A 144,179-nucleotide genomic window follows, 5' to 3' on the forward strand; every position below is an offset into this window, starting at 1 on the left:
TAAGCAGTTTTACTTATGGCTTCAATAACAACACTGCTGTGGTTTAAAGTAATAACGATTGCTGCATATGAATACAATAGCATGACGACTGCTATTTTGTCTATGGATTTAACTGCAAGTGATATTTTACGGCAAACATGGTAGAATTATAGACTTCCGCTGTGTAAGTTTTAAGTATCTTACATGTTCACGTATAGAGTTGGAATTAAATGTATTCGGTTGTATATAAATTTCGATACACAATGTGTCGTTAGAGAAAGCATTGGACCATTATTTAAAAGCAATGTAAATCATTATCAGAGGCGGTATGAATCATTTTCCGAACAACATGAACCATTATTTAAGCCAATATAAATCATTATTTAAGGCAATGTCAATCATTATCTGAGCAACATGAATCATTATTTAAGATAATGTCAATCATTATTTAAGGCAATGTCAATCATTATCTGAGCAGCATGAACCATTATTTAAGACAATGTACATCATTGTCTGAGCAACATGAATCATTATTTAAGCCAACGTAAATCATTATTTAAGACAATGTCAATCATTATCTGAGCAGCATGAATCATTATCTAAGACAAAGTAAATCATTGTCTGAGCAACATGAATCATTATTTAAGCCAACGTAAATCATTATTTAAGACAATGTCAATCATTATCTGAGCAGTATGAATCATTATTTAAGACAATGTACATCATTGTCTGAGCAACATGAATCATTATCTAAGACAATGTAAATCATTGTCTGAGCAACATGAATCATTATTTAAGCCAACGTAAATCATTATTTAAGGCAATGTCAATCATTATCTGAGCAACATGAATCATTATTTAAGCCAACATAAATCATTATTTAAGGCAATGTCAATCATTACCATTGACCTGGGGTTCACTGCCCGAGGCATAATTAAACATTGAACTATTAGTTTGGGTTTATATCATTCTGGAATATGGATCATATGGACTTGGAATATTTTTTGCGGAAACATGAATTTCTAGTGAGATCATGAATCATGTGAGATTACATGGATAATATCAGTGAATTCCCATACTTTGAAATAGCATAAGTGTGAGATGAACCATTTAGTTTTGTTTGAATCATCTGGGATGACATGAATCATCTGGGTTGACATGGATCGTCTGTGGTGACATGAATCGCCTGTGGTGACATGAATTGTCTGTGATGACATGAATCATCTGGGATGACATGAATCATCTGGGATGACATGAATCATCTGGGGTGACATGAAACACCAGGAGTGATATGAATCATATGGGTAGACATGAATCATCTGGGATGACATGAATCATCTGGGGTGACATGAATCATCTTCGATGACACGAATCATCTAGGATGACATAAATCATCTGGAATGACATGAAACACCAGGAGTGATATGAATCATATGGGATGACATGAATCATCTGGGTTGACATGAATCATCTGGGTTGACATGAATCATCTGGGGTGACATGAATCATCTTCGATAACATGAAACATCTAGGATGACATGAATCATCTAGGATAACATAAATCATCTGGAATGACATAAATCATCTTAGATGACGTGAATCGTCTAGAATGACATAAATCATCTGGGATGACATGAATCGTCTGGGATGACATGAATCATCTGTGATTACATAGATCTTCTAGGATGACATGAATCATCTGGGATGGCATAAAACATCTGGAATGACATGAATCGTCTGGGATGGCATGAATAATCTGGAATGACATGAATCGTCTGAGATGACATAAATGGTCTGGGATGACATAAATCATCTGTGATTACATAAATCGTCTAGGATGACATGAATCATCTGATATGACATAAATCATTCGGGATGACATAAATCGTCTGGGATGACATGAATCATCTGTGATGACATGAATCAACTGGGATAACATAAATCATATGGGATGACATAAATCATATATGATGACATGAAACATCAGGGATGACATAAATCGTCTGGGATGACATAAATCATCTTGATGACATAAATCATCTTGGATGATATAAATCATCTGGGATTACATAAATCATCAGGAATGACATAAATCATCTTGGATGATATAAATCATCTTGGATAACATGAATCATCTGGGATGACATAAATCATCTTGGATGACATGAATCATCAGGGATGACATAAATCATAAGGGATGACATAATTCATCTGGGATGACATAATTCATCTGGGATGACATAAATCATCTTGGATGATATAAATCATCTGGGATGACATAAATCATCAGGGATGACATAAATCATCTTGGATGATATAAATCATCTTGGATAACACGAATCATCTGGGATGACATAAATCATCTTGGATGACATGAATCATCAGGGATGACATAAATCATCTGGGATAACATAATTCATCTGGGATGGCATAATTTATCTGGGATGACATAAATCATCTTGGATGATATAAATCATCTGGGATGATATAAATCATCAGGGATGACATAAATCATCAGGGATGACATAAGTCATCTTGGATAACATGAATCATCTGGGATGACATAATACATCTGGGATGACATAATTCATCTGGGATGACATAAATCATCTTGGATGACATGAATCATCTGGGATAACATGAATCATCTGGGATGACATAATTCATCTGGGATGACATGAATCATCTGGGATGACATAAATTATCTGGGATGACATGAATCATCGGGGATGACATAAATCATCTTGAATGACATGAATCATCTGGGATGACATGAATCATCTTGGATGACATAAATCATCTTGGATGATATAAATCATCTGGGATAACATGAATCATCAGGGATGACATAAATCATCTGGGATGACACGAATCATCTTGGATGACATAAATCATCTTGGATGGTATAAATCATCTGGGATAACATGAATCATCTGGGATGACATAAATCATCTTGGATGACATAATTCATCTGGGATGACATAATTCATCTGGGTGTCACAAATCATCTGGGATAACATGAATCATCTGGGATGACATAATTCATCTGGGATGACATAATTCATCTGGGTGTCACAAATCATCTGGGATAACATGAATCATCTGGGATGACATAATTCATCTGGGATGACATGAATCATTAGAAAGACACTTGGAGGAACTGAATCATAATTCAATTTAACATCCCTCATTATCCGATGAACATGACAGATTCTGGCGATTGATTTGTCGAACTGATGTACTCATGCGTAATACAATTTCCACGCAAAGTAATTTTAGATTGAACCCCTGGCATGGATAATCTAAGACCTATATACTTATAATAGTTATTTTTATATAAGCTTCACAGCTTACAGATAAGCATATCAAAACAAGAATTGTATAAAAATCGACAAATTTGGGCTCCGAATGTAGAAAACGAAACTTCTGCTTCTGCGCATGTGCAATCATACACCCTCCGACATAATGCCAACATTGCACATTTCCTTTGCACTATTTCATGGCGTTTAGAATCGACTGACTACTTCGTACATTTCTGTCATGTTTTCGTGTAAATTTCAAGTATCTCATATCTGTCTTGTAATAGTTCTCTACTGGACCGTGGCGTCAGTTTTTGTTGGTCACGTGTTTCATTTCATGGATGACTACCTCCCAATAGACGGCATGTCCCATTTCGAAATGCCATATTCAGCAAGAGGATTTCCTACACGAACACGGCCACCTGTGTTAAAGGACCGATTTTTATTTCCAACATCTGTACATTTCTGTGTTATTTCTTCTCGAAATTAAATTACGTTCATACTAGATATTAACAATATTTTTATAAAAACTGGTCTGAAACTGACGTGCCTCGTATACGGCGCCAATAACCGTTCCCGCAGGAGAAACTTAATTCAGACTATTAAGTGTAATTAAATGGCCCTAAAGTAGTGTTTGTTCATTTCATGTTTTTAAAACAATTGGTTGATTAAACAGTACTATGTATCAAAACATGGTGCGTGTCCATACAATGGGAAGCCACAAAGAAAATACACGTGGGTATATCAGCGGAAAACATGTGTCGTGTTCGGTGTGAATGTACCGGGTATAGAAAACTACAAAGCTTTTTTTTACAAAGTTTCCAACGTGTTTACTTTTTTACAGCCGTAAAAGCGAGCGACGATACTCACACGCGTGTACCGTTTCGGCTTGCAGGGAGGACATCGAGGACATCGCCTTGGCTGCCGAAGGCCATCTGGCTACAATAGCAGACAAAAACAACAACGCTCACTTATCTTCTAATATGTGATGGGAGTTTTAATAATATGTGGTTTATTAGTTTTGCCTTGTATTGTTACATCCGATTGTATGGCCGACGGCAATTTAAAAACGTCTACTACGAAAGCCAAGTTCAATTTAAATTGACTGATACACGTGGTGCTGTGTGTGTTGTTATTAAAAAAACAATATATATTTGTATCAGCCATCCCTAGGCATATACCAAACGCTTTAAATACCACCAAAGCCACATTAAGAAGAAAATAATATAATATGTAAACTTACATTCTTTTTAATTGGTATTTTAATATTCAGTATTGTTATTTCAAGCTGTTAATTGAAAAGTATGACATTGAACGCGTATAACAGATTCGAAAGAAGACCAGGTCGTCAGACATTTCACTCTATTGGGAACTTTTTAAATACAGTTCAATTTGAGCTGGTTATGTTGAAACAGTGGAGAAAATAATGTGTCGATCGAAATTTTCCCATTCTTGTGGTTTTCTGTAGCGCCCACACGATTGAATGTGCAGCGAGGTGCTGGGAATCGAACTGAGGTTTTGCCACGTGTGTGTGGCCATCGACTTAACTACAATATCCGCCAGCGCAGACAAGATGGTATGTTTTCTCGCTCGTTATGATCGATGTTTGTCCACATACCGCATACTTTTAATAATATCGCTACCTGATATTATGATAATTAATCGAGCGGTTACTACCTGCAATAAAACCCGCATATTTACGTAATTGTTTCGTCCCGACTCAAATATGTGGAGAATTACAAATCTTGGCATATTTTTCTAGCGAGACGGATTACTTTGAACGATTGAGTTTGGTGCAGTGCATGCTTTTCTCCGGTCCACCGATTCGGGTTGCTCTGCTGGCTTGAGAACAATTCAGTACGTTTTCGGCTTAAAAATATATAATCATCGTCTGATTAATCATATGTAGTATTTTAAAGAGGTGGGGAATGTGTCAGCATGCCGGACTAAGGAGTTTCCAGATTTAGTGAAATTACAAAAAACAGACAGTTAACGTTATAACTAGCGCGATGTCGGCGTTTTCGAACTTTCAGAATATGTTCATAACGCCACACTTCGCCGAGCAATGCAACTGCGAGGTGTTTGTTTTCAACGACACCCTACACTACAATAAATGTAGCTTTTAGTATGTCGAAAATAATAAATGCATGTAAATAAAGATTTTTACTTTGCAACTTTCGCGCTGATCGGAAATGGGCGGTTGAATTTCCCTTCGATCGTGGCCAGAATGTAGTTAACGTGTGATATATATCATGTTTTGGAACAAACACAGACGGTGTAAGTTTCGGAATTATGAATTGCGTATATGCATTGTGAGGTGGAGATCCCTATATGCGCGAGTTGCTGTCTCACCACCATAAGCCTGGTATGTCCCATTGCTCTTTTTCCTTTCCTTCTCTTCTCATTGGGCTCGTTTGTTACTCATAATATTTGCTGTTTTTTTTTAAATGACCAAATCACTATTTCGATAACATTGAAAGTTTCCCGTTCTTGTACCACGAACAATTTCACTACTTAATTTGCCAGAGTTGAGCCCGTGCTGATTTTAGAAACTTGGCGTCAGTCGGAGTTGGCAGACTCCCTAAATGGCACGGCCTTGAGGTTCAGGAAGACAAACATTTCTTTAATTTGCAAAGTGTTGTCAATTATCACAGCTGGGTTTTGTATATTTCATATACATCGCGTACTTTGCACAATTTCATTGACGATGTCTATCAACGTTGAATTCTACTTATGGGTTGTTGCTTAAAAAACAAGATATTAGCATTCCCTGAGAGTGGTTATCAATGTGGAAAGGCTAATATTTCCTTATAATTGCACATCATAGGTCGTTTCGCTTTATGTTCTAAACTACGAGGTATAGTAATGAACTAAAACAAACCATCGTTCAAGCGAGCAGACTTTATTCGTTTCCCAATTGTCATGAAATCACGAAATTTCGTCCTACAAATTCAGATTACAGTTCACTAAATATTGAGCGCTTGACACCAATTATGAGCACAAAAAGTCCTAATATACAATCTAATAAAAACCCGGAATATCACCCCCGGTTCGTGCACGCAACAAAATATACACACCTTAGAAAAAATATTACGTCAGTTAATCAAATTAGCCAAGGGCGCACTCTTTCACTGGGTAAACGGAGAGAGTAGTAAATTAACATGGCTGGGACGAGCCACTTTGTGGTTAAGTGCTCTTTTCCAAAATAAACTGCGAATCATAAAATGGTGATATTAATATGGTAATATGACGCGATTACACCTACTGTCTTTGTTAGAGCAAGTGTATCCACAAATGCAGACAAAAGACTCGATTCGATGGCAAACACACATCTACATCCGCTAGTTAACGATTTCTGCTGGGAAAGCGGAGATTTAGAAAATTAAGCGACTGGGAAATTTAATTGAGAAAATTGAAAGAAATTTGTTGTCTCCGTTAAAATATCAGCATAAGAGGCAATTTCCTCCAGCGAGGCGAGCTATAACTAGATAGACAGCGTTATTTTTCAACCCTGTACTCGCGTGCTCTCATGGGTTTACAAAACCCCTGTACTAAAACAAGCCCGTTTTCCCCGTATTAGCGGCAAATGTGAGTATCAGCGTACTAGTACTCGTAATCCGCTTAATGTACGTGATTGTGGACAATAATGCGCTGTTGGTGTACTATAAACGACATTGGAATAAATAAAAAAAAATAAACTGGTAAAAATTCATCCGTCTAACCAGGTATGAAACGACAGAAATCCCATATTTTATTGAGCGAAGAACTATTAAAATCGGTATTAAAACCATTGACTGTTGTCCGCCACCCCTCCCCTCCATCCACAAATGTGCCCTTTCCAGAGAAAATAAATGAACTGTTCACGCGTTGAGTTCCAAAAATCGAGTCTATTTTCTCTAAAATTGAGTGTTTTGTTTTATCATCGTTACTAGGATTACGTGGTCTTTTTCGAAATTGATGAATCGTGTAAAAGTCCGTCTAAATTAATGTTGAGATCTTCACAAAACTGCTGTGTAAACTGAGCAAAAACTAAAACGAAAATGTTGTCAAAAAGTATTTACGAAGTGACACACATATAGTAATTTATTAACGCAAGTTTGAACCTCAACGTGCTAGGTCGGTCGGAACGGCTGGGCGACAGTTTAATATATATATGTGACATATACACTCTCCATGTGATGGTGGGGGTGGGGTAGTTATTACGTGAAATTGACAAGTTTTATTTCAGTAAATTTTGAAATCAAACAACCTCGAACTATGAAATGTCTCGCTCTACTTCTTTACATTGCTAGTAACAGTACCACTACAACAAAAAATATGTTTGTTTCGAGTATTATTTCCGAAACATATCAGGGTGCTCTGGGTTGGAACAACAATCTCAGATGTGAATTTAAATTACGTTGTGCTGTTCAACTCAAACGGGAATAACGTTTTGTGATATTTAATTTCAAATATGGCCGCCCCTACCTTGGAAGAAAATTTTGGTCCTGAAGTAGGAGATCACCAACCGGAAGACGGTTTGGCTATCCACTTTTCGATGCAAATTCGACTTATCAATGGGCAGCAACGCTTCCAAAGATTTGATCTGCTCCCTCAGTTTGTCTCGGTACCTCTTGGATTTGAAACTGAAAAGAAATATAGAAAAAGAGGAAATGCATGTGAATATGAAGTCGAGTAGTAGGGGTCAGCTTTGAGCCGAACTTCGTCAATATAATTCTTATGAATACACCGAATTTTATGGACCAAGTATCTTGGCGAATTTCTAGTCAGCAACTATTTTTGTCAGTTATCATTCTCTACTGAGTGTCATTCAATCTACAAATACAATAATTAAATCGGTTAAATCGTTAGCATTAGCCAGGAAACACTGATATGAAAGACCGTGTCAGCATACCTTGGGTCAACTTTGGATGAGCCTTCGCCGGATTTCGTAGTTCCACCTCTTGTCAACCTACTCGTACTATACGGTGCAGTAGCGTTATGGGACGCGTGGTGGGTTTTCGATGGTCGATACATAGTCACACACGGTAAGCAGAATCCACTGGTTCCGAGAACTGAAGTTCGTTTATTAAGGCCCCCAGCGGATGTAGCGGCAACAGGTGTCGAGTACACACAGATCGTCCTCACAGAGGGTGCTTCCCCGGTCTCTGCAACTCAGATCTACCACAAAATCACGTATTCTTCCACCAGTCGGCTAAATCCACGGCTTCTCTTGAAAAAAACAAAAACGGCATGTAATACAAGTAAGTCGAACACGACGTCAATCACTGATATACAGTTAGTTCGCCATTCACAGCGTCGGCCATGTTCTCGCTTCTCTAGGTTGTCTGCCTATGTGTGCGTAAAACCACCATGCACCGTCAGTTAGGGTCCCGCCAATTATTGTTTTTTACGTGAGACGTTGTTTACATATATCAGACCTACGACAGCCTGGTTAGGTAACAACGCCGTCCCAATACCGTTTACACAATGATGCTAGCAATAACAATTATTCCTACTGAAGAGTAATATTTGATTAGCCAGTCATCCGCGGAGAAGACAGACTATCATTTATCTGACTGCCACACCCCCTGATGAAAGCTGGGCCACCCCCTTTGTTTGTCCGGGGATAACGTTGCCGATGAGACCCAGCCCTGATACTCGCTTCATCAAAGGAGGGAAATAAGCAGGTGTACTCAAAGTAGTTTTAAGTTCTCGCTGGAAATTCAATTGTATTTTAAATTTTGTCACTTCACGACTACTGTCCCCCCCCCACCGTGGTTCACTCATCACTTTCTTTAGCGCATCTGTCATGTTCATGGCATTGGCTTTCATTTATATTATATTGGAAACTTCTATCCAGTTTGATTTATAAGTATTCCTGTAAAAACATAAACTGAATCAATGGCATTCAACTGCCGTGCTGATACACACGTGAAATCGCACGTGCGCCCGCTAATGACCCAGGCGGGTTTGCGCACACGCCAGAACGCTGAAGCCTCTCTCATACTCGTCCAAGAGACAACACCTAGTTGAGAAAATAGAGGACGAGATGTGAATCGTGACCACAAGTGTTTTGAAATAATTTCGACAATATTGGTTGTGATAACACAAAATTATCATTTATCATTTTACGTGGGTGAAAACGCGAGCATCCTCTCCGTTTCTGTATTGTATTGTTTCGAGTATTCAAACATTCATCGCGATGACGTAACTAATGGTCAATTTGGAGGCTGGATAACTGGATACCGTATTGATTGGAGTCAGTGGCGCGCCGACATAAGTGTTAAAGTACAGTGTTGAAAAACACGATGAGCATTTCTCTACTCTCCCCCTGTATAAACAACTGTTCGATGCATCATCAGAATTTCCCATGAAATTCCCCGAACCTGTTCAGGAATATAATTGTTACGTAGTGTTTGTCATTTTGTCTTCTAACATACGGCTGTGTGAGCAAATATCTTACGACGCGTTCGGTGAAGTCTGAGGAAACTTGAACGAACTTGACAATGTTATAACACTCACGCGAACTGCAATCATATCGTTTATTTCATTTGTAAAGAGTTTGGCCTACTAGATGAAATGATGGTGGAGCACATAAATTGCCTAAGTGGACACCTGTGGACGAGTATCTGTGGAACTGGTCGGACTTCTCTTGTCAGGAACAGCGTAAATTTGCTATATATCGTGGTAATTACGGGCGGGGGGTAGTTCCCAGTAAAATGGATGCCAAGTATATATTAGCAAATCAAGATTTTTGCACTTTTTCGTGCACTGGTGTCACTTATCACGATAAAATTGAACAAAAGTAATAGAACAACAACGATGAATATTTTTTTTTTCAAATATCGCTAAACTTATTTTTCACTACATGGAACGTGACGTAAATAACGAGCCTATGGTGCATGGCGGGAAATCCAGTCCGTTGGTGGGAGACAATAGCCATACCTGTGTTGTAGTATTCAGTAGCGTCACACTCATGTATGTTTCACAAATACTTTCGCCTTTGTAGCCGGACCGACATCTTGGTCAAAGTACAGGGCACAAACACACAATATTTTGTTGACCGTCCCTTTTAGTAAACACTTTTCCTCTTTGGCCTTAATCTGATTAAACATTCATGAATTTACCCGATAAACCGATTTGTTGTGTGTATGTCTTTGATTTCTGTTCCAAGAGACCGACCGGGTGTAATGCACACACTAGAGATAAGAATTCAGTACGGGTGACACATAACCTGAAATGAAAATCATTATTTTTCGATCGGTATGCTACATTGCATAAGCTGAATTGCCTGAATCTTTTTTTAATAAAAATTCTAACTTCAATTTCAAATATAGTTGAAATTAACAACATATCTACGCATGCGTAGAATCGCAGTTTGATATTTAAAAAAAAAACATGTAGTATTTTTTTTTCTACACCAAGTCATAATCACCTTAGATACAACACACACTATGAGGGTCTCTGTAACATTGACCCGTTCATGAGCATTTGATTGACAGTTCACACAATATGACCGTTATCTGGTATCGCAGGAGACGAATGGAGGATTGCTTAATTAGTGTACAAATAAGTCAACATAGCTATCGAGTGGATGGGAGGGGTGTGGGTCGTCAGTGATAACAATGTAACAGCGGAAGGAGAGATCTGAAAACCGCAAAATGATGCAGTATAATGTACACGTGTATCCGTGGTCTACATTTAGCACGTGCGTGAGATAGAACTAGTATTGATCTGGCAGAATCGAAAAACTGAGCATGGATTGTAAACTTATTAAATTTTAGATAACATAATATGACATCCTTTTCAAAAATCTTCTATAATAATAATAATAATAGTTTTTATTTCGAGAACCAGCTCATAACATAAAGTTGAAAATTACTAAAAACACAACAGCAAAACAGACATTAGAAATAAGGCGCCTTATGAATATCAGAAAAGACCCTTTTCCAGTACGTAGTTGCTGTCCTATAGTGAAATCCATGTGCGATTGTATGTCATTTATTGGTGTCTTCACGTCGTGCTTATGACGACTTTATGATAACGCCAAGTTCACTGCAACATATATTCCAGCCGAAATCTTGTTTTAGAATATATAAAACTGAGCAACAACCATCTTTGCTGATTGTAAGATGATTGAGGAGCGCTAGTAATATTATTCAAACTGGTATACGCATGAAGGCCACATTTTCGAGTGAAAGTGTGACGAGAGTCTAGGAAAGTCATGAACGAATTGATAATTACATATAATTTTTTTGACCGTGTATATTGATCGGCGTTATAAGCTGGGAAAATCGTGCATGATTTTCCATTGGATTTTCCCATAATGCATTGCCATATGACTCAGTAACATGCTCGGTGGTGCGATTTTATTTTTCAAACTCATTATATGTGTTCCCATATTGTGCGTAGCGGAGACATTGTCACTATTTAGATTCTTACCAAGTGGTACTCATTGGTTTCGCGTAATGATTGATAATAATAGAATAAATCACGGTCACTCAGTGACCCTGAATAAATTTAGTTTTTACACAGTCGACAGTAATGGTGACGGGTTTAACATTGTCCCGTACACGCAGCAAACGAACCGCCCGAAATATGGCGTTTGTTTGTTTGTTATAAATAAGAAATTGTCATAATCCACGGTCTGTTTACACCTCTTGGTGATAACCTTAAGACACGGTAAAGAGTGGAAACAGTATTCTAGCCGGTAGGAACATTGCCATAAGTGCTACAACATTTCTAGCCCACGTGTTATTAAGAAATAGTTAGTAGATGACTGTATAGTAGATGACTGTATAAAAAGCTTTTTTTTTTCTCAGCCTTGAATACTTGCCATTTTCTTGTTTGTATTCAACTCGTACCTGTGCCATATCTAATATTGCAATGAATTCTCTTCCGTCTGCATTGACTCCACTTCCGGTTATACACTGTGTATGATCGTCGTGAGGTTGCACCAATACATAGCATTGTTAACTCTCGTTTGTCAAATCTGTCACCCTTAGAACACCTACGGCATTTAAAGCATTGAAGGTACGTTGACAGTGACAGCTTTTAGGTCGCAAGTAAACTAGTACTGATTCTTACACCAAATCAATCGCAGTACCAGTGTATTCTCCCCTATCAAAGGACAAATTATCGTCCCAATGCGTTACATACTGTGGCTGATGTCATATTTAAAGACATGCCAGTTTAATTTTCTCATAATTTTATAAAATAAAACTAAAAAAAATCTTGGGTCGATAATTACGGTTTATTGAAACAAATTTGACAAATCAGATCCGCTGACCTCACTATATAGCCGTCCGTCATTGCCGGCCAGTAGCACAAGCTTTCCGCGGAATGATGGAGCGGCACCGATGGTCAATTACTATTTATCGTTATGTTTCAAAGTTGAAATATGGACTAGTCATTTTTCAATATAGTTGTTTGATACTCAATTTTGATGAACATATATGATTTTGATTCACTGTGAACTAAAAACGTCGCTATTCTTGGAATACACAACAAAGTATTCGTTCGATGAAACAACACAATTATTTAATACGCATGTGCACACTCCCTCACGGACTGTGGCATGTGCTATGAGTGTTTAGTACGTACAATCACACCCACTGCGCATGCGTATTAGTGTTTTTACTTTTCATTGCACGGATACTGTATGTACTGTGTTGTAAAAAATAGTTTTAGTTCTCGATAATTCGAAATGCAATTTAGTTTTTAACATGCTGTATTTAACAATAATATTTACAAATGTATGTTTTCGCCCATGTTGCATCTTAACATGAAATGAAATTACATAAATGAAAATTGGCAAACTGGTGACCTCATTCGTTCTTGTATAATTCGGCCGGCAATGGAAGGAATATCAACGAAAATATGTTTTGTTTGCATACAATGCTAAATTCAATACTAATCCAATTCTTTAAAAATCGCAGACGGTGATGAGCAATATAATATGATATAAACCACCGAAGTGTAATCTCCATTTACGAATCCATCCGAACACTCCCGATCGTAATTTACTACCAAGTATTTCGATGTCAAACTTTCAATTTAGTTCCATATCGCAATGGGTTAGACATAACCGGGGTAATTTAATGTGACACACTACAATTATATGCTTGTTTTAGGACGTACAGCACTTATTTCAACTCTGATTAATCGAATAACTGTTCTAGGCAACGATTAAACCCGTGGTGAAGCACGTCGTTATTATTCGGTCTCACGCAGAAACCACATGTAAAGTATGCACTTAACATCATGAAGCAAAACACTTTTGTCTAGAATGAAATCTGTAACTTAATACGGATGCATTGGATTATTAAACAATCCCCAGCACGTGTCAACCCACGTGGGATGGTCATTGCTATGTATTATTTAGTGTATTTCAACAAATTATATAAAACCCAGAAATAACCAACTCCGTGTAATTCGTTGTCGTCATAAGTGCGTTTACCGTATAAGCCTGCCATGTTTTATAGAAGCCAAATTTTGTTCTAATATTGGTGAGCGCATGTCAGACTCAGAACTCATATACAGCGTGGAACTAAAAACAAACATTCAGTTCCACGCATACAAGTAATACTAGAACGTGCGTGCGCGGTATTTGTAATATTTAACAAAGACCTTACTCTACACCGAGTCCCAATCTTGAATCACGTGACACGGGTCCAATTGTATAGACAATAAACCCCATTTCCATTTCGTTTTATTTAATTTCAAGAGTCAGTTAGAGTTATACTTACACACTTACCCCACCCTCCGTAAGTTGACTACAATCTCAAGATTAATAGATTAGTAATTCTTTCAGTTGTCCGAGCTACAATCTAATCTTCAAGTCAAAGAATAGTCCTTTTTTTCACGGCATTAGATCGCGAATACATCCGGACCCGTTTTTAACATGTTTGTGCAATGCATTATGGAAAACTACAAATTGATACAGTGAAACATACCAGACCGGATTACTAGCGTCGTTTGTTACAATTTCTCTGCATCGTTTCCTGAGATGTGTACGCTGCATTCAGCGCTGAAGGATAACGCACTTTAAAAGTTAAATGGTACACACCTTCAGTGTGTACCGGTACGCTAAGCAAACTATTGACAGATTAAACTAAGCTAAAATTATATATAATCTAAAATAGGGTGACTAGAGTACTGTTGTGTTTGGCCCGGTGATAAGAGAATCAAACAGTTAAGATTAAAGGATAATCTCCGCAACAAAAGACAAATCTGTAATCATATTAGACATTCGCATACAGCGGTTCTTAAAATCCCGTTGTTGGCTGTTAACAACGCGCCAACCGATTACAGTTAGGGGACAGATGAAGCAGATAGCCAGTTAATTTAACATCGTCATGAAAACGAGAACTACACATCTGAATGTATGCGGCGCATTTCTGTTTGGGTGTTTCTAACCCCTGGTTCATTGTATCACCTTGGCAATACGGACATTATTTCGACATTTGTTTAAAATCTCCAAAATAAAGGCTGTATAATAATTCTAGATCACAAGTAGTACTTGTATCAACAATGGTGTAACTTTCACGAAGTGCGAAAGGGATGGATTTCAGCTCCTATCCTCCTCAAGCGCGTTCAGCCATAAGGCTTACAATAACGTTCACGATTCAAAATGAAAGCTAACCGCATTTTCTTGAGTGCATATCAATATTTTGATTTTGATCCTTGAGCGCTGGAGAACATTTTAAAATTGCCTTTGACAGTGGCTTGATTGTGTTATATGAGGATTGGGAACTTACAATTGCGGTAGGGGGCAATTGAAACAGGAGAACACGGAGAGTTTAATGTCTACCAACATTTCCAGGATATAGGAAATATTAAAAGGACTTCTAGGAAGGGAAACTTTAAAAATGTTAAGGTCATACGGAACGTTGGATATTGTCTGCACATGAGAAGAACGATCAAGTGAGAGATATGTGAACATTTTTAATTTCCCGTTTTGAACTTCAAATGGGTTAATTAATTTCACATTCCTTAGTAAACAACGTTTGCTTGCTGCTCCAGCCTGAGTATACTCATGAATTGTAATAGAAGTAAATCAGAAATCGCGAGACTAATCTTACACTGTCTCCACACTTTCCATCAAAGTGTGCAGATTGAAAACATTGTTAGCCGATTTAAATTCTAAAACAATCTCAGCCTGTCTCTGCCGGACTAAGCATCTATAAATTACATATTAAGTTGGCAGTTTCAATACTCATGAAAAGCATCATTCGTATTTGTAAATAACTTCATTGAAGCAACAATCTCGCGGTCGGGATACATTTGTCAAAATAATGTTCATGAAAGTTGAAATTAATTACTTAATTTCCCTTATCGTTGTTTATTCATAGGCTTCAAGGTCTATGAATACTTTTAATATTGTAATGAGATACTGTGAAAGTAGGGACATGAAAAATAAAGAAAAATATTTTTGTAACCCCTTGTTTCATGTTTAACTCAAGTGATGTTACTATATGGTATTGTTTACGTCAACCGAATTGAGGACTCGTATTAAACTTGACCTTGGCGAATTCTCGTGTTATTCAATCTGCGAATTGCTAGGGTTTAGTAGCAATGTTCTTAATGCCTGGGCTGTATCTCGTTTCTAAATGCGAATACGAGTTATGATGCCACACAATATAAATCTCGGCACCATTTAAACTGTAGCATTTTGTAAAAAGAAAGAAAAATATAACTTCGCTAATTAGAAGTTGTTTATTGGTTAAAATATGTGATCCGTGACATATTCGACATTTACGGTTAAAAAGAGTTGAATATTAATACATTGCAATATAATCCCCCCAATTTTTAGTTATCGCGAAAGTATTTCATTGTGCACCAGTAAAACAAGATCCATGTACAATGACTCGCCATCCATGGATTAATATTGTTCGTAGTGTTTGGCCACAAAAATTAAAGTGGATACTACTTGGGATAGCATATAGGCTGTAGTTAGATGAGATCGGGAATGAGTTTGAATCGCTAAACAAAATCTAAAACGCAAAACATCCTATCTGTACAACACCGTCGCGGTAAATGGGTGTATTATGTCTGTATTGTATTTATGAAGAGCCAGCTTGTCCAGTTACTGTACTTTTTACTCCCGGGAAAACCCATAGTACACATTTTGTAAACTATCAAAAAATTCAGTACATGTTATCATCTGTCATTTTATACGATAAATCGAGGGAAAATATCGCGGACTAACTTACGCATTTATCATTCGGGACAAACCGCCGAGCGAGAGCCGCCAGTTGGACAACGAATGCCAACGAGTTCTTCTTCTTCTCTGCTAAATTATGAGTTCAATAAACGGGGATAGTGAATTGGAGAAATCGACATTCAGTTTATATTTAATTTGTTTCATCATAAAACGTATATATTTGACAGAATTAACAGTATAAGGATTGTTGACTCAAGAACTATTAACAGCTTATTAAAAGGTGTGTTTAATTAAAATGGCGAAAGTGGGAAATTGTGGCACATTTTGCTCCTATTATGGGATGTTTGTCCCGGACGTGAATGCTGTTGGTTCGCCCACGGCAAAACACGTACCCCGAATAAGACATAATAGCTCTGTTTTATTGAGGGACTGGAGGTTTTGACAACTTTTTTACTAAAAAAAGATGAGCCCGACCAGTTCATTAACACGGATACAGCCTCGTGCGTTGCGCTATCGTCGGTGAGTGACAGCCAAAAAGTTGGCGTGTCAGGAACTGCCAGTCAATGATCAAAAAGATCGCTGACTGATCAGGAGTTCGCTAACTATGATCAAATGTTACACAATGTTTGGTATCACCTGTTCCAAAAGCTTGTCATCACAGCTGCGGCACTGTATTGTGTCATTGAGGCAGAAAACGGGGGAGGTCGAACGGTCTAGGTCGAATCTGTAAGTGGTCGAAAGAGTTAGCTTCAATTGGAAAGGGGTCGAAACCCCCTCGAAACGTTTTGTTTAAAAATTCTTTCGAAAAATAAGTTTGTATTGATGAAAATGTTAGCATGTTGTACTTTCTGTAACATTATTTGAAACCAGCTGTTTGTTTTTTCACCGAGTGTCACCAATTGTAACATAAATTGGCCCACGTAATGGTTTTTCGCGGAATGCGTCTTTGTCTATTTTGCGTGAAATGGATTTGTAACGGAGTTTCAGAACAGAATTAAAATTAATTCACTCGTTAATAATATGTACTATGAACGTAATTCATTAATTTGTTAATCTATTTTAGAATTTAGATTAAAAAGTTAATGTGGGATTTTTAGTTTAGTCACATAATCCTATTGTTTTCGCGTGTATTTGGCTAAGAAATCAGCTTCCAGCTTGTCTCGCGTGTGACGGGAAAGAAACCAGAAAAATGAAGGGGAAAAAGAAAAGCAACTCTGAAAAGCCATTGTTACGGGTAAATCCTTTTGAATAGATGTATCGAATAACGGAATTGTGAGGCAACAGACTGCCTGACACAGTAAAAAAACAACCTAAAATGAGAAATGCCTGAAAAGCGTCGATTATTTGTATGATTGTTATGTCTTTATTGCCGTCATTCGAATGTTTGGCATCTAGATAATAATATGCACGTTTTCAGTCTACTCTTCACGCAAACGAAATACACTTGAAATAAAATATTGTTCGATACGAATCTGCAATTTCGGAGTTTCTTTGTTTATTAAATATACATCGGCGTCACCGTGATTATCGTCTATATAAACTAACAATAACGTACATTCGTCACGTCCATGCGCGACAATGGCCAATCGAAGTTACTCCCGGACAACACACGCATCTAACATTTACGTACGCCGTGGAGTATATGTTGTAATTATTATTTTCATATTTAATTTCACCCCGACAAGTGTAATGTGATGGGATTTTTTTCTTGGTTATCCACAAACACCGTCCGAACCGCGATTAAAGTTCTGGAGAAGAAAAACACAACTCTTAAACGTAAAACCTAAAAGTTGCCAGCTTTGTTATCTCGCCGATGCATTGTGTTTCTTGAATGTATTTATGGAACATTCAGATTTATTAACTTTTTTGCTTCAGCGGTGGTATAGTTGTGTAACTAATCGATACCAGATTTTCCTGGCCAGCGTGGCACATGCAACAATTTTAGTTTCCGAGTTTAATAAATTAAGCTGAACCGCGTTGTTGCATGAAATAAGTTCCCGGGAGACATCACCTTTTCTGTACGCTCTTCTATTTTTTCCTCTTTAACTAACTCATAGTACATAATGATCTGAATATGACTATTAGGGACTTATCAATACTTACCACCGACTTCAATGATTCTCGCTTTACAGTGAGGGGACACAGCCCAACCAACGTCAAACAAAAGTGTGTACACTATCTGTGTTGTACGTGGGCGGGAGTTGATGTTCCCGGTGATTGTCGCCAATTTCAACTACGTCACTCAGGTGATCACCAGAAAGAGAAACGGTGTCAAAGTTATTTTCATATCGTTTAGGTCAGGGCTGTAAATGAACTGAACAAAACACATTTTCAATATTAAACATTCCAGACACTTTATGTATAAAGTACAGACAAATATAAACATGCACTTGTACGCGTTCAAACAACGTAGAAATCAACCGTTGGTACCCTCTCCCATTTTCAAGTAACATATCCCTATAAAACCCGATTATACTCACTAATGGTTCTGACTAATTAAGCACATATTTGACTTATTGAATGTATAAATTGGAAGATATTGTCTTCGTATGTATAACACAAATGAATTGCATGAGTGTGCGATGTTTTTTTTTATGCGTCAGACTGACTGGTCATAGCATCGATTTGTTGTTTGAATATTCGACGCTTAATGCTAGGAATAATTCTTAAAATGCAATTGGGTGCACGTGTGCCATATTGTGTAAGAGAAATCGCTGGCCATAGATTGGATCAGGTTAGAATGAACAAATACACTCTCACTTTACTGATGAACACTGAAATAGTTATGATTTAAATGGTTGGCTGAAAAGTGGGAGAAGGGGGAGGTTCGCAGAAGGTACTCACCGAGTTTTATAATTATCGAATTTTTCTCGAAAATCAGACACATTTGGTACTGATTCTCGAAATTATAATTCGAAATTCATTCATTTAAAAGCGAAGCATCCATAGATGCGTTTTCGTGCATTGAATAAAACACAAAAATAACGAATTTCTGTCAGACAAATCGAGAAAGGACGAAATTTGACCAGAAAATTTGTACAATAGACTCACGGAAAAATATGTCTTCAAGTCAACCCAAAACCCACTTCTTTCGATGTTGGTCCATTTTGAAATGTCTATTTATTGAATCTATTTTTCATCGAAGAAGACGAAACCGCCATGATGATTCCACCGAAGATGACGTCACCCTGTCACACATCACACGTGTTGACAGGATCAACACGAGAAAGGTCACCGGGTTAAGAGTGGCGATAACAACCGAGTTATGATCATATCGCCGACACCAAATAAATATGATGGACTTCGCTGACAGAAACAAACTAGTAAAGATGTGATTGTCGTCAAAGATAAAAAAAACGAACAAAAGATGTCAATATTGATGAATCCAGTCTGACAGTTTGACAGTTTGTGTGTGGACATGGTATCTGGACCGCGCAGATGTCGGGACAGCGCCCCCATGACGGCAAACATCGAGAGTCGATGGTCAAATTAATGGGCATTTTGATTAAGTTAGGGACTCCGTTCCACGCAAAATTTAAGGTTTGATTTGTTCGGCGTAATTTGGCATATTTTGGGTTACCGTATTCTACCGCCAGTGGCGGATCCAGCAAAATGTATTGGGGGGAGGGGGGGGGGGTCCAAGCTACGCTTAAGATATACGGAGCGTAAATCGCAGAGAAGCTATGCGTAATCCAGATAATACGAATCGTCATGCGTTTGGGGGGCATGCCCCCCCTCTGGATCCGCCACTGTCTACCGCCATGAGTCACAGTTGCGCGAATATTGACTGCGAGTTCTACTATTTTACACAAATAACGGACAAGTTGCGAAAGGGGTAACCCAATTTATGGACGGCCAATATTTCGCATTATTGTATTTTGAGACTTGCAGACACATCCCAAGACTAATTGAAAATAATGAAAGTTAGCAACTCAGTGAGTCGTGTTGTTCATTTCATGACAGATCTAGCGATTTTTGGCCTAAATGCCCGGGGAAAAAATTCCTCTAAGTTCGCCCTCCAGCAACAATTTGCTTTTGTGTCCTCATTCACAAAGTCGATACTGTAAGAATCGGTAGTTGTTCGTCACTGAATATGCATTTTTTTCGAGATTTGCCTTACTTTAAATGACGGACTACTGCATAACCTGATAGAGCTGTTGGAACGACGATTGCTCACACCCATCTCACATCACTGTGACCAGAAATTCTGCTTAATGTATTTGACAGGAACAGTGCAAATGTCTCACCAATTACTATCTGTGTAGAAGTTCTCACAAAAATGTAACATCCTTAAAAATTTGTTTTAGACCGAAAATTTCAAAGTTGAAAGAAAAAAGAGATTGTGTTCTTTTCGAACATGTAGTTTATTGAGCGTACATCATCGACGTTTTGTGAGAAATAACCGCAATTTATTTTTCTACATAATAGCACAATGACAAGACGTAAATCACCCTCTGTTGTCCGCCTGCCCGGCGCCTGTTCTAACCGAATGTGTTCTGAATGCCCAATTCGCGCGATATAAAGGACGCCCTCTAGAAAATGAGTGATCAATAGATCACTGACATAACATTGAGGGCGCTGCTTATTTGTGTGAGCACAGCAGTAATATTCATTGCATGCACAGCTTCATGTTGACACAAAAATAAAAATAAGCACATGAAGTTCTGTGTAAACATAATTATTTTTTTCAGCAAGGAAATGATTTCTGTTATCATATGTGATATGCATCATATCACAACGCAGATTGTTTTTTTTTTTGGGGGGGGGGGGGGGTTCAGTACTAGAATTGACTTTCACTGCAAGTACTTTGGCGTAATTGATTCGTTTGTTTGTGTGTGATTGAGGCTACGTAGCCACCCTTGTCAGCCCATCTTCACTATTCATAGTTTGCTTTTTACCCAATCGCCTCACCAATATACTAGTAGTACCCTGGTAGATCTTGCTCAGCGAGTGTGCATTAAAGTGCGCCCTCTATGGCAATTCAACATCCCAACATATGTCGATGCTCCCTAATGCTGATTGGCGCATATTTTAATGGCATAGTCAATCAGATTTATCTATTTAACTGAGATCAAATATGCGATCTATCAGTGAAATTATGCATGGGTTTGTTTGAGAGTAAGTTTACATCAAGCTCATTATTCAGATGATGCTGCCAGCCAACACAGGAACCCAGGTAGCTGTTGGAATGGGCATACTTGATATAGAATATTCTATATGTACTTAATTTGTAATTTGGTTGGGTAATATTTAGTAATGAAAGCTACATGAATAAATAAACATTCCAACAATTCAGAATTCTGGAATTTTGGTAGCATGAGAATATTAAAATTTTTTTTTCTATAAAATAATTTGAATTGAATGTTTTTCATAATGTGAATTTTGATGTGATCGTGCACTGCCCCAACACCCCCCCCCCCCCAAGTGTAAACTTTGACACTTCTTTGTAATAAACTTATTTTTACACATTTCCCTTATCCAATGGATTAGTGTAAGGATTTCAGGACAGGAGTGGGTGGGGAGAAAAAGTAGAACTTGTTTGTTATACCATATTTGTACCATACCTATTAGTAGTGTAAATGCTTACATAAACAAGAGGTGTTGCTGTCGTCAAAATAAATATTATTTTAATGATTTAGTATGCAATAAATGTGATTTTCAGTTTTAACGAATATGGTATGATTTGTTTAGTAACGTGTCTACCATCCTGGAAATATCCCATTACTAAGCAGGAAGCAGAAACCACCAAAATTAAAGGGCTGAGGTCATCATGCAGCGATGTTAAAATCTTAAGCAAACAATGTAGTTTACATGCAGTATATATGTCTATATAGGACCCAAATTGAACACAACACGGCATAAAAACCACTACCCTTTAATACACACTGTAACACACTGAGAAACAAACACACATAAACGCATTATAATATTATTTACTAATGCCTGAGTGGCAAACATTATGAATACAACCCTGAGGTTATTTGTACATATACATATCAAACATTTGAAAAACTGTACCGGTACTCTTTGTTTTTAACAACAACAAAAAAATAAAAAAAAATTGCATACATGTTTTAGACATCACAGTTGTTAGATGAATGTACAGTGTTACTCGATTCTTACTTCAAAACAAAGTCTTTTTAATTTCCAAAACATAAATCTTTACAGTATTTAATCTAAAAGGCAGAGTTGGTAAAGATTTTGATTTAAAAAACATTACCTGGTACACTGTACACCAGTTAATACAACACAGCCAGACAAACTAATCCTCCTTAGCCATCAATGTTTACTGCCCCGTCAGTTATCTAAGTACTGTAAATGCATTAATTATTCACTTGGTTTTAATTTCACAATTTTTGCTGATAAGTGAAATTCACTAATTTAAATCTACGTGAACATGTAAAATAACAATAAAACACATGTTTCCTTGAGAAATTCGTGAAATTAAAACACAGTGAATAAGCTCAAAACATTGAAACAGTGGAATTAAATGTCAGTGAAAATAAATGGTTTTACAGTATGTCGTTATGGATGTATGTAACTTTATAAACAAGTAAAAATGCAGAAATTTAAAAAGCACTACCAATTTTTGATATAGTGTGAAACATTCCTTCAAATAAATGAAAAATAGCAAAAGAAAATGGATACCTAACTAGTTTCCATGGAAACAATGACTTTGTGATTTTCCCACATCGCTAAGCACTCCTCTCAACCAATCAGATTTTTCAATTGGCCAAAATATTGTTTATATATTTTAAATAATTAAACTTTTTTTTCTTCAAATCTTGAAATTTCAGGAAATTTGTGTGTTAGCCACATTCATCCTTAAACAAGAAATCTCTGACCAGTGTCAGTGAGCCAATGACTTTATACAGCAGGAACTCTGACTAGCTTGATATCTCGTGATGATTTGCCTTTTACAGTTTGAACCCCCCCCCCCCCAAAAGTTATGTACAGCCTTTTGTGAACCTACACGCATACTGGATATTATCAATTTTGTTTGGTCTAACCATCACACCATTATGAAAATCTAAAACTGTAATTTCACAAACAATGCCTTAAAAATAAACAGCTCTCTCTTTCTCTAGATAAAGTTTACACTGTAATGACATAAAAGAAAACGATTTTTCATTTATATAAAACTTCCTTATTAAAAAACACTTAAAAAAATAGTACTGTGATAACAATTATATACTGTGTATACTTTTAAAAAAAAATTGATAAATATGTTAATTTTATTTCTATGTAAATGTACATTTCGAATATTTTATAGAAAGTACCACAAAAGCTAGGGAGTCCAATAAATTAAGAGAGCACCAAGACTCCCTAGCTATTCCTCTAGATTATATTCAACATATAATGAGCTCAAATAAATTTGAAAAAATAACATGAAATAAAGATTTGTAATATTCACCCCATTAGATCCATGGGAGTAGTGTTTTCACCGTACCTATATACAGGAATAAGTTTATTGCAAATGGTTTTAATTTTGCAAAGCAAAAATTTTCACCAGTGACGACAATTACTGTTCAACAGTTCACAATACCTTAAGATGCCAGTTGTCATGGAAACAATGTATTTTACACAAACTGTATGTGTTGCACAGATATAGAGGTCATATAAGCTCATATATGTTACCAGCAATCAGCGGGTTGGGTCACAGATGATCACTGTCCGAGGCCACAGGTCTCTATTACCAATGCTTATGTTGGTAGGTCAAAGGTCATCTTGAGTTACTTCATGAGGTCAATCACTGAGGTCACATAAGTCAACTTTCACTATCCATCACCACATTTACGGTTAGGGCTGACCACCAATTAAATATAGTTTTAAAATCCCTGAACCTAATAGCGATGAATTTCAATAGGATCTTCTGCAAGAATTAAAAAAAAAACGTAATTATATTCATAATCCTTCTTTTAATGCAAATATGGAGTTGTACTAAAAAATAAAGATTTTTGAAAAAAAATTAGGACAAGTTTCTTAAAATACATCACAAAAGAATGCCATTTCATGGTGGCATGGGACAACAGCTCCATGGCATTACACAATAAACCAATGAACATTGTCATGTAATTTATGACCAACTTTCCCAAAAGTTAAGACAATTATTATTTTCATATTTTTTTCTTGCGGGGTAAAGGCATCAGATAATACTAGTGTATCATTTCAACCCTGAAATTACCCATGACATGTCAGCAATGAAAAGCTGAATGACATTTGTGTTGATTTCGCACCAAAATGTTAGTACAAAGTTTTCAACTAATTGCATTGTTTTTCAAATGATGTCAAAATCATTATGAAATCCAAAGATTATTCATTAAGTTAATTGGACAATATTACTCAATCATTTGAAAGAAATTACATCATTGAACACCAGATGGCGCCATATGCCAATATGATTCATACATCCAACACTACTATCATGGCATTTTCACCGTACCTTTTTTATGTCGACACAACACACCCCTGAGCCCATCTCTACACCTGCAAACACCAGGGGCCACACACTTTTCACTATCCTTACATTTGGGATTGCATACAGCTGTGGATAAAAGAAATAAGCATGAGACTGTTTCACTGCACATTTCAAAGTGCTTAGTCGATGACAATCCTTGTTTATGGGGTATGTTTTATTGTTTGTGTATTCCAAACACATACATAATTTATCTGCATAATAAAATTAAATCATTGTTGTAACATTCATAGCCACTGCAAATAACAATATGGTCAGAGTTACATGAAAACAACAGTTCCATTTGCAAGGAACTGATCACTGTCTATTGTTAAGCCTCCCTTGTATATTCTACAAGGCCTTTAAACTTTTGTTAAATCATTTACTACTGTGTTTTACTTTTAAGCATGACAGTTTTACCATGCTTGACCACTTAAATGCTTAAATTGAAGGAAACGTTAGAGGTCATTGCTTTAATATTCATACAACCAATTGGTGCTATGCAGTATCATAACAGCAACACCAAAAATCAATTAGACCTGAACTTGGGAGCTATTTTATCCATTATTCAGGGGCCATTATAAACACTACACAGGCCTCTGAGGAAGAATGACCTTGTCAATGTCACAATAGACAACTTATGTTATCTTATGTTATATGATATTTTGCTTGGAATTAGATCTCTCATAGCCATTTTGTTTAATTGTGAAGGCAACTCTGTACACACAAAATACTAACTTAAGTACCAAATAGTGACCAGATAATTTTCAAGAAAAATTAAACTTCAACTTACCATTTTGGCAGGTAAGACCTTTATATTGAGGTGTACATTGACACCTATTGGATTCTGTGCAAGTACCACCATTTTGGCATACAGGATTACAGACTGGCTTAACTGGAATTAATAAAACACAAACAAACAAACAAACACAATTAAACAAAATATTTCATTTTGTTATCATTCAAAACACAGATAAATTTTGTGCTGTGGTTTGGAAAACTGGATTCTATTGTGTATACTTTGCATGACTAATTTGATGAAAAATAACAACAAAGCTCACCCTTTTTCCTCTTTGCTGGAAACATTTTACAACATAATACTCCAGTTGTCAAACCCGGATGATAGCGACAGTTGGGTTGACCGTTCTTTCTGTGTCCGTAGAATATATCTATTCTACCCTCTCCAAGACACGAGCCATGCTTTCGATGTCTCTGTGAACAGTTTCGTCCAATCCCACCCATTCTATCACCATCTACTGTTTCAGTACACCTACACAAGAAGTTATAAAGCAATCATTATGTGATGAACTTTTTTTGAAAGCATTAAGAGTCCAGAGTTTGCCATGACAAAAAAAGCCAATTGCCTGGCAAGACCAAGAAACATATATCATTGAAGCAATTGCTTCTATGCCCTCTGTGAATTTTGAGACCAGCAGTTCTAACAGTTAAATATCCATTATTATGAAATGCTGATAACATGTTATTGTGCAGCATGAACAATCATTATATTCACATTATCGTAGTATGTAACATCAATTTGCCGTAATAAGACAATTTGACTGATAACTGTACCACAAAATAAATTGTAGCAGTGCCATGGTTGCAGTGTGACACGAGAGACGATCATTTTTCAAAGAACATTGAATGTACCCATTGCGTTGTGATTTCACAGAATGTGCAGTACTGTTACCTAGTAACAATAAACATGCATTATCATCAAGACATACCTGGTACACTGTCCCATGTTGTTAGCGGCATTATATGCAAAGCAACCATCCACACTGACTGCGTCTTCCCACGTAACTGAGCTTAACAAATCAGTGTCTTGATCACTACAGACATGCCATCCTCTGGCACACAGTGTCTTACCACGCTGTACATGTCCGTGCCATCCACCCTCACACGCAGCCACATCGGGTATGTGACCCAATCCTTCCACCGACCCATCGTGGCACCCGCCAAGCATAGACTGCCAATCTACAATAGATACAAATATCATGGATATCAGATGTTGATGTACATCATTAAAAGCTTTTCAAGCAATTCAAAAACAAAGGATTAATGTACAATGGCCTTTGAGGGCGCACTGCATGTTCTTACCTGGGTATCTGACTGTCACATGTATTGTCTGCATATCATTACCAGCCACGTTTGTTGCAACACATTTGTATCTACCACTATCGGAAACATCAACTTTCAAAATTTCCAACATTCCTGTAAAAATAGAAAATATTTTACAATTATAAAGATTTACATATAAGTGATTTATCACATAGTGAAATGAAGAAACAATACTCAATGTGTACATACATTACCACTAGGTGGCGGCCTTTGATGAACACTGTAATTTGTATTGAGACTAGACAATAAAACTACTGTAAAAGGATTAACTATTCACTGGGTTTTAATTTTGCTTATTTCACTGACTGGAAAATGTGCTAAATTAAAACACAGTGAATATGTAAAATTTAGCATAGAACAAAACCATGAATTTAAAACCCACTATGCCTGAAATGGTAAATCAGCAAAATTTAAACCCAGTGAAAATTAGTCATTTTACAGTATATTTACTCTATCGCATAAATTTACATAAATGCCAGTGGTGCGTCTTGGTCAAAACAAGCAGCCTATCGGCTGAGATAGCTCCGCTGTTAGCAATGCACATTTCAATTAAAGAACTAAAGACATCATTAGAAAATGAACAATATGAATAGTATCAAAGCAATCGGACTTACAGTTTTTAACAAATAGTCGAAAATATCACTTTTTACCAAAAATTACAAAAATATTCACCAAAATAAATTAATTAGAGAATTGAAGATATCATCACAAAATGAACAAATCTGAGAGGTCCACATGTAGTACCTATATATGTAATATCAAAGCAATCGGACTTACAGTTTTCAACAAGAAGTCGAAAATATCACTTTTTACCAAAAATGACAAAAATATTCACCAAAATTAGAAAACTGAAGATATCATCACAAAATGAACAAATCTGAGAAAGGTCTACATGTAGTATCTATATATGTAATATCAAAGCAATTGAACTATTGGTTTTTAACAAGAAGTCGAAAATATCACTTTTTACCAAAAATTACAAAAATATTCACCAAAATTAGAGAATTGAAGATATCATCACGAAATGAACAAATCTGAGAGAGGTCCACATGTAGTACCTATATATGTAGTATCAAAGCAATTGGACTTGCGGTTTTTAACAAGAAGTCGAAAATATCACTTTTTACCAAAAATGACAAAAATATTCACCAAAATTAGAGAATTAAAGATATCATTACAAAATGAACAAATCTGAGAGAAGTCCACATGTAGTACCTATATATGTAATACCAAAGCAATTGCACTTGCGGTTTTTAACAAGAAGTCGAAAATATCACTTTTTACCAAAAATGACAAAAATATTCACCAAAATTAGAAAATTGAAGATATCAACATGAAATGAACAAACCTAAGAGAGGTCTACCCAAGGTACATATACACCAAGTATCAAAGCATTCAGGCTTGTAGTTTTCAAGAAGAAGTCGAAAAAGTAAAACATTGACACGGACGACGACGACGGACGATGGACAATCACTCATATGATAAGCTCCGCTGGACAAAGTCGACAGCGGAGCTAATAAAATACAAGTCATTGTCAATGACACGTCCCCGTTCCGTTCATATTTGAGTGACATATACATTCAAAGCAGATCATGACCGAAATGCACCTGCATATGTACAACACATTGTACTAAATCTGAACAAAATCCATGCATGCATGACTGAGATCCGGTTCTGGAATTGTGAAAATACGTGATTTTAATGCATTTTCGGCCTTAAAATGGCCATCATTCAGCTATTGCTAAGCGGATCATGAAACAAATGCACATACATATTTGTGACATGATGTACCTTGTGTGTGTGAAGTTTGAACTTGATCAATCCAGACATGTCTTGGATACGGATCCAGAACTGAATTCTTTAAGAAAATGGCCGCCAGTCGGCCATTTCGAACTTGATCCGAAAAAAAAAATGACGTGCATCAAGGTCCTATTATGTTTAATGTAAGTACCGAATTTGAACAAAATCCGTCCATGCATAACTGAGATCCGGGTTCGGAATGGTGAAAATGTGCGATTTCAATGCATTTTCGGCCTTAAAGCGGCCCCCATTTGGCTATCGTTAATGGGATCTTGAAACAAATGCACATACATATTTGTGACATGATGTACCTTGTGTGTGTGAAGTTTGAACTTGATCAATCCAGACATGTCTCGGATACGAATCCAGAACTGAATTCTTTAAAACAAAATGGCCGCCAGTCGGCCATTTCGAACTTGATCTGAAAAAAAAAAATGACGTGCATCAAGGTCCTATTATGTTTAATGTATGTACCAAATTTGAATGAAATCCGTTCATGCATAACTGAGATCTGGGTCCAGAATGGTGAAAATGTGCGATTTCAATGCATTTTCGGCCTTAAAGCGGCCGCCATTTGGCTATCGTTAATGGGATCATGAAACAAATGCACATACATATTTGTGACATGATGTACCTTGTGTGTGTGAAGTTTGAACTTGATCAATCCAGACATGTCTCGGATACGGATCCAGAACTGAATTCTTTAAAACAAAATGGCCGCCAGTCGGCCATTTCGAACTTGATCTGAAAAAAAAAATGACGTGCATCAAGGTCCTATTATGTTTAATGTATGTACCAAATTTGAATGAAATCCGTCCATGCATAACTGAGATCTGGGTCCGGAATGGTGAAAATGTGCGATTTCAATGCATTTTCGGCCTTAAAGCGGCCGCCATTTGGCTATCGTTAATGGGATCATGAAACAAATGCACATACATATTTGTGACATGATGTACCTTGTGTGTGTGAAGTTTGAACTTGATCAATCCAGACATGTCTCTGATACGGATCCAGAACTGAATTCTTTAAAACAAAATGGCCGCCAGTCGGCCATTTCGAACTTGATCCGAAAAAAAAAATGACGTGCATCAAGGTCCTATTATGTTTAATGTATGTACCAAATTTGAACGAAATCCGTCCATGCATAACTGAGATCCGGGTCCGGAATGGTGAAAATGTGCCATTTTGATGCATTTTCGGCCTTAAAATGGCCGCTTTTCGGCTATCGTTAATCGGATCATGAAAAAAATGCATGTGCATATGTCCCATATAATGTGTGATGTATGAGTGAAGTTTGAACATAATCGGTCCATGCATGTTCGAGATACAGGTGATCACGGACGCACGGACGCACGGACGGACGGACGCACACAGGGCAAAACATAAGTCCCCGTTTTCGGACTCCGTCCGAACGGGGACTAAATATGTGAATGATACAGCATATAATTAATGCAATGTGACAACCAGAGAAAATTTGATAATGAACTGATCTTTAATGACATCAAGTCTCTGTCTGTTACTCAACATCTGCCTGTGGTGATGTATATATTTTCTGAAAGCTTGGATATAAGACACTACAGAAGAATGTATTTTGGAACTTTGTTGGCTAATGCGACGTAGAATCTTGTAAACAATGTGAAAATTTCAGTTGTTTCACGGTTTGTATGTGTACTCACAAGGTCACTGAAATTCTCATTCTCGTATACCTCGTGCATAAAACCTTTTTATAGTGTGAAACCTAGATATACATCACTGGTTCTCTCCCGACATCAAGGAAGCAGACTTACCTAAATCTGGAGTTATTTTTATTAGTTCAGAATCATCTACAATAACTTTGCCATCTTTATACCATTTGATGGAAGGAGTTGGTTTGCCCGTGGCGTGGCATTCAAGCATCGTATGACGACCAAACACAGACACCACTTTACTCTGCGTTGACACAATTATTCGTGGTTTGATTTCTATAAATGAAATCAGAAATACATGTATAATTTAGCATTCTTGCAAGCTGCTGAAAACACTTTCCAGACAAGCAACATCATTGACATAACACTTCCCAATTACTCATTTGTTTTAAACAAAGTAGTGGACATGCGTCAGCGATCTCTCCTTTTTGGGTCTTTTGCACTGATTTTTGACGAATTGAATTTAAAATATAGGAAAAAAGGTATATTTGCTGGATTTTAGTCATTCCTTCAGCGAAAATTACCTCCAAGTGAAAATAAAATATTTTACAGTATTTAATAATGTTCATGTCTCAAATGTTCATGTCTCATACAGACTACGGTATATTCACAATTTACATTCCTACCCCACCCACCCTTTTCCTTAAAAGCTTTCATGGGTTGACTCATTAAATATCAGATATTTTCAATCAATATTATGGCAAGCACCATTATTATGACGGTACCAAAAAACGAACATGTATTGGCTATTTATTCCAACTGAATTACCAACACAGATTAAATAAAAATAATTCTTCAATGCAGTAAATGAATCGGAAATCATGTTATAGGATCCGCCAGATACAGGACGGAAATTACATGGAAGCAAATTACCGTTATTAATGACGATTATAACTCAAACACAGTCATGCAAAAAGGACTTCTCAGTGTGTCTCAAAACCCCTTGATTTTTGTCAAAAACAGAATAATCCCCTTTGAATGGACTGTATATCTCATGTACACAAAAGTTATATTTTATGCCATGATGATGTACAAACAGCATAAAACTGATTTCATGGTAGAAAACAACTAAATGGATACCTGGTAATGGTAATAATAGCCTGTATTTGATGGGAAATATTTTCCGCTATTAATTCATACATATCAACTGGAATTAAATCTTTAGGGGTAGCCTTACATGATGGCAATACTTTTCAATATTGTGCAAAGATTATCTGTTCTTGAACTTTAATGACGAACACGTCTTGTATTTTTTGTTGTTGCAATAATCAAGAAAATCTCATTAGCGATGATCGGTAAATTGTGCTATTTTATACCAGTTATCAGTAAGCACTGGATATAGGTAATTTGAATGAAAATACTTGTAATTGGGCCTAAATAAAAATAAGTGTTCGAAAATTTAGCTATGATAAACATGATAAAATTGTGATATGACTAAGGCCTCATTAAAGACCCATGTAAGGGTAATGGACCCTAACAATGGACTCTCAGTTTCTTTCATGTCAGCTGCTGTAAACATATAAGCTCCCATATATAAGTTTCGGTTGTGTCGATTTTCAGCAATGGGGGAGGAGGGGGGAGGGGTAGTCCCCTATTTTTCTTGGAGAGTGATAGAGGAATTTTCTTCTCTTTTTTGACATGAAACGTGACATAAGGGTATGCAGATGCCAAGATATATTTTCAGAGAGAAATTTAAATTTTTGGGGTAAAGGGCCTTATTAACTGTTAGGTCTCACATTCTTACCTTCTGGTTTGCAACACATCACGCCCGTCATGACCCCAGGAATGTATGAACACGCTCTCTTCAGATAACTGTCTATACAACAACTTGCATCGATTCGACCTCTCCCAAGACATGAACTCTGACCTTCATTCTGATGGGGACAACCTTTCCCAACACCTCCTAGGTCATCCTAAAACATAAGAGGAAGTAATTAATAAATAGGTATTGTAACAAGACACACTGCATTTTAAGTTTAAGTTTGTGAATACCGCCCTCTACAGGTGACTTAAAGTTTTGTTTTGTTTTTGCCAAAGCTACATCCCCAGTTCTCCCATGGTAAATGCCCAAAACCCAGGGCTAATTTGAATAATAGTTTCACATTATTTACATATTTAGATATTTACATACTTTGCTACAATAGGAATATTTGACAATTCAGTTACCATGAATGGGTTAAACCACCAGACTATTAAGTGCATTATACAACTGGAACCGTATTCTATGTTTAAGACAAGATGAGATGGCAGTGTGTCCATCTTTTTTTCTAAAACAACATACACTGTGTGCTTCTGGTCGATTTTAATACAGAAAACTTATTTCTTTTTTCACATTTATAAATTTAAAATGTTTTTTAATGTTTTTGAATCAGGGGAATCAAGGCTACAACATTTGTTTGTTTTGTTATTTCAACTGCATGTACATGCAAGACTATTGGGGCTTAACCTAGATTAGTTTTAGCAGAGTCAGTCTCCTGACTTGTTTCCCTCCCCCTTAAATCATCCAAGCATTCTAAATGGTCTGTCTGACCTTTTTCAATGTTAACGCATATAGTTTCAGTCTACCTTGTAACCATGGCAAAGTGTCTCTGCGCTAGATCTGAATTGTCCTTACATGACATCGTTGCCTAGCATTGTCAGTCTATAAAAACCAAGTTTAAACAAGCAGCCTGTCGGCTGAGATAGCTCCGCTGTTAGCAATGCACATGGCAATTAAAGAACAGAAGATATCATTAGAAAATGAACAAATCTGAGAGAGGTCCACATGTAGTACCTATTATACAGGGTTCTCCACGGTTTGAAAATTAAACAGGGCGCGCCAATGTGAAGTGGGCGTGGCACATTTGTAACGTGCATCATTGGCAAGGATGGAAACTAAAAAATCTATTAATCTACATATATTATTACATATGCATAACATATATTTATTATTACAAAATGAATAGGAATTTTGAAGAGCTATTATTAAGTAAACGTCAGCACGTACAATCAGCTGATTTTAGCTGCACGATTCCTCAAGCGGCGACATCAGTTGTTTACAAGTAATGATCGCGTCCAGAAAATAACGTAACAAGTTTGTTAATTTATTTTCCCAAATAGATACATACATGCTTTATTTAATTTTTAGCAAAAATTTATATTTATGATTTATATTTATTTGGACGAAGCAAAATAAAATGTATGTCGCACAAACGTTCGTAATTGGTTTATTAAAAAACTTGCATGAATGGCACCAAAAACCAAGGTGATCAAACGAAATAAAATGTACACAATAGAAGATTTTCGATCTGCAGTTAACAGTTACTATCAAAAATAATAGAATTAGGTATAAAATAAACAAAATACATACTTAAAAGAATAATTTTCATTCGAATCGAAAGTTTGTTGATGTCTGCTTCGTTGAAAACAGCTATGACCCGGAAACAGTTCATTTTACTGTGTGCACCCTGATACTATGTAACGATGCTTTTGATTGGCCAAAGCCACGCATTGACGCGAAAAACAACCAATCAGAATATTTGTTCCAAAAGAACACAAGTAAATTTATTTCCTCCACTTATGATGCGAGTTGAAAGCATGGACGTTTTAATGGGGTTTTTAAATCGTGATTTAAAGAAAATTCAACTTTAAATAGTGACATTTAAATATAAACATTTACATGTTCAAGCAAGCATTCGTGTGGACTTCTTGGTGATCAGCAATGTCTGTGATGGTACGTCGGCTGCGCTGGTCGTTTGTTCCACTCGGCGGTGACGATGTTGCTGCTACCTAGTCACGGCGTGAACTTGGTTTTAACCATAGACCTTATGGTTTAGCGAATGGTTTTACCGATAACGATTTTATATATTTGACGTCACCCTGGCAGTAAAAATATGGGTACGGTAATGCACTTTTCTAGGCCACATGTTCATTTTTAATCGTGTTGAAAAAACTTGTAACTTTTTGTTTGGTGGTGTTATCACCTCACGGTGACCTGCTACAATAACAAACCGTAATTTTCAGTTGCACCATGATGAACCAGTTACCCTGAGCACGATGAATCATCTTCGGAAGACAATGAGTGTTGGCCCGTTTTGTAAACAATTCTTTGTCTGGGACCATGCAGGGCGCACAGGAAATATAACAGGGCGCTGACAATTTAAACAGGGCGCCAATTTCAGATAACAGGGCGCGGCGCCCTGTAAAAACCCCTCGTGGAGAACCCTGGACTATATGTATAATATATCAAAGCAATTGGACTTGCGGTTTTCAACAAGAAGTCGAAAATATCACTTTTTACCAAAAATTACAAAAATATTCATCAAAATTAAAGAATTAAAGATATCATTATGAAATGAACAAATCTGAGAGAGGTCCACATGTAGTACCTATATATGTAATATCAAAGCAATTGGACTTGCGGTTTTCAACAAGAAGTCGAAAATATCACTTTTTACCAAAAATTACAAAAATATTCACCGAAATTAGAGAATTAAAGATATCATTACAAAATGAACAAATCTGAGAGAGGTCCACATGTAGTACCTATATATGTAATATCAAAGCAATTGGACTTGCGGTTTTCAACAAGAAGTTGAAAATATCACTTTTTACCAAAAATTACAAAAATATTCACCAAAATTAGAGAATTAAAGATATCATTACAAAATGAACAAATCTGAGAGAGGTCCACATGTAGTACCTATATATGTAATATCAAAGCAATTGGACTTGCGGTTTTCAACAAGAAGTCGAAAATATCACTTTTTACCAAAAATTACAAAAATATTCACCAAAATTAGAGAATTGAAGATATCATTACAAAATAAACAAATCTGAGAGAGGTCGACATGTAGTACCTTTATATGTAATATCAAAGCAATTGGACTTGCGGTTTTCAACAAGAAGTTGAAAATATCACTTTTTACCAAAAATTACAAAAATATTCACCAAAATTAGAGAATTAAAGATATCATTACAAAATGAACAAATCTGAGAGAGGTCCACATGTAGTACCTATATATGTAATATCAAAGCAATTGGACTTGCGGTTTTCAACAAGAAGTCGAAAATATCACTTTTTACCAAAAATTACAAAAATATTCACCAAAATTAGAGAATTGAAGATATCATTACAAAATAAACAAATCTGAGAGAGGTCGACATGTACCTTTATATGTAATATCAAAGCAATTGGACTTGCGGTTTTCAACAAGAAGTCGAAAATATCACTTTTTACCAAAAATGACAAAAATATTCACCAAAATTAGAGAATTAAAGATATCATTACAAAATGAACAAATCTGAGAGAGGTCCATATGTAGAACCTATATATGTAATATCAAAGCAATTGCACTTGCGGTTTTCAACAAGAAGTCGAAAATATCACTTTTTACTAAAAATGACAAAAATATTCACCAAAATTAGAGAATTGAAGATATCATCATGAAATGAACAAATCTGAGAGAGGTCTACCCAAGGTACATATACACCAAGTATCAAAGCATTCAGGCTTGTAGTTTTCAAGAAGAAGTCGAAAAAGTAAAACATTGACACGGACGACGACGACGGACAATCACTCATATGATAAGCTCCGCTCGACAAAGTCGACAGCGGAACTAAAAACCGAGAATGCTAACTTATTTTTTATTACTAAAATTTTGTTTTTGTGTCCCTTAACATCCACGTAACTTATGTTGGAGTAAGAGAAAAACAGATGTGAGAATATTGTGCTAATGTAAGTCGGTTTAAAAATGGAGGAGTTAACACCCCCAAGTATGTATATTACGTTATTGTGACCTGGGCCTAAACTATTACTGCTCAATTGAAAGTTTGATTGTAAGAATTATTGTTTTGTACATAAGATAATGAGACCCTTATCGTTTTAATCACTGGGTACAACTTTCGTCGACGTTACTTTTTAGTGAGAATACAGTAGTGTGTATACAATGACAGCATTTGTCTGTATTCCATTTAGAATGCACCATAGTGGAGTCCATGCATGCACTGATCTGCTCAGTAAATAAAAGTCTCTCATAACTGCCACTCACACAACTACAATTAACTATAGCGAACTGAATTTAAAAAAAAAAAAAGTACTTTTCGCTTAATTTTCTTTTTCTTAACTTTAACAATCAAAGAAACAACAATTGAAAAAGAAGGTTTGAAAGAAAATAAAACAGAGAGTAAATAGACATTGTACGGGTATCACAGGTGAACTATTGTAATCCAGACAAAGATGCTGAAAGCGTTACAGAATGGAAAAAATGTCCAACATTTACAGATAAAAAGAATGTATATTGTTGAGTCGGATACAGAAAGTGACAGAAACGTATTTGTTTTTGTTGTTTATCTTAGGACTTTCCCATGGAATGCACAAGAATATAAGCAAAGAATTCAACATGAAAGAGATTGGAATTTTAATCCCTATAGCTAAGAAAACAGCGTCAAGTGAAACATTTTAACCTTTGGTCAAGATTTCACACTTTTTCTCTTATCTCCGAAATGTTTAACTATTCTACAACTATGAAAAAAGAGGCGTCTCCTAGAATAGTGCAGTGTGGATCCTCCTCAGAGTTTATCTAATGGTTGAAATTCAAGTTGAAAGCCATATCCCTGGAGCATCTGCTAAGTCTACTTTACTAGAAAAAAGAATGGTTGGCCTTAGATCCTAGTGCTGAGACAACATTACGTCTCATCAAGTGTTAACAGGATTAACATGTGGCAGATTTCGCACCTTAAAAACAAGTCCAATAATGAATAAGTGCATTTTTAGCGTATTTCCTTTCAAAGAAATGTACCTCAAATGGAAATAAGCATGTAAGCCAAAAATGTTTGCAAATATTGACTAGTATTACGTCTCATCAAGTGTTAACAGGATTGCAACAAAAACAAAAAAAATTCCTCACCCTGCCAGGTTTTCAGTACTATTACTGTAATTGTTTTTCTAGAAGTGCTTCTCCAAGAGAAGCGCAAATAAAACAAAACTTGTTGTACACGGAACCATTAAAACAGTGTTCACAACTAACATGAGACATGAAACATTTTCCTGATGGTTTAATTTTTTGTCCCAGGTTTTTTACTCTTATGAGACAAATTGTCACAATTGTAAGAAAACACATGTGACAATTTATAAGTTTAGATAGAGTAAATAAAATTAAAACACTATTATTCGGGGAACAAAATACTTCATGTCTGATGTTCAAGTTCCTCATGGATGGGTTATTGACTTATAAATATTTTGACCATAGAAACTCCACATGTGCTACTAATAGAACAAATACAATAATTTTACACCTATCATAAATGTTAGCTCATTCACTACTTATTGACAATACAGCATTTGTAATTCCTAATTAACTCCCAACAATTTTAGCTACTGTAGAATACTTTATTTTCGCTTGGAATTTATTTTCGCTATTTTCGCTGAAGGGATGATTCCGTGAAAATAAAATCCAGCGAATATACATTTTTTCCTATATTTTACATTAATCTCATCAAAAATCAGTGAAAATAAATTCCAAGCAAAACGCCCAAAAAGCCTTTTCAGCGAAAATAAATTCCAGCGAAAATAAAGTATTCCACAGTATCTCAATTAAAACACAAACATGTACCCACTGGGCCTTAAAGGGCAGTGGCTGTCGCACTGCAACCTGTTCGATATGGAACGCATGGCGACGTAAACAATGCATGTCAAATTGTGCACATAAAATTTTAACATGTGCTGCGTGATGACCACTATTGATTTGAAATGTCCCCTCAATCTATATTGCCAATAATATATTCTGCGCATGGGGATGTCTATATTTAAACAATTAACTCAACAGAAGGTAATAAGTTTATTGTTTGGGTACTTGGTGACTCTGTGATTGCAGGTACTAACTAACTACTAATCAAGATCATAAGGTGAAATAAAATTAAAATATTGCTGTTTTATTTTATCATGTAGTCTTTATAATATTGAAATGAAGACAGAACCCTGTGTTCTATGCATGTCTGTTGAGCACTGCGCATTTTACCATGCTTGTCTACTGAGATAACAAGTTTCAACTTTAACATTAGATTATTGATAAAAACTAGAATAAGATATCTTTAAAACATGTTTTCTGACACAAATCAAGTAATTACACATACAATGCATTACCAATCCTTCTATTTTAAAATTTTGTTGGTTTTCTGTTCTGTTTTTATAAGTTTTTGCTTCAACAAGGTCTGAAACCATGAAGGAGACAAATTAGATCAGATTATTGAACAAACTGACAGGGATGGTCAGGTTATCAGGACAACATTTTATTTTTGGCCATAATATCACAAAAATAGATAATAGTTGGTCGGACTTTGGTCACTACTGTGCTATGTCCGCTGATTGCAACACAGCTCCGATGGGGGAAGGAATAACAGCATAACGACACACCCACAGAACAATGGCGACCAACATCAACACAATGTGATAACATTTCAACAAATGTCATTCATTGTCCTCCATCAAAAAACACATGTAGAGAAAGTCTGATGGACTCACACTGATGTTTTTAACAAGTTTATATAAAAGATCTACACATGTTGGATTTCCGGCCAGAGCAAAAGTCCTTGAGCTAACAAAAGGTGTTTATCAAATGGTAGAATCGTGCAAGTATCAATCCGTAGAGTTACTAGTGATGGTGTAACTTGATTGACATGTGGCAGATTACGCTCCTTAAAAACAAGTACAATAATAAAGTGCACTTTTAGCGTATTTCCTTTAAAAGAAATGTACATGTACCTCAAATGGAAATAAGCATGTAAGCCAAAAACGTTTGCAAGTATTGACTAGTATTGAAATAGAACTTCACAGCATTTTTATCACACAATTTATAGTTTTTCATTAATTTTTTCTAAATTTATGATATTAAATGTGAAGTTTAGCTCAAACAGGGACTAATACATCAGCAAAGTTTCAGGAAGTCCCTGACTCAAACATATGAATGGGAGATTAAAAAAATGAAAATAGAATGATAACAAACTGAGACACTGCATCATTAATTTTTAATTTTTTTTTTAAATATTATTTTGTTTGCAGGCTTTAATGAAAAATCAAAAATGGTGTGCAGTAAAAATCAACATGTTTATTTCAACACAACACCTGTCAAAAACTTTGATACTCTCATGCTGGTGCTTTTTACAAGTATATAAAGATCCACACAAAGATTTGAACATGTTAGGTTGGGTTTCCGGAAGAGCAAGAATTCATTGAGTATGCAAAATGTGTCCATCAATTGTAGAAACATGCAGGTATAAGTGACTGGTTTAAAATTTTATTTAAAAAAAAACAACTGAACAGCATGAATACTACTTTGACAGGTGTCAATTTGCCCTCACTGCTGTCACAGTGAGGTTTCAACAAGACAAATTTTGAATAATAGCCAAGGCATTTATCATTAGACAATAACAGGAGGCTGATGAGAAAACATGCCACGGTCCTATATGGACAGATAGTGTGACTGATAAACATGCCAACTTGACTTGTGTCAAGCAAATTATATTGTTTGTCAAAAAGGGTAAAATTTAGCTCATGACTATTTTTTCAGTGTAAACGTAGACAACATATTTTAATGACATTTTCATGAGTGGCTGCACTTTGGCAAATACAATAAAGTACTTGTTTATGTATAGTTCAAATAATTAAGATAAGTTAATGTCAAATTAAAATAACGTTTTTTTAAGAAAAGTTTCAATTTTCATGCTACAGAATATATCAACTGGAAAACTTTTTCATTGAAAAAATATATTTATCAAAGACGTTTTATAGCATGTACTCATTAGTTATTGTCACTAAAATTTACAAATGTGAAACAATTATTTTTCAGTTTCTACCTCATCATGGATTCAAAATTAAAATTAAAAATTTTTTTTTGTTGAACTTCATTTTTTGGAATAATAAATTTAGTTAAAATTAAAGGGAACCTCAATCCAAACAACATAATGACCCCTAAAAAAAAAAGCTCCGCAAATGTAGGAGAATGCAATTTACAGTTTTGTTGTATCACTTTTCATTCTCTAGATATTCCACTTTTCATCAGTATTACGTAGTCAGCCATCTTGATTTTCAAGCAAAGGATTATGGGTAAAGTATAGAATAGAATAGAATAGATTTATTCCACCAGAAAAAAGAGACAATTGTACAGGGAACTTTATCTGAATGAATAATAATAATAATATATATATTATTCCTGGTGGGGACCAGAGAGGTAGTTCTAGCAGAACTAATCTAGTCCCTGGCCCCAAAACCATACTCAACTGTTAAAATATACGTTGTTGTGAATAGTGATACACAAAAAAATTATATTGTTAAGTTAAAAATAAATAAATAAATACATAATTAAGTAAGTAAAGAGACTACAAACTCTCATAATCAATAATAATGAAGAAAACAAAAATAGACAATACTAGTACATATACTACAATAATGCAAGTATTTATACATTAGTTAAAAGATATTTTTTTAATGCCGTTTTGAACGAGTTTCGTAAAGTTAATATTTTTAACGAAGTTGGGAGCTCATTCCAATGTTTTACAAGAGAAAATGTCAGACTTTTCTTAGTTGAACTTAAATTAATTTGTGGTGTGGCAAGTTTCTCAGAGGTTACTGATCGTGTATGGTATGGATGTGATATTGATAAGGCGTAATGATCCAGAGAGTGTGCATGGCGGCCATTTTTCAAATCGTATGCAAATAAACATGTATTGTACTTACATAATTTATACACATCAAGAATGCCAAGTTGCAGGAAAAGTGGTGTGGTACTTGCTCGAAAATGAGAGAAAGAAATTAATCTGACAAACTTTTTTTGTAATTTAAAAATTGGATCAATATATGTGCTAAAAGTGTGTCCCCATATTTCTATACAATAAGCAATGTGTGGGAGAATCAACGAGTTGTAAAGTAATATCATAATGGATTTTGGTAAATAATGCCTCAAGTATGAGATTATCCCAATTGTTTTACTGATTTTTTTAACAATGTTATCGATATGGGGTCTCCAACAAAGTGTTGAGTCAAGCGTGACACCTAAATAAACAGCTGACGACACCATTCTTAATGACAAATCATCAATTGAGAATACGCCCTCAATAGTTGTTTTTCTTTGAGCTGTCTGAAAAATCATGAAATTTGTTTTGTCAATGTTTATCGTTAATTTATTTGATTTACACCAGGTAGCAACTTTATTTAATTCAATATTAAGTGTGTGAAGGTTTACAGAACGGTCTTTTACGGAATAAAATAGACTGGTGTCATCAGCAAATAGTCTGAATGAAAAAAGGGGGGATGATCGAGAAATGTCATTAATATAAACTAAAAAAAGAAGAGGGCCTAGGATTGACCCTTGTGGTACCCCTGTGGAAATAGTTTCACAGTCAGAATCATTGTTTTTAGTACTGACATATTGTTGCCGACCGTCCAAAAAAGTTTTAAACCAGTTCAAAGTTGACCCTCTAATCCCATATTGTTGTAGTTTAGCTAGCAAAATACTGTGATCAATGGTATCGAAAGCTTTTCTCAAATCTATAAAAGCACCAAGTGTGACAAAACCTTCATCTATTCTTTTTGAGATTTCAGCTGTGAGATCAGCTAAGGCGAGTTTAGTGCTATATTGCTTTCGGAACCCGTACTGATTTTCTGAAAGAATTTTAAATTTGTCCATAAAGGCACACAACTGTTTATTGGCGAATGATTCGAATAGTTTGCTGAAGACAGGTAAAACGGAAATCGGCCTGTAGTTTCCAACTTCATAAGCACACCCTTTCTTGAAAATGGGAGTCACCCGTGCTTTTTTCAGTTTGTCAGGGAATACACCTTTCGACAAGGAACAATTTATAATATAGGCGATTGGTTCGGCAATATATTCAGCAGCCACTTTCACAAGTTTTGGGTGAATACCGTCATAACCAACGGATTTACGAATGTCAAATTTGTCAATTTCATTTAAGACATCGTGTGCACAGACAGGGCGAAAGAAAAATGACTCTGATTGTCTGTTGCCAAGGTAGTCATTAAAATTGGTGTTACAGGTAATCTCCGAAGCAAGCTTTGGGCCAATGTTAACAAAGTAAGAATTGAACAAATGTGCAATATCCTTACTGTTTGTAACAAATTCTTCTGGTTTGGTGGTTGATTTTAATTTTTGAGGGGTTCCAGCTTTGCACATGTTTCCATTCATTATTTCATTAATGGCCTGCCATGTTTTATTATTATTGCCAGCGGAGGTGCAAAATCTGTCACGAAAATACGACTTTTTGGCAGCTTTCAACAGTTTACAGAGAATATTACGGTACTTTTTATACTGATTATGTACTATTGAGCTGACAGAATGTCGTTTTGTTTTAGAAAATAGTTTGTGTTTATTTTTAATAGAGACAAGCAGTCCCTTAGTAATCCAGGGCTTTTTGAGTGATTTGGACGAAAAACGAGTTTTAATCCTTGGGACATGTTTAGCGACAACGTTGTTAAACAGTTTGTAAAAGGCGTCGTAGGCCAAATTTGGATCTGATATTTCATAAATTGGTATCCATGACGTTTTCGCAACATCCGCTTTGAATGATTCAGGATTAAACAAAGAAAAGTCATGTTTGTAACTATTTGTTGGATTTGTGTTAAATATATGACGTAAATGTTTAAAAACAGCAAAAATTGGAAAATGATCACTAAGATCCGCCTCTAGGGTACCGGCTTCAATAAAATAATCAAAAAAATTCACAAGACAGTGATCTATTGTTGTAGATGTTGATTCGGTTACTCTAGTTGGAGAGTGTATAATTTGTTGAAAATTATTGGCATTGAGAACTGTGTCATAGGCAGCATGCGCATTATTGCTGCTAGCAACATCAATGTTGACATCGCCAAGAAAAATACATTTTTTATTGGCACAAAAAGTTTCAAGACAATGCTCAAAACTATCAAGGAAATCTTGCACAGAGGTATTGGGCTTACGGTAAATTACACCTATTATAACTTGTTTGTTGTCCAATGTAGTTTCAACAAATAAACACTCACAATGACTTAGAATAACTGAGTCAATAACAGTATAAGGCAATGATTCGTGTATATAGAGACCAACACCACCTCCTGAAGTAGATGTGCGGCAATTTGAAATAAAATTGTAAGATGGCAGATTATAAATTGAGGTGTCAGAATTACTGTGCAACCACGTCTCACTGAGACCAATGACTGACAATTTCATTTTCAGAAGGTGTAAAAGAGTTGAAAGGTCGTCAAAATGTGCACTAATGGATCTAACATTCAAATGTAAGACAGAAAAGGAATTTACTGACAATGACTCACTGTTGTTAAATTGCTCGATTGAATAAGATTCACAGTTGTAATTACTGGATAGCAATGAGTCTGTTACGTCAGGATCCATGAATAATTCAGCTTTTCACGCTGCAAACAGTCACATTAACATATTTTGCAAAGACTGTCTTCGTTTGGAATGTAGACAACTGGTGAATTCTCGTCTTTCTTTGTTAAAATTTTGCCATAATGTGTCCATAGAAATTTCCAGCCACACTGTTTCCTTTTGATGTTTACCTTAGTAAATAAAGCTTTCCCAATAGTATGACATCATAGAATCTGTTGTCAGAAATTGAGAAAATGATTTCATCTATAACTTCAAAAGTTGAACTTCAAATTGGCTGAAAGTTTAGAAATTGGTAACATACATGTAGTGGTGCCATCCATGCTTATAAAATAGTTGTCATGGAAACAGAACTGAAAATATTTATTTTTATGTTTTTCTACCAAATGCTAAAATTTCCTTATATTGTATACAATTTACCAACGTGAGTAGGTTATATAGGTGATATATCACATGTTGAGCACAAAAAGGGGACAAAAAAGTGACATTCTATATTTCACAACTAAAATATTGATTTTTATTTTTTTAACGTTTTTAACAATATCTTCACTTTATGTGTATTTGTGAAATTCCAATTTCCATTACTATAATTATATACATGAGTAATATGCACAACGAAAATTTGAACTAATTCGCATCAGTATTTCTCATGTTATAGATGAAATAATTTTCTCAATTTCTGACAACAGATTCTATGATGTCATACTTTACCCATAATCCTTTGCTTGAGAATCATGATGGCTGACTACTTAATAACGATGAAAAGTTGAATATCTAGAGAATGAAAACTGATATAAAAAAAGTGTAAATTGCATTCTCCTACATTTGTGGAGCTTTTTCTTTAGGGGTCATTATGTTGTTTGGATTGAGGTTCCCTTTAAGTTTACCAGTAAATATTGAATGTATTGTTTCTCTCACAAAATTTAGAATTTGAAACATCGATGCAACAAATGTACCAAACACCAATACGATGACATTGCTAGCAAAGTTGCTGACTGGTTTATTATGCCCATCTAACAAGTTAGGTTAAAGCGGGAGGGTCGTCACCTGCGCATGCACAGGAATTGAGTCCAAATTGACAATAACAACACATGCTTAAAATGCAAAGGCTCATGGGTAGACGCTTATTTGTAAACAATGACACACTATGGCCATTTGATGCATGCACATGTGACGACTCACTGGCTTTAAACCAACCTAAACGGGAGACGTCAAACTAATAGAAGCTGCAATTACCTTTCAATTTTAATAATCTAATCATATATGCTGTATGACAAAGATATCCAAAAATATCAAACAAAATGTAAAATGTACTGTAGAATACTTTATTTTAGTTGGAATTAATTTTCGCTGACACGACTTTTTGGGTGTTTTGTACGGAATATTTTTTGCACTGATTTTTGACAAGTTGAATATAAAATACAGGAAAAAAAGTATATTCACAGGATTTTATTCTCACTCAAACATTCTTTCAGCAAAAATTAATTCCAAGCGAAAATTTTATATTTTACAGTATTTACTGACCCAGACTCACAATCACTGGTGTGTATAGTTAGTGGCATAATGCTAGTAAGTGCATGCATTTAGCCGACCGGCACGCTCTCATTAAAATAATACTTATCAGAAATGTTACCGATGTTATGATTGAAACTCTTGAGAAGAAGACACTACCGGTAACTACAAAGAAACTTTACTTTACAAAACGATGAACCAAAAAGATTTAGATCAAAGGGGGGTTCCGGAAAAGCGGATAGAATGACAGTTCAAACATACACAAAGGTAGCAGTGACAGGCACGTTGTCATGGTGAGATACTAACACAAAGTTGCGGGAAATGCATGACTTGTAAGCAATTGAGGTTCTGGCCACTTTAGTCATTGGACCATCATACCCATGAACCCAATGGATGGATGACTTACCATGTTTAGTCCCCATATTAAATTACATAGCAAAGACAAAATATAAAAAATGCCATGTTGGTACAACAAACTACTTTAAATATTTTATTTTTACATTGTACCTTGTCTTTTTAACTTTTAACTGTTTTTTTTTTCTATGATGAATCAGTGCTTCATTGTAAATTTCAAGTAATTTTACCGTTTTGTGGAAATACCTCTATAGTATTGCTTATATCAGCCTTGGATCTGACATATGCAAACAGCAACACAAGTATAACGCCATGTCCACAGTGGCTGTTCATTCACTTTTGACGAGCAATACAGTGAGATAAATTACTAATTAGTTATAAAATTGCAGAGTACTAGTTCTTTATATTCATTTGAATCTAATAACACTTTTCTACTGGATGAATTACAAACACTAAACGAAAAATCAATGAAAAATTAGTTATTTGTGTAAGATTATGGTTTTAAGAGCAAATTAACATTAATGACAATTAATAGTCATTAATAGTCTTTGTGGAAGTGATTCATTTGAAAATTTAATAAATCTATATTTTCACAACTGTGATACTCAACAGACTATAGCTACAGTATTGATAATGAACCTAAGTAAACTTAATAAAGAGTAAAATAAAATAAGGGATAATTTTTCCACCATTACCGTAGTTTGATTTATACATTACGGAAATTTCTGAGAAAGTTATTTCCCATTATAAGTTTTCACTGAATCCTCTCTGACACACTCCTAAATGCTGATGTGTGCCTAGTATTACCTAGGATTGCACCATTGTTATTTATATTAAGATATTTTACATACAGACAAAAATAGAAAATAGACGTGATTTTTATTTTAATCAAAGTTTTCTACAGCAAAATGCCCACACATGGTGGTTTATTTGCAGGTATTAATTAATATCATCTAATTTGCATATTAATTTATCACAAAATACGAATAATTATATATTTTTTTTAAATAAAGCATTGCATTTTAATGCGTAAGTATAATTTATTCACCATTATGTTAACATATTAAGACATATGGCATGATATACCGTACACCCACCCCACCCCCAATTGGGGCATACTTTTCGGGGAAGTGCTCAGCTAATGTGGCATACTTTGCATAATTTTTCAGGGAAGTTCTCAACTAAGCATCCACCTCCCTAAAACTCTCAAATGACTTTTGGAGCTGAATACCCTGGGTAATAAGTCCGATCAGTACTGTACAGTGAGCCCTAGTATAACACAGTTGATGGCTAACTGCAACTAACAGCAATAAATATACAAAGAATACCATTTACCCAATATACTGTAAAATACTTTATTTTCGCAGGAATTAATTTTTGCTGAAAAGGCTTTTTGGGCATTCTTTATGGAATTTATTTTCACTGATTTTTGATGAGTTCAATGTGAAATATAGGAAAAAAAGTATATTTGCTGGATTTTATTTTCACGGAATCATCCCTTCAGCAAAAATAGCGAAAATAAATTCCAAGCGAAAATAAAGTATTCTACAGTACATGAAATATATATACACAGTGCATAGTATGGACGTCTTTTCCCACTAGATACCGATATGGTAATTATTACTGTGTAATACACTTTAAAGTAATATACACTGTAGTACAGAAGCCAGGGTCAAGCACATGTAGAAAAGCGAGAGAAACATCCAGCGGGTTAAAGTGGCCACTTACTTGGTTGACACTGTCCCTGCATTCTTGGCAAAGCCCCTTATCTTGAGCAGCATTATACGCATAGCACCCATCTACTGACAGAGCTTGGGACCAGGGGATAGTGCGGAGTAGATCCACATCTTGCCAGCTACACACATGCCAACCAGATGCACACATGTTACTGCTGTTTCTGATGTGTCCATCCCAGATTCCTGCACATGCTGCTAGTCGTGGATGTGTCGTAAATCCTTCGACTGTCCCATCAGCGCAACCTGTAAGATACAAAAAGATATACTGTAAAATCTTACTGGGTTTAATTTTAGCAAATTTGATGTTGCATGGATATTCATATTTATTCTTTAAATTCATGATTTCCTGAATATATTCTATAATATGGTTCACTGGGTTTTAGCACATTTTGCAAAATAATCATAAATACTAATTATGACAAATAATTGAACCCTATAAAGTATCTAATAACCATAGATGTCACCAATTTTGATTACTATTATATTCACTAGATTTAAAACATCGCCTGCTGAAAGTCTGTCAGTGGTGATATGTTAAAATTAAGACGATGAGGTCTATTGGAATTTTACATGTTCACATGGATTACAGTGAAAACAGAGAAATTAATTAAAACCAATGAGGAATTAATGCCTTTACAGTATCCTTAAAATTAAGTTTCCAAACATTGTGAAAGATTAGTTCATGCCACCATATATTTCTGAGATAATAATATTGCAATTTTAAATCTTATTAGTCATTACACGAATAAACAATCAATCACAGGAGTTCCGGCAACTGATTTTTTTGTGTCACCTATACCAACACTTCCACTGATTCTTTCAAATTTTGAAAATATAAATAAAGGATTATTTGTGATGCTAATTTTATGCAAATTATGCCATAAAGGGCCTGAAATTGTAAATTTATCCTACATAAAGAGGCACGAAAATCCTACAGTTAAACATTTGCTTTTTGAAAAACATGTTTATCAAGCCATGTATCAAAGTCAACTGATAGCAAAAGTCAACACACAGTGCAATACAGAACTGGGCAGTCTACCAGACATGCACAATCAGGAATCATTCACTTGAACCACATCACCATTTTGTAGATCTAAAAATCATTAAATTATGGTAAGACATTATAACCCAGTCAATGCACTAAGGCAACATTTACATAGTAAGCTGACACAGAATACTTAATATGACCGCCATACAAGTACTAGCAGCCAGTGGTATGTGTGGTAGTAGGGACAACTGAAATATGCTGAGAACATAACTGGAAGTCCTTATGAGTTCCTAAGGGGAGGATTAAAAAGATTCCTATGGCTACACTTTGCTAGTACTTTAAGTACACTATCTATATGCAAGACACTATGGAATTCCACAGTAGTTAAAAAAAAATGATATTCACAGTAATTTAACTGTCATTTTCAGGTAGCTGAATTTGCACTTGTTCATTCATGTTTACAGCAACCAACTATTTGATTTGTTGAAAACAATTTATCTTTCATTCATGCTGATCACAGCTACTCATCTGATTGGCTAAGTGCACTCTCTCCCATTTCAAGCAACCACAAATCGAATTGGTTGAGCCAGCCTTCCTTCATTAATGCTGACCAACGACTAATCTGATTGGCTGAGAAAACTCATTTCAAGCAACAAATCTTATTTATTTACACAAGTCAACAAACCCATCTACCACCGGTATTAAACTACCAGTAATAATTTATAATATACATGGCTATAATTTATAATATAAACTCTAATGTACCTTCTCATTCAATTAGATATAATAATTATGCAAATATATGCAATAATGATTCCATGCTCAGCTATGTCATCAATATTAACATGTACCGGTAGTTATTTTTTACTGGCAATAAATAAATTTGCCATCACAATATTACAAATATTAAAAAGCGATGACAGTCATATTAATCAACCATATATTATAAAAATGTCACCAATAAAATATCCAGGCAACTAATCCTGCTAATAAATGGTTGCCCACTATTCCTTATCAGATGTCTACTTCAATAGCACTTTACAGTTGCATACAGATAGCCACCATAAACAGCGGGGAGTACATTGCGGTGATATCACTTTGCATTTCATGCTTGCCACTAATTTTTATTTATTGTCAATGTGATATGATATTTGCACAAATTATTTTTTTTTTTTTTTATTGGTAAAGGAAAAGAATAATTTATGGTACAGTGTTGATGAGTTCGGTTAGAATCACTTTTAACTTAGCAGCTGTTGGTTACTTAATACTAACAACAAAAGTGTCCAGTGGGAGTTAAGGATCTTCTTGGTAATAAACATTATACAACAGGCCTTGCCTTCTACAAGACCAAAGCATAGGACAATAAAAGCTATTAAAAAAAAAACACATTTGAGGCATCGTGGGAATACTCAATTTCCATTGAAGATGAGGTGCGAAACCCATAGACTTGAAAATGAAAGAAGACCTAGACCAGCAAACCAAATGACACGATTGTTCACTTAAGTGTCCAACTTGCTGTTGCAGCATGTGTGTATGAATGTAGTGCGGTTGTAAAGCGTTTTGCTGTGCAGTGAACTGAGAATAAACATCATGGGACACATGAGAGCAGTGAAAGCAGTGAAGAATATCAACAAAAAGCAAACAAAAAGCAATTATGGCCTCTGTGCCTGGCATTTCACGCTTGGATGTATCTTTGTAAAACTCAAATCAACTGAGGGGGATATCAGGAGATATTTTCAATTTCACGAAACTTTTTTTTTAATAGCAGGCGTTAAGACATTCACGTTCATTAATCCTGGTTCCACAGAAACTATCTTAAGAATTAATGCCTGTAAAATGGATTTAAAGCTTTTCTTCATCTGATGCTGAAAAATTCTTATCTATTCATCAGCAAACATTATGTTAACATGGGGTTACTACGTGCAATGAATTGAGCTGTGAAAAAGTTGTTTCCCATTTCAAGGACAAACAATGGTTGAAAGAAATTCGCTGAAATGGTTGCATTTAGATTAGCTTCCATGCCATCCAGTTCAATTTGGATGCCTGATTGGTTTGAAAGATGAAGCATTCTGCCTATCCATTGTGGACCATCTACAAGACGCTATGTTGAGTGACCTGAAAGTGAATGCATGGATGTGATTTTACAAACACACTAAATAGTAATTTAATTTTGTGCAAGGTATACATGGTGGTGTGTGGGGGTGGGGGTGGGTGGGATATAGACAATTTTAGGCTTACGATTTCAGTAAAATTATAAGAAATTTTTTTTTAATTTCAAGTATGCAATATATTTTTTCTCTTTCGGTTTCTTTTTTAATTCGATGACCCCCCCCCCCCTCCATGTGTTCTAGCGGCGGTATATGTCGAAGCAGGCTAAAAGAATTAATGATGCACCAACGGTGATTGACAACATGACTTGAATTTGTGACAGTGAAATATGTGAAACATTGATTTAGTGACAAAGTCAATGTCAAGAGTTGACCCATTACAACCTCAGGGGGGAGGTAAAAATTATGCAAATCATTTGGGGTTTTTTCACCTAGTTTTGCAAAAATTTATACAATGTATTTTATTCTGTAATTTTCTATTTGTTTTTCTTTTAAATTTCTCTGTGCAGATTTTCCTACCCTTTAAGTTTCTAATGACCAGCTCCTTATTGGCCTTTCAAACTGGTCAATAGCTTTCTAAATTTCATTCTTGTAATAGAAATTACACAGTATTATACACGAGGTGATCCATGACCAGTTTAAGAGTTATAATGAGAAGGTAATGATAGACAACAAACCATAAGTTCTAATGAACAACTAGTGTGTGATATCAAGCTAGTCTGCTGAGTGCTGATTATATGGGTCATGTCATTTTATAATGGGAGATACCATGCTATGCTAGATAGAAGTTGAATCAGCTCAAGTCACATTTTGTACAGCATTAGGTACATAGAGACACTAGCAGGAAGGCAAATAATACATTTCCAGTAAGCCAAACTTGCCTCGATTTTTCAGGCTGACACTGTGTCTCTTTATAGCCTACATGTAACTGAAAAATGATCACTTGTAGATATGTACATCAATCAACTAAAATATCAACTTGTACATGTAATTTTGAAAAAATATTCTCATATAAAAGTATGAGCCAAGCAGCACTGTGGAATAATAAATCAAGAATTATTAATTAATTTCCATAAATCAACAAGCTATTCCTACTCACCTACCCTACATTACTTTTCAATGTTACCAGATACACACTATTACCCGGTAATCTTATTGTCCTTCAGAGTGATTGGGTAGGCAGGGGAAACTGTTACAGACCTATTTTAGCTTATCACATGGAAGTACATTGTAGATTGCATCTGCATGCAGAAATTACTTTACTCAAGAGCATGCAACAATCTCCTCACAAAATGATGTATATGAAATCCCCAAACACCATTAACTTTAACTTAAAAGAGAACCATATGATAAATGTATGAAAACATACGCTATCAGGTTCTGTTTTCACATCACAGTTGCCGCAGAGATGAGAAAATGATCAAAGGGAATCAGAATCAACTAAACACTTTCACTTTCTTTAATGTGAAATTTAATCCCAGTTATCCAGTGACTATAGGCATTACTTACATGTCTATAAAGTAATACAGTGTGTCTGCACAGCTTGATTTATATCATTAGTGACAAGACCACCAACTGTCTACTGTATCATGGTTGTTCTGATCATTACCAGTAATATAATAGGTGATTTTCCGTACAATTGGGAGATCTCGCGAGATGTATGAACGACGCGCGTTGAACGTCTGCCGCAAAAGTCGAACGATTTGATTTTGAACTAGAATTTCTTTATTTCGTAACTCACAGCGACCAGCCGATCTTCGACAGGGGAATATTGCTTCTGAATACCCTCACTTAATCGAAATTGCCTATCATGAAATGTGGACAGCACATTATTAAGCATGGAAATGTCCCCAAAAGTACTTCGCGTTTGTCGAATCCCATGCGATGTTTGATGCCACTACGACACTATGACCTTTGTTTGTCCTGTTTTTACGTTCGATTTCACGCATAACGTGTGATTCTCGCAGTGAACGGAAAATGGTCTATTAATGGCACACCTAACTGATGCTTTTATTGTCCCCATACATTCAAAAGTCGCACTCATTTCAACTCCTATATTCTTCAAAATATGTTCAGTGTCATATACCTTGGCTAGTATCATTATTACATTTGTGGACTACACACATATAAAGATAATCATATAGAATGTTCGACTACCATAATTTGAACTATTTATACTTGCGTACAGATGTAGTTGCTCTGACAAAAATTGATACAGTATTTGTTTTATTAATAGTGTATGCGTTTATGCAAATTACAAATTCTATGATCAAAATAAGTCATATTTCAATGATTCACTATACAACAAATGTAATTTTTGGTTTGTATGCACTTCTATTGAAGAAGCGTTTGTAATCAGATTAGTACTGTATTTGTTCTATTAGAAGCACATCTCAAAAAGAAACAGGAGCACATATATCAACCAAAAAAACACATTACCATAGTTGTACACTGAAAATATATAAAACATGTATTTTTAGCTAGCATGTTATTTCAGCTAAATTAGCTAAAATGATTTTGATGCTCTACATAGTTTAAAACAAATTATACTGGTACTCTCAAAATTAATCCATGCACTAAGCTGAATTCACTAACCAAACTAAAATAGCACATCTTTTATAATGCGTGCATTGGCCCCAATTAATTAATTAATTAATGCTTACATGTCATTTACATGTTAAGTACATGCACTTTTAAAGAGCAAATATGGTAGTATAGATTAAATATTCAAACTTATTATACTACATGTACATGTATTATAAAATTTCCAGCAGGTGCATCTGATGATAAAGATCCTACTTCAAATACCTGAATGTTTAAATTACCCGTAATCAGTGTTCTCCCCAGGATGTAAACAGTGTGGCGGCCACAGTGCTTTGATTTGCCGCCACACCGGTCTGACACCGCCACAGTGATTAGCAAGACCGCCACAGTGCTTCTTTTCATTGGGGGATCTCGTCACGCTGGTCGGCCTGACCGGCACTCAAAATTGGCGACCACTGCGGAAACGCTTCCGACTATTGTCATATTGTTATTATATTTACGTACCGACAAACACGCATCCTGCCAGTCGTGGATAATAATTTTTAAACAATTGACATAGTCGCGTGATGTGGTAACGGCTTTGAACAATACAAGTCAATTTTGTAAAATTAGCACCTCTTTGTTTGTAAGTACATACTTTCTGACGCAGTATTTGGTTTGAAAGCTAAAATTCTTTCAAAATCAATTCCATCCGATACAACATGGGCAAATCGGAGTTCACGATCAGTTTACACTACTCAAGAAAAAAAAAACGTGTTTATTGTTATTGGGTAAAATACATTTGAACTGTTATCATCGTGAATTATGTAAAAACTCTTCTTTCGATAATTTTTTTACCTTTTAAAAATTTCTAATCACCTCTTTCGAAAACCATCATGCAGTTTTCATCTGAAATTCATACAAACACATCGTGCTACGACATCGCTTTACTTCCGCAATGTAATTTTTATGATCACGATCATTCGGAAAACTTCGGGTTCTACCGGCATTACCATGCGGCATTTTGATTGGTAAATAGCGTTTTCGACCCACCGGGTCAAAGGACACATGCCGGTCAATTAATGCGTCATAACTATCATGGCGGGTCTGTGTTTTTCACCGAAGGGATCGAGTGATCAAAAATAATTTCTCCTGATAAAACTAGCTCAAATTTTACGTTTTTTCATATAAAAAAAAAAGTATTTAATTTTTGCATGACATCATGATCGAGTAAGAGGAATTATTGGTATAACCGGTGTATAACATCGTGAAGTAAGTTATGTCACGTCGTAACTTTGATCATTTGGAAGTGTTATTTGTTCGTTCATTTACTGTAAATGTAAACGTTAGAAGCTGATGGTCGGAATAATAACCAACAATCCGCCAAATAACTACATGGTCGATTTTTTGAAGGAGAATTTTGTAGTAAATAAGATCATGAAAGTGGTGAACATAATCCTGGCTCAAACGTTTCAAATGAGTTTCATTTAACTTTTTACAATTTATTTGTTTCTTTTTAGTCTGCAGCATTTGCATTTTGAAAATGTTTCATTTTTAAATTCAAACTCTTCTAAATTGTGAAACGTAATATTTTGACTCCAAAAAAAAAATATTTTCCCTGTGACGGAGCTCATTACTATTACAAAAGTGCCCAAAATAAAAGTGTTTATAACACTGTGTGAAGCAAATAAATATCTGCCACTTTGTTTTTAAAAAGGTATATGTTGTTTATTGTGTGGGTGTAAATGTGCTTTGGTCAATTTCTATTATTATGTAAATGATATGCAAATGATATGCAAATTAGGCCGCCACAGTGGTTTAAATTCCTGGGGAGAACACTGCCCGTTACTTCATTTAAATATCTCAGCCATGTTTGGCATGCACTGTTTACCATTTTTTATTTTACCATAAAACAGTAAATCTTGTCAAAATGTGCCTGTAAAATGTTAAGTTTCCATAACAACCTCTCAGCTTTACAAATAAAGTCTAGATAATTTAACTACGGTATCATTCATACAATTTGAAATGAATGTAATTTCAAACTATTAGTAAAAATACCACTGTTACTGTCTCACAGATGTTTATTCTGCAAATTTGAAAACAGATATACTGAGCAATGAGTGAGGGATCAATTTTAAAAGTCTGGTGTCTCTTGATTGAATGTACTTAGTAGGAAGTTTAGACTGCAGAGGTTTTGACCACCATTTGTCATCCAGTAAGTTTCAACCCACCCTCTTGTTCAGCTAAATACAGGACTTGAAATTAACCTTTTCACAAAAGCCTGTTTGAGCTGTAACCAGTTATAGCAAGCTGGTACTGTAATACTTATAATGGTATTATTGGGTAGTCCATCAACTTCATTGAGTACTTTCATCCATGCAGGTGTAAATATAAATAAACAGGTCAATTTTTGTATTAAAGATATCTTATTGCTTTCAGGTCAAAATGTAGAAAACAATTAAGGCAAATATTTTAAGTAATCCAGGTGTGCTATGACTTTTTGATTATTTATTTAACAATACAAGTTCAATAACAGACCAACACAGTTTAACAGGCCACCTCAGGCACTGACTTACAAAAGTACAATAAGGGCTACTATATCCTCAAATTCCAGCCTTACTGTCCTTGCAGCAGTACATGTATACCTCATGTGAAAAAAAATGTTAGACGACAACAAATCCAAAAGGCAGTGGCTTACACACACATGTACCAAACTTCATTACGTTCTGAGAGCACAGTATAATGAAGCAATGATTCAAAGAGGTAGCTGTCAGTCCCAGGGATTGCATGCACCATGGAATCATTAAAAACAATTGTTGATATCTTTATTGCTTCGAAAGTTCATTGAAATGATCAAGTTTATCGTAAATTAAGTACGTAGAGATGTCTCTGTTTAAAGGCCATGTTAGTCAGCCCTGTGATATCGCCTATGCCATATAATTTGCATTACTTACATACTTTTATTGTACTTGTTCATATTGACCTCCATAATGTTGTCATCTGATCACATGGGCATTTTGAAATGGCACTAAGATATTTGAATTTGATGACAACATGACTATGGAAGCATGACAATACAGCATCCAACACTGCTCTTTTTACAATCAAATGTTGGATCAGCTATTCATCTGAGTTTCTCAATTATTGAAATCACTTTGCTCATTATTATGTCAGTCAGTCACCCCTGAGATTCATAATGCTTTTGAATCATGTTCCCAACACTTGTAGATTCAGAAAGCTTCATTATGTGCAGTTACTGTCTTAAGAGTACAACTTTAATCAGTCTTGTTCCCTGACAAGCTTTATCCACACACAACTTGCTCAGTAACTATACCAAGTCATAAAGACTCTACTTAAATGTCCACCCATGAAGTAAAAGCATTTTTTTCTCATGTTAACAAAATATATTGTTTTGGTTTTTTTTTTGGAAGAAAAAAATGAATTAAGTTTGTCATCGCAAACTTGAGCATGCAAGCAGTGAAGCACAGACACTTCTAGGTCATATTGTGCTCCATTCCCATTCATTACCCTGTTTTGTAGTACAGCTACTTGTCGTATGTTTTTATTTGTTAGAGGTGATGTTGTCCACCACAAACTCAACAATAGCTTTACTAAGTTGAGCTAATAGATATGCCTCCAAGCAACGAGCACATGCAGTATAAATTTCACATTTAAGTATTTGTTCTCATAGAGAAGTGTATTCTGATTTTGTTATTACAACCGCAAGATAACAATGTTCACCTAAACTATTTGAATCTTTGGGTGACTGTATTGTTAATACATTATAACTAGTGCATATCTAAACAACATATTGTTCTTAGTGACTGACAATAAACAAAACCACTTAGTTCAAAACAATGTACGACTACAAAGTTCTTTCAAGTCAATTAGCGGCCACTGTCTACTCTGGTGGGCAAGAGCAAAGCCTCTTTATATCAGTAAATGGTGACGGTCACAAATTAACTAGTGTTTTTCAAGGTTCTGATAAATTAAGATTACTGAAAAAACATCAGTTAGTGAAGCGCAAATTAACACAATGTTAACTGGATGTAGGACAAAATCTCTGTATCTCATGCTAGCTAGCGCTGCCTTTAACACAGCATGAGATTAACTGCAGTGCAACAAGAACATGGAGCTCCCTTTCTAGCTCCATACAACAATTAGATGAAATGGATTCATTATTTTGAAATAAATCCTATTTGCTGCTAGAACGTTTGCCATTACATAATTTGAGAACGCTTGTCTAAAGATATTGAAGTTGTTTTTAGTGGGTAATACCTAGTTGTACATAGAATAGAATAGAATAGAATAATGCTTTATTAATACCGTAAAGAAAGATTTAACATTTCCTTTTAGGTTTTCAGATTAATAAAGTAAATAATAAAAGTACATGAAATGTAAAAATTGATTTAAAAAGAATTCAAAATTAGTGAACGACAAAAATATTACAGACAATTATTAATAATATAAGAAATATTAAAATACTGTGATATGTAAGTATCACTGTATGTAGCATAGAATATGTAAAAAATATAAAAGAACATGACAAAATAAAAGAATTAGTCTTGTTTAGATTTAACTAAATATTTGCAGAGAGTGATAAGATGGTTTGTATTTGGTGACTGTAGTACAAGTTTAAAGTGTTCTTTTTTGTTCAAGTTTTGGTAATCACTGTTAATTTCTTTAAGGATATTATATATGTCATCTCTGTGTTCTGTGTACAGTTTACATTCTAGTAAATGATGTAATTCATCTTCTATCTCTTTACAGTGGGTGCATAATCTGTCTTTTATCAGTGTTTTTGGTTTTGTGTACCTTCCTGTGTCTACAGCTAGTTTGTGACTACTTGTTCTAAATTATGCTAGTATTTTGATGTAATGTCTGTTATCAATGTGTTTTATGTAATGTTCCATGTCTAGTGTGGTTTTGTATGTACTGTAAGTGCGCAGTTTTGCATCATCTCTTTTATTGTAATTGTTCCATGTGTTAGTGTAATATTCTCTAATTGAAATCATATGTGAGTATACGATATAGGTATGTATATCCATTGACGTACTACCATGGTATATCATACATGTAATCTCACATACATGTACATGCAAACTACTGTTTACAGGTGAGGGAATTTTATACACTGACCAGGTATGTGTACAACAGCAATTACCTCATAAGTCACCGAACACAATTCAGAATGCAAAAAGTGTGATGAATATTTAAAGCTTCTACAATACGAATTTGGAATAAAAGTACTTATATATTTTGATTTTACAAATCTAATCATTATACAAGCAATGTTCTACAGATCATTTAAATCAGCTTTCCCAAACCTGCAGTACACACCATGGAAACATGGGACACCTTTGTTCATTTTGTTTACACTATTAATCAGTCTTTTGTTCCCAAATTGTAATTTTAATCAATTAAGTAAAGTAAGTGAGATTAGAGCAGCCCACTGTTTTGAGAAGTGTTAACTGCTAATGGCTTGCATAATTAAGGAGATAACAAAAATCTAATCTGGTGATGCTGTATAGATTGTATAATTACAGTTCACACTTCTCACTCTAATTATTACCTGGTTATAAAGCCCCATGCTTACATTAGAGATTACATTGCAGAATCAGCACCAGCTTATAGGCCTGAAATGCATACTAAGCTTAATGGTCAAGAATACAATTAATTGACTTGCTGGTGTGAGATCTGCATTTTGATTTGATAGAGGGACTGTGGTACTGTAAATGCATTAATTATTCACTGGGTTTTAATTTTGCTATTTTCGCTGATAAGTAAAATGTGCTAAATTAAACCTATGTGAATATGTAAAATAATAATAAAACTCATTGTTTCTTTAAATTAGAATTTGTGAAATTAAAACACAGTGAATAAGCTCATAACATCAAAACAGTGAAAATAAATGCTTCTACAGTAATTTAAAGCTTGAAAATATTTTGGTAATTTGTTTCAAGTGACATCAGCAATAACGACTTCATTATATGACTAATTATTCATGAGGACGTTCAATTCATACAAACAATAAATAAAATAGTGAACAACATATTTATAAACTGTTGTTGTGGAACTGAAATAATTTTACAATTATACAATTCATTGTGATGCAGTTTGGGTTGAAATTGTCCTGCACACGCTGTCGTCATTTGATCTGTTTCGTACACTACCATATTCTACCTATTTCCAGTCAGACTTAGAAATCTACTTAATATGCTACTCAAACAAAACAATTTCACTATACAATAAAGAAAAGAGGTAAGATCTGCAAAAAAACTCGTAAGTTTGCACATATACATGCACTCCAACACAAAGTTCATTCTTACTCTTGTTTACGCAAAGATTTCAAATGAAACATAAAGGGAAAATACAAAGGTTTCCGACACATACTGGTAATAGATCATGTAAATAGACAATCTTTCACCAACATCCAACAAATGGCCGTGTAACATTTTCTTGCTTGTCTGGTGTTGACAGACCAACACGGAGTTCAAATAAAAACACAAGCACAAAATTCCTCTCATAAACCACTGAACCTTAATGAACCACTTTGTGAACCTGGAAAGAAAATACCGGATACGCCAGACTGTAAACTGTATACCAATTAACTGTGAATGATGGACATGGTCAAAGCATTAAGCTTCACACCTGAAGACCATTTCTAGGGATAACTTTGTTAAGCAGTATGATTCAGCAAATAACTACCAAAAGACCAAGGCTACCTTTTGTGGTATGACCAGTGGCTTATAAAATTCTTTCCAAATGGATCAGACAAAAAAACCTAACACCTCATAATCCTACTACTTTTATAGATTTAGCCAGATTAAAATAGGATGTGGAAGTTTAATAAGGTTGGTAATAAATTAACTATAATTTTTTAAACATTAACACAAAATTGCCAAACATTCGTTAGATTCCTAGATTGGAAACATATATTACATGAATAAGTGGTTAATTATTAATTAATTTATACATCATTAATTAATTTCAATTTGTGTTAACTTAAGTATCTGCTTTCTGGAGCCTGACTATGGAGAAACTCCCGTGTTGTGATGAGATGTGGGTCTCCATTTATGTAAATCCCTCTACATTTTCTCATCACATGACTCACTGCGTGAAAATGTTATTGCAATTCCATGTGATAAATAAATCAAATCCTAAATGACCCAATGGATCTAATGTAGAAATTAAATAGAAGCAAAGTAATTTTTTTATATTGTATTTTTCAAAGGGTCTTAACTTGTGTGGTCTTTGTAATGAGACTGTCGGTGTAGCATATCTTTACAAATATATACTGTATCTATTTATGATGCATTTTCGTTGACTGAGTCGCACCCTGATTTAATTACTGCACATAATGGTTTTTTCACATAATTAGCCTGATTTATTCAGCCATTTCTCTCACAGAGTACATACATCTGTCAACCATGTGTAAAGTTTCAGTCAATATGAAAAGGAAGCCAATATGAGATCACAAGGGTACTTGTTTAGAACCGCCACCTGACTTTAACTCAATTAATAACTGTTGGTGGTAGTACAATTTGTGAAAGATCTACAACTGAAACTATTTAGGCGTTATCATGTGCATTTAGGCACGTACACCCTTGACATCATGACTCCTACATCCCTAAAACATGCATGCATGGCCGAGTCCAGTGAATCTTGTAATTTGTTAATGTAACTTTGTAATCTGTGTCCAAATTTTATCTTTCACTTTAAATCATTTTTTTTTCATTGCCTTGACATAGACCTTACTTTTGTACTTTGCAAAGTCAGTGTTGTGTCAAAAAATAAAGATTTAGAAACTTTTAAACTTAAAATTCAGCTATTTAATTAAAATAATATTGTATTTTCATTTGACTTTTAGATCTAACATTGTTTCGCACACATTAAATAAAAATTCTTATATCATTCCACACAAGGTAGAGCACAAGACGTGACTGCAATTAAACCCAATTGCAAATTATACAATTTCAAACAGATAGACTTATAGAACGTACATTATAAAATTGTAAACAACATGCAAATATGGTCATTGAAAATCTAAGTACAAACAACTTAAATTAAATTTACACCTCACCATTTACAGAAATTTCGAGTATACAACATTTTACTGGATGGCCTTCTTTAAATGATGAAGACTGACTATCAAAATAGCTTATCGTGAAAGTTTAGAGTTATGAAAAATTTAGCGGCCTACTTTATTCCCAGGACAAAATTTGGTTTAGAGTGGTAATCAGGGATTTTTTTTTAAAAAGTGATTGACCTGGTTGGCCAACGCCAGGTACGCCACGTAACGCACAGGATAACTTACGCATGCATACACATCCAATGATTTAAGATGTCAAATAATCACAGACGATAAATAAAAATTAACACTGATCATTGTACTTTGTGGGTTTTAAAAAACTGCTGGCAGCTACAATAGTACTCTGACCACCCATTAAAACCGAGTAAGATCACGTCTCACATCATCTCCAATACCAACACATTTTAATTATAACCTGGTCAAAAACAAACAAGTAAAAAACAAGCCATTGAGCACGTCACAGCTTAGTGCGTTCCAGAGCACGGTACTTATAGAATATTGTTTTATGACAATACGTTTTTTGGTTTTTACACATATATTAAAATACAAAACATTTAAAGTTTTATAGAACAAAATGATTAGTCAGCATTTAATTTTTTTTTCTTTTTGTACGGGTACTGTACATGTTCCAGTTCTAGGAAGTGAATTAAATCATTATCATGTCTATTTTTCAATTTTGATATTATTTCCATATAAAGTGCAACATCACCAAATGTAAATGTTTATGCACCAAGTTTGGACATTAATTAATTGGACAATGTCTATTTCAGATGCAAGGTAAATTGTGCCAAAAAAATGGCTGCCAGTCAGCCTTCCTGTATTGGATTATGATAGATAGTTAATTTTTGTCTGTGTATTAGGATTGGACCTGAACAGTATATTTGAGATAAAAGCAGAATTGTGCAAAATATATATTTTCATCAAAAAAATGGCTGCCTGTCAACCATCTTGGATTGGATTGTAACAGAAAATAACTTTTGTTTTATGTGCAAGAACAGCCTACCAAGTTTGAATTTAATTAGCTAAATTTGAGATATAGCAAAACAAATGACAAATTCCCCCATCATGTAGAGTGAATAAAACTGAAACAAATCTGCCACTTTGAATCAGAACTTGAAATGTGCATCACATCTCACTGTTATACCTGTATGCATGTGTAAATTTTGATTGATTGATTGATTTTGACACAGTCCATTTGAGCAATTACAAAAAACTCAGACCTCTCCAGCTTGGGGACAATGTAATGTGATAATTACAAATTAATTATACAATGCAAGATTAGCCTGGTGAGCTGTTGGCAAATTGCCAACTCGTAGTAAGCAGAAAAGCTGAACAGATTTACTAACAGTATCTTCTATTTTAAACATTGCTAACAAAGCATTTGAGATACAAGTGTTTCAATTACAACACTGGCATATAACTTATAAGTAGTGATATCAACATATTTTCTTTTCAATTTAAACATTAGCGGATCAACTTTTATAAAACTACAGATTTATTAATACCTTAGCTCAAGATGGAGAGGCACTTTGCTTGAGCAGGATCACTAAAGTTTAGGAATCAAGGCTTGAGTTACAAATTACTCTGCTCAGTGCCAATAAATCTCCAGGTCTATAATAGTGCTTGGATCTGAATGCATGCTTACCTTGAGCGAAGGCCCCAGACACTGAATTTTGATTAGAGTACTGTGAAATACTTTTAACTGGATTTAATTTTTGCTGAAAAGGCTTTTTGGGTGTTTTGTATAGAATTTATTTCACTGATTTTTGATGAGTTTAATGTGAAATATAGGAAAAAAAGTATATTCACTGGATTTTATTTTCACTGAAGCATCCCTTTAGCAAAAATAGTGAAAATAAATTCCAAACGAAAATAAGTATATACAGTATATAAAAGTGAATAAATGCAATTGTTCAGAATTCTTGAGCAAGTTGTTAAGCGTACCCACTGTTTGATACCTTCAGTGATTGAGAAACTAAAATTTCAATTTCAGTTGCTAAGCCATGAGGCTCGCATGATGCAAGTGCTGTTTTGATAGCAGTGTGCCTTTAAAGGCTGAGACACAGTTGATAAATTTGTATACATCGTATTTTCTCTATTAGTAGTGCATACATTTGTATATAAATGACAAGAGGTATGTATAATGTATGTCTATGGTCAAAATAAGTCATATTTTTATGATACAGTACTGTCTGCAATGAATGCAACTTTTGGTTTACATTACATGATTGTGTTCTTCTAATACTAGTAGATCAACTGAAATAGTATTTAGCATACAAAATGAGGTCCCATTCTCGAAGACTGACCAGAACAGGAAGTCAGTAGAAGACAAAAGTTTGTTATGTTAGCATAGGAGAAAGTTGGTTAGCGTAGGGGAAAACAGTGGTGTTAATCCGAAAATTCATTGTTTATTCTTGTTTGTGATTGGTCCTGGCAATGTTTGGGGGATCGTGACATACTGTGTAGTTTGTCTTTGAGAATAGTATCCATAAAGCATTCACGGGGATGACTTACATTTTTGATCAAATTACATCAAAGTAAATGTGGTCTATGTACTTTTAGCTAGTGTGTGTCTAAACTTTAAAATAATACCGGTATATAAGTCAAACATCAAGGAAGTCTGATTTATAGCCAACCCCAGCTCACCTATGCACTTTCAAATCTCACAGTCAGCAATCCATGTATCTCATCAAACCCTATTCTGTCTATTATAATAGCCACTTTATCATAGCCGATTTATTATCTTAGTGTTTTAAGTATTTTGTCTGAAACTTTATATACCAAACAAACGTCCCCAATGTTCTAAAGATCAAAGGTTGAATTCTGACAAGCTGTTCAGCTAGGTTCATCATGTGTCAGTTGTGATTTCAATTTAGTATTTATCATTGTCAGATGTGTTGCCATTTACTGGTAATGAGGGCATAACTGCTTAATTTTATGACCAACTCTTACAAGGTCACAGATAACACACTGTATGACCCAATAGCATAAGGAAGCCATATAAGGTTTCCATACTGGGGAAAATCACAATTGAACTAAAAACTTATAGTTTAGTGGTATGATCACAGAGAGTAAAGTTATATGATTTTAAAACTTAAAATGAAACTACCCATATTCATAATAAAAAAAATTCTTCATCTGTTTACATAAAATAGTTCAGCAGTTCAAAAAGTCATGTTTGACTACTGATTTTGTAGTCATGTTACATTTCCTAAGTATTTGTTGAAGTAGCTGGCAGTCATAAGTCATCTCAGCTTAAGACTAACAATAGATTAACTGTCAATATTGTAAAAAATTTACTATGGCACTCCATTCTGTACTGCAGCTGTGGTAATATTCAACTTCTAGTCAATACTACTTTTAACCAATCCATTCACATATTCATTGGAAATTTAAGGTTGTGCTGCAGGTTTGGTGGTGGGGATTATTTATATTTATAATATATGACGTTGACACAAAATTACCACTATTACTATAAAAGGAACTAATATCACTATATTAAAATTGTATTGTAACTGGTGGATCCCGCTTTTTAAAAAAAAATACATGCAAGAAAAAAAAAATAATTACCTAAAAAGTTGAAAGGGCGGTAATACATGTACATTTATTTCTTATTCACCTGTATCAACTACACAAAATCATCCATGGAAATAATCGAAAAAATTAGTTGTAAAGAAGCATTGAAAACGAATGAATCAATGCCATAGAGAGAGGTCCAGCAGTCGACAGTGTTTGGAAAATATCAGGTGACACCGATGAAAGAGCACGTAAACACAAGTAGCTTTCAATATTTGGTCTCAAGCCCTTTGGCCACACATAAGAAAAATGCCCCCTCTGAGATCGGGAATGGGATACTCCGTCGAATAAATTCATTTTGCTATTATACGTACACTGTGGTTTCAATTGTCAATTTTGATCAAAGTTTAAACAATGCAATAACTCACACATTTCGACGGTTTTCGTACAGAAGCCACATTATCGAGTCAACAGGGCTGTCAAAGTTCTGTCTGTGCACTCGCGTCACCAATTTTAACACGATTCGCGTTAAATCGTGCTCGCACACAAGGTTATCTCACACTTGCAGTATCGTTCTTACCTTCAACTTTCAGAATATTTCGGACAATCGCTGCCTCGGACGTCAAAAAATTGAAAATCAGACCAACGAATGAGTACATCATCCACGCCATATTGATATACAGTGGTACACTTCTCGTGCACTCGACTGAATGACTGACCGGGGCTTTTTGGTAAAACACCTTATTTGCATACAATTTGCATAATTAGAAAAAGCACCGCAAGCGCTGTCACCGTGATTTTTTTATGTCGAAACTCTTCAAACTCGGTAGCACTTTTGCGCAGGTAGCCTTTTACGGTCGAGAGCTATTTTTTTTTAATATCAATAACTTTAGCATACTCTGCAAAAAGATCTACGCCATGATGTTTTTGAGCAATGAGTGTGGTTTTGTATAAATAATGGAACTCGCAGGTTTCCAACTTCCTCCAGTTAGTTGTCTCGGCTTGCAAGGACGTTTGGCAGATGTGTTTTATGAGGTGTGAATCGTATAATTACTACTAAACGGATGAAAGCAATGATGCCAGACGAGGGCATTGTTTACGATTTCCCGTCCATTGACATTGCTTACACAAACTGTAACCTTGTTTTATATTGCCACTGCAACTCGCATGCGCTGGACTATACAATGGCAATTTATTTATTAGAAAATGTAATTTCGCTGTAATTTGGTTTATGTAGGATCATACATTTGTTTTCAACAAAATAATAAAACAAAATGGGATTATATTTACGGTATTTAAATTACTTGGCTAGTACTTGTTTTCTTTTGGCAAGGGCAGGCTCGATATAATTTGTTAGCCATGGAAATACTTCAAGTCAGTGTTCAAGTTCTGTTTACATTTTAAAAAGATATCCAATTCGTATGCACGGTTCAGTTTATATGTCTTGTCTGTCAATACGTGTATCTGTATAAACCAGCGGCTAAACATACCGGGTTATAGTTATACATAGTTGCATACAGTATAGTATTAGTATATAGGCTTTCTCTTCCCCTGCAGATTCCATTGCAATGCCTTTCTAGTGATGGTTCCTGGATCTTTATATTATATTACTCGTTTCTAATTATATTTTTGGATATTAACTAATTTTACTATTGTGGAATACTTTATTTTTGCTGGAATTAATTTTCCTGAAAAGGCTTTTTGGGTGTTTTGTATGGAATTTATTTTCACTGATTTTTGATGAGTTCAATGTGAAATATAGGGGAAAAAAGTATATTCACTGGATTTTATTTTCACGGAATCATTCCTTCAGCGAAAATAAATTCCAAGCGAAAATAAAGTATTCTACAGTAAATGATTTAGAGAAGGCGCCTATGTTATGCTTTAACGTTATACTAGTATTCGCCCTTTTCTATAAAACACTTTTCTTATTTTCTTTTAGGTGGAATGGGGTGGTAATATTTGTTAATATAGTTTATTCTAGTTTCTTTTGACAGAAACCAATTTACGCATAAATCTTGTACTTTCTAAAGTCTGCGGTCCGTGTTATACTACAACCAGACAGCAGATCCAATAACTCACTCCCTTGACGTTGGTGGCGCACTTATCAAGTTAGGCAAGTTATAAATTCCTGCAAATACCGGTAATAGAAACACATTTTACTAGTAAATTGAATCCCTATTAATTATTTATGTAAGTACATTTAAAACATATTTATTTTCAATATCATACCACTAAAAAAACAACAGAAACACATGTATCCAATCTTCCTTTTTTTGGAGTTAATGAGCCTTTCAATACTCAGTTTAAACTCAAATCATTAACTCCCTGCAATGATATATTACACAATTAGTGTAAAATTACTGGGAAATTTTGCTTGCATACAATACATAGGCTATCTGACAATCAGTACCGGTTGTAAAATATATGGTTTTGGCTTTTTAACTTTTTTTACTTCATTACGTTTTTTTTTTATTGTGAAAGCCACACACATATTTATTATATAATCATGGTCCTTTGCTCTTATATTTATCATGTAATATATTTATCAAGGTATTTTTGTAAATTTAATACCACACAATTTGTGAAAAAACGCAACGTATAACGTTCGTATCAGCGGTTTATAATAATTACACTCGTTTAAGTCCTTCATTTTAGTGAGTACCCAGATGAATGGCTTTAAGTAAATTTGTAGGTAAGTTTCCTATGTTTTCGTTATAAATGAGTAGCATCTATATTTGTTCTATTAGTATTTGTATGCCTTGGTTAAGATTTACAAAGCAGCTGGAGTTTGGAGTGCTTGATATTCCACCAAAAAGTGTTTGGCTTTTATGTATCCTAATTAGAGATATGCTTTAATAGAGAAAACATCTCTAGGAATACAGAAAAAAATCACTTCAGCAAGATATCTTACAGAATTCTGGGAATATGATGATTGTACATTCATATACAAATACAAAATAAACAGAAAAATTCAGCCCAATATTATTGTGATACATTTTTATTTACAGTAGTGAATACAAGCGCATGTGATTTCTAGTTGCAAAACAACTCTTGGATAATGAAAAAAAATATATGGTTTTCAGTGCCTGTCTGATTAACACAGTAAGTGAAATATATACACTATTATTTACACTCATATTTGAGAATGAAAAATAGATTTAGAGGTGCATCACAATTACTTGCAATGCATGCTGGGAGAAAATGCACATTTCAAATTTTGTTTCAAAAAATAATTCAGCGCACTGTGGATTATATCCTGAACCAAAAGGGATTGAGCATATGTACCATGTATTCCTGTCTACCCAATAATGTCTTGTCGGTGCCATATTTCAATAAAATTGATCAATGAATGAATTCTATAAATAAGAGACAAAATTCTGTTTTTTCGAAGGCAGGTGGACAAGTTAATTCTGGTAGAGGTGGTTAATATGGACGGTGTTAATGTAAGATGGAATGTTATATAAATTAGAACATTTATAAATGATCACTAGCCCTGAATTTTATGATTTATAATAGATTGATACCCTTATGCCCAGGTTTCCCAGCATATTCTGTTCAAATTACATCCATGTTCAAATTACATCCATAAAATGAAATGATGGTGATTTCTTTTTTAAATTAGAGACAGAAAGTCATTGTAACTCATTTTTTGAAAACTGAAAAAGCCTTTAGAATCTCTCTGTAGCAATTTCTTAGTGGTATCAATCTTGGGAAGATTTACTTAGAATATGAAAATGGAAGACATGCAATGCCCAGATTCAGGCACATTGTCATTTACTTGGTCACTGAATAGTGCCCTCAACCAACACATAGAAATCTCTCTTGTTTTTACTGTGCACTTATTGCGGTGAGAAAAGATGCATATTTTTTACATGTGCATAGATACAAGATTGTGGTATTACTATATCACAAAAAATGATTTTTAAGAAAAACACTAAAATACATAAAAAATAAAAATATACATTTAAAAATAAAATTAAATTGACGTATATATAAATATATATTACATAAACAAAGGCTAAACACTTATTTATTTTGTTTAAATTGGAAATGGATGCTCAATATAGGTCTAAAAATTTTTAATTGATATTGTAAATTTTTAAACCCTTTCAAAAAATTAAACAAGATATTAAGTATTTATCTAAGTATTTAGAAAACTGTACAGCAACTAATCTAAAAAAACATACATACTTTAAATAACTAGAAAATATTTGTAAATAAAAACTTGCACTTGAAACACTTGAATATATGTCTAATTTGAATAATAGTAAATAAACAAGTATACACCAGATCCCTTCAATCAAACAGGTTAGTGCAATTCTGTCATTTAAAAGCTTGTGGTTCAAATTTGTTTTTTTATTAAGTATGATGATACCTAAGTACTTACGGTACATACTTAAGGTAGTGGGACTATTATTTGCATACTTGTTTTCATCTTCTAATTGGGACCAAACAACTACAAATAGACCCAGGAAAGTATATATTTTTGGAATCGCCAGACTTCAAGCTTTTCAAAGGTGTGTTTGCCATGCTCTTATCTGCATTCTATGGTGCGTTACTTAAACAAAAAAGCAACGCATTTTGAAAAGTAGTGTCCTGAATTTTAATTTCTGTTTTAGTCGCATTGACCCCAACTCAAACCACAACACACTGGTTACTAATCCATGAAATAGTTTGTCTGGACACATTCAAGTTCCTCTCACTGTCACCTTAAAGCTGTGAAAATTTGGTGTTAATCCGACGACAATAAGTATACGTTATTTTTTGTTAAAGACCTTGTATTTTGAAAAACATAAACTTCTGGAAAACGTCGATGAAGTCACAGCAAAGATTTTCAAGCTTGTTTATCTGCACAAGCGATTTGTTTTCCCATCAAGGTCTGTTTTAACATGTATAGGGGCATCCAAATGTGTAAGGCTATTGGAAACCAAAAATCAAAGAAAGCTTAGAAAGAACTCCCGTGTGCTGAGAGTATTGGAGACACATTAAAAATTAATTCAAAATTACTTGAACTTGAGATATTGATGGAAATGCAGAAAACTAATTATGCAAATAAGGTAACTAATATGAACACATTTAAGTGTAAAACTAATAAGGTCTGCGCAATGTAAAAGTAATAAGATCTGCGTAATGTAATATCTATGTACCAAGTTTCATTGAAATGTGATTAGAACCAAAAAATTATTAATTATTGTGCTAATTAAGAGAATTAATATGAACAGATTTTAACCCAAAATTAATCAGGCTGTCTATTGTCCTAGAGCATTTATGTACCAAGTTTTATTCAAATGTGATGATCAATACTTGAGATATCAGTATTAATTAATTAATTAATTATGTTAATTAGGTGATTAAGAAGCATAAATATTTACCAAAACTAATATGGTGTATAGTCCTACACATGTAGGTTCATTGAAATGTGATGAGCACTCTTTAAAAGTTTCATTAAAATTCAATGAGTGGTTCTTAGGACAAATTAACTAATTAAGCAAATTAGTAGTTAATATGCACAATAATTTATCCTAAAATTAATCAAGTCTCTGCATAGTCCTAGAAGATCTATGTCACAAGTCTTATTGAAATGTGATGATTAGTACTTGAGATATCAGGTGAAGGGCTGAAAATTAACTAATTATGCTAATAAGGTGATTAATATGCACAAATATTTCTCCAAAAACTAATTAGGTCTCTGCACAGTCCTCAAGTAACTATGTACCATGTTTCATTGAAATGTGTTCATTACTACTTGAAATATCAATAGCTGAAAATTAATTAATTATGCAAATTAGGTAATTAATATGTACTGATATTACACTAAAAACTATCTGTGCAGTCTCATATGACATCTATGTACCAAGTTTTATTGAAATGTTATGATTAGTACTTGAGATATCAGTGGAAAAGCCGAAAATTGATTAATCATTATGCAAATTAGGTAATTAATATAAACAGATTTTTACCCAAAACTAATGAAATCTGCGCATTAGATCAGAGCATCCATGTGCCAAGTTTCATCAAAATCCAATGAGTGGTTCTTCAAATATCAGTGGAACAGTCATGGAACAGCTTAAAATCAGTTAATTATCATGCAAATTAGGTATTTAATATTCATAGATTTTTACCAAAAACAAATCAAATCTGCGCATTAGTTCAGAGCATCCATGTGCCAAGTTTCATCAAAATCCAATGAGTGGTTCTTCATATATCAGTGGAACAGTCATGGAACAGCTAAAAATCAGCTAATTATCATGCAAATTAGGTAATTAATATTCATAGATTTTTACCAAAACCTAATCAACTCTGCGCATTATCCCAGAGCATCTATGTACCAAGTTTCACCAAAATCTGATTAGTGGTTCTTGAGATAACGGTGGAACAAAAAAAGTGACATACATACATACATACATACAGACATACGGACATACAGACATACAGACAGGGTAACTGCAAAGACTCCCTTTTGTGCTTCGCACACGGGAGTCAAAAAATAAAGGAATGGGATAGCTATAGTTCGATAAAACACTAAAATCAATGATTTTTTTTCAGTGGCTGTGTGACCTAGTGTCTGACACATTCATATGCAAATAACTAATCTGGGAAATAAACAGGGGCAAAGACAAACCACTCAAATGTTTGGAAACACTCATTGTGTGTCAGATAGCTACTGATAACACATCCTAACATTGCTTTGTCTTGAGTTAATCTTTGAAACTTATAGGCACACAAATTAAACCTGTGTTGTTGATTTTAGAAAACACTACTGAAGCTGCCTTGCTTCCCTTCAGAAAATCTACATTTTAACTAACTTACATGACATTCTAGGCTACGTTGACTTTATCAGATGAAAGTTTATAGTGCATTTCATCAATTAATAAATAAATGTGAAAATCGTAATTTTCAATACAAATAATAGTCTCGCTGATGAGATTAACAAGTGAAAATGAAGAAAATTAAAAAGCACTACAAAAATTTTATCATCAACAAATATATGGAAGAGAGCACTTAAAGGGGGAGGGTCTTCATGCCGTGCATGCATTAGATACGAGTCTCATATGAACAAAGAGGGCGACTTTAACTATTGGGGAGAGACGTTACTTTGACTTAAGTAATTTCTTTAGTGATTTGGAAGATATCGAAGGAGTCACCAACAGTACTTACTAAGAGTGCGCGTCCCACCCAGGTCAAAACTCGTGATCATGATTTACATTAGAAGAGTGCATTGGATTGCAGGAAAACCAATGTTTGTCAACACAAATGTCACATATGCGCAGCAAAATGACTACCAACCTTCAAGCAAAACTTGCATCCATGAAACAAAAAAATTGTCTTCATAGCTTAAACCCTACTTTGATAAAAAAAACAAATTTGGTCAAAATACATATATTATAAGTTTTTTCTTCAGAGTTTCATATAGCCCGTCACAAGGAATAAATCGGTATAATTTCAGGATAGTCCTTAATAGTAAACCTCCCCAGCCCTAAAGCCCCTTTTCACATTTAATGTTCCACAATATTGTTATAATTTGTGGTTACGGACTTTTAATTACTGAAGTTGCAGTCAGATCATGATCTTCACTGTCCTGCCAGCTTGAATCTCTGACTGGGAATTTATTTGGGTCAGTGTGTTTGTCATGTAATTCACGTATTTTCTTTTGTTCCACTTCATCATCTTTCTGTAACAAAAACAAACATGACAAATAAAATTACGGGTCACTGGTATCAAAGTGGTTGTCGCATCAGGCTCATGATCGGTAGACCCAAGTTCAAATCCTACCTTAGGTTGAACATCAAAAAGGGTCTACCCTGGGTGAGTGTGCCACAGACTCAATGTGTGTCAGCGCTAGCACTTGCAATTTGAACATACAAAAAAAAAGTCAGGAGACAACAGTGACATTCAATGTCCGAAACTGTCGCCTGGCACAAAAACATTTATAAAAAAAACATGACAAATAAAACACTGTTTTATTAGATCCTAGATCATTGGGTGTTTACTGGTAACTTCAGTAAAATTAGTGTATGGTCAGGGTGTACTTATTCTGTGACAACAACACTGAACAGATCAAATCAAACTAGGACATGTATATAGATAGGTGCATGATAAAGGTCAATTAACAGCTTTTACATATTTTTGTAATGTTATTAGTGGAAACTCAAAACTCTGCAAAATATTAATAAATGCATATTATATGAGTGCCTGTCAACACTCTACCTGTGACAATTTCATCAGGTTGTACATGCATTCCATATTCTTGCTTGCCAATAATTCAAAGCTGACGCCCTAATACTGTATTGTCAGAATGATGTAAGAAATTTGATGTTTTTACAGTTTAAAGCTCACAGAAACATTCAACACACACTGCGTGTGTATGTCATGTAGAGGGTATGGCACATACTAGGACAACAATTTTTTAATACAAGTACCCCGGGTAGGCCATTTTCCGTTCTCTGTGAGATTCCGTATTATGCGTGAAAACAAACGTAAAAAGAGAACAAACAAAGGTCATGTAGTGGCGATAAACATCGCGTGGGATTTGACAAACGCAAAAGTATTTTGGGATATTTCCATCTTTAATAATGTGCTGTCCACATTTGATGATGGTCAATTTTGATGAAGTAAGGGTATCTAAATGCAATATTCCTCTGTCGAAGATCAGCCTCTCGACTTTGAGCTATGCATCTTTCATGCAATACGCAAGATCTCACAGTTGAATGGAAAATCACCTATTGTATCCACAGCGCACATCTCTCAAAGTTGAGAAGAATATTTGGAGAGAGAGAAGATAGTTGTGAGAGGGAGATAGACCGCTGATATTTGGTGGGCAACAAAGACTCCAGTGGTTAATAAGAACGGAGAAACATTTAACATTCCGTAATCTTACCGTGTGATGCCACCTCATGAGTATGGCTCTTTCACCTTCCTTGCTCGTTGGTTGAGAATACTGCATTTGCATCTTGATTCTCTTGCCAGGTGACACTGCTTGCTCAATCACCAGAACTATCCTGGCCCACTGTAAGTGCAAAGATACACAAATATTAACAAAGATTGAGACTAACAATTTTAAATTTTGAATCAAAACAATAAAAATCTGAACGTTTGTTCAACAAATTTTCACCTAGAAGTAACTGACAAAAAACACTAGAAATGCAAAACCATTATCAATCATACTTTTACACTAAATGGCAGCAAGTACTAGTACTTGAATACAAATGCATGAGACTTGAGAATATTTGTGATTTGTTTTACAAATTGCAACATCTGCATAAAACAATTGAATAACTGACTGACTTTAACTGGGCATGTTTATCTATGTACAAGCTTGTTTGAGGTTGTCATCTTTCTCTAGTTTAAGTTATTCGTAACAGTTTTCCAGTTGTTAGAAAAATAAATGGATCTTATCCATGACTGAATATCACTCAATATATCACAGGATGCTGCACAGGATGCTGCACAGGATGCTGGGAAAAACAGTTTATATGTTTCAAGTATAGGATGCGTTTCTTAGTCGAGTGAGGGCTAATAAAATTTGATAAAAATTGATATTTTGGGGTTTATTAATTTTGTCAAGTAAAATTCAATATTCAATATGTCAAGTAATATTAGTGTTCCACTAATAAGTGAAGTCAGACAACATAAGTTCTGAATAATGAAATATTCCCCCCCCCCAAAAAAAAACAACACTAAAAACTATGTAAACAATTTTTGCAAGTTCATTTTCAATTCTGTGCAAAACAATGTGCAATTTTTACTGTAGAAAATTAAATATTTTGATGCCAGAAGTTCAAAAGTTATGCGCCCATTGCCAAATCAAACAGACTTGCACAGAGTATGTAATGATCCATTAATAAACAAACTTACCTGTCGTAACCATTCTTTTCTAGTTTCGGCGACTGTTGTGTATGTATTTCCCATCATAGCGATCAACATATTAATAAGTAGTAATGTTACCAACACCATATAAAGAACAAACAAGAACTGTGCAAAAAATAAAAAAATGTAAAGTTAATCAAACATTCCATAAATTTCCTTGTATGGTAAAGGCAACACATTCCAGTATGATGTAAGTATTGATGAAAAATCAGTACATGTGGTAAATATTTAATATATCTCATATTTTTATGATGTATGCAATGGAAAATATTACTAAGGCCATTTTAACTCAAATCTGCATAAAAAATGACCTGTTGTATACAGAGTTTGGACTACAACCAGACAATTGGAGCACTAACGAGCAAATAACTCGCCTGTTTATTTCTTAATTGGAAAACAGTACCAACATGGCGGGGAAAACACAATGAGAGAACAGAGCATGCATGGAATAATGTAAAACGAACACGAGAGAGCGTTAACATGATCATAAATACAATAAACACACATAGTGGCGCAAGGACCCATTACCAGTATGTTTATTGGATGTACCAAATTTGAATGAAATATGTCCATGCATGACTGAGATCCAGTTCCCAAATGGCAGAAATGCTTGATTTTGATGAATTGTTAGCACTAAAATGACCACTATTCGGCCATCTTGAATTGGATCATGGAGCAAATGTTTATATTCATGATCAGATGTGTGATTTACATGACAAGTTTGAATATGATCAGTCAAATCATGTCAGAGATATGATCATGGAACAGCATTTCTTAAAACAAAATGATCGCCAGTCAGATTCAATTTGATCTGAAAAAAATTATGTGAATTAAGGACCTATTATGTTCAATCCATGACAGAGATCTAGTTCCAAATTGATAGAAATGCTTGATTTTAATGATTTGGATCATAAAAAAAATGTATGTGCATAAGTATAACATGATACATGTGTGAAGTCTGAATGAAATCGGCCAGGGTACGACAGGTACAGGTACGAATGGAAACAAGGTGAAAATTACTGGAACAAATCACTGAAAAATAACTTAAAATGTGCAAAATTTCGAACCACGATGCAAAAATAGTGATACTTTAATATATACATACCTTTCCCATATTAGGATGCCTTGTGTCATCAAATGACTCGTAGATATCTGCGAACTCTCCAAGAGACATAATAAACATCCCCAATATGGAATTGGCAGGATCAGTGAATAGACTGTTTGGTGTTCCAATAAATACAAGGTACATAGCTGTCAGATACAAAATAAAATTTATTTAATTAATTAATTATAAAAAAACAGTACACCATCAAATAAACAGGAGTAGTAATCTGTCAGGCCAACCTGAGTCATTGGACTAACCCCCAAAATATATTATAGACAAAAATGACTAGTTACGGTGTTATGTGTGTCAGAACATGACTGATTTATTTATTATCTGGAATATCTAACATCCCATCATGCAACATGATTTTTGAATTCAGTACACACAATATATAAAAAGTATGAACTATTTCATGTTAGAAGTTCACTTGGACACTGTGGCAATATACGTCGTCATATAGTACATTTAGGAGGTAGAGAGTATTAAAAAACAATTCTATGAAGAATCAAATTTTGATTAATAAAGCCACAAAGACAACATTCTAATCATCAACCTAAATATTCTCTTGGAATCGGGTGGACTTGATACTCATATGAGCTGTTAATTTTTCAAATTAATCAAGAATTATTGGAATTATTAGTTATATATTATGCACAGAAAGGTAAATGAGCATGCAAAAGCTGTCAGTCAGTCAATCCATCAAAGAACTATGTCATGGCTGTCATTCTGTGGGTTGTGTTTATTATCACCTAATGTAATTTAGATGATTACCGATAATGAACAAGACCTGGACTACGCACTAGTGTATTTATTAACCTTTTCACCACCAGACTTTCTCACCCAAACTTTTCTGTACTTGTTTCTTATATTTTTCAATATTTATGGAAATGAATTCTAATTTTGGAACCAGCATTCAATTAAGTCAATTTTCACTCAACAAATTTGTCTATTTTTGTCCCAATCTTCTGAAGGACAGTATAAACAGGACTATTTTGTGAATTTGTGATAAAAAGAGGGAACTGGTGGTGAAAATGTTAATATAATAGCTACCTAGAAGCTTTAACTGCATCTATGACTATATATCACACATGTGCCACACAGTTGAGAGCAGTGTGAAATGCACGTTACCCGGTAGTCACACCTACCTTGAGAGAATCCAATCAGAAAGACGACGTAAATTGCGGTGAATTTCAGAAGATCACCTTTTATCATTTTGTAGATCATAACGACAAAAGGCCCAACCAATTTAAACGGTCTGCGCGATGGAAAAAAAGAACATGGTATGAGTCATCAACACTAGATACTAGGTAGATCATTTTGTATATATTTTTGTGACACCTTAAAGTGTAACTGAATTGGGACAATTGACTTTTTTTGTGTGCAAAATTTATTTATAAAAACATTATGAAAAAAAATCAAGTGAAAAATGTACATAAATTAAGTAAACGATCAATAATAATGTTCTGGATAAGGACACGCCCACGTTCAGTTTCTTGGTCGACTCAGAGCGAGGCTCCAACTAGAGTACCTAATTAGCATACAAGGGTACTTTGTGACGTCACGGGGGGAACTTGTCATCGTCTCACAATGGCCGCTATACGTATGCAGTGCTCGGAAAGCGACAGGGAATCTATGTTATCGTCTGACGAGAGTTATGAAATCGAAGAGTATGATGACAATGAGAGATGTCACGATTTTGTTTTAGAGTGCCAGGGACAAATTGGCCCATACAGGTTTGAACCTGCAAGAAAAGTACGCGATGTGGGTGATCGTGTACCTTCCCAAAATGACCGTGACACAGAGTTTGAACATCGTGACCGGCTTGGTTTCCAGTTTCTGTCTTTTGTTCATCCAAATTCTAAACACATATCAGTGTGCAATTTTCAGTTTCTTGATCTTCTGAAGAAATCATGTACAGACACAAAGTACGTGAACGGTGAATGCGTCTAGTGCTTACATTTTCTAATCGCCATTTTGTGTTTTGTTGTTGTTGTTCCACGATTGATCTAGTTATTTCGACTCTGGCATAATAACATGAATACATTCTAAACTTTTCAAGCAAATTAATATTCATATTCTACATGGAAAATATTATTCTTCTGGTTATTTACACAGTTATTCCCGAAACCCAAATAATTCATAACGAATCCAGATGGTGGATCAACAAATGATTCGGGCGTAAAATGGACACTGCAAATAACGGTATATGGAGAAGGTCCATCCCAATGTTTCCTGGTGTTCTTGATGGCTTTGGTCCACTGATGTCATAAATTCGAATCTTTTGGGAACCCATAAAGACTTACGCGATCGCCGTGTGTGTTACTACACCCGCCAACAACACAGCGTTTCCCCATGAAAACGATCGTGGTAACTCGTTGTATATGATGGTAACTCGTAAGAATTCTCGATCTTGGTAACTCGTTGTATATGTTTACGAAACGCGTGTGTATGGAAAATGATAAACAATCCTGTCTGCTAGCTAGCTCATGCTTTATGCTCCCGTTGGTGGCGCCATTTCGGTTACACTCGTAATGCCGAAAAAACTTGAAGGTGATGGGAGAGGGGGGCGTGGCGCGATTTCGGAATATCATTGACTGTTTACCCAATTTATATACCCTTTTTACTTGATTTTTTTTCATAATGTTGTTTATAAATAAATTTTGCACACAAAAAAAGTCAATTGTCCCAATTCAGTTACACTTTAAGACTCAACAAGTTTATTAGAATGATGTTGTCCCATATCACCATTATTTTTAGTGAAGTATTTTTCATTCAAGAATCTGAATGAGGGACTATCATGTTTTTGGAAATACCTACTAATTTTAAGTATACTGGTGTGAAAATATTTGTTTAGTTTCTGAATGCTATGCTATGCATTATCCTTCAGTTAATTACAACAATGTCTTTTGGGAGGTATGTACGGTACCCCCTATGCAGCAAATGAGACCAGTTTTGAGACTAACAGATGAAGATGCCATTTTAGACAGTATTTGAGACTGATTTAGAGACTCTTTGATGCCACAAAAACCAGAAAAGAGACAGTTTTTGAGACCATCATTAGAGACCGTCAATTCGTCAATGTTTTCAAGCTGAACGCATTGGATGTTTGGGGTTTTCTAAAAGGTCGTGTTCAAACTTAAGTTATTACATTCGAATTAGGTATCCGCCAATAACAGTTCGATGACAGTTGTTTGCTTTATATTTTAATGGTGGAGTTTCTTGGACACTGAAACAAAGCCTTTGTTTATTGCGAGAGGCGTCAGAGGATTGTCCAATCAGACTGTGCGAATTGACGGTTCCTACAGCTGGTCTGAAACATGATCTCATTTCTGGTTTTCGTGGCATACGAGAGTCTCAATCAGTCTTAAATACAGTCTCAAATGGCATCTTCATCTGTTAGAGAGTCTCAAAACTGGTCTCATTTGCCGTTTAGAGGGTACTGTACATACCTCCTTTTGGGTTGTGTACCACCAATCATAAATAATCCAAATTCTTAAGACAAGCTGCTTCATATCTCGTCTATGGATCTACTATCATATTCTCACATGTGAATCATTATGCTATTTGTAACTATCACAAAGGCTTATCACATTTCATAAACATATGTAATAAACCTGAATTTAATTCATCCAGCAAAGGTAAACTTCTTCTACATGAGTCATATACTGTAGTGTACTTTATTGTCGCTTGGAATTAATTTTCGCTATTTTCGCTGAGGGGATGATTCCGTGAAAATAAAATCCAGCGAATATACTTTTTTTCCTATATTTCACATTAAACTCATCAAAAATTAGTGAAAATAAATTCCATACGAAACGCCCAAAAAGCCCTTTCAGTGAAAATTAATTCAACCGAAAATAAAGTATTCCACAGTATCTGTAATTTCTTAAATTTGGACCAAATAAATCCACAGGTACATTTTCTGAGAAGAGACAAATGTTGACTATTGTGTTTCAATAACTATGAAGCAATTGTTCCTTGGTTACATCAATTCAGTTTTAGTCAAATCAATTGTAATCAATTGTATGCTCGGAGAAATCATGTTTAAGGGAAGAAATGGGTAATACAATGTATTTGAATAATTAAAATGTAAATTAAATTACCTGAGGAAGAATAAGAAGTATGGACATGTTGTGAGCATGGCAAGAATAAACATGGTGTCTTCGTAGATTGGTACGCACCAAATACGACCCGGTATCGAGAGAAACAGGAAGAATAATGACACCAAAAATATAGTTTTGGCGGGAGCACTCCTCTGTTCATAGGACAAAAAATAATACACAGAAACTGGAACTGATTATGATGGATTTTGTTATTGAACAGTGAAGGATATATATGCATGAATCATGTATGAGAGTTATTATTTATTCTATATATTCAACACTATTCCTCCAACTAGTGAAGCAGGTTGTCATCAGACAGCTATATTGGTCAGACTGATGATTTGGTGTCCCCAATAGACCATTTTCCATTCACTGCGAGAATCACGCGTTATGCATGACATCGAACGTAAAAACAAGACAAACAAAGGTCATAGCATCGTAGTGGCGTCAAACATCGCGTGGGATTCGACAAACGCAAAGATATTTTGGGGGGCATTGCCATGCTTAATAATGTGATGTACACATTTGATGATAGATAATTTTGATTAAGTCAGGGTATTCGAAAGCAATATTCCTCTGTCGAAGATTGGCCGGTCGATGTGAGCTACGAAATAAAGAAATTCGAGTTCAGAATCAAATCGTTCAATTTTTGCGGCAGACGTTCGACACTTGTCTTTCATGCATCTCGCGAGATCTCACAGTTGTACGGAAAATCACCTATTATGCCAATCACAGAGAACAAACTCGCAATCTCCCTGAAACTTGCTAGACCTGACATATGCTACCCATTCTGTCAAATAACATACACTATAGATGAAAAACATGAATTTAATGAGACTGTTTTTTGATATGGTATGCTGAGGACCAAACTAGAATATGATTTAATGTAATTTAACTAAAAACATTTTTGCCACACATTGTATATACCGTAAAATTAGAAGCTGCATCCCTAATAAAAGCCACACTCATTATTTTTGAACAATTGAGACCCAACAATTTACAAAACACTACTATGCATATGCAGTGATTATTATTGTAAGTATCGAAAATATTAACATACATGCGTATTTGAGAAATTCAATCCTTTGAATACTTAGTGTGTGCTACAAGAATAATGTTGCTAGATTATGATACTGTGGAATACTTTATTTTCGCTGGAATTAATTTTCGCTGTAAAGGCTTTTTGGGCGTTTTGTATGGAATTTATTTTCACTGATTTTTGATGAGTTTAATATGAAATATAGGAAAAAAAGTATACTCGCTGGATTTTATCTTCACGGAATCATCCCTTCAGCGAAAATAGCAAAAATAAATTCCAAGCGAAAATAAAGTGTTCTACAGTATATCATAATCAATCCACTGTATTTGTCAAAATATAGTGTCAGAAATCAATATTAGAAATATAAATTTATAATACTTTCCTAGATGGTTAACATACAAAGCACAAGAGTATATCATACTTACTAAAGTCCAAAGAAAGTTTCTCATTCCCTGGTAATAAATTTCTTTCAAGAAATAGATGATAAAAGTCAGAGCACCAATCAAAGATAATACTTCAAAAACAAGACGTGCCTGGAATGAAAAATAATACATACCGGTAAATATTATTCAGGTGTTTGTATTTGACCATGTATGCCTTGATGACTCCGAAAAATTGTACGAAATTATTGATATACTGGCGTAAAACAAATAAACATGAAAATCATAGTCAGTGTGTATTAGATATGATGGATTAACTTTTGTTTTACTATACCGGTAAATAAGTGAAAATGGGAGTTTTGTGATGTGTACACATGAAATCTTCTCAAATGGGATGAAATTGCATTGGGACAAACTATATGGACTAAAACAGCTTTAAAATGAAACAGGTGGGATGAAACATACTCAGGAATGAAACAACATTGAAACGAAATAACAGTGAACTCTACATCAACACCAAATAAATGTCTTCTATGTGTATCAAAGCATTAAATAGTCACTGTAAAATACTTTATTCTCCCTTGGAATTAATTTTCGCTATTTTCGCTGAAGGAGTGATTCAGTGAAAATAAAATCCAGTGAATACACCTTTTTTCCTATATTTTACATTCAACTCAACAAAAATCAGTGAAAATAAATTCCATATGAAACACCCAAAGGTCTTTTCAGCGAAAATTAATTCCAGCTAAAATAAATTATTTTACAGTATTCAACATACTATGTTCATTGTTCCATTGATATTTTGTAGATAACAATCGTCGTAGATTGTCTGATTAACCATTTCATAATTTCCATTTACTGTGGTGTTCACTTCAATGATCGTAGGGTTAAGATCCTATAATAAAAGAAACATACAAGCAAATAAATGTATGGCTGAAAACAAAAATTTAAGCCAATGGTAAATGTTTCTGTGTTAACCCCTTGAACACCGCTGTTTTCCCACTAAAAAGTTGGGGCAACATATTTTTTTACAATTTCATTGCTTTTTTCAGACGAAATGGATATAATTTCCCATTAGTTGGAGGTCTTGATCATAATTTTTGAAAACAAATTATGTGGGTTTTATTTTGAATGGTGCAAAGATCTCTCTCCCTTAATCTACAAAATGCTAGAATAATTATCATCAATTTTTATATAGCAAGCAATGAGACAAACAGTTTAAATTTATGAGCTTTGTTCTAAAAACTTCAACGGAATTAGATTGTTAATCATTTTAAAGCATTTCTCACACTGAATATTCTACAAATTTATCACGGAGCTAAATGAATTGGTATTCAAATAAGAAAAATAATGTAGTATTAGCTACTGGGGCAAAAACTACATCACACCATATACAGGCATGAGGGACACTACATCACACCATATGTAGGCATGAGGGACACTACATCACACCATATACAGGCATGAGGGACACTACATCACACCATATATAGGCATGAGGTACACTACATCACACCATATACAGGCATGAGGGACACTACATCACACCATATGTAGGCATGAGGGACACTACATCACACCATATATAGGCATAAGGGACACTACATCACACCATATATAGGCATGAGGGACACTACATCACACCATATATAGGCATGAGTAACCCTACATCACACCATATATAGGCATGAGTAACCCTACATCACACCATATATAGGCATGAGGGACACTACATCACACCATATATAGGCATGAGGGACACTACATCACCCCTCCTAGACTGGCAAAGTTGGTAATTCTTTTTTGTTTTACAAAAAAAATATAATTAATTGTCAATTTAGCTTTTTTAACATAATTGCGAAAACTAGCGTGACTGCGAAAGAAATCTTGACTGGCCGTATCTTCAGGCGACCCCTTGCATTGAAGTGAAAACTGGAGCGGAATCATTCCAGTGATTATGCTAATTAAAAGTTGTTGACTTAGCATTGACAACGAATCAGAGTGCAGCTATATATACGTCATATCTTATCTATGTTAATGTGCATGACCTTGTGATTTTGAAAGACTACTTATATACATTGGACATTTAAAGTATCGCCTTCGCACTTAAAAAGTATCCATCTCTGCGATCAAATCGAATCAACCTTTAAAAGCTACCTGGTCATGTTGGTCCAGTCGGGATTTCTTTAGCAGTCAGGTTAGTTTTCGTGATCATGCTGAAAGGACTAAAAGCAATTAATTATTTCTTTTTGTAAAACAAAAAAGAAGTCCTGACTTTGCCAGTCTACATCACACCATACCATGATCTTACTTACCGCTCCAGGCCTGAGGTAAAAAGCTATGGTAACCAGCAGAAGATAGAGGAGAAAAAAGGCTGCTCTTCGTAAGAAGCGATATCTAGCATATGATTTCCACTTCTCACGTAATATATACACAATCAAACCATCCATCATATCCAAATGCTCCATTCCCTCCTGCAAAAAAAAACAAAAAAAACACACACTCTACATTACATGTATGGTAGAATTTAACAATTTCCAGGAGCCTGAATTCGAAAAAAATGTAATCTATCGATTTTTTCCAATTAGAAGTGCGTATAAAAACATATATGTGATAAAGTTGACTTTGGTTTGGCAGCGTACCAGTCTTTTGTTCTGTAAACAAAGAAAGTTTTTTTTTCTTTAGCAACATACTCTCATGGTAGAATAAATATAGTACCAGGTATGCATAGCAAATAACAAGTACTGCTAGCAAAATACCAAGAGTAAGAAATCACATTATAGACTAGTGAGAACAAACTGTCAGTCTCACAGTAGCCTAGATAACCTCTTCTCAACAATCATCTGGACTCAACTGCTAAGATTTTATCTCTATGGTCAGTTGGGAACCATGATAATTGATTGGTTGATAAATATAGAACACTTCTAATCTGAATATGCTAATTTTTCAAACAATGGATGACCACGACTTGATTGGTTGATAAATATAGAACACTTTTAATCTGAATATGCTAATTTTTCAAACAATGGATGACCATGACTTGATTGGTTGATAAATATAGAACACTTCTAATTTGAATATGCTAATTTTTTTCAAACAATGGATGGCAGTTGTATGTTGCTCTCACATGCTGTATTAGCTGATACCGGTAGTTACCACAGCAATGAAAGTGAAAGACTACTCCATTCGTTGTAATGTTATGATAAATTTACATGCTTAATGAGCAGAAAGTATGGATGATAGTAGAGATATAACATCACCAGTAGGAAGTGAGTAACCAGGTTATTCTAATGGAGATTCATTGAAAAAACTTTCTTACCTGATTAACAACTAAATGTAGAATGGATTTCTCATTAATATTGCCAATTTTATCAATACTATCCAGACCACTCAATCCATACGCTGCACATGTGACGTTGCCATATATCCAGTACACCTGCCTTTCCAGTTCCAGAGCATGATCAAACATCTCCTTTCTTCCCAGTTTAGCAGCAAGATTTAATGCAGTCAACTCTTGACTGTTCAAGAGAGATGTATCAGCCCCCATAGAAAATGCAAGGTCGTACATATTCTATATCACAAAAAAAAAAAAAAATGTATCACTCAGAACATATGAAAACTAAGAGAATAAAATTAGATATCAGGGGCAATGAATTGTTTTTTTGTTTTTGTATTTTTGGCAAAAATTTTATTTCAGTATCATGTGTTTTGTGGTCGATAATATACAATTGATATGCCTCAATGTGAGGTGTATGTGTTAACATTTAATGTACCACACCCAGTTAATCCAATGGGCACCAAAGTCAACTTTTGCCGTCTATGTATAGTACCAAGGCAATGGGACTTTCTGTTTTAAACAAGAAGTCGAAAATATCACTTTTTACCAAAAATGATAAAAATATTAAGCGAAATTAGAGAATTGAAGATATCATCATGATATGAACAAATCTGAGAGAGGTCCACATGTAGTACCTATATATGTAATATCAAAGCAATTGGACTTTTGGTTTTTAACAAGGAGTTGAAAATATCCACAAAATAAACCTGCACCTTTTTTAAATTGCTTTAAAAAATTAAAAAATAAATATTTTTAAATTGATCAAAATCTGTAGCTGATGTAGAATGATTTCTAAAATTGATGACGAAATTATGGAAAAATTCATACAAATTTACAAAATGTTGAACCAAAATTTTGGTGGTCAAAGGTTAATAAGTTACATGTAATTTGCATATTACAAACCTTCTTGTTGTGTATGACCATCATATGAAGCACAGTGTTCCCATTATTGTCTTTTCTTTTTGGGTCAGCTCCAGCTTCTCTTAGTATCTTAAATATTTCTTCTTGCTCCAGACATGCAGCAAAGGATAGTGGATACTCACCCCAATAGATTAATCTGAGCAGAATCATGATATAATGAAGTTAAAATAAACTTAGTGATTATTATTATTTTTATTATTGTTCAATAATCTGGTTTGCATGGTTACAGTGACAGTGTTCATATTAATTTTGAAAAAATATTGATTTTCAAAAAAAGTTACTTATTATATCTATTTGATTAAAAAGTATATGTATTAAAAAAAATGTTGCCAAATTTGTGTTTTTTTTTAGTTTTTTCTCCACAAACATTATGTGTATACTTCCATGTACCAATGAGAATTAAACTGTACGTGTCTGTCTTAGAATTATCAACACCAAAGTACGATCTGTTGGAATTTCGGCGTGAAGAGGCATGAATTTGGAAAAAAAAAATCACCAGTAGCAAATTTAGAAAGGTAAACCCAAGATGAAATGAAATATTTACCACCTTTCACGGTCATTGTCGAAGAGTGGTGGTGGGTGCTTAGTTAAGCATGGACATTAAGTCGAACGAGTATGCTATATACCCGGAGGGGTCACTCAATATTAAGACTCAGGTCTGACGACACTTGACCAGTATATTTACCTTTCAGTCGTGTATTTAACACCATGAAACATTTGTCAAAAATAACGGGATTTTAATTAGTGAATGGTTCGTTTCGCTAATTATAGACAATTTTTTTATGAAGATTTATACACGACTGAACAGTAAAAATACTGCTCAAGTTTCGTTCGATAGTTGTGATTATTGTACCTGTAAGACCCTTGTTTCGCCGCGTGATTGCAGATTTCTGATTATCTTTAATTAGCGAAACGAACCGTTTACTAAATTAAAATCCCGTTGTTTTCGGCAAATGTTTTAGGGTGTTAAATACACGACTGAAAAGTAAATATATTTAATAGAATTGTGGAAAGATATCTTATTGATGTCATGGATTATAGAAGAGATTATGTAGAATAGATTTATTTTCTGTATTTACTTTAATTCAAAGGTTTCATTTTTTTTGTATTTTCATTAAGTTTTAAAAAGTTTCATTTTTGTACTTTCTTTTAAGTTTTAAATTTTCTGTTTCCCTTTTCATTTATATAGTATGTGCTTTTTCCAATAATTTTTATTGCAGCTCCTAATTACTAATTAGTGAACCCCTGATGTAAAAGGGTAGCAACAAATAAATAAATAAAAATACTGGTCAAGTTTCGTCTCCGGCGTTGGTTTATTGCTTAAATATTATTTTCAGCAAATATTTTTTAAATATTGTGCATATAATACCTATTTTCACTGAATACAGTTAAATTTTTATTATGTGTGTTATCCCGTTTTGTTTCATTTCTTCGATTACAATAAGCCTCCGTATGCTCGTGTTGGAAGTAGCGGGAAAGTCCCGGTGGGAAAGTTTGGGCAGATGTTTGCGGCCTGGTCGGGGCTATGGGTATATGGGAGTGGTTGCTGCAAGAGGGGGACTACAGCGGGCCTATTGCAGACATTAGCATTTTAAAGGGGGCCTATTTGCTTCCGGCGCGGGCCCGCTTTAGAAGGTGAAAAACACACCGCTTCCCCGCTAAATTTGGAACGCACATGGGGTAGTAACAGCATATAGAGTGACTACCCCAGGGCTATATATCCCCCCCCCCCACACACACACACACAAATATTTTAAAATTAGTCTGGACACTGTTAATGATGTTTCTCTTGTCACTAAATTATCATAACATGTTTATACGACTCACCAGCAAGTATTCAAAATATATTATTCAGTACTCTGTATAACTTCACTGCTAGAAATTTTATCGATTTGAATGTTTAAAATGGCCCTAACAGTTCACAAAAGTGGCTGTGATTTCCGTATTCGGTCTGTTAATATCGCAACATAATTATGTAAATTACAGTGGTTTCTATGGTCAAAATAAGTAATATTACTAATTAAGACTGGTTTATATGCACGTCCAATAGACCAAATACAAATATTTTGCTGCTGAAAAATTATGTGACTTACGGTATACTGACTCATAAAAGTTGCAAAATTGTTAGTTGACATTTCTATGGATATTTTTTGACTCTTTTGTGTGTGAGTGAAGCACAGAGTAGGAGTTCTTTGTGGTTACCCTGTCTATACGTATGTATGTATGTGTATCTCTTCCACTGATATTTCCATAGATAATATGCAGATCAAACTAAATCTAATAATTCATGCATTTTAATGACCTAATTTGAATAACAATTAGAACCATTTAACATAATTCAATGAAACCAAGCAAGCTCAAAAATAAAACAAAGATTAGTTTTTGGTGGAATACGTAAATTTACATATTTAATTTGCATAATTTAAATTAATTTTAAGCATTTCCATAGCTTATATCAAAAACCATTCAATATATGTCAATGAAATTTGTTGCATAAGTACTCTGGGATAACTATCAGATCTTATTGGTTTCGAGTGGAAAGTAATATTAATTATATTATAAGCATAATATTTCCATTAATATATAATCAGATTGCTTTCACAAAGTTCATCTTTGATAGGCTTATCTTAAATTTTTATTAATTTTAAATATTTTCTATATCTATTTCATTTATCTAATTTTTTCATTCAACTGTAAAATACTTTATTTTCGCTTGGAATTAATTTTCACTATCTTCGCTGAAGGCATGATTCAATGAAAATAAAATCCAGCAAATATACTCTTTTTCCTATATTTTACCTTCAACATGTCAAAAATCAGTGAAAATAAATTCCATACAAAACACTTAAAAATAATCTTTTCAAGGAAAATTAATTTCAGTATTTCATTACAAGTTATGCCTCAAGCACACAAAAATACTTTCGAAGATTTGATTATATTTACCCTTCATAGTTCGTTGATACATCAACGTCTACCCATTCATGCTCAGCGGTGTCTCTGCGAGAATCTTTCTGGTCCTCTGGAGTGAAGAAATTTCCACAGCATCTCTCATGTACAAAATCATTGAGGTGGTTTTCATCAACATGGCCTAGTAAAAATTTTACCATTTCAGGATCCTCATTAACTATAGCCATGTGTAGCGGAGACTCACCTGTAACGATAAAAGAACTAAACTTCATGAAAGCCGTTGTGACTCTGTGCTCAAAGAACCCTTCATTATTCAATTTCTCTAACACTCAAATACTATAAAATGACTAATTTACATTGGGTTTAAATTTCGTTGATTTACCATTTCAGGCATAATCAGTGGGTTTAAAATTCACGGTTTTATCATTTAGATAATGTGTTCTATGCTAAATTTTACATATTTACTGGGTTTTAATTTAGCGCATTTTCCAGTCAGCGAAATAGGCAAAATTAAAACCCAGTGAATAATTAACCCCTTTACAGTATCAGTTTTTTGTGAAATAAGTGTGAATTAAAGTATTTACATTAGTTAAGGTTGTTTACATAGTTGTTTCAAAATTGTACATATTTTTTAATTTGGTTATAACTAATTAACATTTCAGAATTTTATCCAATAAAACATATAATTATTTCAAAGAAAAAAAAACATTCCATGAAATACAATTTTTTTAATTTGGTCATAACTAATTAACATTTCGGAATAACATTTTTTTTGACATTTCCTGTTATTCACAGTCCAGTCAATGGCTCGTTCATTCATTTATTTATTTACTTGTTTATCTATCTATTTATTTACCCTGGCTTTGTTCTTATTGTTTGCTTATTTATCATACAAATAGGTGCCTGAAATGAAATAATATTATTATAATGGCACAATAAAACTGTAAATCATTTTATTTTTGCAAGAGGCAAATTTCCAAGGGAAAAATGTGAAATTTTGTGATAATTTTGTTGGTATCGATTGACAGTGACTGCACGGAAAGTATTAATATGTTAAAATAGATTGTGGCTGTAACAAAAAATGATAACAAGACCACAGTGGGAATAAAATGACACATGATGATGTCAATTCTAGCGTACAAAGCCGCAATTAACACGCATGTCCACTCACCGTAGTACTCCTCTCCTATGTAAATATCATAGACTAACTTAGGAAATTCATTAACCAATCGCTGGGCTAGTTCATTGTGGATTTTAGAACCTTGGAGCAGACACAGGTGAAGAATGGTTTCCCCAACAGTGCCCCGTTTGTCAATATGCCAACATGCCAATCTTCTTCCACTATCTGTAATCAATAAATCAATATTTAAATTAATGAATCGATATTTAAATCAATGAATCAAATATTTAAATCAGTGAATCAAATATTTAAATCAATGAATCAATATTTAAATCAATGAATCAAATTTTTTTTAAATATGATACATATGAAGAAGGGCCTCATATTTGAAATATTTAAAAAAATATTTTAGGCACATTATATATACTTTTATAGATAACAATCAATTAGGATAACAAATGACGAAAGCCAACTGCAAGGTTGTATGTAGCACTCGCAGTGAATATAGACACAATTAAATTATACGGTGATAACACCTGTTCAAATACACTGTTCTGATTGGCTAAAACAATTGTCACATGATGAACATTATGCCACAGTTATGAAATCAGTATGTGTGTAAACGACACTTGAACTGGGGTAAACAAGAAGTAACAAAATATATTTTTGGCATATAATTAATATAACGTAATAAACTACTGTGCAGAAACTCTCCACATGAACTCTGATTGGATAACACGTACTTGAACCACACTCAAGCACAACATTTGTACAATGTGTACATAACTGTGTTGTACTACGTTGGCAAATCAAGGTTTGAATTGCTTCGGTTTAAACAACGATTGCTGACTATCAGAATCACCAACTACACTGCTAACGAGTTGAAATTATAGCTTTGTATTACCTACAACATAGAACCATGAAATACGGTGTTTACAGGGTTCTCAGCATCAGATATTATCACAACCATTATGGTTTTTTGTCTGTTTTACATTACGGCCATTTTCAAGCAATTTAATAATAGCGCATATCACTCAATTAAAATAGTAATACTCGTGGGCACTCATCGGATTTCTTCACCTTTTTTTAGTGATTCTAGATGCAGTATAAATGAACAATAAGGCCAGAAAATAAGAATTCCCTGTTTCTCGTTTCATGGAAATTTTAAAATGAGGCGGTGAGGCGATTTTTTTTTAATACTGAGCTAAAATGGTGGGAAGTTGAGACAAGTGCGAGTACAAGAGCATTTTGCAATGCTTTAGAAGGAAACAAAAATGTTCGAGGTGCATAGTTCAAAATGTTGCGCGCGGAAACAAGACATTTTTTTTCTCAGCCTAAATCTTCAGGAGTCTTTTATAAATTTAAGCATTCTAGAGATTTTACGGCCCTTGTATAAAAACAGACACCACAGTCTAGTAAAATACAAACTTAGACCTGCTCAACAAACCAGAAAAATTACACAAAATCGTTTTGACCTATATGTTTTTAGTGTTTTATTCTAATGATTCAAAGTCTCAGTCAGGGTGTCAGTAATGGATTTATTTACTTAACGATTTACTAATCTCACACCTGAAAATAAATTCATAAAAATAATGTCAAATAATAACTTAGCAATTCCTCTGGCACAATATCTGAAATACAGCTTTGCTATTAGACAGCAGCACCTACTTAGTCATTAACTTTTTTTTTTTTAAACCTATTCATTGGGTTTTTGTTTTTATATTCAGTTTATAGTTTTTTGTTGGTGTTTCATTTTATTTTATTATATATTTCCGTTACTAACTTCAATTTAGTCTGTTTCTGGTTGTCTTTAAACTATTAGCCATTGTAATTTGATTAATTTTTATCTGTAATTTTTGTTGTTGTTGTAACCTTTAACCTTCTTTAGTAGGTTATGAGTTAATAAATTGTTTGATCACGTGACTAATTGAGGGTTGCGCCTGATGTCATATTGATTTTTATTTAGCGTATTGAGGTCTGGACTTTCATAAAATATATACATGTAGGTTGAAATGGTTCAGAACGACTCTTCTACTGAGAATTATAATTAATATGTATTTTACTTCCGGGAAAACTCTACTATACATTCTTAAGCGGTCATAGCTAACGAAAGCTTACGTCAATCGGTCATTGCCATGTAATAAAATAGTAAATAAGAAAAATAGTTATCATATTGACACCCCGCATCCCGCCCATTGGTAGATTGAACGGTAACTACCGGTAGATCATAAACGTACCGCCATTGTGATCAACGAGTGTCAACATTGACACCGAATTTGAGATCTGTCCACGGCGACGCTTCTTCTTTTTCACCTTATTCGTCTGACGTTCTTTGTTTCTTCTTGTAACAAGCTGGCTTATCGGAATGTATTCGCCGTCCCCGTCGTTGTACAAATACTTTGGCACTTCGCGTTTAATGGCTTCGTCCAATTTCGAGTAGTCGTCGGATCGTCTAGCTTCTCTCATCAAGTCAACCAAGGAACCACCTCCTTTCAAATTTACAAGATCGTACAGTTTCGCTGACGTTTCGTCTGTCTGAGTGTCCACGCCGCCACCAACCGCCGTAGCGGCTTCTGCTGCGTCTTCCTTTGACATAACTGTACTGTATTGTACTGTAAATTAGAAATAATAAAGGTCTTCGTGAAGCAATCGCTGAATAAAGAATTCGACTTTCACTTCACCCTGTGGGCGGACATATTTAATTTATGCAAAAAAATAGTCACGGTATCCAAGAGACATTATAATAATATACACCGCTGAATGAAAATACTAGAGTCTTGTACGTGCACGTACATATTATCGCAACAATCAAAGAAAGCAATTTACAAACAGTCGTGCTGCAACTGTACTACCCGCATTTTATCTCAGTAAGCATTTTCAAAACACATATTACTAATAAAGGGCGGTGGTCGTCGTGCAGGGCGTGTACCAATTTCATGTAAACAAACAATGTATTTTACACGCGTTGAGTACGTCGCTATGAGTCCCATATCGAGCAGGACACGGTTCTCTTTAATTGTTGTTTTGTAACTCACACACTGTACTTACGGTCTTCAAAATGCATCAATCAGTCAAACCAAAGTTATACTTAGTTTTTGAAATATTTTGTAAATAGAATTGTTGCTGCCGTGTATTTTGTCGTGGAAGATGTAGTAGCTCTTTTGACCACGATGCGCATTTGGTTCTGGCCAGTGTAAATAGCTTTTGCATTCTATTCAGAATTATGCAGTGTGTGCCCTTTTCAGTGCCGTGTTACATTTTTCTCATTTTTATTTATTTATTTATTTATTTATTTATTTATTTATTTATTTATTTATTTATTTATTTATTTATTTATTTATTTATTTATTTATTTATTTATTTATTTATTTATTTATTTATTTATTTATTTATTTATTTATTTATTTATTTATTTATTTATTTATTTATATATATATTTATTTATATATATATTTATTTATTTATTGGTAGCAATCATTACTACCAAAGACCCCAGATTTAAGTTGAATAGTATATCAATCTGAGATACTAGTTTGAGCTTTTTATTTTTTTTAAAATATGATTTCAATCATTTATTTGTCATACACCGGGTACATTATTTGATTTTATTATTTATTTACTGGCAGTTTTATAAAAGTTTTGGTGATCGTTAAAGCCGATAGCGTGGCGATACTTAAAGTACTACAAAATAATAGGTACGCAATCGCCCGAATCGCACGGTTTGTTGGTGCCGACTTATTGCCAACCCGAAACCCAGTACTGGGGGGTTGGTACCCCATATTATTGTGCATTCCTCAGGACTGTTTTCCCAACAGAAAAAAGTAAAATAACCAGACATCCCGTTTTGAGGCCTTGTCACTTATTTCAGTGGGTACCTAGTATTTCTGTCTGTTTGTTCGGACTGTTTTTCCAACTAAACAAAACATGACATGATTTCGTTATTTTAATGTAAGAGAGCCAGTTACACGATTTTTAAAACTAACCAAAGGCATGTAACTATCTGTGAGCTCTCAATTAACAATAAACAGATCGAATATGTATCTCATTCTATCTACCCTCCAAAAGCATACTGAAGCCCGTTGCGTCAGCACAATTTGCCTCTCAAAATGTAGGAAATAGCGTTTCAGAGGATTTAGAATAAAAAAATTTAGGGGGCAGCCATCGGCAAAATTACGTACCGCCGCCTCTGACCTTGGTGTAATTTTGGATAGCTTCCTTACATGGAAAGAACACATCAAGAAAATAACACGCAAAATAAGTTCTAAAACACATTTTAGTAATGCTGTATAATTTCTCAATTTTGCCATATTTGACATACTGTATTGAAATATGGGGTAATACCGTTAAATCTGTTATTGATCCTCTGCCTAAATCACAAAAAAAGTTAGTCCGCTTAATCACAAGTGCACACACGTCTAGAAACTACGCATTCTAGACATCTTTTCCAGAAACTACGCATTCTAGACATCTTTTTCAGAAACTACGCATTCTAGACATCTTTTCCAGAAACTACGCATTCTAGACATCTTTTCCAGAAACTACGCATTCTAGACATCTTTTCCAGAATCTACGCATTCTAGACATCTTTTCCAGAAACTACGCATTCTATACATCTTTTCCAGAAACTACGCATTCTAGACATCTTTTTCAGAAACTACGCATTCTAGACATCTTTTCCAGAAACTACGCATTCTAGACATCTTTTCCAGAAACTACGCATTCTAGACATCTTTTTCAGAAACTACGCATTCTAGACATCTTTTCCAGAAACTACGCATTCTAGACATCTTTTCCAGAATCTACGCATTCTAGACATCTTTTCCAGAAACTACGCATTCTAGACATCTTTCCCAGAAACTACGCATTCTAGATATCTTTTCCATAAACTACGCATTCTATACATCTTTTCCAGAATCTACGCATTCTAGACATCTTTTCCAGAATCTACGTATTCTAGACATCTTTTCCAGAAACTACGCATTCTAGACATCTTTTCCAGAATCTACGCATTCTAGACATCTTTTCCAGAAACTACGCATTCTAGACATCTTTTCCAGAATCTACGCATTCTATACATCTTTTCCAGAATCTACGCATTCTATACATCTTTTCCAGAATCTACGCATTCTATACATCTTTTCCAGAATCTACGCATTCTAGACATTTTTTCCAGAATCTACGCATTCTAGACATCTTTTCCAGAAACTACGCATTCTAGACATCTTTTCCAGAATCTACGCATTCTAGACATCTTTTCCAGAAACTACGCATTCTAGACATCCTTCCCAGAATCTACGCATTCTAGACATCTTTTCCAGAAACTACGCATTCTAGACATCTTTTCCAGAAACTACGCATTCTAGACATCTTTTCCAGAATCTACGCATTCTAGACATCTTTTCCAGAAATTACGCATTCTAGACATCTTTTCCAGAAACTACGCATTCTAGACATTTTTTCCAGAATCTACGCATTCTAGACATCTTTTCCAGAAACTACGCATTCTAGACATCTTTTCCAGAATCTACGCATTCTGGACATCTTTTCCAGAAACCACGCATTCTAGACATCTTTTCCAGAATCTACGCATTCTAGACATCTTTTCCAGAATCTACGCATTCTAGACATCTTTTCCAGAAACTATGCATTTTAGACATCTTTTCCAGAATCTACGCATTCTAGACATCTTTTCCAGAAACTACGCATTCTAGACATCTTTTCCAGAATCTACGCATTCTAGACATCTTTTCCAGAAACTACGCATTCTAGACATCTTTTCCAGAAACTACGCATTCTAGACATCTTTTCCAGAAACTACGCATTCTAGACATCTTTTCCGGAATCTACGCATTCTAGACATCTTTTCCAGAAACTACGCATTTTAGACATCTTTTCCAGAAACTACGCATTCTAGACATCTTTTCCAGAATCTACGCATTCTAGACATCTTTTCCAGAAACTACGCATTCTAGACATCTTTTCCAGAATCTACGCATTCTAGACATCTTTTCCAGAAACTACGCATTCTAGACATCTTTTCCAGAATCTACGCATTCTAGACATCTTTTCCAGAAACTACGCATTCTAGACATCTTTTCCAGAATCTACGCATTCTAGACATCTTTTCCAGAAACTACGCATTCTAGACATCTTTTCCAGAAACTACGCATTCTAGACATCTTTTCCAGAAACTACGCATTCTAGACATCTTTTCCAGAAACTACGCATTCTAGACATCTTTTCCAGAATCTACGCACGTTAGACATCTTTTCCAGAATCTACGCATTCTAGACATTCCTAAACTAAAATGCAAACTAATACATAAAGCTCTCGATGAGTGAGGTACTTGTACGTTTCAAAACAGTGCTGTCGAGTTTCAATATTCATGTAAATGTGACTTAATTATCTACCGCTCTACATATACTTTGTATTGAGAACTATTGTTTTGGAATATTCGACTCTCGTACCTAAACTATATATATATATATATATATTCTGTTATTTTGATTAATTATATATATATATATATTCTGTTATTTTGATTAATTTTGGTTCCTAATTCTCATATTCATGAAGATATTTATTTATCAAATATTTTATTTATTTATTTTTTACATAAGATTTAATTATTTTTAATGTTTCCTCAATGTGTCTCTTTTTATATCATATGTTCCAATAACGTGAAATGATGAAATAAATAAATTTAAATTATAAACACTGTGAAGAGAGATGGTTTATACTAACTGTAGCTATTAATTAATTTAATGTTAATTATTGGTTTCCTTCAAAATAATGTTGCTGTTAAAACTATTTTTTTTATAAAATGTGTTACATTATATTATTAGACACCCACCAAATTCACCCCTTTAATATCGTCTAATTGTGGGTCGACAGAACAAATATCAATAGTTTTAACTAAAACCTGCCGCACGAGGGCGTTGCTTCAAGTTCTTTATACTGAACCTTGAATTAAACGCAAAACGCTGCGGGAGGATATCATTGCAAACTCAACAATGCACCTTAGGCACCAGATCAAGCGGAATTTGACCCTCAGCTGGTGTACCGTATCACTGGTATGTTGGTCACATATCGCGTGTGAGAGTTTGACCAATACCCCGAGAGAGAACACTGACAGGCACGATGTGAATGAGTCACTCTTTGTGGGTGGACGGGCAAGTAATGGCGTTGAAGACGTTGAAGACCTTCGCCATGGGATTGAATTTCCTCTTAAAATCCCCGACCCTGAACGACGTCTCGAGCATGATCGATGGCCGAACATTGTTATGAGTATGACACGATGGGAAGAACGAAATTTATATTACAAGTAAGTAAAACGCCCGTATGTTTACATTCAAAGTACAATGTAAGGTATCGTGACAAGTTTACAAACAGTATCAGTATTTGTTTAGTATAAAGGCACCTAGTCTCTTGTTTATTTTTTTTTTGTAATAAAATAACATATTGGAGAGTATAAATGTCGAAAGCCGGGTTTATTAGCCATTTACACACTCCCATGATATTTTATTTTATTGAAAAAACAACAAAAAATGTATGCAAGTCTAAAAAGGGCACAGGAAAGGGATGCGTCAATTTCCTTCAACAGCGCCGACTAGTGGTAGAAATAATACATAATTTTGTTTTTGTGGGAGTCGCGATAAATTTTTATCTAGCGCATTTGTTAGTGGCTGACCTTTTCATTGATCATTTTGTAAATTTAATTAAGTTTAATTTCAACACTAAGTTAGAATATCATTATCTATATGACGTGTATCTACAAATAAAATACTATTAAAATCTGATTCTAAAGTTCCTGAATTATTCAGGGAGAGCCCCCCCCCCCCTTTGCAAAGTGTTTTTAAATGGTGATGTTCAAAAATGCAACAATTTGTGTTGTGGAGCTAGCATGTTAGGAAACTGTTGAATTTTATTAAACATCTACCCAATATATCTCTGAACGTTATTTTATTTACACAGTCTATTCCACTCAAAAACGACTAAGAAGAGAGTCAGCATTGATATTGATACAAAGACCGTGGTTAGAGAAACGGATACAAAGTTCCTATCCATTGCTTTAGACTCTGGTTTGATAAAAGAAGACGCATGGAGGAAATTTGATTTCACGTAAGTTTATTCTGCTCGTAATTCCAATACAATGTTTTTCAGAATTCTTTTCATAAATTTCCAGATTTCTTTAGTCTATATTTAATTGATTTTTTGTTAAATGTTTAGGATTGTTTTTCAGGAGTGAATTTGAGCAAAAAATAACATGCTTTGCAGGTATGTTGCAATAAAGTATATCTTGAAAATAATGCAGTATTTCTTAGATTTGTCATTTTAACAACCAATGGATTTCACTGGTAAACTGCACTGAGAATTTTTTTTTCGCTTGATTAAGATTTTCTGACAAACTGATTTAAATATGGTGTAACTGTTTTGAAAAGTTCTTTAATTTATTTAGAATATTGACAGTAGATTAGTAGTAGCGACAATATTTGATCTATTAATGATATGAGAGGTATACATGTATCAAAGTTATGTGTATTTAACAATTTTTGATATAATAATGCAATTTTTTTGAAAGATTCTCTTCTAATACACATGTGCTAACACATGTTGCACAGAGGTGTTTTTTTAAAGCCATATTTGAAGGTTTTGCTAAACCTTTTTCCCATGTTTAATTTTTGTTGTTGAAAGTTTTGATCAAGACCTGTCACCAATGAAACATTATGTTCATTTGATCAAAATTATAAAAAAAATACATTCAAATGTGCAATAATTAATTTTTCATGTAATTATGATGACTTTTTTCAGCATGTATTTTCCATGCAAAATGCTTAGATAATATTTTATTTGATTGTTTCAAGACTTTTATTATCACTTTTGCCATGCAAAGAATGGATATTGCATCGTTAGTTTGTTCTCCATCCATACATTTGTTATGTAATCTAGGTTTTCATTGGACAAGGTTGTAATAGTTATGCTATGTTATTGTAATTGTAGCTCGGCAAGATTGAAGACTTTAGCGAAAGGTGTATCACCGTGCTATCTTCGTGTGGGAGGCACATCACAGGATTTTTTAATCTTCAATATGAGCGAGAACAGCCATTTTACCAATTTTACAATGACAGGTATTGAGATTCTTTATCATTCTAATACAGTGACCCCCTCGCTACTTCGCACTTCAGTAAGTCGCGGATTTTGATAAGTCGCAGCTAGTTGAATGGCTCTCCAAAATTCTATTGTGTTTTGCCGACAGTTTTGAATGATGTGATGTTTTTCAATAAAGAAAACATACTATAAATAAACCCATGTGTGTACATGTGCTTTTTTATCCAATTTCAATGCATAAATGCCCCTTTCAGGATACTCTTCGGTAAGTCATGACCCTAGATAAGTCGCTGTTTTTGCTTGGATCCCGACACCCCTGATTTAGCGAGGGGCCAGTGTATTCATCATACAACATATTTATGTTAAACTCGTGCAATTTCTTATTCTTCGGAGTAAACATCCTAGCATTTTCACCGCATGGCAACCATCACTGGTAAAACAACAATTCTCAGAAAACTGTACTTTGGCCTAATTGTTGGCAGTGTAACAAGAACATGTATAAAGTTTGTTGTTCATTTTGTGCTGTTTTCTTGACTTTAGTCGATTTCACCAGACATTGGCATAGCTATCATCATTGCATCGTGACTGTTTTCACTCATCCGCTGTGGTCCAAATACAATGTCAGAAACACAATTATTTGTCTTATAAAGCATTTGTGCAGTCTTATCTTCCTTCAAACGTTCCTTCATATTTAGTCTCATTTGAATGTATTCTGAAACAGGGATTTATATTTTGGGTTAAGGTCAAGCACCTGGCCATATGTCCTTGTGTCTGTCCGACACTATTTCTGTCTCAAAATATACAAAAAAAATCAATGTTTGGACACGTCATGTCATTTTTCACTCATTCCTTGGCCAGTTGACATCTTCCAAGGTGGATACAGATGCATCTCATTTTTTTTGTGATTTGTTTTTTTACAAGTCTTCTACCCATTTACTTTCTTCACAGATTTTGTTTAAATTTGGTACAAAGGCAAAACATATACAGTTGTTCAGGTATGCCTTGGAAGCCAACTTTATTAAAACTGAGCCTAAATGGATTACTGATACCCATCAGTTTGCCAACTGGTGGTTATGTTGGTTTATTAGTCCCTGTTTGGACACAGTTCGAAAACTGAGACTTATGTTTTGACCCTTGTGCGTCCATGCATCCGACCGGAATGTATCTTTGACATGCCTGGACCAATCACAATCAAATTTACAAATACATCATACATAATATTATACATATGCACATCAATTTGTTTCACGATCTGATTCAAGATGGCTAATGGTGGCCATTTTTGTACTGAAAAATCATAAAAATCAAGCATTTCTCGGCTGTTACAGATGGATTTTGTTCAAACTTGGTACATACATTAGACATTATGTGTTCCTGATGCATGTCATTTTATCTTTCAGATCGGATTCAAAATGGCTGACTGGCGGCCATTTTGTTTTAATGAATGGACTTCTAGAGCCAAATCTCTGACACGCATATATATTCATTATACATCATATCATAGATATACAGATATATTGGTTTGAGGATCCTATTCAAAATGGCCATTTTTGTGCTAAAAAATCATCAAATATCAAGTATTTCTGGCATTTATGGATGAATTTCGTTAAAACTTGGTTCATACATTAGACACTATGTGTTCCTGATGCACGTCATTTTATTTTTCAGAATGGGCTTCTGGATCTATGACATGCTTTGTCTGATTATGTTCAAATTTTATATATTCATTATACATCATGTTATAGATATATACATGTATTCAAAATGGCTGATTTTGTTTTATTTAATATAATTAATGTTTTAATTAGAGCAATATCTCTCAATATGGACAAGTACGATCAGATACAAATGTCAATCATTTGAATGTTAAACAATTATCATAATCATATTCCTGACATGGTTATATTCCAGCTATAATACAACTTGTATAAACAAAACTATAAACCTTAAATTCAATAAGTAACGGGGACTGTGAAATGCATGGCTTGTTTTATTATGTCTACCCAATTTCTGAACACACTTCAGCTTTGACCTTCAAAGTAGGTACAAGATATAATGATGTTTATATGCATATTTATTTCAACATGTCATCAACCATTTTTGTGAAAAGTATTAATTCACTACGTTCAATTACCCACCATAGACTCCGGTCTGTCAAAATGACTATTTTGAACTGTCTGCATTAATCAGCGATTCTGCCAATGATGGAGAGATAAAATCTAGGTCAGGGGACGCCCCATGATCCCAAGATATTTTCCCCTTACATCACGAACCACGTGGCCGAGCTAATTTTTTGTCTCCATACCGATGGGGATGAAGTCTAGCGGCTCTGCCTGGAAGGCCTGCCTTTTTCCTGTCCGGGTTTCTGGCTTGGGTTGCTTAGGTTTTTCCCCTTTGTACTGTATTTTACAACAAAGAAAATAAAACCCGGTGACACGATTTAACCACGTTGTTGGTCTTTGTTGTGTCACCTTTTCCAACTGTATTTCGCTTCCCTCATGCATATCGTGTTCATTTTTTGTACACTATGTATTTAGAAATGGATAGATCTAATGACAGCACCAGAGACTCGTCGCCGGTTTTGTCTCCTCATTGTTTTGAGGCGACTGTGCCGTGGTTATAATCAGAAATTACCAGAATGAAACCTGCATCCAAAATGTTATTTTTGCCGAGTCTGCGTGTGGGGTTCGGGATTTTTTGCCTTGAAGGCGTGTGTTTTCACTGGGGTTCTGAGGCCTGGGATGTTTTCCAGAGCCATGCAAAATCGCTGAGACTGGCCGCAGAGCTCGTATTGCACAGCAAGGTGTGTCCAGTAAAAATCGGTTAAAGTGAGTTGTGAGTACTTCGTGTACTGAGACGTCATGTAAGAGGCCCGACGGTGGTATATTTTTCGGTCTACCCCCCCGCTGATCGGAGGGCGTTCTCAAATTTTTTTTTTTTTCAGGCAGTGGTTTACCTGATTTTACCTGCAACGACGAGCATGTGTCCCTGGGGGTCTTTCCTCCTACAGGGCCCCTTGCGGATCCCTTTGTGGATCCGTCCTCGCACGGCGCCGGGTTTGCCTCTGAAATGAGGGCTTCGGTCGAAGAATTGCCGGGGCAAATTGTGTCTTTGGCAGGCCGGGTAGATGCAGTCTCCACTGCGACCCCTCAACCAGCAAACAGGAAGAAACACAGAAAGCTTTGCTCGCATTCAAAACATGTCTCTTCCGGGGAACCCCTCATTCTCAGCCACGTCTCTCCCGTTGTTTTGGGTGAGGCCGCGGCTCAGGCTAGTTGCACCAGGTCTTCTCCGGGACCTCGGGCACTGAATGCCAACGAAAATGCTGGCAGTCAAGCCTCCGATTTCGGGGCAGGGCTTTTGGATCAGGGCACATGTTACACCTTCCCCCTACTCTCAGCCAGCCAGGGTTCATCACGCGGTACCGGACTCAGGAATTTACCCTTGAGTCCGGGCTCCTCTGTGGGTTTTGACTCCCTTTTTGCTGACCCATGGGCATCCCCAGAGGGAACTGACCCTGTCATGAGACGCACAGTCGAACACACTCTCACTCACATATTTAAGTTGAAAGGAGCAGTTCATCTGCGCTGGATAGAGGCGATACCTTGGGTGGTCCCTCAGAATCTTCCATCCGTAAGGACTTGGTGAACCACGCCGTTAGGGTGATGCAGAGTATCATCAATCCTAGTGATATGATGTATATACCCTTGATCTTATGGCAACCACTTACTGTTGCTTCAACGCTTATATAGCCAGTCAGCCACTGCCAAGGGTAAACGAAGGGCACCCCAAGCACAGAAAACACCCACCCTAAGGCGACGTCTGCTAGCCAGAGTCAGGAAGGAGGCGAGTGCTAATACCCTTTTGCGGGAGGGAAGACTAGCGGTGCGCCCCCAGGGAAGAAGGGACCAGGTGGTGGCTTCTCATCCTCCCCGGGCGGTCTTTCACCCCGGCAGTGGGGGAAGCATGTTTGACGCTTACCTCTGCGAGCGAGGGGACAGGCATGTGTTCAGCGAGTGGTTAGTGACTACTCCAGGACTTGGAGAAACTCACCTCATGGGAGAAGAGAGCACCCACCCTGCAACTGCCGAACCCATTGTCACATATTCCTGTCGCACACAGATTGCACCAGTATAGTCCAGTTTTGAGGCAGCGGGTGACGGATCGCTGGACTTTCCAGGTGGTGACACATGGTTACAGGATACCGCTGAAATATCCATCTTCCTCGTCAGTGTCTCCCCATTGGGGGCCCTGCAAGGGGACTCCCGCAAGGCAGAGACAATCAGACAGGAAGTAGACAGTTTGTTGGAAAAGGGTGCTATACACAAGGTAGATCAGCCGGCATTAAGTCCAGGCCTCTACTCAAATGTGTTCGTAGTACCAAATCTACAGGTGGCAGGTGTTCAGTTCTGGACTTAGGCAGACTGAATCAGTATGTGCTCCTCGATCGGTTCCACATGGAGACGCCATACAGCGTTCTTCTCTCCATACACCTTTTCGACTGGCTAGCCTCACTAGACCTAAGCGGAGCCTACCTGTACATACCAATGCACCCAGCGAGTTGCCACCTCCTTCGAATCACCCAATTGGGCCAAGTATTCAAATCCCAAGTGCCCCCCCCCCCCGGGTTATACACACCCCCTACGTTTCACCAGAATGGATGGAACAGGTGGTGCTGCTGTTTCACCAAACTTTGGTACACATCAATCCGTACCTAGACGACTGGTTATTACATAACCCAAACAAGGGGCTATTAGCCGAGCAAGTAAGGCTAACACAGGATTTACCTTAGTAAGTCAGACAAAGTCCCATCATTACCCGACACAACAGTTGGTGCTTCTGGGTATGGAGCTTGACACAGAGGTAGGCTGGGTTCGCCCATCTCAGGCGCGTTGCTTGGTGCTAAGCAGCCTAGCAGAACATCTCGTCAGCGTTCCCTTAGTGTTCCTCCAAGAACTAATGCGGATCATGGGAATGATGACCTCGGTTTGAAGGGTAGTTCCCCAGGCCGCATTACACAGCTGCCCGATACAACATTTGTTGTTTCAACACCGAGCTCACCTACGGGAATTTGACAGGTGGGTATTGATCTCAGACCAAGCAAAGGAAGCCCTGTCCTGGTGGTCGTCACTGGCCAACCTCGGACAGAGAGTCCCTTTGGACCCACTCACTGCAGCTATGACTCTGGTAACAGATACCTCCCTCCAAGGTTGGGGAGTGCATCTATTGGATGAACAAGCCCAAGGTATATGGCCCCCGCCTTAGTTCCGGGACTGCCATATCAACCGACTCGAACTGCAGTGCACTTAGCACTACCACACTTTCTACCCGTAGTTTGAGACCACAGAGTCGTACTCCGCACAAGAAACACAGCGATGGTCTCCTTCAACAAGGAGGGGGTGGGGGACACGTTCCCTATCCAGGCACCTATGGTGCCTGGAATACAATGTGGAGCTAACGTCACACCAACTTCCAGGGGTGAGGAACAGTCTGGCAGTACCACTTACACGCATAGAGGCTCTCAGTAGACTCGAGAGGTTTATCTGAGCAGGCTGCCAAGATCCTGGCTAGGGTGGACAGGGATCCCACCAATGCTGCCTACAATTCAAGGTGGCGAGCATACACAGATTGGTGTAGTGGAAGGGAGATTTGATCCATACAATCCCTCTATTGGCCAGGTAGCAGACTCCTTCATCCACCTGTTTGACGAAGTGAGTTTGTTCTACGCAGCCATCATTGGCTACAGGTCGGCCTTGTCCCCCACCATTGAGAACGCTTTGGGAACAAGACTAGCTGATTGTCCTATTATTAGATGACTATTTACTGCTTTCCAGAATCAGAGGCCGAGACCCTGTACAAGGGAACCGCCCAACTGGGATTTTTCGGTTGTGTTGTTCGCTCTATGCAGACCGCCCTTTGAGCCTCTCTGACCAGCACCACTCAATATTTTGACATGGAAAACAGTCTTCCTACTGGCCCTCGCCTCAGGTTGGTGTCAGTCAGAACTAGGGGCATTGTCCTTCTCGGACGAGTGTACCGCCCTTACGGACAATCAAGTTGTGCTAAAGACACAAATCGTGTTTTTCGCAAGGAACCAAGGTTCTAGCACTGAGCTGCTACAAAACCGTACTAGGGATTCAAGCACATGTCTTTGTGTTACAGCTCAGGCAGGCAGGATAGGCCAGCCTCCCCTACTTCCAATGCCAGGTGGATTACTGCGACTGTATTAGAGGTCTATAATACTTCATCCTCCTCGACCCAGAGCTTGCAGAGACACCAAGTACGAGCGCATGAGGTCCGTGCGATTGCTAACTCACTAGAGCTAGCATCAGGCACCCCCCTCGAACATATACTGAGGGCAGGCTTCTGGAGAACGCAAACATCTTTATCAACTACTACCTAAGAGACACCCAATCCATTGAGGAGGGCCTCTTTAGGTTGGGTCCTGTTGTTGCGGGTCAGACTCTGGATGTTGACCCAGCCCGAACGACCACAAGGGTCCCTGTATATAGGTGATAAGTCGGTCTCAGCATTGTTTGCGAACAGATTACTCTACCATCAGCACTCCTTGGAAGTTTCCAGGTCTCGCTTTTTGGCCTATGTCCTCATGCAGAATTGTTTCGGTCTTTATTTCGAAAGCATACTACCCCCTGACTTGGGTTTGGGTCTAGCATTCCCGGGCACACCTAACCCTGTCACCGTAGCAGCATTTTTGGCTTTTTGCTCTGGGGACAGCACAGGCAAGGTAAGACACCAACCTCTTTTGGGGGTCTTAGCTAGGTGATGAGTGGTGTAGAGTGTATCATCTCGGACTGGGAAAAACTGGCGTCTGACTAGTAGAATAGTAATTTTGACTTACCGGAGTCTATGGTGGGTAATTGAACATAGTGAATTTAGGCAGAGGGTTCTCTGAACCCGCCTATTCACATAGTTCATACCCACCATAGACTCTGAGTACCCCCCAACCACCCCACTCTTTCTGTAGGGTTGGTATAGTCTTCGGTACCGAGAGAAAGGAACCAAAGTGAATTACAGGGTAAGATGGCGCAACACATTACCTCGTTCACGTGGTTTCTGACATAAGAGAAAAAAATCTGCTGGTCATGGGGCATCCCCTGACCTAGATTTTATCTCTCCATCATTGGCAGAATCACTGATTAATGCCTACAGTTCAAAATAGTCATTTTGACTGACCGGAGTCTATGGTGGGTATGAACTATGTGAATAGGCGGGTTCGGAGAACCCTCTGCCTAAATCCAATAATTCATCAATATTGACAATTCAAATCTATTTGCTATTAAATTTGATATTTTTTTTCTAAATTTGCACAGTATAATGTGAATTTAAACCTAAATCTGATATTGATGATTTATATCCACAACATAATCTGTTTACATGTGCTGATATTGCAAGAGTTTTTGGATAACTTCAATGAACAAACTTTGCTTTCTATTTTAGTTCAGGACTGGAACAACATCAACGAATTTGCCAGTGAAGTTGGATGGAATGTTATATTTGGATTAAATGTCCTCCTTCGTCATGGTAACGATTCATGGGATTCTAGTAATGCAATGGAGCTCATGAAATATACTGTGGAAAAAGGATATTCTGTTAACTGGGAACTTGGAAATGGTAGGTCATAGGTCATATAAAAATGAATTCAAAGGTGATAAAAATAAAATAGAAAGTAGCTAAATTGACCGACTCTAATTAAAGCGCAGATTTTTCAAATGAAGAAAAATGGCTGGGTAATTAAGTAGATAGTTTATGTACATGTACTGTGTTCGCCTACTACTGTAGAATACTTTATTTTTGCTTAGAATTTATTTTCGCTGAAGGGGTGATTCCGTGAAAATAAAATCCAGCGAATATACTTTTTTTCCTATATTTCACATTAAACTCATAAAAAATCAGTGAAAATAAATTCCAAGCAAAACGTCCAAAATGCCTTTTCAGCGAAAATTAATTCCAGCGAAAATAAAGTATTCTACAGTATTGTGTTTAAATAATTGGATTTAAATCTGATTGCAATCTCATATGGGTACAGTTTTTAAGGCAGTTTGGGTTGAATTCTAATTGTGCACTACTGCATGAACATGTATGCAATGCATTTTGGGAGTGAACATCCAATTATATATGTAATGGAAAACTGTTTATCATACTGGAAACACACTCAATATTTAACGGTAATAATATGACTTTTTAGTCCTATATGTCACTGAGCAAAATTGCGAAATATAAAAAAAATTATTTTCTAATAGAAACCTGGGCAAAAATGTGAATTTTGTTTGTTTTTCATGAATTTCATACCATTTGATTTTGAAAAATATTCTGGTGATTCAAATTATTTATTTTCGGTATCCTAATCTCATGTACACATAATACTGATGGCATGAAGAAGATAAAGTTGAATTCAGTCTGAACATCTTTAATTACTTATTTCTTATGAAATATAGATAAAATGTTTAATAAATATTAGAATAACAAAAAACTACATAATAAATTTTTATTAATATTTTATATACATTCTTTTCAGAACCAAATTCATTAAACAGAACAGTGGGAAGAACACTTGACGCAAGCGTACTGGCACAAGACTTTGTAACCCTACGTAACATACTCAACTCTCATGAAGAACTCCGTCATAATTTATTATTCGGTCCAGACATTAATGCTGTTGGGAAGAAGAAAACTGATAAATACATTGATAGGTAGAGTTCTGTATATCTAACGTAATAATGATTTTGAAATACCCTAATTTCTAAGAAATTGATTTTTAGTCCCTGTTCAGACGAACCCTGAAAGGGGACTACTAGAATTACTTTCTTTCTCATTTTCAAGTTTCTGCAAGTTATCTCTCACATTTTCTCAGGGACTCTGCAGCACATGTCAATGAAACTTGGCAGGTTGATGAACAAGTCTGTATAAAATATGCACGTAATTTATTTTTCCTGATCTGAAAATCCTAAGTGAGTTGTTTTCAAGATTTTCATCCCAAATTACCTCTCACGACTCCACTGACAGAGCCACTGAACATGCTCAGAATAATTGATTCTGTTAAATTCAGATTCAGATTCTCCGCGCCGTGCGAATGAAACTATCTAGTCTAGCCTGGAAGCCTGCTTTTTTCTGTTCAAGTGTTCGTAGTACCAAAATCTTCAGGTGGTGTCCAGTTCTTGAATTAACCAGACTGAATCGGTATGTGCTCCTCGATCGGTTCCTCATAGAGATGCCATGTAGTTGTTCTTCTCTCCATCCATTGTTTCGACTGACTAGCCTCACTAGACTTAAGTGGGGCCTACCTGCACATACTGAAACAGATGCACCCGAGCTACACCACCGAGCACACGAAAGGGAACTGGACAGGCGAGTTTTTCTCGGACCAAGCGAAGGAAGCCCTGCCGTGGTGGTTGTCAATGGCCTACCTAAGGCAGGGGGTCCCCTTGACCCACTTGCCACAGCCGTGACTCTGGTAACAGATGCCTCCCTCAAAGACTGGGGAGTGCATCTATTGGATGAACAAGCCCAAAATATATGGCCCTGTTGGTTTCGGGACAGCCATATCAACTGGCTCGAACTGAAAGCAGTGCACTTAGCACTACCTCACTTTCTACCCATAGTTTGAGACCACAGAGTACTGCTCTGCACAGACAACACAAAGGTGGTCTCCATCTAAGAGGGGGGGGGGGTACGCGTCCCCCATCGTTGTCATTCCTAGCAGAGCTATTAATTCTCCTTTGGTGTCTGGAATACAATGTGGAGCTAACCGCACACTACCTTCCAGGGGTGATTAACAGTATGGCAGACGCCCTTTCAGGTGGCTCCGCCTCCAGAACACGGAGTGGCAGATACCCCAGTGGGTAGCCTCCAGGCTGTTTTTGTTATGGGACGGTCCAAAGAGTGTTTATCACACCCTGGAACGCCGACGTATATAACACTCCTGCTGACTCCAGGAGCCTTGGCCAGGGACGACTTGTCGACCCTGTGGACCCACATAGATGTTTATGCCTTCCTCCCTTCCCGCTAGTTCACCAGGGACCAGAGAAAACTTTGACAGGTGCACACCTGCATATTGACACTGGTCACACACAATGGACCAACCAAGGCCTGGTTTCCATTTCTGTTGGAAATGCTAGTCGAAACACCAGTAGTGCTTCCGGACTTAACAGACATGCCATCCCAACTAGACGGCACACTACCAATGAGCCCAAGGTGTATCACTTACATGCATGGAGGCTCTCAGTAGACTTGCACAGACGAAAGTCTTGTCTGAGCGGGCTGCCAATGTCTTGGGCAGGGCGAACAGGGATTCCACCAACGCTGCCTACAACTCAAAGTGGGCGAGCATACAGGGATTGGTGTAGTGGAAGGGATATTGATTCATGCCATCCCTCTGTTGGGCAGTTAGTAGACTCTTTCGTTTGATGAAGTGGGTTTGTCCTACGCAGCGATTGTTGGCTACAGGTCGGCCTTGTCCCGCACCATTAAGAACAAGACTAGCCGATTGTCCTATTATTAGGAGACTGTTTACTGCTTTCCTATTTAGAGGCCGAGACCCGAACAAGAGAACCACCCAACTGGGATTTGTCAGTTGTGTTGTCCGCTCTAAGCAGACCGCCCTTTGTGCCTCTCCAGTCAGCACCACTCGAATTGTTGACGTGGAAAACAGTCTTTCTACTGGCCCTCGCCTCAGGTAGGTGTCGGTCAGAACTGGGGGCATTCTCCTTCTCAGACGATGTACCGCCTTTATGGACAATCAAGTTGTGTTAAAGACACGAATCAGGTTTCTCGCCAAGAACCAAATCCCAGGACACGATCCCCAGCCGATCGTCATCCCCCAGCTGTCAAACATTGCTGGCAAAGAGGATCAAGAGGAATTGCTTTTCGGCCCAGTTCGAGCACTGAGTTGCTACAAAAAACGTACTAGGGATTCAAGACGAGGTGCCAAGCACATGTTTTTGTGTTACGGCCAAGGCAAGCAAGACAGGCCAGTCTCCCCGACTTCCATTGCCAGGTGGATTACTGCGACTGTGTTAGAAGTCTATAGTTCCTCGACACAGAGCTTGCAGAGATACCAAGTACGAGCGCATGAGGTCCGTGCAATTGCCAACTCACTAGTGTTAGCGTCAGGCGCCCCCCCCCTCGAACATTGTTGAGGGCAGGCTTCTGGAGAACGCAGAACGTCTTTATTAACTACCACCTAAGAGATACTCAATCCATTGATGAGATTCTCTTCAGGATGTGTCCCATCATAGCGGGTCAGACTACCGCAGGGATCTCTGCGCATAGGCGATAAGTCAGTCTCAGCAATTTTGAGGACAGATTTCTACCTTCGGCCCCCTGGAATTACCAGATCTCGATTTCGACATCGTGGCAGCATTTTGGCTCTTGCTCTGGGGATGGCACAGGCAAGATGAGACACCATTTCCTGTATTTGTCTTAACTACTAGTAGTTGGTAGTCTATTACTTGAGAGCATTATCCCGGACTGTTACACACTTTTCATCACTTTCTGTTTACTTCGAAACCCGCCACCTATCGGCGTCTGACTCTGCCTACAGTTCAAAATAGTCATTTTGACTGACCGGAGTCTATGGTGGGTATGAGCTATTTGAATAGGCGGGTTCCGATAACCCTCTGCCTAATTCAAACTTCACACATACATCATACATAATATTATACATATGCACGTCAATTTGTTTCACGATCTGATTCAAGATGGTCAAATGGCGGCTATTTTTTATACTGAAAAATCATCAAAATCAAACATATCTTAGGTGTTTACCAATGGATTTTGGTACATGCATTGGACCTTATGGGACCTTGATGCATGTCATTTAGTTTTTCAGATCAGATTCAAAATGGCCGACTGGCAACCATTTTGTTTTAATGAATGTGGTTCTAGTGCCATATCTCTGACATGCTTTGACTGATGTTCAAATTTTATATATTCATTATATATCATGTCATAGATATACAGATGTATTGGTTTGTCCAATTCAAAATGGCTGACCGGTGACCATTTTGTTCTAATAATGTTGTTCCAGAGCAATATCTCTCAATATGGACAAGCACTTGTTCTACATGTATAATACTATAATACTATAAACAAAACTTAGAGATATAACTTAGATTTGATAACGAAAAGCCTAAATACTGCAAAACAAACAAGGGTTCCATTGCTATTAATATTAACGAGCATTTTAATAATGTCACAGATTGGTGTAATTTACATATTACCAAATTTGATGGGCGTGCAAGTTTACATTCTTTCAAGATGGCAGTGAATAGTGGGCTATCAATTCCTAACACACCAATAAGAAACAAGCATCACAACTGATGTATCACCGAGGGGGAGAAGACTGTTCAAGCTTGCCAAAAGACGCTTGCCTGTCAAGAAATTGAGTGGGCAATCAGTGATTTGATAGCCCACAATTACTGTGACCAAGTTTTTATTAATCAATATGTCACACCACTCCTAATATGATTATAAATTAATGATGCAGGCATTGTTTCAGTTTCTTACAGTTCTCCAACAACGTGACGAATGCCACAACATGGCATCAATACTACGTTGACGGTAAAACGGCTAAAGTTGATGATTTCATTAATCCTAATATCCTAAATAAGTTAATCGGTGAAATCCAGCGTGTTAATGAGATTGTTGATGAACATAGACCTGGATCTAGTGTATGGTTAGGTGAAACAAGCTCTGCATATGGGGGAGGGGCACCCAAACTTTCAGACACCTTTGTGGCAGGATTCATGTAAGTTTACACTGAGTCTCGTAATTCGATTTTAAGTTACCACTACTAGTATATTATTCTGAACACTAAAATGAAGTAGAAATTCTGTCTGGTCTGGTCTGGTGCTGGTGCTGGTGCTGGCGCTGGCGCTGGCGCTGGTGCTGGCGCTGGTGCTGGTGCTGGTGCTGGCGCTGGCGCTGGCTCTGGCGCTGGCTCTGGCGCTGACACTGCCTGAGTTTATCTAGAATCCAGCATAAAAACCTAATATTTATTTATTTTTTTGTGATTACATTCACACAGGTGGTTGGATAAACTTGGCATATCTTCCTTATATGGTATTGATGTTGTAATAAGACAAACATTTTTTCATGGTCACTACGCTTTGATTGATGATGATCTAAATCCATTACCGGTTTGTTACCAGTATTATCATGCCTGTAGTTTATATAGGTATTAAGTTTGTGAACACCATACATTTCACTTGCTAATTCACTATTTCAATATATTTCACTCATTGTACCTTACTTCAATGATGCCTAGAATCCCTGCAGCATCCTTAACGTATAAAAATATACAAATCTTCAGTCAATTGAACTATATAGTATACCCATCATGCATTGCAACTGATATCTATGTATTTCTACTTCAGTTCTGATTACCCACATGGTTCCATCACAATCTATGTAGTATACCCATCATGCATTGCAACTAATATCCATGTATTTCAGACAATACGCTGTGCATCGACCTCCGCTGCACATCGGTCGATATTCCAGCTGTATTGTCTTCATGCATACTTTGAGGTATTCTCGTAATAACCTTGAATTCGTTTCCACATAATAACCTAAAATAATGCTTGTATACAAGTACATATGTCACTGCTCACAAAAATGTAAGATCTAGTGAAAAGGTTTTGTGGAGTCAGTGTGTTATTTATGAGTATGTAAACGGGTTATCTTGTGTGCCAGAGCTAGACAAGTTTTCTATGATAACATCACATAAGTCATACAAAGAATATAAAAACTGCTGCATATATTTACATCTCTAATAGAGTTGCATGTGATGACCACATTTTTATCTTTCATATCTTTACTTTAATTCATAGGACTACTGGTTATCAGTTCTCTATAAGCGACTCGTTGGATCCAAAGTCTTGTCTATTACATTACATGACAACAGTGTGAATTCTAAGACTATGCGTGTACGTGTATATGCACATTGCAGTGTCAAAAGGTATGGAAAGTGAATTTTTTCACAACATTTTATACCAATTATACATTTTTTACCAATTATACATTTTTTACCAATATACATTTTATACCAATTGTACATTTTTTACCAATCATACATTTTTACCAATTAAGCTTTGTATTTCTATGTACTAATGACTATTAAATTGATACTGTAAGTCATGATATATAAATGACATACTAATAATTAATGACTTTTGACAAGATCAAATGATTTTCTGCACTAAAACTATTTTATATATTACATTGTAATTTCTATTTCAGTTCTGTATCCATCACAATCTATGTAGTATACCCATCATGCATTGTAACTGATATCCATATATTTCTATTTCAGTTCTGATTACCCACATGGTTCCATCACAATCTATGTAGTATACCCATCATGCATTGCAACTGATATATATATATTTCTATTTCAGTTCTGATTACCCACATGGTTCCATCACAATCTATGTAGTATACCCATCATGCATTGCAACTGACATCTATGTATTTCTATTTCAGTTCTGATTACTCACATGGTTCCATCACAAACTATGTAGTATACCCATCATGCATTGCAACTGATATCTATATATTTCTATTTCAGTTCTGATTACCAACATGGATCCTTCACAATCTATGTAGTATACCCATCTTGCATTGCAACAGATATCTATGTATTTCTATTTCAGTTCTGATTACCCACATGGTTCCATCACAATCTATGTAGTATACCCATCATGCATTGCAACTGATATATATGTATTTCTATTTCAGTTCTGATTACCCACATGGTTCCATCACAATCTATGTAGAATACCCATCATGCATTGCAACTGACATCTATGTATTTCTATTTCAGTTCTGATTACTCACATGGTTCCATCACAAACTATGTAGTATACCCATCATGCATTGCAACTGATATCTATATATTTCTATTTCAGTTCTGATTACCAACATGGATCCTTCACAATCTATGTAGTATACCCATCTTGCATTGCAACAGATATCTATGTATTTCTATTTCAGTTCTGATTACCCACATTAATCCATCACAATCTATGTAGAATACCCATCATGCATTGCAACTGACATCTATGTATTTCTATTTCAGTTCTGATTACTCACATGGTTCCATCACAAACTATGTAGTATACCCATCATGCATTGCAACTGATATCTATATATTTCTATTTCAGTTCTGATTACCAACATGGATCCTTCACAATCTATGTAGTATACCCATCTTGCATTGCAACAGATATCTATGTATTTCTATTTCAGTTCTGATTACCCACATGGTTCCATCACAATCTATGTAGTATACCCATCATGCATTGCAACTGATATCTATGTATTTCTATTTCACTTCTGATTACCCACATAGTTCCATCACAATCTATGTAGTATCCCATCATGCATTGCCACTGACATCTATGTATTTCTATTTCAGTTCTGATTACCCACATGGTTCCATCACAATCTATGTAGTATACCCATCATGCATTGCAACTGATATCTATGTATTTCTATTTCACTTCTGATTGCCCACATGGTACCATCACAATCTATGTAGTATACCCAGCATGCATTGCAACTGACATCTATGTATTTCTATTTCACTTCTAATTACCCATATGGTTCCATCACAATCTATGTAGTATACCCATCATGCATTGCAACTGATATCTATGTATTTCTATTTCAGTTCTGATTACCCACATGGTTCCATCACAAGCTATGTAGTATACCCATCATGCATTGCAATTGATATCTATGTATTTCTATTTGAGTTCTGATTACCCACATGGTTCCATCACAAGCTATGTAGTATACCCATCATGCATTGCAACTGATATCTATGTATTTCTATTTCAGTTCTGATTACCCACATGGTTCCATCACAAGCTATGTAGTATACCCATTATGCATTGCAACTGATATCTATGTATTTCTATTTCAGTTCTGATTACCCATATGGTTCCATCGCAATCTATGTAGTATACCCATCATGCATTGCAACTGATATCTATGTATTTCTATTTCAGTTCTGATTACCCATATGGTCCCATCACAATCTATGTAGTATACCCATCATGCATTGCAACTGATATCTATATATTTCTATTTCAGTTATGATTACCCACATGGTTCCATCACAAACTATGTAGTATACCCATCATGCATTGTAACTAACATCTATGTATTTCTATTTCAGTTATGATTACCCACATGGTTCCATCACAAACTATGTAGTATACCCATCATGCATTGTAACTGACATCTATGTATTTCTATTTCAGTTATGATTACACACATGGTTCCATCACAAACTATGTAGTATACCCATCATGCATTGTAACTGACATCTATGTATTTCTATTTCAGTTATGATTACCCACATGGATCCTTCACAATCTATGTAGTATACCCATCATGCATTGTAACTGACATCTATGTATTTCTATTTCAGTTATGATTACCCACATGGTTCCATCACAATCTATGTAGTATACCCATCATGCATTGTAACTGACATCTATGTATTTCTATTTCAGTTATGATTACACACATGGTTCCATCACAAACTATGTAGTATACCCATCATGCATTGCAACTGATATCTATATATTTCTATTTCAGTTCTGATTACCAACATGGATCCTTCACAATCTATGTAGTATACCCATCTTGCATTGCAACAGATATCTATGTATTTCTATTTCAGTTCTGATTACCCACATGGTTCCATCACAATCTATGTAGTATACCCATCATGCATTGCAACTGATATCTATGCATTTCTATTTCACTTCTGATTACCCACATAGTTCCATCACAATCTATGTAGTATCCCATCATGCATTGCCACTGATATCTATGTATTTCTATTTCAGTTCTGATTACCCACATGGTTCCATCACAATCTATGTAGTATACCCATCATGCATTGCAACTGATATCTATGTATTTCTATTTCACTTCTGATTACCCACATGGTACCATCACAATCTATGTAGTATACCCAGCATGCATTGCAACTGACATCTATGTATTTCTATTTCACTTCTAATTACCCATATGGTTCCATCACAATCTATGTAGTATACCCATCATGCATTGCAACTGATATCTATGTATTTCTATTTCAGTTCTGATTACCCACATGGTTCCATCACAAGCTATGTAGTATACCCATCATGCATTGCAATTGATATCTATGTATTTCTATTTGAGTTCTGATTACCCACATGGTTCCATCACAAGCTATGTAGTATACCCATCATGCATTGCAACTGATATCTATGTATTTCTATTTCAGTTCTGATTACCCACATGGTTCCATCACAAGCTATGTAGTATACCCATCATGCATTGCAACTGATATCTATGTATTTCTATTTCAGTTCTGATTACCCATATGGTTCCATCGCAATCTATGTAGTATACCCATCATGCATTGCAACTGATATCTATGTATTTCTATTTCAGTTCTGATTACCCATATGGTCCCATCACAATCTATGTAGTATACCCATCATGCATTGCAACTGATATCTATGTATTTCTATTTCAGTTATGATTACCCACATGGTTCCATCACAAACTATGTAGTATACCCATCATGCATTGTAACTAACATCTATGTATTTCTATTTCAGTTATGATTACCCACATGGTTCCATCACAAACTATGTAGTATACCCATCATGCATTGTAACTGACATCTATGTATTTCTATTTCAGTTATGATTACACACATGGTTCCATCACAAACTATGTAGTATACCCATCATGCATTGTAACTGACATCTATGTATTTCTATTTCAGTTATGATTACCCACATGGATCCTTCACAATCTATGTAGTATACCCATCATGCATTGTAACTGACATCTATGTATTTCTATTTCAGTTATGATTACCCACATGGTTCCATCACAATCTATGTTGTATACCCATCATGCATTGTAACTGACATCTATGTATTTCTATTTCAGTTATGATTACACACATGGTTCCATTACAAACTATGTAGTATACCCATCATGCATTGTAACTGACATCTATGTATTTCTATTTCAGTTATGATTACCCACATGGATCCTTCACAATCTATGTAATATACCATCATGCATTGCAACTAATATATATGTATTTCTATTTCGGTTATGATTACCCATATGGTTCCATCACAATCTATTCAGTATACCCATCATGCATTGCAACTGATATCTCTGTATTTCAGTTCTGGTTACCCACATGGTTTCATCACAATCTCTGTAGTATAACCGTCATGCATTGCAACTGATATCTCTGTATTTCTATTTCAGTTCTGGTTACCCACATGGTTCCATCACAATCTATGTAGTATACCCATCATGCATTGTAACTGACATCTATGTATTTCTATTTCAGTTACGATTACACACATGGTTCCATCACAAACTATGTAGTATACCCATCATGCATTGTAACTGACATCTATGTATTTCTATTTCAGTTATGATTACCCACATGGATCCTTCACAATCTATGTAGTATACCATCATGCATTGCAACTAATGTATATGTATTTCTATTTCAGTTATGATTACCCATATGGTTCTATCACAATCTATTCAGTATACCCATCATGCATTGCAACTGATATCTCTGTATTTCAGTTCTGGTTACCCACATGGTTCCATCACAATCTCTGTAGTATACCCATCATGCATTGCAACTGATATCTATATATTTTCTACTTCAGTTCTGGTTACCCACATGGTTCCATCACAATCTATTCAGTATACCCATCATGCATTGCAAGTGATATCTATGTATTTCTACTTCAGTTCTGATTACCCATATGTTTCCATCACAATCTATTCAGTATACCCATCATGCATTGCAACTGATATATATGTATTTCTATTTCAGTTCTGATTACCCACATGGTTCCATCACAATCTATGTAGTATACCCATCATGCATTGCAACTGATATCTATATATTTCTATTTCACTTCTGATTACCCACATGGTTCCATCACAATCTATGTAGTATACCCATCATGCATTGCAACTGATATCTATATATTTCTATTTCACTTCAGATTACCCACATGGTTACATCACAATCTATGTAGTATACCCATCATGCATTGCAACTGATATCTATGTATTTCTATTTCACTTCTGATTACCCACATGGTTACATCACAATCTATGTATTATACCCATCATGCATTGCAACTGATATCTATGTATTTCTATTTCAGTTCTGATTACCCACATGGTTCCATCACAAGCTATGTAGTATACCCATCATGCATTGCAACTGATATCTATGTATTTCTATTTCAGTTCTGATTACCCACATGGATCCTTCACAATCTATGTAGTATACCATCATGCATTGCAACTGATATCTATGTATTTCTATTTCAGTTCTGATTACCCACATGGATCCATCACAATCTATGTAGTACACCCATCATGCATTGCAACTGATGTATATGTATTTCTACTTCAGTTCTGATTACCCACATGGTTCCATCACAATCTCTGTAGTATCCCATCATGCATTGTAACTGATATCTATGTATTTCTATTTCAGTTCTGATTACCCACACGGTTCCATCACAATCTATGTAGTATCCCATCATGCATTGCAACTGATATCTATATTTTTCTACTTCAGTTCTGATTACCCATATGGTTCCATCACAATCTATGTAGTATACCCATCATGCATTGCAACTGATATCTATGTATTTCTATTTCAGTTCTGATTACCCACATGGTTCCATCACAAACTATGTAGTATACCCATCATGCATTGCAACTGATATCTATGTATTACTATTTCAGTTCTGATTACCCACATGGTTCCATCACAAACTATGTAGTATACCCATCATGCATTGCAACTGATATCTTTGTATTTCTATTTCACTTCTGATTACCCACATGGTTCCATCACAAACTATGTAGTATACCCATCATGCATTGCAACTGATATCTATGTATTTCTATTTCACTTCTGATTACCCACATGGTTCCATCACAAACTATGTAGTATACCCATCATGCATTGTAACTGACATCTATGTATTTCTATTTCAGTTATGATTACTCTCATGGATCCTTCACAATCTATGTAGTATACCCATCATGCATTGTAACTGACATCTATGTATTTCTATTTCAGTTATGATCACCCACATGGTTCCATCACAATCTATGTAGTATACCCATCATGCATTGTAACTGACATCTATGTATTTCTATTTCAGTTATGATTACACACATGGTTCCATCACAAACTATGTAGTATACCCATCATGCATTGTAACTGACATCTATGTATTTCTATTTCAGTTATGATTACCCACATGGATCCTTCACAATCTATGTAATATACCATCATGCATTGCAACTAATATATATGTATTTCTATTTCGGTTATGATCACCCATATGGTTCCATCACAATCTATTCAGTATACCCATCATGCATTGCAACTGATATCTCTGTATTTCAGTTCTGGTTACCCACATGGTTTCATCACAATCTCTGTAGTATACCCGTCATGCATTGCAACTGATATCTCTGTATTTCTATTTCAGTTCTGGTTACCCACATGGTTCCATCACAATCTATGTAGTATACCCATCATGCATTGTAACTGACATCTATGTATTTCTATTTCAGTTATGATTACTCACATGGTTCCATCACAAACTATGTAGTATACCATCATGCATTGCAACTAATATATATGTATTTCTATTTCAGTTATGATTACCCATATGGTTCTATCGCAATCTATTCAGTATACCCATCATGCATTGCAACTGATATCTCTGTATTTCAGTTCTGGTTACCCACATGGTTCCATCACAATCTCTGTAGTATACCCATCATGCATTGCAACTGATAGCTATGTATTTCTACTTCAGTTCTGATTACCCACATGGTTCCATCACAATCTATGTAGTATACCCATCATGCATTGCAACTGATATCTATATATTTCTATTTCAGTTATGATTACCCACATGGTTCCATCACAATCTATGTAGTATCCCATCATGCATTGCAACTGATATCCATATATTTCTATTTCAGTTCTGATTACCCATATGGTTCCATCACAATCTATGTAGTATACCCATCATGCATTGCAACTGTTATCTATGTATTTCTACTTCAGTTCTGATTACCCACATTGTTCCATCACAATCTATGTAGTATACCCATCATGCATTGCAACTGGTATCTATGTATTTCCACTTCAGTTCTGATTACCAACATGGTTCCGTCACAATCTATGTAGTACACCCATCATGCATTGCAACTGATGTATATGTATTTCTACCTCAGTTCTGATTACCCACATGGATCCATCACAATCTATGTAGTATACCCATCATGCATTGCAACTGATATCTATGTATTTCTACTTCAGTTCTGATTACCCACATGGTTCCATCACAATCTATGTACTACACCCATCATGCATTGCAACTGATGTATATGTATTTCTATTTCAGTTCTGATTGCCCACATGGTTCCATCACAATCTATGTAGTATACCCATCATGCATTGCAACTGACATCTATGTATTTCTATTTCACTTCTGATTACCCACATGGTTACATCACAATCTATGTAGTATACCCATCATGCATTGCAACTGATATCTATGTATTTCTATTTCAGTTCTGATTACCCACATGGTTCCATCACAAGCTATGTAGTATACCCATCATGCATTGCAACTGATATCTATGTATTTCTATTTCAGTTCTGATTACCCACATGGATCCTTCACAATCTATGTAGTATACCATCATGCATTGCAACTGATATCTATGTATTTCTATTTCAGTTCTGATTACCCACATGGACCCGTCACAATTATGTAGTACACCCATCATGCATTGCAACTGATGTATATGTATTTCTACTTCAGTTCTGATTACCCACATGGATCCATCACAATCTATGTAGTATACCCATCATGCATTGCAACTGATATCTATGTATTTCTATTTCAGTTCTGATTACCCACATGGTTCCATCACAAGCTATGTAGTATACCCATCATGCATTGCAACTGATGTATATGTATTTCTACTTCAGTTCTGATTACCCATATGGTTCCATCACAATCTATGTAGTATACCCATCATGCATTGCAACTGATATCTATGTATTTCCACTTCAGTTCTGATTACCAACATGGTTCCATCACAATCTATGTAGTATACCCATCATGCATTGCAACTGATATCTATATATTTCTATTTCAGTTCTGATTACTCACATGGTTCCATCACAATCTATGTAGTATACCCATCATGCACTGCAACTGATATCTATATATTTCTATTTCAGTTCTGATTATCCACATGGATCCATCACAATCTCTGTAGTATACCCGTCATGCATTGCAACTGATATCTATGTATTTATATTTCAGTTATGATTACCCATATGGTTCCATCACAATCTGTGTAGTATCCCATCATGCATTGCAACTGATATCTCTGTATTTCTATTTCAGTTATGATTACCCACATGGTTCTATCACAATGTATGTAGTATCCCATCATGCATTGCAACTGATATCCATATATTTCTATTTCAGTTCTGATTACCCATATGGTTCCATCACAAACTATGTAGTATACCCATCATGCATTGCAACTGATATCTCTGTATTTCTATTTCAGTTCTGATTACCCACACGGTTCCATCACAATCTATGTAGTATCTCATCATGCATTTCAACTGATATCTATATTTTTCTACTTCAGTTCTGATTACCCACATGGTTCCATCACAATCTCTGTAGTATCCCATCATGCATTGTAACTGATATCTATGTATTTCTATTTCAGTTCTGATTACCCACACGGTTCCATCATAATCTCTGTAGTATCCCATCATGCATTGTAACTGATATCTATGTATTTCTACTTCAGTTCTGATTACCCACATGGTTCCATCACAATCTCTGTAGTATCCCATCATGCATTGTAACTGATAACTCTGTATTTCTATTTCAGTTCTGATTACCCATATGGTTCCATCACAATCTCTGTAGTATCCCATCATGCATTGTAACTGATATCTATGTATTTCTACTTCAGTTCTGATTACCCACACGGTTCCATCACAATCTATGTAGTATACACATCATGCATTGCAACTGATATCCATATATTTCTATTTCAGTTATGATTACCCATATGGTTCCATCATAATCTCTGTAGTATCCCATCATGCATTGTAACTGATATCTATGTATTTCTATTTCAGTTATGATTACCCACATGGTTCCAGCACAATCTGTGTAGTATCCCATCATGTATTGCAACTGATATCTCTGTATTTCTATTTCAGTTATGATTACCCACATGGTTCCATCACAATCTATGTAGTATCCCATCATGCATTGCAACTGATATCCATATATTTCTATTTCAGTTCTGATTACCCATATGGTTCCATCATAATCTCTGTAGTATCCCATTATGCATTGTAAATGATATCTATGTATTTCTATTTCAGTTCTGATTACCCACACGGTTCCATCACAATCTATGTAGTATCCCATCATGCATTGCAACTGATATCTATATTTTTCTACTTCAGTTCTGATTACCCATATGGTTCCATCACAATCTATGTAGTATACTCATCATGCATTGCAACTGATATCTATGTATTTCTATTTCAGTTCTGATTACCCACATGGTTCCATCACAAACTATGTAGTATACCCATCATGCATTGCAACTGATATCTATGTATTACTATTTCAGTTCTGATTACCCACATGGTTCCATCACAAACTATGTAGTATACCCATCATGCATTGCAACTGATATCTATGTATTTTTATTTCACTTCTGATTACCCACATGGTTCCATCACAAACTATGTAGTATACCCATCATGCATTGCAACTGATATCTATGTATTTCTATTTCACTTCTGATTACCCACATGGTTCCATCACAATCTATGTAGTATACCCATCATGCATTGCAACAGATATCTTTGTATTTCTATTTCAGTTCTGATTACCCACATGGTTCCATCACAAACTATGTAGTATACCCATCATGCATTGCAACTGATATCTATGTATTTCTATTTCAGTTCTGATTACCCACATGGTTCCATCACAAACTATGTAGTATACCCATCATGCATTGCAACTGATATCTATGTATTTCTATTTCAGTTCTGATTACCCACATGGATCCTTCACAATCTATGTAGTATACCATCATGCATTGCAACTAATATATATATATGTATTTCTACTTCAGTTCTGATTACCCACATGGTTCCATCACAATCTATGTACTACACCCATCATGCATTGCAACTGATGTATATGTATTTCTATTTCAGTTCTGATTGCCCACATGGTTCCATCACAATCTATGTAGTATACCCATCATGCATTGCAACTGACATCTATGTATTTCTATTTCACTTCTGATTACCCACATGGTTCCATCACAATCTCTGTAGTATCCCATCATGCATTGTAACTGATATCTATGTATTTCTATTTCAGTTCTGATTACCCACACGGTTCCATCATAATCTCTGTAGTATCCCATCATGCATTGTAACTGATATCTATGTATTTCTACTTCAGTTCTGATTACCCACATGGTTCCATCACAATCTCTGTAGTATCCCATCATGCATTGTAACTGATAACTCTGTATTTCTATTTCAGTTCTGATTACCCATATGGTTCCATCACAATCTCTGTAGTATCCCATCATGCATTGTAACTGATATCTATGTATTTCTACTTCAGTTCTGATTACCCACACGGTTCCATCACAATCTATGTAGTATACACATCATGCATTGCAACTGATATCCATATATTTCTATTTCAGTTATGATTACCCATATGGTTCCATCATAATCTCTGTAGTATCCCATCATGCATTGTAACTGATATCTATGTATTTCTATTTCAGTTATGATTACCCACATGGTTCCAGCACAATCTGTGTAGTATCCCATCATGTATTGCAACTGATATCTCTGTATTTCTATTTCAGTTATGATTACCCACATGGTTCCATCACAATCTATGTAGTATCCCATCATGCATTGCAACTGATATCCATATATTTCTATTTCAGTTCTGATTACCCATATGGTTCCATCATAATCTCTGTAGTATCCCATTATGCATTGTAAATGATATCTATGTATTTCTATTTCAGTTCTGATTACCCACACGGTTCCATCACAATCTATGTAGTATCCCATCATGCATTGCAACTGATATCTATATTTTTCTACTTCAGTTCTGATTACCCATATGGTTCCATCACAATCTATGTAGTATACTCATCATGCATTGCAACTGATATCTATGTATTTCTATTTCAGTTCTGATTACCCACATGGTTCCATCACAAACTATGTAGTATACCCATCATGCATTGCAACTGATATCTATGTATTACTATTTCAGTTCTGATTACCCACATGGTTCCATCACAAACTATGTAGTATACCCATCATGCATTGCAACTGATATCTATGTATTTTTATTTCACTTCTGATTACCCACATGGTTCCATCACAAACTATGTAGTATACCCATCATGCATTGCAACTGATATCTATGTATTTCTATTTCACTTCTGATTACCCACATGGTTCCATCACAATCTATGTAGTATACCCATCATGCATTGCAACAGATATCTTTGTATTTCTATTTCAGTTCTGATTACCCACATGGTTCCATCACAAACTATGTAGTATACCCATCATGCATTGCAACTGATATCTATGTATTTCTATTTCAGTTCTGATTACCCACATGGTTCCATCACAAACTATGTAGTATACCCATCATGCATTGCAACTGATATCTATGTATTTAGTCCCCGTTCGGACGCAGTCCGAAAACGGGGACTTATGTTTTGCCCTGTGTGCGTCCGTGCGTCCGTGTGTCCGTGCTTCCGTGCGTCCGTGATCACCTGTATCTCGAACATGCATGGACCGATTGAGTTCAAACTTCACTCATACATCACACATTATATGGGACATATGCACATGCATTTTTTTCATGATCCGATTAACGATAGCCGAATAGCGGCCATTTTAAGGCCGAAAATGCATCAAAATCGCACATTTTCACCATTCCGGACCCGGATCTCAGTTATGCATGGACGGATTTTGTTCAAATTTGGTACATACATTAAACATAATAGGACCTTGATGCACGTCATTTTTTTTTTTGGATCGGGTTCGAAATGGCCGACTGGCGGCCATTTTGTTTTAAAGAATTCAGTTCTGGATCCGTATCTGAGACATGCTTGGATTGATCGAGTTCAAACTTCACACACACAAGGTACATCATGTCACAAATATGTATGTGCATTTGTTTCATGATCTCATTAACGATAGCCAAATGGCGGCCGCTTTAAGGCCGAAAATGCATTGAAATCGCACACTTTCACCATTCCGGACCCGGATCTCAGTTATGCATGGACGGATTTCATTCAAATTTGGTACATACATTAAACATAATAGGACCTTGATGCACGTCATTTTTTTTTTTGGATCAGGTTCGAAATGGCCGACTGGCGGCCATTTTGTTTTAAAGAATTCAGTTCTGGATCCGTATCCGAGACATGTCTGAATTGATCGAGTTCAAACTTCACACACACAAGGTGCATCATGTCACAAATATGTATGTGTATTTGTTTCATGATCTCATTAAAGATAGCCAAATGGCGGCCGCTTTAAGGCCGAAAATGCATTGAAATCGCACATTTTCACCATTCCGAACCCGGATCTCAGTTATGCATGGACGGATTTCATTCAAACTTGGTACATACATTAAACATAATAGGACCTTGATGCACGTCATTTTTTTTTTCGGATCAAGTTCGAAATAGCCGACTGGCGGCCATTTTGTTTTAAAGAATTCAGTTCTGGATCCGTATCCGAGACATGCTTGGATTGATCGAGTTCAAACTTCACACACACAAGGTACATCATGTCACAAATATGTATGTGCATTTGTTTCATGATCTCATTAACGATAGCCAAATGGCGGCCGCTTTAAGGCCGAAAATGCATTGAAATCGCACATTTTCACCATTCCGGACCCGTATCTCAGTTATGCATGGATGGATTTTGTTCAAATTTGGTACATACATTAAACATAATAGGACCTTGATGCACGTCTTTTTTTTTTTCGGATCAAGTTCGAAATGGCCGACTGGCGGCCATTTTGTTAAAGAATTCAGTTCTGAATCCGTATCCAAGACATGTCTGGATTGATCAAGTTCAAACTTCACACACACATGGTACATCATGTCACAAATAGTCACAATTCCAGAACCGGATCTCAGTCATGCATGGATGGATTTTGTTCAGATTTAGCACAATGTGTTGTACATATGCAGGTGCATTTCGGTCATGATCTGCTTTGAATGTACATGTCACTCAAATATGAACGGAACGGGGACGTGTCATTGACAATGACTTGTTCTATTTCAGTTCTGATTACCCACATGGATCCTTCACAATCTATGTAGTATACCATCATGCATTGCAACTAATATATATATATGTATTTCTACTTCAGTTCTGATTACCCACATGGTTCCATCACAATCTATGTACTACACCCATCATGCATTGCAACTGATGTATATGTATTTCTATTTCAGTTCTGATTGCCCACATGGTTCCATCACAATCTATGTAGTATACCCATCATGCATTGCAACTGACATCTATGTATTTCTATTTCACTTCTGATTACCCACATGGTTACATCACAATCTATGTAGTATACCCATCATGCATTGCAACTGATATCTATGTATTTCTATTTCAGTTCTGATTACCCACATGGTTCCATCACAAGTTATGTAGTATACCCATCATGCATTGCAACTGATATCTATGTATTTCTATTTCAGTTCTGATTACCCACATGGATCCTTCACAATCTATGTAGTATACCCATCATGCATTGCAACTGATATCTCTGTATTTCTATTTCAGTTCTGATTACCCACACGGTTCCATCACAATCTATGTAGTATCTCATCATGCATTTCAACTGATATCTATATTTTTCTACTTCAGTTCTGATTACCCACATGGTTCCATCACAATCTCTGTAGTATCCCATCATGCATTGTAACTGATATCTATGTATTTCTATTTCAGTTCTGATTACCCACACGGTTCCATCATAATCTCTGTAGTATCCCATCATGCATTGTAACTGATATCTATGTATTTCTACTTCAGTTCTGATTACCCACATGGTTCCATCACAATCTCTGTAGTATCCCATCATGCATTGTAACTGATAACTCTGTATTTCTATTTCAGTTCTGATTACCCATATGGTTCCATCACAATCTCTGTAGTATCCCATCATGCATTGTAACTGATATCTATGTATTTCTACTTCAGTTCTGATTACCCACACGGTTCCATCACAATCTATGTAGTATACACATCATGCATTGCAACTGATATCCATATATTTCTATTTCAGTTATGATTACCCATATGGTTCCATCATAATCTCTGTAGTATCCCATCATGCATTGTAACTGATATCTATGTATTTCTATTTCAGTTATGATTACCCACATGGTTCCAGCACAATCTGTGTAGTATCCCATCATGTATTGCAACTGATATCTCTGTATTTCTATTTCAGTTATGATTACCCACATGGTTCCATCACAATCTATGTAGTATCCCATCATGCATTGCAACTGATATCCATATATTTCTATTTCAGTTCTGATTACCCATATGGTTCCATCATAATCTCTGTAGTATCCCATTATGCATTGTAAATGATATCTATGTATTTCTATTTCAGTTCTGATTACCCACACGGTTCCATCACAATCTATGTAGTATCCCATCATGCATTGCAACTGATATCTATATTTTTCTACTTCAGTTCTGATTACCCATATGGTTCCATCACAATCTATGTAGTATACCCATCATGCATTGCAACTGATATCTATGTATTTCTATTTCAGTTCTGATTACCCACATGGTTCCATCACAAACTATGTAGTATACCCATCATGCATTGCAACTGATATCTATGTATTACTATTTCAGTTCTGATTACCCACATGGTTCCATCACAAACTATGTAGTATACCCATCATGCATTGCAACTGATATCTATGTATTTTTATTTCACTTCTGATTACCCACATGGTTCCATCACAAACTATGTAGTATACCCATCATGCATTGCAACTGATATCTATGTATTTCTATTTCACTTCTGATTACCCACATGGTTCCATCACAATCTATGTAGTATACCCATCATGCATTGCAACAGATATCTATGTATTTCTATTTCAGTTCTGATTACCCACATGGTTCCATCACAAACTATGTAGTATACCCATCATGCATTGCAACTGATATCTATGTATTTCTATTTCAGTTCTGATTACCCACATGGTTCCATCACAAACTATGTAGTATACCCATCGTGCATTGCAACTGATATCTATGTATTTCTATTTCAGTTCTCATTACCCACATGGATCCTTCACAATCTATGTAGTATACCATCATGCATTGCAACTAATATATATATGTATTTCTACTTCAGTTCTGATTACCCACATGGTTCCATCACAATCTATGTACTACACCCATCATGCATTGCAACTGATGTATATGTATTTCTATTTCAGTTCTGATTGCCCACATGGTTCCATCACAATCTATGTAGTATACCCATCATGCATTGCAACTGACATCTATGTATTTCTATTTCACTTCTGATTACCCACATGGTTACATCACAATCTATGTAGTATACCCATCATGCATTGCAACTGATATCTATGTATTTCTATTTCAGTTCTGATTACCCACATGGTTCCATCACAAGTTATGTAGTATACCCATCATGCATTGCAACTGATATCTATGTATTTCTATTTCAGTTCTGATTACCCACATGGATCCTTCACAATCTATGTAGTATACCATCATGCATTGCAACTGATATCTATGTATTTCTATTTCAGTTCTGATTACCCACATGGATCCATCACAATCTACGTAGTACACCCATCATGCATTGCAACTGATGTATATGTATTTCTACTTCAGTTCTGATTACCCACATGGATCCATCACAATCTATGTAGTATACCCATCATGCATTGCAACTGATATCTATGTATTTCTATTTCAGTTCTGATTACCCACATGGTTCCATCACAAGCTATGTAGTATACCCATCATGCATTGCAACTGATGTATATGTATTTCTACTTCAGTTCTGATTACCCATATGGTTCCATCACAATCTATGTAGTATACCCATCATGCATTGCAACTGATATCTATGTATTTCCACTTCAGTTCTGATTACCAACATGGTTCCATCACAATCTATGTAGTATACCCATCATGCATTGCAACTGATATCTATATATTTCTATTTCAGTTCTGATTACTCACATGGTTCCATCACAATCTATGTAGTATACCCATCATGCACTGCAACTGATATCTATATATTTCTATTTCAGTTCTGATTATCCACATGGATCCATCACAATCTCTGTAGTATACCCGTCATGCATTGCAACTGATATCTATGTATTTCTATTTCAGTTATGATTACCCATATGGTTCCATCACAATCTGTGTAGTATCCCATCATGCATTGCAACTGATATCTCTGTATTTCTATTTCAGTTATGATTACCCACATGGTTCTATCACAATGTATGTAGTATCCCATCATGCATTGCAACTGATATCCATATATTTCTATTTCAGTTCTGATTACCCATATGGTTCCATCACAAACTATGTAGTATACCCATCATGCATTGCAACTGATATCTCTGTATTTCTATTTCAGTTCTGATTACCCACACGGTTCCATCACAATCTATGTAGTATCCCATCATGCATTTCAACTGATATCTATATTTTTCTACTTCAGTTCTGATTACCCACATGGTTCCATCACAATCTCTGTAGTATCCCATCATGCATTGTAACTGATATCTATGTATTTCTATTTCAGTTCTGATTACCCACACGGTTCCATCATAATCTCTGTAGTATCCCATCATGCATTGTAACTGATATCTATGTATTTCTACTTCAGTTCTGATTACCCACATGGTTCCATCACAATCTCTGTAGTATCCCATCATGCATTGTAACTGATAACTCTGTATTTCTATTTCAGTTCTGATTACCCATATGGTTCCATCACAATCTCTGTAGTATCCCATCATGCATTGTAACTGATATCTATGTATTTCTACTTCAGTTCTGATTACCCACACGGTTCCATCACAATCTATGTAGTATACACATCATGCATTGCAACTGATATCCATATATTTCTATTTCAGTTATGATTACCCATATGGTTCCATCATAATCTCTGTAGTATCCCATCATGCATTGTAACTGATATCTATGTATTTCTATTTCAGTTATGATTACCCACATGGTTCCATCACAATCTGTGTAGTATCCCATCATGTATTGCAACTGATATCTCTGTATTTCTATTTCAGTTATGATTACCCACATGGTTCCATCACAATCTATGTAGTATCCCATCATGCATTGCAACTGATATCCATATATTTCTATTTCAGTTCTGATTACCCATATGGTTCCATCATAATCTCTGTAGTATCCCATTATGCATTGTAAATGATATCTATGTATTTCTATTTCAGTTCTGATTACCCACACGGTTCCATCACAATCTATGTAGTATCCCATCATGCATTGCAACTGATATCTATATTTTTCTACTTCAATTCTGATTACCCATATGGTTCCATCACAATCTATGTAGTATACCCATCATGCATTGCAACTGATATCTATGTATTTCTATTTCAGTTCTGATTACCCACATGGTTCCATCACAAGCTATGTAGTATACCCATCATGCATTGCAACTGATATCTATGTATTTCTATTTCAGTTCTGATTACCCACATGGATCCTTCACAATCTATGTAGTATACCATCATGCATTGCAACTGATATCTATGTATTTCTATTTCAGTTCTGATTACCCACATGGATCCATCACAATCTATGTAGTACACCCATCATGCATTGCAACTGATGTATATATATTTCTACTTCAGTTCTGATTACCCACATGGATCCATCACAATCTATGTAGTATACCCATCATGCATTGCAACTGATATCTATGTATTTCTATTTCAGTTCTGATTACCCACATGGTTCCATCACAAGCTATGTAGTATACCCATCATGCATTGCAACTGATGTATATGTATTTCTACTTCAGTTCTGATTACCCATATGGTTCCATCACAATCTATGTAGTATACCCATCATGCATTGCAACTGATATCTATGTATTTCTATTTCAGTTATGATTACCCACATGGTTCTATCACAATGTATGTAGTATCCCATCATGCATTGCAACTGATATCCATATATTTCTATTTCAGTTCTGATTACCCATATGGTTCCATCACAAACTATGTAGTATACCCATCATGCATTGCAACTGATATCTCTGTATTTCTATTTCAGTTCTGATTACCCACACGGTTCCATCACAATCTATGTAGTATCCCATCATGCATTTCAACTGATATCTATATTTTTCTACTTCAGTTCTGATTACCCACATGGTTCCATCACAATCTCTGTAGTATCCCATCATGCATTGTAACTGATATCTATGTATTTCTATTTCAGTTCTGATTACCCACACGGTTCCATCATAATCTCTGTAGTATCCCATCATGCATTGTAACTGATATCTATGTATTTCTACTTCAGTTCTGATTACCCACATGGTTCCATCACAATCTCTGTAGTATCCCATCATGCATTGTAACTGATATCTATGTATTTCTACTTCAGTTCTGATTACCCACACGGTTCCATCACAATCTATGTAGTATACACATCATGCATTGCAACTGATATCCATATATTTCTATTTCAGTTATGATTACCCATATGGTTCCATCATAATCTCTGTAGTATCCCATCATGCATTGTAACTGATATCTATGTATTTCTATTTCAGTTATGATTACCCACATGGTTCCATCACAATCTGTGTAGTATCCCATCATGCATTGCAACTGATATCTCTGTATTTCTATTTCAGTTATGATTACCCACACGGTTCCATCACAATCTATGTAGTATCCCATCATGCATTGCAACTGATATCTATATTTTTCTACTTCAGTTCTGATTACCCATATGGTTCCATCACAATCTATGTAGTATACCCATCATGCATTGCAACTGATATCTATGTATTTCTATTTCAGTTCTGATTACCCACATGGTTCCATCACAAACTATGTAGTATACCCATCATGCATTGCAACTGATATCTATGTATTACTATTTCAGTTCTGATTACCCACACGGTTCCATCATAATCTCTGTAGTATCCCATCATGCATTGTAACTGATATCTATGTATTTCTACTTCAGTTCTGATTACCCACATGGTTCCATCACAATCTCTGTAGTATCCCATCATGCATTGTAACTGATATCTATGTATTTCTACTTCAGTTCTGATTACCCACACGGTTCCATCACAATCTATGTAGTATACACATCATGCATTGCAACTGATATCCATATATTTCTATTTCAGTTATGATTACCCACATGGTTCCATCACAATCTATGTAGTATCCCATCATGCATTGCAACTGATATCCATATATTTCTATTTCAGTTCTGATTACCCATATGGTTCCATCATAATCTCTGTAGTATCCCATTATGCATTGTAAATGATATCTATGTATTTCTATTTCAGTTCTGATTACCCACACGGTTCCATCACAATCTATGTAGTATCCCATCATGCATTGCAACTGATATCTATATTTTTCTACTTCAATTCTGATTACCCATATGGTTCCATCACAATCTATGTAGTATACCCATCATGCATTGCAACTGATATCTATGTATTTCTATTTCAGTTCTGATTACCCACATGGTTCCATCACAAGCTATGTAGTATACCCATCATGCATTGCAACTGATATCTATGTATTTCTATTTCAGTTCTGATTACCCACATGGATCCTTCACAATCTATGTAGTATACCATCATGCATTGCAACTGATATCTATGTATTTCTATTTCAGTTCTGATTACCCACATGGATCCATCACAATCTATGTAGTACACCCATCATGCATTGCAACTGATGTATATATATTTCTACTTCAGTTCTGATTACCCACATGGATCCATCACAATCTATGTAGTATACCCATCATGCATTGCAACTGATATCTATGTATTTCTATTTCAGTTCTGATTACCCACATGGTTCCATCACAAGCTATGTAGTATACCCATCATGCATTGCAACTGATGTATATGTATTTCTACTTCAGTTCTGATTACCCATATGGTTCCATCACAATCTATGTAGTATACCCATCATGCATTGCAACTGATATCTATGTATTTCTATTTCAGTTATGATTACCCACATGGTTCTATCACAATGTATGTAGTATCCCATCATGCATTGCAACTGATATCCATATATTTCTATTTCAGTTCTGATTACCCATATGGTTCCATCACAAACTATGTAGTATACCCATCATGCATTGCAACTGATATCTCTGTATTTCTATTTCAGTTCTGATTACCCACACGGTTCCATCACAATCTATGTAGTATCCCATCATGCATTTCAACTGATATCTATATTTTTCTACTTCAGTTCTGATTACCCACATGGTTCCATCACAATCTCTGTAGTATCCCATCATGCATTGTAACTGATATCTATGTATTTCTATTTCAGTTCTGATTACCCACACGGTTCCATCATAATCTCTGTAGTATCCCATCATGCATTGTAACTGATATCTATGTATTTCTACTTCAGTTCTGATTACCCACATGGTTCCATCACAATCTCTGTAGTATCCCATCATGCATTGTAACTGATATCTATGTATTTCTACTTCAGTTCTGATTACCCACACGGTTCCATCACAATCTATGTAGTATACACATCATGCATTGCAACTGATATCCATATATTTCTATTTCAGTTATGATTACCCATATGGTTCCATCATAATCTCTGTAGTATCCCATCATGCATTGTAACTGATATCTATGTATTTCTATTTCAGTTATGATTACCCTCATGGTTCCATCACAATCTGTGTAGTATCCCATCATGCATTGCAACTGATATCTCTGTATTTCTATTTCAGTTATGATTACCCACACGGTTCCATCACAATCTATGTAGTATCCCATCATGCATTGCAACTGATATCTATATTTTTCTACTTCAGTTCTGATTACCCATATGGTTCCATCACAATCTATGTAGTATACCCATCATGCATTGCAACTGATATCTATGTATTTCTATTTCAGTTCTGATTACCCACATGGTTCCATCACAAACTATGTAGTATACCCATCATGCATTGCAACTGATATCTATGTATTACTATTTCAGTTCTGATTACCCACACGGTTCCATCATAATCTCTGTAGTATCCCATCATGCATTGTAACTGATATCTATGTATTTCTACTTCAGTTCTGATTACCCACATGGTTCCATCACAATCTCTGTAGTATCCCATCATGCATTGTAACTGATATCTATGTATTTCTACTTCAGTTCTGATTACCCACACGGTTCCATCACAATCTATGTAGTATACACATCATGCATTGCAACTGATATCCATATATTTCTATTTCAGTTATGATTACCCATATGGTTCCATCATAATCTCTGTAGTATCCCATCATGCATTGTAACTGATATCTATGTATTTCTATTTCAGTTATGATTACCCACATGGTTCCATCACAATCTGTGTAGTATCCCATCATGCATTGCAACTGATATCTCTGTATTTCTATTTCAGTTATGATTACCCACACGGTTCCATCACAATCTATGTAGTATCCCATCATGCATTGCAACTGATATCTATATTTTTCTACTTCAGTTCTGATTACCCATATGGTTCCATCACAATCTATGTAGTATACCCATCATGCATTGCAACTGATATCTATGTATTTCTATTTCAGTTCTGATTACCCACATGGTTCCATCACAAACTATGTAGTATACCCATCATGCATTGCAACTGATATCTATGTATTACTATTTCAGTTCTGATTACCCACATGGTTCCATCACAAACTATGTAGTATACCCATCATGCATTGCAACTGATATCTATGTATTTCTATTTCACTTCTGATTACCCACATGGTTCCATCACAAACTATGTAGTATACCCATCATGCATTGCAACTGATATCTATGTATTTCTATTTCACTTCTGATTACCCACATGGTTCCATCACAATCTATGTAGTATACCCATCATGCATTGCAACAGATATCTATGTATTTCTATTTCAGTTCTGATTACCCACATGGTTCCATCACAAACTATGTAGTATACCCATCATGCATTGCAACTGATATCTATGTATTTCTATTTCAGTTCTGATTACCCACATGGTTCCATCACAAACTATGTAGTATACCCATCGTGCATTGCAACTGATATCTATGTATTTCTATTTCAGTTCTGATTACCCACATGGATCCTTCACAATCTATGTAGTATACCATCATGCATTGCAACTAATATATATATGTATTTCTATTTCAGTTATGATTACCCATATGGTTCCATCACAATCTATTCAGTATACCCATCATGCATTGCAACTGATATCTCTGTATTTCAGTTCTGGTTACCCACATGGTTCCATCACAATCTCTGTAGTATACCTGTCATGCATTGTAACTGATATCTATGTATTTCTATTTCAGTTCTGGTTACCCACATGGTTCCATCACAATCTATGTAGTATACCCATCATGCATTGCAACTGATATCTATATATTTCTATTTCAGTTCTGATTACTCACATGGTTCCATCACAATCTATGTAGTATACCCATCATGCATTGCAACTGATATCTATGTATTTCTATTTCACTTCTGATTACCCACATGGTTACATCACAATCTATGTAGTATACCCATCATGCATTGTAACTGATATCTAGGTATTTCTACTTCAGTTCTGATTACCCACATGGTTCCATCACAATCTATGTAGTATACCCATCATGCATTGTAGCTGACATCTATGTATTTCTACTTCACTTCTGGTTACCCACTTTGTTCCATCACAATCTATGTAGTATACCCATCATGCATTGCAACTGATATCTATGTATTTCTACTTCAGTTCTGATTACCCATATGGTTCCATCACAAACTATGTATTATACCCATCATGCATTGCAACTGATATCTATATATTTCTATTTCAGTTCTGATTACCCACATGGTTCCATCACAAGCTATGTAGTATACCCATCATGCATTGCAACTGATATCTATGTATTTCTATTTCAGTTCTGATTACCCACATGGATCCTTCACAATCTATGTAGTATACCATCATGCATTGCAACTGATATCTATGTATTTCTATTTCAGTTCTGATTACCCACATGGATCCATCACAATCTATGTAGTACACCCATCATGCATTGCAACTGATGTATATGTACTGTAAAGGGGGTAATTATTCACTGGGTTTTAATTTAGCTTATTTCGCTGACTGGAAAAATGCGCTATATTAAAACACAGTGAATATGTAAAATTTAGCATAGAACGCATTATCTAAATGACGAAACCGTGAATTTAAAACCCACTGAATATGCCTGAAATGGCAAATCAGTGAAATTTAAACCCAGTGAAAATTAGTCATTTTACAGTATTTCTACTTCAGTTCTGATTACCCACATGGATCCATCACAATCTATGTAGTATACCCATCATGCATTGCAACTGATATCTATGTATTTCTATTTCAGTTCTAATTACCCACATGGTTCCATCACAAGCTATGTAGTATACCCATCATGCATTGCAACTGATGTATATGTATTTCTACTTCAGTTCTGATTACCCATATGGTTCCATCACAATCTATGTAGTATACCCATCATGCATTGCAACTGATATCTATGTATTTCCACTTCAGTTCTGATTACCAACATGGTTCCATCACAATCTATGTAGTATACCCATCATGCATTGCAACTGATATCTATATATTTCTATTTCAGTTCTGATTACTCACATGGTTCCATCACAAACTATGTAGTATACCCATCATGCATTGCAACTGATATCTCTGTATTTCTATTTCAGTTCTGATTACCCACACGGTTCCATCACAATCTATGTAGTATCCCATCATGCATTTCAACTGATATCTATATTTTTCTACTTCAGTTCTGATTACCCACATGGTTCCATCACAATCTCTGTAGTATCCCATCATGCATTGTAACTGATATCTATGTATTTCTATTTCAGTTCTGATTACCCACACGGTTCCATCATAATCTCTGTAGTATCCCATCATGCATTGTAACTGATATCTATGTATTTCTACTTCAGTTCTGATTACCCACATGGTTCCATCACAATCTCTGTAGTATCCCATCATGCATTGTAACTGATAACTCTGTATTTCTATTTCAGTTCTGATTACCCATATGGTTCCATCACAATCTCTGTAGTATCCCATCATGCATTGTAACTGATATCTATGTATTTCTACTTCAGTTCTGATTACCCACACGGTTCCATCACAATCTATGTAGTATACACATCATGCATTGCAACTGATATCTATGTATTTCTATTTCAGTTCTGATTACCCACATGGATCCTTCACAATCTATGTAGTATACCATCATGCATTGCAACTGATATCTATGTATTTCTATTTCAGTTCTGATTACCCACATGGATCCATCACAATCTATGTAGTACACCCATCATGCATTGCAACTGATGTATATGTACTGTAAAGGGGGTAATTATTCACTGGGTTTTAATTTAGCTTATTTCGCTGACTGGAAAAATGCGCTATATTAAAACACAGTGAATATGTAAAATTTAGCATAGAACGCATTATCTAAATGACGAAACCGTGAATTTAAAACCCACTGAATATGCCTGAAATGGCAAATCAGTGAAATTTAAACCCAGTGAAAATTAGTCATTTTACAGTATTTCTACTTCAGTTCTGATTACCCACATGGATCCATCACAATCTATGTAGTATACCCATCATGCATTGCAACTGATATCTATGTATTTCTATTTCAGTTCTAATTACCCACATGGTTCCATCACAAGCTATGTAGTATACCCATCATGCATTGCAACTGATGTATATGTATTTCTACTTCAGTTCTGATTACCCATATGGTTCCATCACAATCTATGTAGTATACCCATCATGCATTGCAACTGATATCTATGTATTTCCACTTCAGTTCTGATTACCAACATGGTTCCATCACAATCTATGTAGTATACCCATCATGCATTGCAACTGATATCTATATATTTCTATTTCAGTTCTGATTACTCACATGGTTCCATCACAAACTATGTAGTATACCCATCATGCATTGCAACTGATATCTCTGTATTTCTATTTCAGTTCTGATTACCCACACGGTTCCATCACAATCTATGTAGTATCCCATCATGCATTTCAACTGATATCTATATTTTTCTACTTCAGTTCTGATTACCCACATGGTTCCATCACAATCTCTGTAGTATCCCATCATGCATTGTAACTGATATCTATGTATTTCTATTTCAGTTCTGATTACCCACACGGTTCCATCATAATCTCTGTAGTATCCCATCATGCATTGTAACTGATATCTATGTATTTCTACTTCAGTTCTGATTACCCACATGGTTCCATCACAATCTCTGTAGTATCCCATCATGCATTGTAACTGATAACTCTGTATTTCTATTTCAGTTCTGATTACCCATATGGTTCCATCACAATCTCTGTAGTATCCCATCATGCATTGTAACTGATATCTATGTATTTCTACTTCAGTTCTGATTACCCACACGGTTCCATCACAATCTATGTAGTATACACATCATGCATTGCAACTGATATCCATATATTTCTATTTCAGTTATGATTACCCATATGGTTCCATCATAATCTCTGTAGTATACCCAGCATGCATTGCAACTGATATCTATGTATTTCTATTTCAGTTCTGATTACCCACATGGTTCCATCACAAACTATGTAGTATACCCATCATGCATTGCAACTGATATCTATGTATTACTATTTCAGTTCTGATTACCCACATGGTTCCATCACAAACTATGTAGTATACCCATCATGCATTGCAACTGATATCTATGTATTTCTATTTCACTTCTGATTACCCACATGGTTCCATCACAAACTATGTAGTATACCCATCATGCATTGCAACTGATATCTATGTATTTCTATTTCACTTCTGATTACCCACATGGTTCCATCACAATCTATGTAGTATACCCATCATGCATTGCAACAGATATCTATGTATTTCTATTTCAGTTCTGATTACCCACATGGTTCCATCACAAACTATGTAGTATACCCATCATGCATTGCAACTGATATCTATGTATTTCTATTTCAGTTCTGATTACCCACATGGTTCCATCACAAACTATGTAGTATACCCATCGTGCATTGCAACTGATATCTATGTATTTCTATTTCAGTTCTGATTACCCACATGGATCCTGCACAATCTATGTAGTATACCATCATGCATTGCAACTAATATATATATGTATTTCTATTTCAGTTATGATTACCCATATGGTTCCATCACAATCTATTCAGTATACCCATCATGCATTGCAACTGATATCTCTGTATTTCAGTTCTGGTTACCCACATGGTTCCATCACAATCTCTGTAGTATACCTGTCATGCATTGTAACTGATATCTATGTATTTCTATTTCAGTTCTGGTTACCCACATGGTTCCATCACAATCTATGTAGTATACCCATCATGCATTGCAACTGAAATCTATATATTTCTATTTCAGTTCTGATTACTCACATGGTTCCATCACAATCTATGTAGTATACCCATCATGCATTGCAACTGATATCTATGTATTTCTATTTCACTTCTGATTACCCACATGGTTACATCACAATCTATGTAGTATACCCATCATGCATTGTAACTGATATCTAGGTATTTCTACTTCAGTTCTGATTACCCACATGGTTCCATCACAATCTATGTAGTATACCCATCATGCATTGTAGCTGACATCTATGTATTTCTACTTCACTTCTGGTTACCCACTTTGTTCCATCACAATCTATGTAGTATACCCATCATGCATTGCAACTGATATCTATGTATTTCTACTTCAGTTCTGATTACCCATATGGTTCCATCACAAACTATGTATTATACCCATCATGCATTGCAACTGATATCTATATATTTCTATTTCAGTTCTGATTACCCACATGGTTCCATCACAAGCTATGTAGTATACCCATCATGCATTGCAACTGATATCTATGTATTTCTATTTCAGTTCTGATTACCCACATGGATCCTTCACAATCTATGTAGTATACCATCATGCATTGCAACTGATATCTATGTATTTCTATTTCAGTTTTGATTACCCACATGGATCCATCACAATCTATGTAGTACACCCATCATGCATTGCAACTGATGTATATGTACTGTAAAGGGGGTAATTATTCACTGGGTTTTAATTTAGCTTATTTCGCTGACTGGAAAAATGCGCTATATTAAAACACAGTGAATATGTAAAATTTAGCATAGAACGCATTATCTAAATGACGAAACCGTGAATTTAAAACCCACTGAATATGCCTGAAATGGTAAATCAGTGAAATTTAAACCCAGTGAAAATTAGTCATTTTACAGTATTTCTACTTCAGTTCTGATTACCCACATGGATCCATCACAATCTATGTAGTATACCCATCATGCATTGCAACTGATATCTATGTATTTCTATTTCAGTTCTAATTACCCACATGGTTCCATCACAAGCTATGTAGTATACCCATCATGCATTGCAACTGATGTATATGTATTTCTACTTCAGTTCTGATTACCCATATGGTTCCATCACAATCTATGTAGTATACCCATCATGCATTGCAACTGATATCTATGTATTTCCACTTCAGTTCTGATTACCAACATGGTTCCATCACAATCTATGTAGTATACCCATCATGCATTGCAACTGATATCTATATATTTCTATTTCAGTTCTGATTACTCACATGGTTCCATCACAATCTATGTAGTATACCCATCATGCACTGCAACTGATATCTATATATTTCTATTTCAGTTCTGATTATCCACATGGATCCATCACAATCTCTGTAGTATACCCGTCATGCATTGCAACTGATATCTATGTATTTCTATTTCAGTTATGATTACCCATATGGTTCCATCACAATCTGTGTAGTATCCCATCATGCATTGCAACTGATAACTCTGTATTTCTATTTCAGTTATGATTACCCACATGGTTCCATCACAATCTATGTAGTATCCCATCATGCATTGCAACTGATATCCATATATTTCTATTTCAGTTCTGATTACCCATATGGTTCCATCATAATCTCTGTAGTATCCCATCATGCATTGTAACTGATATCTATGTATTTCTATTTCAGTTCTGATTACCCACACGATTCCATCACAATCTCTGTAGTATCCCATCATGCATGTAACTGATATCTATGTATTTCTATTTCAGTTCTGATTACCCACACGGTTCATCACAATCTATGTAGTATCCCATCATGCATTGCAACTGATATCTATATTTTTCTACTTCAGTTCCGATTACCCACATGGTTCCATCACAAACTATGTAGTATCCCATCATGCATTGCAACTGATATCCATATATTTCTATTTCAGTTATGATTACCCATATGGTTCCATCACAATCTGTGTAGTATACCCGTCATGCATTGCAACTGATATCTATGTATTTCTATTTCAGTTATGATTACCCATATGGTTCCATCACAATCTGTGTAGTATCCCATCTTGCATTGCAACTTATAACTCTGTATTTCTATTTCAGTTATGATTACCCACATGGTTCCATCACAATCTATGTAGTATCCCATCATGCATTGCAACTGATATCCATATATTTCTATTTCAGTTCTGATTACCCATATGGTTCCATCATAATCTCTGTAGTAACCCATCATGCATTGTAACTGATATCTATGTATTTTTATTTCAGTTCTGATTACCCACACGGTTCCATCACAATCTATGTAGTATCCCATCATGCATTGCAACTGATATCTATATTTTTCTACTTCAGTTCTGATTACCCACATGGTTCCATCACAATCTCTGTAGTATCCCATCATGCATTGTAACTGATATCTGTATTTCTATTTCAGTTCTGATTACCCACACGGTTCCATCACAATATATGTAGTATACCCATCATGCATTGCAACTGATATCTATGTATTTCTATTTCAGTTCTGATTACCCACATGGATCCTTCACAATCTATGTAGTATACCATCATGCATTACAACTAATATATGTGTATTTCTATTTCAGTTATGATTACCCATATGGTTCCATCACAATCTATTCAGTACACCCATCATGCATTGCAACTGATGTATATGTATTTCTACTTCAGTTCTGATTACCCACATGGATCCATCACAATCTCTGTAGTATACCCGTCATGCATTGCATTTGATATCTATGTATTTCTATTTCAGTTATGATTACCCATATGGTTCCATCACAATCTATGTAGTATACCCATCATGCATTGCAACTGATATCTATGTATTTCTATTTCAGTTCTGATTACCCATATGGTTCCATCACAAACTATGTAGTATACCCATAATGCATTGCAACTAATATCTATATATTTCTATTCAGTTATGATTACCCACATGGTTCCATCACAATCTATGTAGTATCCCATCATGCATTGCAACTGATATCCATATATTTCTATTTCAGTTCTGATTACCCATATGGTTCCATCACAATCTATGTAGTATACCCATCATGCATTGCAACTGATATCTATGTATTTCTACTTCAGTTCTGATTACCCACATGGTTCCATCACAATCTATGTACTACACCCATCATGCATTGTAACTGATGTATATGTATTTCTATTTCAGTTCTGATTGCCCACATGGTTCCATCACAATCTATGTAGTATACCCATCATGCATTGCAACTGACATCTATGTATTTCTATTTCACTTCTGATTACCCACATGGTTCCATCACAATCTATGTAGTATACCCATCATGCATTGCAACTGATATCTATGTATTTCTATTTCAGTTCTGATTACCCACATGGTTCCATCACAATCTATGTAGTATACCCATCATGCATTGCAACTGATATCTATGTATTTCTATTTCAGTTCTGATTACCCACATGGTTCCATCACAAGCTATGTAGTATACCCATCATGCATTGCAACTGATGTATATGTATTTCTACTTCAGTTCTGATTACCCATATGGTTCCATCACAATCTATGTAGTATACCCATCATGCATTGCAACTGATATCTATGTATTTCTATTTCAGTTATGATTACCCACATGGTTCTATCACAATGTATGTAGTATCCCATCATGCATTGCAACTGATATCCATATATTTCTATTTCAGTTCTGATTACCCATATGGTTCCATCACAAACTATGTAGTATACCCATCATGCATTGCAACTGATATCTCTGTATTTCTATTTCAGTTCTGATTACCCACACGGTTCCATCACAATCTATGTAGTATCCCATCATGCATTTCAACTGATATCTATATTTTTCTACTTCAGTTCTGATTACCCACATGGTTCCATCACAATCTCTGTAGTATCCCATCATGCATTGTAACTGATATCTATGTATTTCTATTTCAGTTCTGATTACCCACACGGTTCCATCATAATCTCTGTAGTATCCCATCATGCATTGTAACTGATATCTATGTATTTCTACTTCAGTTCTGATTACCCACATGGTTCCATCACAATCTCTGTAGTATCCCATCATGCATTGTAACTGATAACTCTGTATTTCTATTTCAGTTCTGATTACCCATATGGTTCCATCACAATCTCTGTAGTATCCCATCATGCATTGTAACTGATATCTATGTATTTCTACTTCAGTTCTGATTACCCACACGGTTCCATCACAATCTATGTAGTATACACATCATGCATTGCAACTGATATCCATATATTTCTATTTCAGTTATGATTACCCATATGGTTCCATCATAATCTCTGTAGTATCCCATCATGCATTGTAACTGATATCTATGTATTTCTATTTCAGTTATGATTACCCACATGGTTCCATCACAATCTGTGTAGTATCCCATCATGCATTGCAACTGATATCTCTGTATTTCTATTTCAGTTATGATTACCCACACGGTTCCATCACAATCTATGTAGTATCCCATCATGCATTGCAACTGATATCTATATTTTTCTACTTCAGTTCTGATTACCCATATG

At 35.5% G+C, this 144,179-nt stretch overlaps 3 protein-coding genes and 1 long non-coding RNA gene across 4 annotated transcripts; 2 read left to right on the forward strand and 2 right to left on the reverse strand.

Annotated features, from left to right (window-relative positions):
* Window positions 1–22,342: 22,342 nt before the first annotated feature.
* Window positions 22,343–65,362, reverse strand: LOC144354181 (uncharacterized). Its single transcript, XM_085504375.1, has 10 exons — window positions 65,266–65,362; window positions 47,451–47,701; window positions 32,231–32,399; window positions 30,589–30,762; window positions 26,981–27,094; window positions 26,608–26,857; window positions 25,942–26,150; window positions 25,674–25,775; window positions 24,869–24,970; window positions 22,343–24,298 (listed from the first exon to the last, which is right to left on the reverse strand). Exons 1-10 carry the CDS (start codon window positions 65,354–65,356, stop codon window positions 24,270–24,272), a joined length of 1,491 nt encoding a protein of 496 aa, XP_085360501.1. The 5' UTR covers window positions 65,357–65,362; the 3' UTR covers window positions 22,343–24,269.
* On the forward strand, window positions 34,093–36,860 carry LOC146737971 (uncharacterized). Its single transcript, XR_014930795.1, has 2 exons — window positions 34,093–34,362; window positions 36,823–36,860. It is a non-coding gene; the product is annotated as an uncharacterized LOC146737971 (long non-coding RNA).
* Window positions 65,363–67,670: 2,308 nt separating the features above from the next.
* On the reverse strand, window positions 67,671–92,162 carry LOC102801003 (transient receptor potential cation channel subfamily V member 6-like). Its single transcript, XM_085504374.1, has 14 exons — window positions 91,705–92,162; window positions 89,519–89,692; window positions 88,384–88,591; window positions 85,423–85,576; window positions 84,502–84,753; window positions 83,498–83,656; window positions 81,961–82,077; window positions 81,228–81,335; window positions 79,764–79,915; window positions 76,806–76,915; window positions 75,661–75,806; window positions 74,544–74,660; window positions 73,567–73,695; window positions 67,671–72,360 (listed from the first exon to the last, which is right to left on the reverse strand). Exons 1-14 carry the CDS (start codon window positions 92,060–92,062, stop codon window positions 72,217–72,219), a joined length of 2,328 nt encoding a protein of 775 aa, XP_085360500.1. The 5' UTR covers window positions 92,063–92,162; the 3' UTR covers window positions 67,671–72,216.
* Window positions 92,163–96,447: 4,285 nt separating this feature from the next.
* Window positions 96,448–112,566, forward strand: LOC102801119 (heparanase-like). The gene is made up of 8 exons (XM_085504643.1): window positions 96,448–96,791; window positions 97,442–97,588; window positions 98,468–98,595; window positions 106,034–106,207; window positions 107,112–107,286; window positions 111,093–111,341; window positions 111,621–111,732; window positions 112,426–112,566. The coding sequence occupies exons 1-8, from the start codon at window positions 96,481–96,483 to the stop codon at window positions 112,564–112,566; spliced, it is 1,437 nt and encodes a 478-aa protein (XP_085360769.1). The 5' UTR covers window positions 96,448–96,480.
* The last annotated feature ends 31,613 nt before the right edge of the window (window positions 112,567–144,179 follow it).

Source organism: Saccoglossus kowalevskii, chromosome 10, assembly GCF_978046115.1.
Source record: "Saccoglossus kowalevskii chromosome 10, keSacKowa6.1, whole genome shotgun sequence".
NCBI lineage: Eukaryota > Metazoa > Hemichordata > Enteropneusta > Harrimaniidae > Saccoglossus > Saccoglossus kowalevskii.

Bases quoted from the DNA above. Each gene is read 5' to 3' on its own strand.
- LOC144354181 (XM_085504375.1), bottom strand. From the start codon at position 65,356: ATGGCGTGGATGATGTACTCATTCGTTGGTCTGATTTTCAATTTTTTG. The intron at 27,095-30,588 runs GTAAGTCTGCTT...CTATTTTTACAG, and splicing joins AAAAATAACTCCAGATTTAG to GAATGTTGGAAATTTTGAAA. The intron at 25,776-25,941 runs GTGAGCTTTGTT...TATTAATTCCAG, and splicing joins TCCAGCAAAGAGGAAAAAGG to TTAAGCCAGTCTGTAATCCT.
- LOC102801003 (XM_085504374.1), bottom strand. From the start codon at position 92,062: ATGTCAAAGGAAGACGCAGCAGAAGCCGCTACGGCGGTTGGTGGCGGC. The intron at 85,577-88,383 runs GTAAATATAATC...GATTCTGCTCAG, and splicing joins GTATCAACGAACTATGAAGG to ATTAATCTATTGGGGTGAGT. The intron at 76,916-79,763 runs GTAATTTAATTT...TCCATCGCGCAG, and splicing joins TACTTCTTATTCTTCCTCAG to ACCGTTTAAATTGGTTGGGC.
- LOC102801119 (XM_085504643.1), top strand. From the start codon at position 96,481: ATGCACCTTAGGCACCAGATCAAGCGGAATTTGACCCTCAGCTGGTGT. The intron at 96,792-97,441 runs GTAAGTAAAACG...TTATTTACACAG, and splicing joins GAACGAAATTTATATTACAA to TCTATTCCACTCAAAAACGA. The intron at 107,287-111,092 runs GTAGAGTTCTGT...GCATTGTTTCAG, and splicing joins ACTGATAAATACATTGATAG to TTTCTTACAGTTCTCCAACA.